Source organism: Lepidochelys kempii, chromosome 9 (genome assembly GCF_965140285.1).
Source record: "Lepidochelys kempii isolate rLepKem1 chromosome 9, rLepKem1.hap1, whole genome shotgun sequence".
In the NCBI taxonomy this organism is placed as follows: domain Eukaryota; kingdom Metazoa; phylum Chordata; order Testudines; family Cheloniidae; genus Lepidochelys; species Lepidochelys kempii.
The window spans coordinates 89,228,911-89,353,828 of record NC_136388.1 but is presented as its reverse complement, the minus strand read 5'-3'; the positions used below and the strand labels follow the sequence as shown (position 1 = coordinate 89,353,828).

General features: G+C 42.5%; 3 protein-coding genes across 5 annotated transcripts; 1 reads left to right on the top strand and 2 right to left on the bottom strand.

Annotated features, from left to right (window-relative positions):
* Positions 1–9,805: 9,805 nt before the first annotated feature.
* CUL4B (cullin 4B) lies at positions 9,806–41,299 on the bottom strand. Of its 3 annotated transcripts, none has more exons than XM_073361302.2 (21): positions 41,085–41,299; positions 39,472–39,978; positions 36,239–36,354; positions 30,699–30,802; positions 29,607–29,676; positions 29,024–29,097; positions 27,558–27,720; positions 27,366–27,455; positions 26,957–27,039; positions 25,039–25,106; positions 23,706–23,824; positions 21,805–21,997; positions 20,690–20,794; positions 20,246–20,356; positions 19,423–19,508; positions 17,373–17,480; positions 16,949–17,062; positions 15,973–16,078; positions 15,727–15,899; positions 14,889–15,041; positions 9,806–13,369 (listed from the first exon to the last, which is right to left on the bottom strand). In XM_073361302.2, the coding sequence occupies exons 2-21, from the start codon at positions 39,680–39,682 to the stop codon at positions 13,274–13,276; spliced, it is 2,343 nt and encodes a 780-aa protein (XP_073217403.1). In that variant the 5' UTR covers positions 39,683–39,978; positions 41,085–41,299; the 3' UTR covers positions 9,806–13,273. The 3 variants fall into 3 exon arrangements, with proteins under 3 accessions (XP_073217403.1, XP_073217402.1, XP_073217404.1); XM_073361301.2 differs by lacking the exon at positions 41,085–41,299 and adding an exon at positions 40,849–41,060; XM_073361303.1 differs by lacking the exon at positions 41,085–41,299 and adding an exon at positions 36,923–37,120 and having other exon boundaries at positions 39,472–39,557.
* Positions 41,300–54,206: 12,907 nt separating this feature from the next.
* Positions 54,207–69,816, top strand: MCTS1 (MCTS1 re-initiation and release factor). Its single transcript, XM_073361305.2, has 6 exons — positions 54,207–54,386; positions 56,157–56,309; positions 57,065–57,162; positions 58,416–58,549; positions 61,113–61,180; positions 65,755–69,816. Exons 1-6 carry the CDS (start codon positions 54,376–54,378, stop codon positions 65,834–65,836), a joined length of 546 nt encoding a protein of 181 aa, XP_073217406.1. The 5' UTR covers positions 54,207–54,375; the 3' UTR covers positions 65,837–69,816.
* On the bottom strand, positions 62,773–75,367 carry C1GALT1C1 (C1GALT1 specific chaperone 1). Its single transcript, XM_073361304.2, has 2 exons — positions 75,197–75,367; positions 62,773–71,478 (listed from the first exon to the last, which is right to left on the bottom strand). Exon 2 carries the CDS (start codon positions 71,470–71,472, stop codon positions 70,516–70,518), a length of 957 nt encoding a protein of 318 aa, XP_073217405.1. The 5' UTR covers positions 71,473–71,478; positions 75,197–75,367; the 3' UTR covers positions 62,773–70,515.
* Positions 75,368–124,918: the final 49,551 nt, after the last annotated feature.

Below are 124,918 nucleotides of genomic sequence, written 5' to 3'. Positions count from 1 at the left end.
TGATAAGGCAGCCCCTGGGGAAACCTCTCTAGGTCCCAGCCCCCAAATGCAGAGACGTTGAGGATCTCTGTTGGCCTGGCCTGTGTAAACACAGGGACAAATTCTACTCTGGTGTAAATGATTGCAAGCTCCATTGAGGTTAATGGAGGTGTATCCAGAGATGAACTTGGTCTGCAATCTTCAGAGCCCTTACTCACCCTTTAGCCCCCTTTAGTGTTGGGTTTAGTTTGGCATGAGACATTTGCATATTTGAACCAGCTTCCAACCTTATGTCAGCCCCTTAGTTCTCTCTTTTTCTCTCTCGCTCTCCTAACTTGAATTACCTTGATCCTACTAACAGAGGCTGGGTTTTCAAGATATTCTCTCCAGCCCCAGAGTGGCAGGCATGCAGCCTGCACAACAGCCTTTCTGGCAGGTCCCAAACCCTTTGCTCTCACCTTACTTCTGGAACTAGCCTAGTTAGGAAGGGACAAAATAAAGTCTTCTCCCTATAGCAAAAACTACCAGGTTCATTTTGTAAACCCACACAGCTATTTGTACTGAGAGAGCATGACAGCAACATTTATGGGTTGGGGTCAGACATAGGGTGCCCCATCCTAAAAGGTGCAAAACATTCTCCTGTCCCGCTGAAGGGAATAGGAATCAAGGACCTTGCAGGATCCAGCTGCTAAGGAATACTGAGTATTAATCATGTTTATTACCCTGGTGTCTAAGGGCCAATCAAGAATAGTGCCATGTTGTGCTAGGAGCTGTACAAACAGAGAGTAGCAGACGGTCCCTGCCCTGAAGAGCTTACAATCTAAATAGACATGACAGACACAGGGTGGGGGGATGGGTAGAACACACCAGCAGACTGAAGACGATGATGGCAGCAAATGGCATGTTAGGGCCATGATTTTTTGGAGCCAGGGGGGGCTAGTTAGGAGGCAACAAGGTGAAGGAAAGGGAAGGAGGAAAGGGAGATAGGTAGGGGAGAAGAGGGTAGGAAGACTGAGGCTGAGGTGAAAAGACTGATAGAGAGGGAGGGAGAAGGTTGGAGGAACCAGCCTATCAGCACTGAGTAGAGAAAGTCCAATCAAAACTATAAAAAGTTCTCCCAATGTGCCAAGGTCTCTGCTTTGGCTTGTTCTTACGGTTGCCAACTCTCCAGGAATGTCCAGGATTGGCTATAGCCTGGACAGCTGCTTAATGAGGATCATACTGTATCCACCAGGACGTTACCATTACGAGGATTCTACATTACATGAAAGCATTAGCCTTTTAACATTAGAAAAAAGAGTAGATCTTGACAGCTTTGGACTGCTGTACTCGTGTCTCTAAAGCAATTTCTTGTTACTCACGGTGAGTAACAACTATAATAAAGGTTTCAGAGTAGCAGCCATGTTAGTCTGTATTCGCAAAAAGAAAAGGAGGACTTGTGGCACCTTAAAGACTAACAACTTTATTTGAGCATAAGCTTTCGTGAGCTACAGCTCACTTCATCGGATATGCTCAAACTGTAACAAAGTAATGCTTACAGTAGCCACTAGTTGTTTCTGAAATGCAGGTTGTCTGAAAGAGGCGGTGACAGTAAACCAAACAATTAAATTCAGCACCTTAATGAAAGCGCTGAGTCAAGACTCTGGCAGTCACCTGATGCATTTTAATCAGAAACAGGAAACTTCTATTATAACTTATAGGGAAAATAGGTCAAGCTGCAGGGAAAAAAAACAAAACAGACTAAGCAAAACTTCCAGCAAAAGGGAAGAGGCTCTGAAGTATGATTTTCTGAAACAGCTGGGGACATGTTTTGTGAGCTGACCAGAAGGACAGGGAGGGGTGATACAGACAACATTTCAATATGAGGAGCTATATAATTGAGCAAGCAGTAGCTAATCCTTTTAAACTTAATTGCATTAGTTGTCTGATTCTTCCTGAGGTGACAGCAATTTATGATCAGGCTTTAAATAAAATGGCACCCCTGCCTCATTGAGATTCATTGTCTTCTTCAGCATCAGTTTCAGTATAGATCTGTTTTACAGTCATATTAAGTAGTCAGGCAGCTAGGGCTAACAGTGATGACAATCAAACTTTTATGCATTGTGTAGTAAATGTCAAGCTACTTAAGGGGATTTTTTTTAATTTTTTTTTTTTTTTTTTTTTGAGTAGTGGGAGTGATGGACAGTAACTTACACTGGCCTAGGAATCCAGCCTTTCCCTAACCCAGTTTCTTTCTAAAGTCAGATTGTATGACTCAAATAAATTGGTTAGTCTCTAAGGTGCCACAAGTACTCCTTTTCTTCGTACTAAACATTGACATTTTAACTATGTTTCATATTAGTGATCAGTGCAGATGGGTGATAAAGGTTCCAGCATTTATAGTCTCTGGGGAATTCAAAGCATATTATAAAAGCCCCAAATACAGGATTCATCTGTAAACAGTAGGATGTATTAGTGAAAATGAAAAATGTTCTTGTTTTCATATTGAAACACACTGACTGATTATGCCACTGCTCTCTTGTGGATGGAATCCACGGCATGGCTTAGGCCCTTCACTGCTACCACAGACAAGAGATTCTCTTGTAGATTAGGTATTAGAGGGGTGTGTTTGAGCAGGGTGATCTGCTTTCTGGCCAGGCTGTTACAATGAAGTTGTGAATGGGCATGGGGGCTACCACTGTGATAACTGTGAAGTAGCACCTGGACTTCTGTGGCTGGAAAGTTACCACATTTCCTTCAGAATACACAGGAAAAAGAGCGCAAGGGTGAATAGAATGCAGATTTACTGTTGTGACCAGAAATTCAGACAGTGTGCTCTGAAAAATCCCCTTCTAACAATTTTTTTAAATAAATGTCAAATAAATATAAACCTAGAAAACATTTTTGTTACTGTGCCTTTAAACAGCATAGAATATGGTTTAATGCTGTGATTTTAAAAGTAAGCTGCCTCAAATACAAAATTCAGTCTTTCCCCACACACCCCAGACTTGTAAATAGTCACAGAAGGAAACTCACCCTCTACCCCCTTACAGAGAGGCTGAGTCCCTAACCATGTTTTCCCCAGGAATTGAAAAGGGGGGAGGGGCGACAAGGGTTGAGACCATGAGGGCGAAGGTAAGGTATATGGCACCATAATAAAAACTGAAAAATGTTTTACGACCATTTTATTAGATTTAACTCTTGTTTTAAAATCATCACAGAAGTTAAAGTTGGCTACTCAAGTCAACTATGAAGCATGACATCTATATCCTTCTTGGTTTCTTGTTGTAATTTTTGCACAACTCTTTGGCATCTTCTTGTGTGCCCGTTGCTTCCAGTTCTTCTTGATATGCTCATGATCAGACAGAAGGCAACATTTTTCAGAACACAAAATTCATTCAATGAGGAAAAAAACACTCAGCTATAGCTGTTGTGACTGGGAGTAGCAAGAGATGAGTTCCTACTTCTTTCATCCCAGGAAACATAGCGCAAAGATTAGGTCGAACCACTAGTGATGATGAAGAAGTTGAAGTTAAATCTTCATTGGTTCGTTGTAGGATATTCTACTCTGTGTTCAAAATTTTCTATTCTGTCCTGATCACATGGCAGCGCCTCACTCCACTCAACTGTCAGTGTTTTATAAGACAGGCACCTGTAAAAATTATGTGGAGGTTGAGTAGAATCCAGAAATCGCTATTGTAAATTTGTAAGAATCGAGTTTATGTACTTTTTCAGCTGGCTTAGCAAGAACTTCTTGTCCTCTTCAGTTATGGAGTCAATATAAGTACCTTCATTAGTCAACTTCTGGACTGAAGTCTTTGTTTCTTCCAGGACGTTTTCAGTGGATCTCTCTGATTGATCCAAGGGTAGCTTCTATTGCTGGACAGAGATCTACTACTGTTGTAGCAGATGCCTGGATGACATTATTTAATTTAATGGATGACCCAAGTGTTTTCAACAGTAGACTTACAAGAGAGAGAATGACAGGTTTCAGAGTAACAGCCGTGTTAGTCTGTATTTGCAAAAAGAAAAGGAGTACTTGTGGCACCTTAGAGACTAACCAATTTATTAAGCTTTCGTGAGCTACAGCTCACTTCATCGGAGAGAATGGCAATCGTCTTCTCTGAACTTAGTAACAAAAGTAGTCCACCAGCCTCACTACTTAGATCTGTCCTATCTTGTTGGATACTTTCCAAAGCCCGTAATAATGGTTGCAGTAATTTTAAGACAACAGCCAAGAATCGCTCATGAGAAAGCCAGCCAGTTTTCCCAGGTTGGACTAATCTGAACTTCAGTCCCAGTGTATCTTCTATTTGTTTCCAAGACGTTCAGTCCTTTTGAACGCTTGCTGAAAAAAAAAATATAACAAAGCCATTACATTTATAGCTTTTTAATATATTTTGAAGATTCTGCAGTTCATACTAGTGCTAGCTGGAGTAGATGGCCTCTGCAGTGTCTACAGGAGAGATTAGGGTTACGCTTTTCTCTGAGCAAAGCTTGTGCTCCGTCATGTCTTCCAGAGAAGTTTGCAGCTCCATCATGCACAAGCAGCCATCTGTTTGGGGATCAATTTACAAGCATTTAAGTCTCCTAAGATGTCACAGATGCAGCTGATGTGTCTTTTATAACCTGAACATCTAGAATGCATCTACTGGCTTATCATGGACATCAAGATAACATATGCAATGACTTGATACTTGATGCCTATTTGCATTGGTGAATTCATCAGCCATGTATGACCATTTTTTGAACAGGGATTCTTGGTTTTAAAAATCATTTATCACAGAAGTCTGGCTTGTCTGGGTGGAATATTAGGGGCTAGAGGGCCTAAATGGGACTGTCTGTGGCTCCATACTAATATAGTATTTTGGAAGCTAACATTTGTTATTGGCTTGGTGAAATCTTATGATAGAGTATACCACCAGTTTGAGATCCGTGCCCTGTTTCCTGGCAGTCTGACCTGACATTGGTGCTTTTAGCTGTGTCTCATACCAGGCAGCATGACACCCATAAAACCCAAAAAGAATTTCACTAAGTGGGACATTGTTGGATCTTTAATACCTGGCTCCTTTTGAAAAACATGTCTTCTGGGAGAAAAGCTCTGCCTTCCACAGAGTCTGGTATGGAGTCTATAAAAGGGGATCTTTTGACTTTGAGCAGTTGAGAGGAAGCCCAAGATCTAAAGAGATTGGTTTTGTGAAGCCATGTTGTGTACAGATCCTCGTGCACAGTGGTCTTCAGTAGCCAGTCATCCAAATAAGGATAAATGAAAACACCCCGATTCCTCGGGTGAACCGTTGCCATAGAGAGGCATTTTGTACAAACTCTGGGCACTGTGGAGAGGCCAAATGGAAGCACCTTGTAATGGAAATGACACCCAGCAACCACAAATCAAAGTGTGTGATGAAGTGAAATATGAAAATAGGCCTTCTTTAGTTGGAGACCAAACCAGTCAATGGTGAACAGCGAAAGGGTTATGAAGGCCAGAGTCACCATTTGAAATTGAATCTTTCAAGCATATTTGTTCACATTCTTTAAAGTCTACTATTAGCTAGCCCCTCCCCCCCCCATTATCCTTTTTCCACACCAGAAAGCATCAGGAATAAAATCGCTGACTCCTCAGGAATTCAGAAACCTCAGAGAGCGTCTGAGACAACAGCTTGTCAGATTTCTTAGAAACAGGTTGACAAGAAGCAGGCATGGCCCACACGGACTTAGCCAGATGAAGCAGAGCATCCAGAAGTGGTAGGGATAGTCTACTCCTTGAAGTAGCATCGAGGATATCAAACACCGGGTGAGACGTCTGTTCTGCAGGCACTGGAGGAAGATTTAAATTGGATAGCATAAGATCCACCAAAATTGTGGAACTGCGCAGAATCCTCAGGAGGGGAGGAGACCAAAGCCACCCCTACATGTTCATCTGGCGTTAAGTTGGGCTCATAATCCATTTTGGAATGCTCTTTTTCAAAAGGAGGAGCTACCCCTTCCCTGTCTCCCTCAGATAGCCTATCAGTAAAGCTGATGGATCTGGAGGAGCTGGACCCATGGATTTGTGGACTGTCACATCTTTAATAAACGAAGCGTTACCTCTCCATCTGGTTGGAGTGTAATTGAAAAATCCTTGAGGTGGCCCCCAGTACAGCCATGAACCCCAGGATTGCCAATCTCCCCAGCAACTAGGGTGCGGGAACACGCCTGCAGGAGGCAGACCATATGGTGTTACAAAACAAGCCACTGGTCTCCATATTCTTGTTCTCTCTTCTTCCTGGTAAAAGATCTGGGTCTGGATCTGGATCTGAGATAGAATGTACCGGGGTTAGCAGTGGATCTGAATGGAAGTATGAGATCCAGGTCTTGGAGACTCCGTAGAGTAGGGTGACAAGATAGCAAGTATGAAAAATCGGGACAGAAGGGGTGTGTGTGCGTGTGTGTGTGTGGGGGGCTGTTAATAGGAGCCTAAATAAGAAAAAGCCCCAAATATTGTGAGTGTCCCTATAAAACTGGGACATCTGGTCACCCTACCGTAGAGGTCCAGAGGAGGAAGGACAGTGTGTTCTGGAGGAAGATCAGTAGCAACCTTTGGCCTCTTCTTCCTAACAGGGGACGAGGAAGAAGATTATGGAAATGGGGAAACAAGCCTCCTTTCGGAAACCGTCTCCTCCACTCGGAACTGATGAATCAAGTGGAGCTGGAAGGTGAACCTGAGCTGTTACTGGGCTAGAACTCTCCAGAACAGAAGATGTAGCTAGAACCGAGGACTCAAAGACATGGACAACCTCAGATCTAATGTTTTCCACAACTTCATCTCCTTTGTTATCAAAGCCGGGGGTGGAACAGATGTCCACTTTGTCTCCATGTCAGTCCTGTCAGAATCGGACAGATCCGACCGTTGTTCACGGAAGCCGGCATTGGTAACAGTAGCCGTTTTGTCTCTGTGCCTCTTCTTTGGTGCTGTGACAGATGGAACTGGAGGGGCTGACAGCCCAGAGTCTGGCACACTGATCAATTTCATCTTTCTGAATCTGGAAGCGGAAGTTGGAACTGACCCTGATCCTGCAGTGGTTCCGATAACTAGAAGGCACAAGGTACAGTACTGGGGCGGGGTGTGTGTGTGTGGCTGAGTTGTCTCTTGCCTGTTCTTCTGGAACTGTGGCAGTCAGATCCAACCACATGGCCCTCGGTTCAGGCATCTGTCGCCTTGGGGGCTCGACTGAGAGAACTGTAGGAACGGAGTCTGATCCGGGCTTCTTGGAAGCCTGATTGCTGGTAGTCACAGGAGCAGAGGCTGGCCTCGTAGCCTTGGTATCTGGGGCCTGATTGGATCTGGAAGGACTAGACTTTGTTTCAAACACAGTTTAGCACCACAGCACAGGAGCCACCAACCTTGGCTTTGCAGTCTAGAACTTTAGTACAATTCAGGACCAACTTAGTGCTGCATAAATCCTGAAGAACTGTCATTTTATTCCAAAGGTTTCTATTGCATTAAGATAGTTTCAGGATAAAATAGTATATTGGGTACCAGGTGTCTTACAGTATAGAATATCAGGGTTGGAAGGGACCTCAGGAGGTCATAGGGGAGGAAGAAGGTGGATGTGTGTGGGGGCACTGCATGGAACTTCTAGCTTTAGATTTACCTTTCCAAAAGGAGAGAAAGGCTTCATAGTCTTATTCACAGTCTATTGCATAGCACCCCCCCATTGTAGTATCGTGCAGCAACAACACACACACACACACAGTTCTATTAAAACAAGCAAAATCTGGAGTTCTTTTCAAGACAGGCTCAGGTGTGTCCTTTAAATCTGATGACTCACATGGCCTTGTGAACAGGAGGTATAGTGACTTGGAAATCCAGTACTTTCCTTTGCAAATGCTAGTGGAGACATATTGGACCTTTACTGCATTTTAGATGGAAGGACCCTGTTTATATTTTTGCAACCCTCTTTGCAAAGTTCTGACCATTAAGAAACTATATGGATGTCCTTCACGTGGCTGGAAACCCAAAGCAGGCAAATGGCTCAGGAGCAGTGAGGTCTTGGCTAAAGATTGTCCCTTCCTCCCTTCTATGCTGTATACCTTAAATCCTTATCCTGCAGGTGTGGTAGCAAGGTACCTCCAACAGGAATTCCAGACTTGCTGTTCATAAGTGGGCAACTTTAAAAAAAGGCCAGGAGGAATACCACTCCCTCTGCCCCGGAATGATCAGCATCTGCCTCCCTTCTCTGCCCATTATCCTCACACTTCCTGTGCATTGATTCTTATTCCTCTCCCCCAGTGCTACTCTAGAACTCTAAGTATTGCCAGACTGGAAGACATCTTTGTATAGTAGAGTTCTAAGTACCTAGCCCAGCAAATGTATTTTGATTAATTACCTAGGTACAACGTTCACTAGCTTAGTGGTGTTTTCTGCCTAGAAATAAAAACTGATATACTGGCATACCTTGCCCTGCAGATGGTTTTTACACACACACACGCACCCCTGATCTTATTGCAAATGGCCTTATACAATAAAACCATATTTTAGGAGGCATTATCAGCAACCTCATTTGTTACATATCTTCTATTTTTCCAGAAAGAAGAGATTAAGAGACCAATTAGCCTTCATCCCCCTGCCCTCCTCCATTCACTTCTCTTTAGGGAATTATTTAAGCTAAAAAAAATGTTAGATGCACAGGAAGAAGAAGATACAGATTATATCCATATAGAGAATGCACAGTGTAACAAGAATTAATTTCTTAGACAGGGTCTCAGAGGTATCATTAAAGCTCATTGTTCCCTGCAGTACACCCTAGTCTTCAGCAGAGGGCATTGCATGGAGAATGAATGACTTGCTTTGCTTCGGGCCACCAAACTCTTCAAGCCTGCCATTGTGTTGTAAAAGCATTGTAAAAGCAACTGATCTGGCAAAGGCTTACTCATGAGAGCAGTCCCACTGACATCCGTGGGTCTTGCTTTGTGAGAGGAAAGCCTCTCTGTCAGTGAATACTGCATGGACAAGTCCTATGCTTGTAACAAGTTTTCCCAAAAGCACCAAGTGTCAGATGGCACAACCCACCAAAAAGGTGGCCCAGCATTGTACAGATGTGTTTTTTCAGAAGTGTTCTTCGTATTTCAGATTGGTATATAATACGATTCTGAGCAAGCTCGGACTTGACAGCAGCACCAGTAGCTATGAGAAACACTGATTCAGGGCTAACTGCACCCGGTCCTGCTTTCTCAAGGAGTAACTGGCCTGGGAACTCTGTATTTGGGTTCTGTACTACGGAAACAGGCAGCAAGCCCTATTTAGTACTTTAGTGCAGGTTTTAGTACTCCCGTGCATTCTGGGCCTGGTTCAAAGCTCGGTGAAGTCACTGAATTTAATGGGGCTTGGATCAGGCCCTTTGGCTGGTAAAGATGGTTTAAAAATTCTCTCTTAGAAAACAGTGTGTCAGATCTTAAAAATATAAAAATAAAAACAAACAAGGTGAATTGAAGAATGGAAACCACTTGGAAAACCTAAGTAAGTGTGATACCTCAACAAAGGTAACTTCATCAGATGAAACCAGGAAGAAAGCAAAAATCTTGTTATCAAAATACATCCCAAAGATATTAAGGAGAGTGCCAAAGACACTTTAGCACAATATATACAAGTCTGATTAAAAAGACACTACACACACACACACACACACAAGAGTTTATCAACACAAAACTGTTTAATATTTATTAAATGACACAAAATACCTAGATAACAGACTCACTCTTTGAAAGGACACGTATTTACATTATTTACCAACTTAACAAAGACTCTCTGTACCCATTTTAGACTTGTTATGAAACATTAAAAAGGTTTTGCTTTTTGCATTAAAGGACGCAATGGTGACACATGCCCCATTTGCAAATCTGCATAACTATAACATTTGATGCAGTTAAACAAGCACAATTTTATATTCTAGTAGCCGAGTGAAGAGGCTTCTTAAAAGTAACAGGGTTAGTTCTTTTCACTCCAGAGATACTTCTGAAGAATTGTTATAGAAAAAGTATATTACATTTTTTGAATGCTGCTGTACTCTTACAACTTTACTGTAACTTTTCAAAGAAAATACTCTTCCTATTATATGAAATCACTAAAAAACAGTGGTATTTGAACATTTTTTTAGATGCACAAATAAAACATTGTTTAAAAGTAAGCATTAGGGCAAATGATATGTTTAGGGAAACGAAAAATACTGTGACTGAAAGATGAGCATTAGATCAAAATATAAACCACGGCTAAAGCAACTTAACAAATTTGTTAGGTCTCTTATTAACTCTATTTACTTTGGCACCCTTGTGTGAACTATAGAACAAAACAATGTTTACAACACTTTCGCAATTACAGCATTTAAACAAAATGGTCACTTTTTTTAAACCAGCCAAGACCAAAAAATAGTCCATTTATGGGTATAAAGATTAAAAAACCTAAAATATATACTTCTAAGAATAAACTGCAATTTCTTATGAACAAGTCCGCTATAAACTGCATGCAAGAGTCAGGATTAAAAATATGTGGCTGAACAGACAAGCTGTTTTATAGCCAAATGAGTTGTGGTCCAAGCCCACTAAAACAAAATTAATATATGGCTCAGTAGGCAGGCACGTGATCCCAGCAAGAAGTATGGCTGGATGCTAATCTTGGCTGCAGCTTTGTCACTAACCAGAAGCAGAAACCATTAGCAGAAGAAATGAACAATTTGTTGGGGATAGGCCAGTGGGGTAAATAAAGGGATATGAGGGCATGCTTTTCCCTGCTTTTCTTCAGTTCCTGGTCAAGCCAGTGTTCTCATAGGCCCTTCATTGGGTTACTTTAATAGCTGGACTGCCAGTGAAAAGGTTAACTCCGTTTCAGTGTCAAATCTTGAAGTAGGACGACAATTCAGGACATGAGTTTTCTACACAATAGTCTCTGCATTTACTGGTTGAAATAAATGGGATAAAAAACAAAAACAAAACAAAACCTTCTGCTTGGTTATAGTTGAAATTCAACACCCATCTAATTAGAGATTCTAATAGAGTCTCATTTTTAAATATGTGGCGTTGGTTGTATTTAAACTGTTGCAACAGATTGGAGCATGGGCAGTCAAATGTTTTAGTTTCCATCCTTCCCCTAAAAGTGAATATTTTGAAGCTTTTCCTCCATAAACAGTATCTTTTTTTAAATAAATCTTGTATTTGAGAAAACAGAACCACCTTATACATGGAGAAGAGACACATAATGCAACTGATACAGAAAGAAGTTTAAAAATAATGAAGATAGAAAAGCCATGATCTCAATTTCATTGTTGTCTTCTCCCTGGTGGCTCTTTGTTTCTGAGCTAATAGTTATAGGCTTGCCTGATTCTCTACAGGAGCAGCGTCCGCAAAGAAACACCCCTACTGGAAATATTACGCCTCTCAAAGGTAGTGACCCTGAATGTCTGCCACTGGATTAGACTGATAACTACTATGCAAAAAACGGATAGGTTTCTTACTGCGGCTCATGTGGAGACCTGTGCAAATTTTATAGGAAGTCAGCATTGAAGGAAGGATATGAAATGAGGAGTGCTCTTTACTTGGGGGGAACCCAGCTTCTGTGTTTTGTCAAGTGAGCACTTTATGTAAGGAGCTTGAGGGAAAAAAATGGAGGCAATTCACACCATACAGTTGTTTAAGAAAAGCAACATTCAGGAAGGGAAAGTTCTAGATATAACATACGCACACACACAAATATACAGGGTTTATGTATTTCACAGGTATAAGGTGATGAAATAATCGATCATCAAGAATATATGAGTGCTAGTCATCAGGCGGGTTAAGTTAAGACTATTATTATTATTTTTAACTAAAGTAAAATTTTCTTGCCTTCGAGGGTTCTCTGGCATTTCTCAGGGCTGTAGATGCCTGAAAGTGAATTAGATTCTTCATCTTGCTATGCTGCATGGCTGAAACTGAGTCAGATGATTGACCAGGTGAGGAGGGGTAGGGGAGCTGTCACATGTCTAGGAAAACTGGAAAAATTAACTCTTCTGCTGCCACTTTATATTCCTGGCATATTCTGCTACAGCAAAAAAAGTTTCCGGTTGCAAAAACTTCAAGCAATAACCTCACTGTTTGGGGAACCTCTGTATTCAAGCTATTTTTTCCTCCCAGGTTTCACGAAGATCCAAATAATGCTCTTATCAACTAGGAAAACAGGATCTAGATGCCTTGAAGCAAATAAGTATCTTTCTGTACGAGAGGTAGGCTTAGGTTTCTAGGAGGCAAAGCTTGCTACTGTCTAGGACTGAGTTCTTAAAGCTTTAGGTTGGCTTGAGTTAACTCCTAAAAGCAATCCAACGCAGGACATATCTGTAAGATTCTCACCCCATTTAAACCTACGGTGAAGTTCAAGCCATTTGATTGTTTCAAAGAAAAATAGTATTAAAATCCATTTGTAATTTTTGTTCATGTAGCTTTGTGGTGTGTGCGTGCAAGAACTGTGTTGCTTTTTGCCTCATTTTATAATACATTCTCTTTTGCTGAGTATTATTGAAAGAGTTGGACTCTCCTGCCCAAGACTAGTAAAAATTGTTTCTGCTGTTTTATGTTAAGAATAGGGTAAATACTTTACATTTTGGGGTAAGCCATATAAATACAAGTCTAAGCTTGTTAATTAAAGTTTTACTGTGGCACAGTTATTTAAGGAATGGTACATATTCTGTAACCTTACAAATCATTTTATATTGGTACCATTTCTTTTACATTTCCTCCTAATTGCAACAGAGAATGTTTTCTACATCAATAAGTATAACTTGACTTGGTAATTATTCCCCCCCAGACCCCCAAAGGGTGAAATCCAAATATGAGTGAATCAAATCATTGGTCATTATGTTACTTGATAAATACGTCCAATATTCTGTACAGTAAATAAAAGTTTGCATGCAGTTTAAGCATTTTAAAGGCTATTTTCTGTATGTTAATTATGCTTCTGCTTCATAGTTTAAAGGTGTAAAAGAACATTTGTCATATACCAAGGGACTCCTCTTCAGACTCTGAGACAAATGGAATCACGAAGACCAGGTACTTTCTTACAGTTTTCTGCACATCATACTTAATAACATGCAAAGAGTTCAACAGCATTCTTCTTAAAATGTAAATAGTACTCTTTAAATGGGCATGTTAACCACTGAAAAAAGTCCACTCTACTATACTTTTCCATTACACTGCTTTCATTCATTCATCGGTAGTATAAAAAGTCAAATAATGGGATCAACAGGCTAGTTTATCCACCGGCAATTTAGTAGGACACCAAATGGGCAGAAAAACAAAGGCCAACATATGTTTATGCAATATAGTTGTACTGGTTTGGGTTCTCTTTGTCTCTTTCCATGTAGTCCCTGTCAATTAAGGATTCTATTCTCTTCTTAAGGTCAGCAGGCTGTAAAATAATGCAGATCATCAGTACTACTATTTTTTTTTTGCAGCCATCTCTACGAAGTTTCTGATCACTCAGTTCCTCCTACTTTAACAATATTACATTAATACACTTTTCAAATTACCATCTGAATAGCTAAATATCCTATGGATCAATTACGGAAATGCCAGAGAAAATCGTTTAAGTACAAGAGCATGACAGACCTAAAATGTCTTTCACAGAAATAGAAAGCAAAAAGTGTGTGATTGTCAATTTTGGGGTCTGTCAAACATGAATGCCCCATAAACTGGAATTCAGGCAGACATACTGCCCATAATGTAACACTTGTGTATCTTCTGGATCAGGTCACAAAGGGTATTTTGTAACACAATTATACATATAAAAATGCTTATCTCCTGTTTGTGTGAGGCTTTCATCCAGTAACAGATGTACTTTGTACATTTGGAAGCATATAAGTTAGTGACCTAGATTGCTGTTGTGCTCCCCATGAACAAGGGAGAAAGCATTTATGTCAGCTACTATACGTATGAATGCCTGGCTGCCAATTTTATGCAATACAAATGCTTACTTATCTGCAGAGAAAATTCAAAAATTGGTGTTTTTCAAGAAAGCTACAGAAGAAAGTGGCAATACTTTCTATTTTGCATTTCTCGCACTGGAGAACACCAGAAGTTACAGCTGGCTGAAAAATGAAACAAGTGATTCACATGTTTATTTGCAAACTAAGCTCCAAGTTCAACATGAACTTGAATGGATCTCTCCCTATAGATACTGGTATCTCATTCACTGTTTGAGACAGCCATCAGATACAAGTGTTTGTAAATCTCAGTTTACATAAAGTTTAGCCACAACTATTTGTCTGAAAAGTTGTATTAGGTATTTGTTATTCTCTTCTTTATAAAGAAGTTTGAACTAGGCAGCTTGGAAGCAGCACCAATACTGTGCTGTAGTCACTGATATTTTTTAGTAAAAGTCACAGACAGGGCATGGGCAGTAAACAAAAATTCATGGCTGGGGGGGGCATGTGTGTGCGTGGGGGCCTGAGACTGCTCCAGCAGCAGCCAGTGTACCTGGCGCAGGGGCTGCCTGAGCTGCCCTGAACCAGGCACACCAGCTTCTGCAGAAGTCACGGAAAGTCATGGAATCCGTGACTTGCTGTGACAAACTTGCAGCCTTACTTATAAATACCTGCAAAAAAATCAGCCTGAGAATGACTTACAAACAAAAAGGGAGCTAAGTTTTTAAATATTATTCACAACCAGTAGTTTGCCCAGCTCTAGAATAATATGCTTTATCTTCTAGCTTTACTTAAAAAAAGTCTTACTATGTCTGTTCATTCAAGTGAACAAATGAATATAACTGGCACATCAAACAAAATTCCTAGAAGGGAATACTTTGCCTATCAAATAAAAGTGCTTTACTGACTGTATTATTTATTTGAACGATCTCTACACCACCGATGAGGGGAAAGTATAGCAAGGAACAAGATCTTCTCAAACAAAAGAAAGAATCAGAACTCTACCTTTACTGGGAATTTAAGCTGGTTGTACACCTCTGACACAAGCAAATTGTGGCTCAGAGTCTTACGCATCTTCATGATTCGCACAATTGCGGCATCAATCTGGTACTGCCGGTCCTGAAATACTCTCTCTGTAGTGCTTGCCTGTTCCTCTACCTGGATGAGCAATTTAAAAAAAAACCCAAAAGTTAAAAAAAACAACAACACGAAAACAGTCAAAATGATCCTTTTCTGGTTGTCTGACCTGCAGACAGCTACACATTAATCCCAGCATTTTTGGTGTCAGATATTTGTCTCCTGATTTCCTTCCAAAGTCCTTTTTGAAAGGCTATTGTCTACAAAGAGAAACATACTCACACAGGAGATTAAAATAGTTTGTTTCAGATATCAGCAGGAACCCAATGATACGTTAATGCCTAGCCATAATATAGAGAACAGAATGCCAATTAAGACTCTGAATTCTGAATTCTCTTATTCCCATGTAATCTAGCCAGATTAATCCACGGCAGTTTGCAAAGTTTTTATTTAGTAAAGCTTCAGAATACAAAGGTCAATGGCATACACAACAACAGGTACTACTTAAAATCTTTCAGATTCCTAGAAATCTGGGTAGATTATCAGATCTGATTAATAGGGAATCTGGATTAGTTTGCTAATTCAGATTTAAGACCTATGGTTCACTTGCCACACAAAGTACACCTGCATACTTCATGTAGTTAATCAAATATACAAATTCAACATTGGACAAAAGAAAGCTTACTGTATTTTTAAGACATGCAAAAATAATGGAACTAAGAATCAGAAGAGAGGGCAGCAACTGGGAAAAAAACCCAACCCATACCGTTTCTTTCATCTGGATTTGGTTGATTTTTATCCTGAAGAGCTTGTGTCTGAAATCATCATTGCATGTAAATTTATCACCATCTTCCACATCTTTGCCTTTGGGACTTTTAGTCAGTACTCTAGCTTTGCCACAGGCTAATGACTGGAGTGTTCTCCTTAACTCTCCATCCTCTAAAGCAAAAACAAGCTGTTTAGTATTTTAGACAACAGCATTCAGACACCATCAACTGCATTTAATACTGACCTATCCCAGTAGCTTGCTTTATCTCCTCTAAACTGAACTCCTCTCCTTCATTAAACATAAGCAGCACCAGCGTCTGGAACAAAGAGACTTGAAGCTCTTTTTTGCCCTGTCAAGAATGAAGAGACCAGATGTTACTAAGTCTTCTTGGAAAGAAAGTCAAAAATCATTCATGTATTTTACATTAATTGAAATGAAAACTTGGCTTGAAGGAAAGCTATCCATTTCATTCAGCTCAGGAATCTGAAAAGGCATATTACTAGCCACCATGTGGTAACTGTGAAATACAGCACCAATCTTAGACATGAGATGTTCAGTTACTATTTGCTCCCCACCATCACAAACATGGTGTGCAGTACTTATCTCTACTGTCAGACCAATAAATTAAGTAAAATGTGTGTCATACCTATGACAAGACAGAATGATACCATCCAAGACCTCCGCCTAGCAGCTGAGCGACGGGGGATGTCGCTGCAGGGAGCCCACCTCACCCCATCCCCTGCTCCCTCCCACACCCAAATGTGTGTCATTTATCTATGACACACGACAGAATTATACTATCCAAGACCAGTTTTCAGAGTAGCAGCCGTGTTAGTCTGTATTTGCAAAAGGAAAAGGAGTACTTGTGGCACCTTAGAGACTAACAAATTTATTTGAGCATAAGCTTTCATGAGCTTCAGCTCACTTCATGCTGTAAGATGCCACAAGTACTCCTTTTCTTTATCCAAGACCAGAGTCTCTGATGCATTAAACACAAAATACTTTGGTGCCCTTGCAGGAGCTACCCCATCTGGATGGTACCACACAGTCATTATATTAAGAGAAATTCAAGAAGGTTATTGCCAATGCTAAATATTAATCATACTGCAAGAATCTTTCCTAGAGGTATTCATGGTCATATCACAAAGTACCTCAAAACTGACAAAATCCAGACTGCAGGAATACACCAGCAGAAAATAACCCAGAGACTCATACTTGCCTCTTTAAATTCCGCTTTTAGTACACAGTGACCTAGTGTTGATTGCCACTGAAGTTTCCTACCACTGTGTTTTCCCAGGTAGAAGGTCTTGAAGATCTCCTGCAGTTTTACCATCTAGAGAACAGGAAAGAAAGAAAAACTCCACTTCACTTCCAATTGCATTTATTTAAACAAATAAATTAAATGAAAACAAAACAGTTTAAGGGAGGAGCGAGTTTAGATAGGAAAAACAATGTTAAGGTTTTGTTTTTTAAAGAGATGTTAACCATGTATTTATGTTCTAAAGGTTAGTCTATTTTTAAAAATGGTTATAATCCTTAACCCGTTATTCAAAAGGCAGTTAAACATTAAACGTTAACTAATGGCAAGCCTAAGAAAGAAGTGTTCTACTTCTGTATGCAAAGTCCAACATAGTTATCCTTACCTCTGGTGGTAAGTGGACTTCCATAGGCACATAGGTTGGCCAATAACCCATAGTCAGGATGTTCACTGTTAGTTCAATGTTACCAGGTACATTCTGATTTTGCATATACTGCAAGGAGAAACAAAAGCATATTGAAAAAGTGGTGCTGTTCCCTTATTCTTACAAGCAAGTTAAACAGGCATTGTCAGTGCCATGCATGCACAGAATGCAAGTGACCTCATGATATAGTCTCTGCACAGAATGCAAGTTAACTACATGAGTAGTAGAATGAGTATGATAGCACCTTTCAGAGGCTCTCAAAACACTTTTTGATGTTTGTTTGTAAAGAAACCCATACACTGCCATTGTGAAGTACAAGACTATTTAAAAGACAGAGAAACTGAAGCCAAGAGGTTAAATAACTTGATGAAAGTCAACCTAAATCAGTGGCAGATCCCGGAACACAACTGAGTTGTGTTGACACCATGTGCTCTACTCTCTCCACTAGATCAGTGATCTAGTCTCATCAGCTTGTAATGCTGTTAAGCTAGACATTCAACAAGTCTGCATATTTATTTCAATATATTTCCTGTTAAATCCCACCAGGTACTTGTTCTGCTGATTTTTGCTCCGTTATTAGTTAAATCAATTAGTGAACTAAGGTGGAAGATTCTCAAAAGGCACAAATAGGATTTGAGTATTCAATACCCATTGACTTTTCAGTAGGAGTTGTGCTTCTAATTGCTTTTTTTCTTTGAAAAATCATCCCCTCCCAAGGATTTTTGTACAAAAAAGAAACAAGTTAAAAAAGTGCATCCTGTAAGAGCAAGTTATTCTCTGTGTCTTCTGAAGGAGAGAAAGTTACTTCAAATGATAAGGAAATATTTACAACAAACATTTTGGCCATAACACACTGTGACCCAAGAACCTCAGTGCCATCTGGCAAGGAGGTGCAGAGGGGTTACAGGAATTTCTTGGGTTTGGTATGTATATTCTAGTTCACCAGAGGTGTCATGAGAGATCTCAAATAAAAGCCAGTGTCATGCTAGTTATCAACATCATTGCAAAATGCATGTATGGATATTGTGTAAGAAGTTATGTATCTCCACTGAAAATTATGTTCTTGAAGGTCTGTGTCTAGGGACTGGTCACCAGCAAATGTGAACAACAGGTTTTCTGGCAAAAATGTTTATCTAGCTGGCTGTTTACATATAAATTAAATACTGTATAGTTCACATTGGATCTCCTATCACCTGTCAGAACTGAACATTAAGGAAAGATTGTGGGAACTTCAGAGACACTAACAAGAAGAGAAAAAATACCAGAATAGGATGAGGACAGGAGAGCTGGGGAGAACCTTATATTGAGGTGCACTCTAAGGGTTTGCCCTATTGTATTTGGGGGGCAAAGACGACACCCTGACATCCTTCACTGAGGAAGTAAATGGTCTGAGCTTGCTTTATGAAAAACAGGTCTCAACCAGGCTTTGTTGAATATGCTGGAGAGAACTTTGGCTGAAATAAGATTTTTTTAAGACAAGGATGTAAATTGTTAGTTAAGTTTAGTCAGTAGAAAGCGTGTTATGATTTTCTTTTATATGTAACCATTTGTTTCCAATATTCTTATTCACTAGCACTTCAATCTCTGTTCTTTGATAACAAACTTATTGTTTTCACTATAAATCTATCTAAATGCTGCGGTTGTCAGTAAATTGGTGATCCTGAGTTGAATCTTACAAGTTGGTGTGTACTAATCCTCTGGAAACAGCAAGGCCCGGTAATTCTGAGAGCGTTCAGTGGATAAGAGGTTGGACATTGCAGGGAATGTTCTGAAGACTCCAGGATTCGTGTATTGCTACTCTACGGAGTGAGCGAGGCTGTGCTGTGCTGCCAGAGGTTGGTGGTTTCAAGGAGTTGATCCATAGCAGGCACAGCCAAGATTCCTTCAAGCTAAGCGGAGGTAGTAGTGAGGTGCCTCACAACCCTGAGTACCCGGGGGGTGCATCAGACATACCCACAAGGAAAGTAATAAAATACTAAAGAACAAACCATGGCAGGCTTTACTGCTATACCTGTTTAAACTGTATCATGATATCTTTTGAAAGTTCCATGTCTTTAAACATTCCTTCAAGCTTGCTGGTGAAAGCAGCACCACATTCTAGAAGAGACGTTTTTATAATTAAAAAAAAAAAAAAATAAACACAGTCAAAAACTAAGAAGCAACATATTTAAAATGGTTATACCATATGTCAGAGAGCCATTCAAATCTAGCACACAAATACAAATTCAGAAAATTATTCCTAATTTAAGAACTGTCCTAGGGCCAGCCCATTGACCTAGTACCTGCACACTGATTTAAACTTTGACCTCCTGCATGGTGATCTTTATCTCCTTGAAGTCTGGACCTGGATTAAACTTTAGAAATCCTGTCTGACCAGGCACAAGATTTTGTATTATGAAATAGTGAAGGTCCATTGGTAAGAGCTGATTGGCAGTTACACGGGGCTGCGAGTCCTTACACTGAATAAAAAACATGACCCAAGAGGAAAAAGCACATTATCCTATCATAGCACAAGTATTTTGTGCCAGAATCCCTCAGATTTACCCCCAAAGACTGGGATGGTACAAACTAGATGGTCAGCTTGAACTTTAAATTCCTGACTTCTGCCTGCTACTTATGTATTTGTTTATATGAAATTGTTTTCTTAAAGCAGAACAACATTGTTAAAGATGAACATAACACTGTAGAAAAAGATTTACACACCCACTACATTTTCCCTTTCACTTACTTCAAAAAAGGAAGACGAAAAAAATCTCTCATAGGGGAAAACACAGATATTAATTTAGACTATTATTTCTAACAGAGAAAAGCAGGAGGGAGGGCAAGATACTCACCATGTTTCAGTTTGGAAAGCATAGATTTTTCTGCATCTACTGATGCACTTTTCCCAACTAATAGCCGCTTTGCTAGATCTTTCTTATAGAAGGCCTCAAAGACATCTTTTCCTGTCATGTAAAGGACATGATTTGTTGGTGATCAGATAAAACTTGTTTGTGCAAACTGCAACATTTTAATGAAAGGTTACTCAATAGGCCCCATATAAAGTCCACGGGAGCTTTTCAGTTAACTTCAGTTAGCTCTGAATCAGGCACCACGTGAGCATTTAGGGCAGTCTCTCCAGTTAAATGATTGGAAGACAAACTAAATCCACAGAGATACTGTACACTTTTTTTTTTTTGGGGGGGGGGGTAAGGAGGGAAGATAGATTAGAATCAACTTGCAAGGAAACATTACGTTACAGATAAAAAACTGTACACAAACAAAATTGTAACCCTTACCATAAATGAACCTAAATATAATCATAATTTTATCCAGCATTTTTTCAAGTTCTTCATCAGTAGCTTCTTTGTTGCCTGCACGAAGCTTTGAATCCACATACTTAGCTAAAAAGCAAAACAAGTAAAAGGAATTGAAAACCTGACTCTGCCGAGCATCAGAATGAACCTACATTTAAATTTTGACATTTAGCTCATTCTAGAGACGTTTAAAAAAATAAACCAAAAACTATGGTCCTTTTGGAAAGCCAAAACAATTAGACATTACCATGAACAAATTTAGCACTACCATTTTGATACTGCATTTTCATTTATGCCTTTAGAACATCATTACATTGCAATAGTTCAAGGACCTCTTCTCATATGAGTGAGAGTACCAGCTTAAATAGAAGATGACGAAAAATCACACACTCGTGACTGCTCCACAGGCCTGTATCTGTTACTTTAAAAGCAAGGTTTTTAAACATAATAAACCATAATCCACATAAAGGTCCCTGACTGAAGAACCAAGCTTGATGTAGCTAAAGTAGCAGCAATAGAAGGCATTAGGTTCCAGAGTAAAATATATTGTTAAAATCGTTCTAGAAATTTAACTTGGGGAAGAAAAATTGTGCATGCTAGCTGATTTCAATAGCCAGTTTCAAATGGTGCGATAATATCTGCTAAAATTATGGAAACAGAGATCACTGAAAAATAGGGCACTCTGAAGCAAATTTCCACTAAAAGGGTAGTCCCACCAGCCCAAGAATGTATACAGCCCAACAGGTTTCAGAGTAACAGCCGTGCTAGTCTGTATTGCAAAAAGAAAAGGAGGACTTGTGGCACCTTAGAGACTAACCAATTTATTTGAGCATGAGCTTTCGTGAGCTACAGCTCACGAAACAACTAGCCAGTGAAATGGTGGTCATTCATCATAACAATATCTAATGCTTCTGGACTCCTATTAAGCTATTTGCAGAAATATACACTATTTAGTTTAGTTATGCTTTCTGTTAAGCCTCCTTTCATAAATAAAATCCCATCATTCTCCTAATCATCTGTTCAAATTGCATAATCAAAAAACCCAAAACAAAAAACAAAACATAAACATATGTAGAAAGAGAGACTGAAAATGATACCTATCAGTTCAGCTGGTTTATTTGGTCTCTTGTTAATGAAGGTTTCAAATGCTTCTTTCATAGCATTGACAAATTTCTCATTCTTCAGAAAGCAGACATCAATAATATGGTCAACTTTATCCTTAAAATCTAGCAGCTCTTGGACCATAGTTTTGTCTTTTTCCGGGTTAATTACTATAGTGCTACCAAATGCCTGAAAAACAAAAATTCACCCTTCAATCAAAATTCTATATACCAAATCTGAATGAAATCTTCAAACCAAAAGTTGGATGATGTAAAAGTTCAGATTTTACAATGAAAAATGTTTGCTTCGCTAACACAACAATAATTAAAAGGTAGAATGTACTTGCTACACACAGATAGCATTCTATATTTTGAATCACTATACCAAGATAGACAACAATTAAAAAAAAAAATCAAATTGCTGAAGTCAGTATATAGCAGAACTTGCATTTCAGAAGAGATGCAAACACAATGGTAAGCCAACTTTATGGTACAAACACTTAAAGATGATAGTCAAAACTATATACAACCAAAATATTACATGCTGTAAGGACTCATTCCTGCAGAGACTTACATGGGCAAGACTCCCAGTGAAGTCAATTTCACCACAACAGTAATACAAAGCACTCTCCTACCAAAATTAGGATGCCTGTGTGACAATATTATTAAAGTTACAGAATCATCTGCCCACTGAACAGTGAAGTCAATGGGAGTTTTCCTATGAATACATGAAGGATAATAAAGGTCTTTAGTGTTGTAATCTAGTATGTATGTCCTTTGCTTTTTAAGTAGCTTTCCCCCCGCCTAATCCGCCACTCAATGAAAGCAGAGAATTTAAATGTAGGATGGAGCAATACAGACTGTGGCGATATTCCACTCACACACTCAGGAATACAAATACTACATGTATGAAAGTGTATTCCATTTAATAAGCAAAAACTTTACATTTGTAGCTAAAAGTTAGTGCTTTTGGATTTTTTTCAATTTGCAACACAAGGCAACAGCAAACTAACAAAACCCCACATGTGCTGTTGGTAGCAAACTGCTCTTTCAGACAAGATCCTAGCCTGGCAATATCCATGACGCTGGTGCAGACAAAAGTAATCAAAATACAATCATGTAGGGTTCATTGTTAGAAACAGAGAAGTGTTTTTCCTTTGGTACACATAATCCATATGAATTAACATTTTAAATTCCAAATTTCTACGTGGACTTTTCTGAACAAATGAGTGTAAACCCAAAGGGTTAACTAGAAAAGAGATAATTAGCAGTATCACTTAAGGTGGTGGCGTAGACCAAGCCTATGCCAATATAACTATGTTGTTCGGGGTGTGGAAAATCCACACCTGAGTGACAGAGTTCTAACAGCCTACCCCCCGATGCAGACAGCACCATGTCGGTGGAAGGGCTTCTCCCATTGACATAGTTATCACTTCTTGGAGGTGGACTACCTATGCCGACGGGAGGTCTTCCGTTGGCATAGGTAGAGTCATCACTAAGCGCTACAGCACTGTAAGTGTAGACAAGGTAAACTTGACCTGGAAATAAGGGTATAAATTACAGCCAACGTTATCCTAAAGTGACAGGAAGATACCAGGAATGGGTCTTTCCTCAACCAACACATGCTTTTCTGTATAAACCAAAAACAAAAATCCAGATTTTGGAATGATAGACACTTCAAGACAATATTCAATTATTCTAAAACAATTGCATTCCCAGTGCAATTTCACAGGTCATTCGGTTAAATATAAGCATGCTGTTTAAAAGATTCCAAGTCATCTGTTAAAACTATGTTGCATCTTTCTAAGATGTAATACTTGTTTATGAAAGAAATATTTTGTGGACAATCCTCAGTGATTATAAAAGGTCAGTACAAGATCCTTGATATATATCAGTACCTTTATGTATTCAATCCAATGCTGTAAGAGAACTTGCACTCCACCTCTGACCCGACTGAACAACTGATATAGAAGAGACAAGTCTTGAATTCTGTTTTCATCAAGAAGGTGGTTTAAACCTGTGGATTTGAAAGTTTAAACATCTAAAAAAGGTATAATCACTGAAAGTGATCCATGCATGCTACTTGAATGTAAAGAACTTCAAATCTCATGTTAACCCAGCCATATTATTGTTCAATATATCAGTTTCTTCTCCAATGGTTTTGCTTGTCAATTTTCTTTTTTTTTCTTCTTTTTGCTGTCAACTGCCATTCTGTTTTTTGTTGTCTAGCCAAACTGAATTAACCCTGTATCTGAAAGTCCTTGTATCTTGGACTATTGTACTATACATAACTGTCTCATCCATAAGCTTTGCTCACTCATACTTCATTGCTCCTTTAAATTCAGTAATAAAAAAAGTTTACGTTCCATTAGCCCCTGGGGAAGCTTTGCTTGGAAGCTCAGAAGTCCTAAATCTCAATTTTTGCAGAAAATTAAGTTTTATAACACTATAAAAAATGCAAGTCTCTACATGCAGCCAAGTAGCATCTTCATTTTTCATATTAACCTCTTGATAGCAGATGTCTGAAAAACCACAGCAGAGTCCAGGGACATCACATAAGTAAGAATACCCTCACTTCTAGTAGCTGGGAAGAGGGAATAGGTGGGTGAAGGGCTTCTTACCAGAACACCCTCCCTCACCAATACCCACACACCATTCAGCTATCAGGTGTCTAATATTTTTCTTTTGACTTGAAAATTACTAAAGCATATTAGATGAACAATTTGTGCAGGTTGCACTCATGTATTCATTATCCACCTCCCTTGGAGCACACATGGTCTCATGACCATGAGGAGAGATTATTACATGGCTAAAGCAGTGTATCTTAACTGTTTTTGCCTACTTTAGAGTAGAGTAGCATGTTTGCTTGCTAATCCTGAATGGTCCCCCTTGCTACATCTGGCTCTAACGCAAAGGCTACCCCCCCACTCGTGATCTTAAAAATGTTACTTGAATCCCCAACCCAACATCTGTATTTTAATTCTAGTTTTCCTTCTGCTCTGCAATGTATTTGAAGACACCATTGTGGCTCCTTACCTCTGAAAAGGAGAATGGGACTTGCCCTCCTGCAAAATGTTCAGTGCTATTTCATGAACTGAATAGCAAGGAGTGTTAAAGAATGATGTGGCTTGTGTCCTCCCCCAGCACCTGAATGTGTCACTTTCTTTTCAGCACAGGAATGAAAGCCCCGAAGCAGTAACTAGAAACATTTCTATAAAGAAGAAAGATTACCTTTCTGAAGAATGGCTGTTAAATGTTCACCTAGCAGTTGCTTTTCTACAGTAGCAATTAGTGGCTTCCTATAGAAGAAATGTTTAGAATTACTTTTCCTTTTTCTATCACTAACAGTTTTAAATCCCATTTGAAGAACAGACTAACCTGACTTAAATCTACACTTGGCAGGATCCTGCCCAGTAACTTGGGGCTGTGTGTTTAACAAAACACTATATAAATATATTTAACCTGTTTCCCCCAGTAGGTAACTACTTGCTGAGGAGGGATTTATAGTAAACTCATCACTATGATAACTGAGTGCCTCAAGGTGATGCACAAGATGGATCTCATCAGGGCAGAAAGTTAGGGAAGCAGCTCCTCAGGGAATATGCTTCCTTCAACCTCATGCAAGAGGGCATTCAGGCCTTGCAAGAGACCATAAAGCAAGGAGACAGTGACCAGGAAGGTGCAAAGACAACAGGTATTTGAACCAATAGCTCCTAAATTAGAATGGGGACTTTGCTAATAATGGACTAAGGAAGAAGGGATCCACTGAAGGACCTAGCAGACTCTTACTTTAATGGCTGAGGGGGTGGAGAGTGGGGACAGCAGGACTGGAGAAACAGCGTAACAGCAGTCCCAAATCCCCTCCCTCAGAGTTCATCTCTGGTGCTGCCTCCTCATCCACTAGAGCAGCGTTTCTCAAATGCAGCCACCAGCAGATTTTTTTGCAGCCACGACAGCCTCCAAAGCATGGGTGGAGATTCGGGGGGAAGGAGGAGGGGGGAGCAGCAGCCTCTCCCTGCAGCACCCAGCTGTTGTTGCTGAATCACTGTTACCAAGGGCAGCGAGAGGCGCTGCCTTGGTGTTTGTTTTGGCACCGCCAGCAGGGATCAGCATCCTGTACCACGCGGCCTCCTCAGGGGCTCCAAGCAGCACTTCTGGAGACACGTGGGGCTGGTGTGCACAGCGCTGGAGGCGACTATTGTGTTCAGTCACTGGGAAACTCCTCCACTCCCGCCAGGCTGGGGCATGGGGTGTCCGGGACTCCACAGGTGGCCAGTGAGTTCCTGACACACCTTCCCAGGGGTGGGCCCTTGCTGAAGGACTATGGTGGGCAGGGACAGAGAGACTGGTTTGTCAGAGTGGCCAGCAGCAAGAGCTGGTGGCCACACACTGAGGCCACCAAAATATTTGTTGGGAGAACCCCTGCACTATAGTAAGAGGCCTCTATCATTCAGTGGCCTGCTCCCTCCCAACTCCAAGGTAAGACCTGCTGCCCATGTCCTCAAAGAGCATCCTGTTGCAGGTCTCCTCTTCCTCCCAGTAACCACAGCAGTGGCCTCAGAGTATCTCTCTCTAGGGGAATTCCAGCATCCCCACCAGCCACCTTCTGCATCTGAGTCCACCCCGAAAGGTCATCTTCATTTTAAGTTTCCAGGGTGATGACTGCGTTATCTAAGAAACTGACATTCAAGAAGTTTTCTTCCTTGAATGGTATTTATAGCCTTAACTAGTTTAGAGTTTTCCCACTGAGAATACCCCGTAACTATTGCTGGCCTCTCTCTACTTTCGTTAAGAAGGTAACAGAGTATTTGCTCATACAGGTAGTTGCCACAGCTAGTAGGAACACAGGCTCTCCCCCTAAAATGGCCTACAAATCAAATTAATTGCCCAAAAGTCAAATCAGCCTCTAATCTGAACCACTCCAGTTAGCTGTGCAAAATAAGACAATGACTGATTGGCTTGAAGCAGTTTTGGGGAAGAGGAGAAGCATTTGGCAACTTACATTACATCTGAATACAAATAATACATTAGTCAATAATACATTAGTCAATAACAAATAATACATTAGTTATTTTGTGTGGCAAAAGCCTTCAACAGGATTAGAACTGAATGGCTAAAGATACCAAGGCAAGGCAGATCACACACTTACTGTGTACTCTGATCCAAGTATGTGATAATTCTGTCTGCTTCTTCTTCTAATCGCTTGTTGACATGATGAAGATACTCTGGAACCTGAAAAGATTAAAGAAAGTTATTTTACTGTTTACATAATGAAGAAATGTTGAAGAGATGCTGGGACCAAAGTCTGACAGCAACAGCTACAGACTAATTTTGGGACCAAGAACACCAGGCCCTAGAGTGATGGTGCTTGAGTACATTTGCCACGAGTACAGTTTTTAAAAAGGTAAACGAGCAAGTCACACTATTGCTGGGAATATTTCCTGCTACCCTATGCATGAGGAGAATGCACTACAGGAACACATTATTCTGCTCTCTCTTAGCTAAGATGTTTCATCAGTGGCTGCAAACAAGAGGAAAAAGATTAAAACATAAAATACCTCTCGTTCTTGCATAAGTCTCTGTCCCTCTGCTGCATACAGACGATTAGTCTCTTCCAAGAATCTATGTTCAAAAGAATCTTGATAAATCTAGGAATAAAGAAGAATAATTCAGTAAAGCATATAGTGTGTCCTGGAATACAAGTGTGGTACATTTTTCAGTTTTCTGCTAACTGAAGAAAATGTACTCACCTGCAAATCAGAAAGCATACTTAGAAGGCTTCGGAGCAAACTCCTATCAATAGCCTCACCATTTCTTTCCCTCTCAATCAGGAGAAGAATGCCGTCAATGGTCTTGTTCTGAACTTTCTGATCGCTAATTATATGAGTCCTAAACAACTCTAAACCCATATCCCTAAAAAGATAAAAAAGCCTCTTAAATAATTTGAAGCAGAACCATCTCTGAATTTTTTATTTTTAACCATCACAATAAAAACAGCAGCACACGTTCTTGATTCTGATGCTCAAACATTTACTCTCTCAGAGTTTCCTAAGCCATTTCAGAGGTGTGTAAACGCACACATATACAACAATAGGCAACTATCTAAAGTAATACTCTTGTACACATTCTCACATCTGCAGATACAAATGAGATTTATTTTTGATCATTACTTTGTTTTAGGACATTAACCATTCTTAGCTTGGATTAGCTGGATTTAGAAAGATTAAAAATTGATGAGGCTTAAAAGTGTTTCCTCAATTTAATAGGAAGACTAGCATATCTTCAAAGATAAAGCAGTTTTCTCAAAAGAATTAAGCATGGAATGGAAGCCAGGGTTCTAATCTCAGCTCTATCACTGGTGTCCTTAGGCAAAGATTTTAAATGATGAAAGGTGATTTGGAGGCGGGATCTCAGGTTTGGGTGTCCAACCTGATGCGTTAAGTGGGTCTGATTTGAGAGTGGATGCTCAGTACTTTCCGAAAAAGTTAGACCTTTAAGGGGTGTATCAAGTTGGACACCCCAAAACTGACCGTAACCTCTCATTGATCATGTCTTCCCTATGAGCAAGGGGTGTGATTTCCCAGCTCACATACAATTACTTGTGCTAGCTCGATGACAGCTATTGAGACTATAAATAGCAGTGTGGCCATGGTAGCAAAGGCAGTGGCATGATTGAATACAACCTCCCTGTAGGTATGGACTCGGCATGGGTAAGCCACACTATTGCAGTGCATGTTTATACTTGCACTAGTTCTCACCAAACTAATGGGAGTACGTGTAGATGACCTGGGAATCACAGCCCAAGCTGGTACTGTAGACATAACCTTAGTTTACCCCTTTATAAAATTAGGAGTTGTACATATTCGTTATCCAATATATTTAAAGCATTGTATCTTTAGAATGTTACACATGTACTAAATATCCTCACTACCTTTGATAACCAGATGTGTGGCCAATGACCCTTTGACCCTAAATCCTGGCTTTTCAATTACTGAAAAGGCTTTCTTGTATTATGCAAACTGGAGTTAGATGGTATCAGTTCAGTTAAAATTTGGTATTAGTCACTGCAAAATGCTCACATTTCATGGAAATTAAATTCAAAACATTTCTCTCTTCTAGAACAGCAAAAAAAATTGTAGCTAGCTGCAATCCCTATATTTCAAATAGTAAGAAATTTTTTTTAAAAAAAAATCAGTTTTATTCTTTGCATCCTTACCAAATAGATGGCAGCATTGAATTTTGAAGAACGTAAGTTCGATCCAGGAACAAAAAGATACTCCTAATCATGATCTGTTGGGGAGGAGGGGAAAAAAGTCACCAGCATTTTTATATCAGTTGAAATTGAAATGTCATATACCTGTATATGTGTATGTGCCAAAATTACCAACAATTTCTGGAGTATTCTGCATTTACTAGCATGCAGTGGGATGTTTTAAGTATGATCAACATGACATTTAGCATTTGATTTAGGGTGGGAAAGAATGCAAAATAGCATTTAGACATGAACCAAGGGTAAAATCAGAATTAGTCTCTGAGTTACAAACACGAGGGGAAGGGCTAGCATATACACACGCAACGTGCATTTCAAATGTTTATTCAGGACCAAAGCCATATGTTCAGAAGTACATCTCAGGGAAGTGCTTTCAAAGCTTCATTTCTAACAAGTTAGATGTCATTTCCTCCTATAACGGAAGCCTTTACTTTAGAAATCAGATAACATTTGTAAAAAAATGAGAGAGAGATAAGTAAACAGTCAGGAATAGACAGGTTTGTTTTTAAAAGGAAAAAAAAAACCTTACCATTTGTCTGCAATGATCTTGCCAACATTTGTCTATTTTCTTTAGAAAAAGAACACTGTCCAGCGAATCCATGAAAAGGCAGTTAAGAAAATTATGACAAAAATCCCATAGTTTACATTAGCCACCTAAAAAGCTCAACAGTACTTGTTTGCTTTTCCACAATACTTTCAGAGTGCATCATAAATTCACTAGCTACCTTTTGGAAAGGATCAGAATTTTTTTTCAGATGCTATTTTTAGTTTATATTAGTGTCATGGTTATTAACAGTAGTTCAAGACCAGGGTAAAATTATCAAAAGCACCTAAAAATCACTCAGGAGCCTAAGTCCCATTATCAAAAACAAAAACACGTTTGGACTCTGAAGACTAATCTACGTTAACAATAATACTTTGCTAGCATATGGAAAAACTACAATTATATGTTGTTTTACTCAGACACAATGATTGACTGAAGTGTAAACATACAGAATGTTTCAGGCCACGTTTTCAGAGGGACTCAAACTTACAAAAGTTTGCACAGGAGATCATTTCCAAGCACAAATGCCAGAATTAAGGTGTCTAATACCAGACATGTGACCCCAAATCTTATAGATAAGTCTAAACGTAATATTTGCACCCACATTTTACTGTGGGCACAAAATATGTAGGTGTAAAATCATTGGATTATTGAATGTCTGCCTCTTAGTAAAGTACTAGCAATAATCCATTTTCCATTTCAGCAAGAAAGCTTTAAAGATTCCAAACCAGTAAATGAGTACTTGATATTTCTAGACTCTTAATACAATTCAAAACTAAAGTTGTTGAAATTAATTCTCTTTACCTGCACATAAAGCAGTTTCAGGTATCTTCCTGTGCTTTACAACAGTTGATGCCATTGCTAATACTTACAAGGTGTTACAACTAAAACAGTTCATTCATTTTGTTCTGTGAAGATCTTAAATAGCTTTACATTTATCTTATACTTTGTTCTTTCTACTTCTGCCAGCCACAATGCCAAACTATAAGATAATGGTACCTCCCCAAAGCCATCAACTGACGCACAAGAAACATGACTCCTGAGATTGGCATGAAAAGACTTTCAGTTAAAGGATATTCTCTGAATTGGTGAATTTGTGCTTTGATGTGGTCTTCACAAATCTGTCTCAATTGTTTATACAAGTTTGCAGAAATCTTGTAGGAGCAGAGATTTTCGACAGCCTAAAGTAAATAATGACACAGATATAGCAAGATAAAAATGAATTTCTCCATGTGGCTTCCATTTAAAGAAAAATAACAAAACAAAAAAAATGACATGTTTGGTTTTGATCCTTGAGCAGATCTACCCTCTCTGGAACTTTACATTACATACTGCTGCTTTCACAGCACAGTAGATGTACGAAGCACTTTACAGCAGTAAAATGACACTACGAGGGCCCGCCCTTAAACAGTTCACAACCCACAGGTTTACAGACTTCAGTGGGAGTCTTAGCATATGTCTACACTGGCATAAGAGACCTGTAGTAGCACAGCTACAGCTGGTCTGAGTCAGCTGACTCAGGCTCACCAGGCTTGGGCTGCCGGGCTAAAAACGGCTGTGTAGATGTTCAGGCTCATGCTAGAGCCTGGGAACCTCCCCACTTGAGAGGCCCTGTGGTTTGGGTTTCAGCCTGAATGTCTGCACAGCAATTTTACAGCCCTGCAGCCGGAGCCTGCAAGTCAGCTGACCAACACCGGCTGCAGGTGCTTACTTGCTGTGTAGACATACATTAAGTGCCCAAGTGAGAAACGCAGAAACAGAGGTAGTTCAATTTTCCAGCAATTTATGGGTTTTATTACTCTGAAACACAGACACTTAAGGTTTTATTTTATGAGCTACTAAACTTACCAAGCCATTTGCAGTTCCACTGGAAGAGACAGGGAAGCCTTATTGCAAGAGAGCATGATTTCCAGTGTCGCCCTTTCACACTCCCCACCTCAAGTTCCCTCTAAATCCTGCAACATCTCTCCAGGTCACACAAGCCTAATTATAACCTCAGATTTTTTTGGTAGTGCTCTGTATTCCATACTTTCTCAATAAAATATCTTAAACTACCTGAGGGCATAGTTAACTAAGAGCATTTGGTTGTGGTTTAGAAAAAAAGGATGCATGCATGATGGATGTTTGGGGCGAGGGGTGGGGAGGGGGGGAGTAAAAGGCTGTGAAGATAAAGTCTGTAGGCATAATGGCAATGTGAAGTCACACTGCTTTTTATGTGGATGGACCCTTACCTGGTGTTTTCCTAATTTGTATTGATTGTGTTTACATGGAATGCACATGAACAGCTTTAAAGGTTAGGTTAACTAAGGTGTTTGTGTAAGAATATGTGGGTATCTGTAGAAGAACCAGTCTTTAGTTCCACATGTAATGTCTCCATGATTTTCAGACTGTATTTGCTCAGTTCACAAGTAAAAATGCATTCCAACAGCTAACTCAGCATGGGATCTGACAGTTAAGTTGGGTTCTTTCTAGCTTCTGCAACAAACACCAGCAGTAAAGACTCTACAGTCCGAAGATAGCAATTCCGTGAAATAAATGCTGCTCACTCACCCATAATTATATTCGCTCCAAAGGATGAACAGGGAGTAAAAATTAGTACAAACTTCTTTTGTCAAAAACAAGCAGTTAACTTTGAATATATATGGGACGCAAATTCACCGAGTTAGAATTCATCATTTTTTCAAGGTAGTTTTAGTCATGAAAGCAAGATGTATAAACACCACATATAACACAAAATGCTACATAAGCACAAGATGGTTGAGTTCCGGCTGCCGGGAAAGCCAGAACTGAATTTCCTGATATTTGAGAGTTTAAATTCTCAGTCTTGAGTTTGGTTTTTTAAAAAAATGGTATTAATCTAACACAATGGTTTTCAACCATTTTTTATTTGCTGACCCTAAAAATTTTTGAATAGAGGTGCAGACCCCTTTGGAAATCTTAGGCATAGACTGTGGACCCCCAGGGTTCCATGGACCACAAGTCGAAAACCACTGATCTAACAGAAAAACTACTACTTTGAAGTAGTGGCAAGGTTTTCAGTATGACTTTGTAGATAAAGGCCATCTCTACTAGTTAACTGATTTGTTTGTCCTTTGAGTGGTAGATAAGCCCATGATTCACTATATTTTTTAAAAACACATTTATTTGCAGTTCTGCGTTATTAACTACAGTACACTTCTTTGTTCAGTTTGATGGCACATGGGTTGGAGTCTTCTCCCTTTCTCTACTGCTCTATAGCCTATGTGGTCAGCTTCTAACTTACATACCATTAAAATGTGAGAAGTCATATCAAACTTTCAAGTAAACATAGGACACAAAATGTAACCCCTCTTCCACCCAAATGGGCTTTGGGGTGGGGGGAAGATGACTACTGGGGGCTGAAAAGATGGAATGTAACCTTTGAGCCAGATGCCCAACCCCTCTGCGGCCGTTCTTCTAGTTAATAAGCAGGGTTAACAATGGCTGGCTCTCCATACTCCCTAGGCAATCATTTCTGGCCAATCATCTGCTCCTGATCTGCACCCCTCTTTGCCAGTCTATTTTGAGGTGTTACAGAGTCCCCCTCCCACCTTAGAAAACAGGGGTTGCATAAGTACCCACTCCATTTCCAACTCTTTGCATGGCTGCAAGGACTTATGCACTTTGGAGGACCTTCTATAGGCCCATTATGAATGGATGGATTTCATCCATGTGCATTTATTTCAATGTGTAATAAGTTAAATAAAACTCAGATGAATTTATTTTAATGTATGAAACTTCACACATATACATGCATGAGCACATGATATCTGGAGTTCTACACAGTAATAAGTAGTGGAAAATTCACAACACGCTTGTGTCAAATAGGATTTTCAAACCTTTTGTTGACACAAGAAATCAAATACAAAATACATGCACTTTAATGGAGAAAAAATTCCACACCAACTATGAAATTTCAGAAAAAAAACAGACAAGTTGTTTTTCTTTGTTTTTTTTTAAAAAAACAGGCAGATACTGGGAATTTCTGCTGAAAACACTGTCCTTTTAAATGGAAGTATCTCCACTGATACTGTACAATTGCTACTGCAACATTGTTGTACTAGATCAATATTTAAAATGATACCGTACAAGATGTTTTGCTGTTGCTAACACTGCAAATAATCACACTACCTACTTGCGGTTCACAGAAGTGGGCTGTTCAGAATAAGATGCCCTGCCTTGGGATTCTGCACTCTCAGATGTATTAGCCATACTCAGGACATGGGACCAAGGCTCCCCAGACACATCTGGGTATTGTGAAATTTACATTTGTTTTGGGGGAGGATAAGGAAGAGGAGAAGGCAGGGGTTGGGGTGGAATCACACATGAAAACACCACTGCATTGGTTCAGATTGGAAGATTTTCTGAGGCCATAGCAATGGGTACTTTGAGAAATGTTTAAAAAGCTGACCTTTCTTATTTATAATCATCCATTTAAACACGGAAGTCTAGGCCTCTACTTTTTAGTGTTGATGTACTGAAGAAAATTATTCTGGCAAATAAACCATTTGTATAAAGCTTTCAGTTCTCCATGATTATTTAGCTGCTTATCTATGTGCGCTCTTCCCCAACCTCAACCTAAGAAGTAGAAGTAGTAACACAGCGCTAATGGTTCGTGGTCTAAAAAATTAAAGGCTCAAAAGAAATGTTCACTCAGTGGGATTTTACTGGCACACAGATGTGTCAAACTAAAACCAAGAAGCTTAACTCTGTTCAAACACAAAATATGAATAAATCCTTTTGAAGAGTGTGGGAAGGAACTTCAACAGGCTTTTTTTGGGCCATTCCTCTCTCTGCTTAGATAATGATGTCTGCCAAAGCATATTTGGAATCAGATCCATTTACCAAGCAGCTGTTCACAAGCAGCACTAGTTTATTTAGCATTTAAAATACTAGCAATTGCTATTACTATTTTTAAATTAAGACATTTATTTTTAGATTCAACTTAGAGGGCAGTCAAGTATGAAATGTTCCTATTCACTTAAATATATTTAAATAATTGTAACGTTATGGCTGAAATTTTCAACACATATGTCAGGATATTCAAAGTCATGATTCTCAAAGTAGTTGTAACTCACTCTCCTTGAGCATAAGTAGCACAGTGAAACCTGGTTTGATATCAACCTCTAAGAGGGCAAATTCATTTTAAACTACTACTTTGAAGTAGTGGCAAGGTTTTCAGTATGACTTTGTAGATAAAGGCCATCTCTACTAGTTAATTGATTTGTTTGTCCTTTGAGTGGTAGATAAGCCCATGATTCACTGTATTTTTTAAAAACACATTTATTTGCAGTTCTGCATTATTCAATACAGTATAAGCCTATTTGTCCGGAGCTTAAATACACATGCAGTTGTTGATTTCAGGGTATCTAATTTGCCATTAATTCCTCCAAATGCTGCAAAGAAGGCGCTCTTTATTGTGGAACCATGCACATGCCAAACATGAAGTTTCTCAACCTTGCTGGTTTTGATTTAAAAGTTCAAAACAAGAATCTAAAGCGCATGTAACATGCGCTGAGTGGGGGGGACACGAGGACGGCAAAAAAGAAAAAAAAATATTCAGCCCATATTCAGGCAATTCAACCCATCCCAAACTTCAATAAGACTTCAAAACAGAATGTCATCGTATATTTGCTGGAGCCAAAACCACATTCAAAATTCACCTTTTCGAGAAAAAAAACCATGAAAACCTATCAAACGATAAAAGCTTAAAAATAGAACAAAATAGAAGTACTTCTTTATAACTGCGTGCAGCACTAGGTGGTACAACCCCCCCCCCCCCCAAGTTTAGGAAGTCCCAGTTATTTTGACTAAACAAATTTAGTTAAGTAACTGTACATAAAGAATGCAGAAACAGAAATGTAATTATATAAAGACTGAAGAGCTTATAAAAAAGGTCTAATACTCAATTTAGACCTGACAGCATTCTTTAAAAATAATAATAATCAGGGCAAAATAATCATTACTAATGATGGGGGGGGTGTTTAAATGTTTTCACTGTCAAATATACATAATTTCTAATGACAAGCAATGACAACTAAACGAATATGATTTTCATGAGGAAATATGGTGACACATTTTACACCTACTTTAGAAGTTAAATGATTTTTTTAAAAAAATGGTTGTTTATGATCCCAAATTATGAACAGAGATTGTGTTTAGACAGACACAAATAGATTACATTTTAATCCAAGTTGTCCTTTTCTTACCTAAACACCAAACGTTTTAGGATTTCATGTTTCTCCTTGAGCAGCTACACAGCACAAACTCAAAAGCAGTAGTAAAGGGAATACAGCTCCTTGCCTTATTTAATTCGTGTCAACTGTTGCAAGGGAAACCACACCTTAGATTATGCTCTTGGCAGGTAAAAAGGTTCTCAGTTCAACTTTAGCTCTTGCAAATCCTTTATTCTGGATTTTTAAAGTCACTTTGAGAAACTGTTCTAAGTAAATAGTTTGTTCAGTAGGAAAGTAGCTACAAAGTGTCATTTCCTTTTTTTTTAAAATCACAAAAATAATTTTGAGAAATGAAAAATGAACAGAGCATATCCAGATTTTATTTAGACTGAATGGCTTTAAATATAGATTGGGACCACTTACCTGATAGAGCTCTTCTAAATTGTACTTAATTGAAGTACTGTTTTGGATAGCTTCCACAGCTTCTTTCAATTTTTGCCAGGTTTCATCTGTGTAGTTTTCAGGCAATTTAGGTTTATCTAGGATATAAACAAAGGTTGAGATCCTGTTTAAGGAGAGCAGAAAATTCTAGTTGTTTTATAAATGTGAAGATGACAAATTTGAAAAAACACTCTAGCTTCCACTAAAACATAAAGAAAGTCTATTTAGGCATACATCAGATTCTGCTTTCACTGTTAGATAGCAATGAAATTCTAAGTTTCAACTTGACTCACAGTGTTCAAGTCACCCTGTTGTGCCTGCACATCACAGCACTTGTAGCAGATACGATACACCGGTCTATAAACTCTGCAATACCTAATGTCTTAACAGTTCAAGTGAAAAAAATATCGTCAGTCTATACTTTCATTAATACTGATTTTTTATTAAGCTGGCAGCACAGGACAAAATAATTAGAAAGTGACATACAGATTGATCATCATGTGTTGGTAAAATGAAGCCAGCCCTTTTTAGAGATGTGTGACAGATGTTCCAAGACAGATAACTGTACCAAGTGGAAAACTGGTGAAGGAGACCCATCCCATCAATTTATGCAGGTTTTAAGCTATATTTACACAGGAAACATTATAAACATTATAGATTATAGACCTTTGTTTGCAAAGAAAATCTTCCAATCTGAACCAATGCAGTCGTGTTTTCTTAGGTCTGCAGGTTCTGGGCAGTAGGTGTTTGTTATGTTTTTCAAGCCCTGTTCTTTATGTTCAAGTATGTCAGACTTGGAAAGATTCAACTCCACTATCATTTAGTACAGCCTTCTTTCCATAGCTCCTCCCCACTGTACATTACCTTCAATAAAAAAGTATGTAAAAGAGGTTAACAAAAATTTCCTAAGTCAAATCCTCCGTGCTGTGGTAAGTTTAATTTTTAAATCATAAATCTAATCACAAAATGATTGCCTAAAGCAAGTTTATGGAAATATTTGGGGATTTTTTAATGACTTTTTTTTTTAATATTAATTAGCTCAGTAACAGGATCCTGTGAGTAACACTAGCTTCTGGCAAGGGCTGGAAGTGCAGAAGTAGAGACCTTAACACCTACGAGATGGAGTCTCTTACAGTGTTCAACAGGAACCCTTCTGAACAATTAACAAAAATGGATGAGATGCCTAAATGATTGGTTCTCACTCTCTTTTAGCCAGGATCATAGCCACATCTCAAGGCATCAGAAAGTATAAGGGGTTTCAGGACAGAGCAAACTTAGAATTCTAAAAACAAAATACTTAAGTCAAGTGATCATTGTTCCAGGAGGAATATTGGGATATGGCGAAGGGAGGGTAGGGAGTTTAAGGAGAAAGACATGTATGCTTTCAGGTCACGTTTGGCCCACAGTTTAGGTTTTGCAAACCCAGTTTTTAAACAAAATTAAGACAACAGAAATTTGTGATTTTTTTGGGGGGGGGGGGGGGGGAGAGGAAGTCATAATAGAGACGTATATTTAAAACAAAATACCTATTTCCACACAGTGTCGGCAATATTCCAGCATTATGTTAGTTTCCCATTCAGGTTCTTATGCACTAAGTAGAAATGCGATTAGCCCACTTTCACTGTCAAAGCTGAGTGAATTTATACATAAATAAAACAGTGAAAAATTCCTGTTTTAAAAACGTATTCTAATTTTAATAAGGTGTTCTTAATAACACAGATAAGGGCAGAATTAAAAAATATTTTCAATCTGTCATTTAATACTGACTCAATAAATAGCAGTCACAGAGCTGGTACATTTTTGAAGTGTCAGACAAAACAACAGTTCATAATATGCAACAAGTCTCACAAGAATGTGTAAGCTACAACATTAAACAAAAACAATAAAAAAGTTGTGAAACGCTACTGCCCATATTCCGTTCACCTATAACCTGTAAGAGAAGCCATAAACGAAGACTAGACTTCAGTTCTCGCTATCATGCATCACCATCCTAAAATTCCAGAACTGAGTCAAACTAGATGAGGTTAGTGCATTCCGCAGTAGGATGGAAGAACTTTTCATAAATGCTATCATGAATACCACAGAGCAAAGTTATAATCTAATTTGAGCACCATAAATTAACACTAGATATAGATTCACTAAAAACTTACTGTCCTGAATAAGATAAAAAGCCCCTCTCCTCTTGTATATCTTTAAAGCATATGAAGCACCTTAGTATCTTTTGGGATGCAAATGTTGTATAAACCACCGTTTGTTCAATGTGATGGAGGAGAACAGGAGTAGCGAAATAAGTTGTCAGACTAACATGAGGTGGTGTAGAGGAAAGAAACAAGGAAAGCTGTATGAAGCTTGGATTTTGCCCATGGTTTTCAGGTAAAGCAACAAGCAGCTCCTTGAAAGCTATGCACATTCCCTGCCTGCTCCTATAGTGGCCCATAATACAGCTGAAATAGCTCTCAGGCAGCATCACATCAGCCCAAGCTTTGCTTCTTTGCTTCTGCAGCACTCAGCTCTGCCACAACGCTGCCTGGCCTCACGTGGCACTCCAAAACTCAAGCAACAAGAGCAGCACACATCCTTCTGGTGAGAGGGTGGATAGAGAAGTGGGGCAACAAGGAGAGGAAAAGGCCAAAAAAAAAAAAAAAAAGTATGCCAATGCATTAAGAGACCTGGGGAAGGGAAGAGCATCTCAAATCATAAAAGCTTAGTAATCACCTAAAAATGTAAGTTATTTAAAAATGAAATAAAATAGGCAGAGACCATACTGTGATGGACAAAATGAGATGGACAATTAGCTATTTTTAATAAGATATTTTCTGCAGAGACCTGTCAAACACGCTGGACTAAACTATTTGTTGTTTCTGGAGTTGGAATTACTACATTAGGGATATCAAATGGTATCATTCTGAATAAGGGTGATTTAAAAGCAAAAATCAGGAGTATGAGGTCTCAAATCCTTCCTCTCAAAAGAGGCAATGAAAAGTACCTTAAAAGTAATCCCAAATGATGGAGTTTGCCTCCAAGTGCATATTAGATTTGGCAAGTCTACACCATATTATGTTTCCCTTTTACATACAGATTCAGGCGTTCATCACAGAAGAGTATTTCCAATAAAACCTATTTACAAGCTAACTGGATAGCTTGTCATGTTGAAATAGCACATGAGTTGAGTGTCAACTCATCAAAGGTGAGGACAAATTATGGCTTGTTATTACCTTTAAAGTTCTTGATCACTAACTTCTTGGCAGAGCCAGGTTTACTGTTGGCGAAACTGGAGACCGTGGAGGAGGCAGCTTTGGTCAAGCCATTTGCATGGTGCCCCACAGCCACTGATGAAATTAAAAGGCTTTTATTTTTGAGCTGTTGCTGGTGCTGCTGCTGAAAAGAGGGAGCAGGAGAAGAGGATGAGGAAGACTCTTCAGCCATCTTCACATCGAGTCCAATAAAATCCAAGGAGTCCTCAAAGCGCAGCTTCTTCTGCAGATGATGGTTGGATGAGGGGCCCCCTGAGGAGGTGGTGATGATGGAGGAAGATGATGATGAGTTGTTTTTGGAAGGAGAAGAGGAGCAGGAGGAAATGGAATCAAACTCTTCTCTTTCAGAGTTGTTGCTGCTGTTGTTTAACTTTCTCTTCTTGCAGGAGGAGGAGCTGCTGCTGCTATTACCATCAGTGGCAGGTCTGACCTCCTGAGCTGCTGCTGGGGGGTTGGGGGAAGAGAAACCTGTGGGAAACATGAACACACAGAGGTGAACAGACTGAGGGGCATCAAATTCTTTTGGTGTGACAGACAAAAAGAGAGTTAGAGTCAGTCTCTGGTTTGTCTTCTCTCAGAGGAGTCTCTCAACTCCTCCTTTTTGCTAGCAGAGTCCTTCAGTCCCCCCCCCCCTTCACTTTCTTCTCTCGGTAGAATCACTTATTTCGTCTTTTCACTGCTCCTTTGTTTCTTCTCAGTGGTTTCTCATGCCTCTCTTGCTTCTACGCCTCTCAGCAGCGTCTCTCTTCCTTCTTCTCTCCACCCACTGGCCTCTCCCAGTCCTCCTCGCTACACCTGTATTCTACCTTTTCTGCTCCCACTGGGGTCTCTCTCCTTGTTTTGCTCCTACCCGCTTCCTTCAAGAGGAAATAAAAGGGTGGATGGGTGAGTCTCTCTCGCTCCCTCTTGTCTATAGACTCCTTTCTCCACCTCCTCCCTTTCCCGTTTCCTTCCTTCCTCTTCTTCTCCTCAGCCCCCTCTCCTTTTCCTCTCCTCTCGCTTTAGCTCCCCCCGCTCTCCCTCCTCCCCCCTCTCTGCCTCCTTCTCTCTCTCCCGGGAGGGGGGGACGGGACGGATCGGGGCTTGTTATTGTCAATACAAGGGAGAGAGGGAGCCTAAAGATGGCGGCACATCCGGCCGCCAGGCATTCTGGGAGGCACCCGCCCGGAAACTCTGCCGAAGGCCCCAGAGCGGTGGAGGTCGGAGGAGAGGGTCTCTCGCCACCGCCAGACCGAAGTATGGGGCGGGGGAACAGCCTCCCTGCAGGGACTTCTCCCCACTCGCCGTCTGTCTTAACCTGCCACCTTCTACTACCCCTTCCGCTACCCTCTGACCTACCGGAAGTGATCATGGTGCCGGCTGCTCGCGCCGGGTGACGGGACGGTTCGTTATCCCCTCGCGCTCCGGAGCGTGAGATACGTCGTAACGCCAGGAGGCGTGGCTACAGCACGACTCCGCGTGGCGGGAGCAGGGGGAGGGGTTGGGCTGGTTCCCTGTAGGGTCCCGTGCCTGGGTAACGCCCGCCCACCTCAGCCCTGGGATAGGGTGGGTTTGATCCTTGTCGGCTCCCGTACCTCTGCCCTGTCGAGAGAAGTACGTACAGGCCCGCGTGGTGCCTGGGCCACTCCCGCTTGTCCAGCTCGCGGCTGGGGCCCGGCTTCTCCCTTCCTCCCTCGCTCGCTCAGGCCCCCTGGTGCTGCTCCCTGGGACTGCTCCCTCCCCCTTAGCCGCTGCCCGCCCTGCGGGCGCGGACAGAGCCGGCCTGGGGGGAGGGGGCCGCTCCGGGCCTGCCTCCTCTGGGCTGTGTGTGCGCGGGGGGGGGGTGCCTGTAGTCTCACGGCCCTGCCTCCCTCGGTGATCCGGGGGCAGCTGGGTGGAATCCCCTCTCGGCCGCCGGACGTCTGTGCCCTGGCTCTAGGCCGTTCCAGCGGACGTGTCTGGCTGCGTAGGGCGTGTCCTCCTGCGCGCTGAGACCGCCGACGTTAAGGCTAGAAGGGACCATCTAGTCTGGCCTCTGTCCTGCCCAGTGCAGGCCCAGAACCTGGCCCCTGCACACACCTTCAGCTGCTTTGTGTCCCTCGGGCTGCAGATTGTGTTGTCTTCCTGCCTGCCCCTCTTGTGGTTTCGCAGAAATGACTGGCCCGGGCCCTGAACGGTTGTGGGGCAGACACCCAGGTATGCTTGGCTGCTCCCCCATGCAGTGCGTGTACTGCAAAAACTCACAGGATAACGTAGCTGCATTGTCACCCTGGCCTTATGCCTATGCAGACATACTGTAAGCTACCTACTTTACAGCTGGGGAAGTATTCTGGAACTCTTGCACTTTTCTAGTGCCTTCCATGTGAGGATGCTCTCCCAATATTAACTAGGCGTCACCAGCCCTTGGAGAAGCAGGTACGTGTTTGACAAACGGGGGGACTGAAACAGCTGAAGTGCAGCGACTTGCCCAAAGCTGTGGTAGTGCTAGAAAGATTCCAGATTTCAGAAATCCTGGTTCTTTAACCACTAGGTACCACTCACTCACACAATGGCAAAGAGTAATATGCAAACAAGAACTGAATTAGAAAGTTGGGCTAGACTTATTTAAATGATGGTATCTTTGATCTTGTTCTCCAATTTCAGACTTTAGTCAATGGTTGGCTTAGAGTGGAAAAGGAGGATTTTCCCCCCACAGCTAATTCTGCAAACATCAGGTGGGTTATTTTTGAGAAAATTATAACTCTTGTGAAAATTTGCATTAGATCAAAATTTAGCAAACTTTAATCAAAATAAGTTTTTGGCTTTTTTATAGTTTAAGAGTCAGAACCATTGGCATCAGGATGGAGATAATTAGATCGCTTTCTTAACAGCCTTTTGTGGTACTGGTGTGTTTTCATCAGAAGAAAAAATAATCCACCGAGTGTACTGTTGTGAGTCACTGAGGACTGAGGTATATTTGTGAAAGTAACAAAACAAGCTGTCAGACCCTGTTGCTGCAGACAGTGTCAAAAGACAACTCACAGGAGCTCACGCCTGCTTTTTTTGGGCAGAAGAGGTCCTCAAAGAGAGACTGTTGGCAGCTATGTTATGATAGAAAAAGTTTATGCTAACTTGTCTTGACAGAAAGTATGGTTCACAGAGACAGAAGTAATTTTACTGAGTTTTGCTGGAAAAACTTTGTTTGGTCTGAATAGTAGAAAAAGAACTCCTGAGTCCTAAAACCTAATTGCAATGATGGATGGAAAAATAACTCAGGAGTGTTTTCTCTAGATTCAAGATGTTTTGAACTTGCTTTTGAGTGGATGCATAATAGAATAAGTGTGTAATTTCATGGTTACTAATACAGATGCTCCCCGGGTTATGCAAGACCCGACTTGCGCAAATTCGACCTTATGCAAAAAGTTCCATAAGGCATAAATAAAATTTTTGAGTTGCGAAAATATTGCGTAGTGTATGGAAATGCAAAGTACTGTACAGACGCTCCCTGGGTTACGCAAGACCCAATTTACGCAAATCTGCACTTACGGAAAAAGTTCCTTAAGCTAGAAATAGGTTTTTTTTTTTTTTTTTTTTTTTTTTTTTGCGTAATGGGTATACGTTTCTGACTCATGCAAAATTCAAGTTACGCAAGGCGTTCCAGAACGGAACAATTGTGTAAGTTGGGGAGCGTCTGTAGTGCGGTGTGCAGAGGAATACAGCAGTAGCATTTCCCACAAGGGAAGGCTTTGTGCTCTCACAGCCTCTCAGTCTTGTGTTATTTCAGTGATACTGTATTTCTGTTGATTCACCCTATTATTTCATTCAAATCATGCCTGGAAAGCAACCAAGCGATAGCAAGAGTGCAAGACCAGTTCGTAAGCGAAAGAAGATTGATTTAGAGCAGAAAATGAAAATAGTGAAAAAGTATGAAGGCGGACAAAGCCTGTCATCAATTGCTCGTGAACTCGATTTGGCTACCTCAACAGTGAAAAGTATTTTGAATGATAGTGCACGCATAAAAGAGCATATGAAAGGGTCTGCTCTTTTAAAATCAACAGTCATAACGAAGCAACGTTCTGGTGCTATCTATGAAATGGAAAAGTTATTAACAATGTGGATGGAAGATCAGATTCAAAAACGTGTGCCGCTTAGTCTAATGATTATTCAAGCGAAGGCTAAAAGTATTTTTGAAGACGTAAAGGGAAAATACAATGATCCTAACGCAAAGTTTGTGGCTAGTCATGGGTGGTTTAATAGATTTAAACAACGTGCAAATTTTCACAATGTAAAAGTGAGTAGTGAGATTGCTAGTGCGGATACAAAAGCAGCTGAAAAGTATCCCGAAGTGTTACGAAAACTTATAGAAGAATATGGTTATACAGCCCAGCAAATCTTTAACGTCGACGAAACTGGATTGTTTTGGAAAAAAATGCCAGACAGAGCAAACATTTCAAAAGAGGAAAAGATGATGCCAGGGTTTAAGGCTTCGAAGGATAGGCTAACACTTTTGCTTGGGGGTAATGCAGCTGGAGATTGCAAATTGAAACCGTTGCTTGTTTATCATTCAGAAAATCCCTGTGCATTTAAAGGCATTAGCAAGGCTACCCTTCCAGTTCATTTCCGTTCAAATCAAAAGGCTTGGATCACAATGGCACTTTTCAAAGATTGGTTTATAAATTTGTTTATCCCTGAAGTGGAAAAATTCTGCAGAGAAAACAACATCCCATTCAAGATTATGCTTATCGTTGATAATGCTCCTGGACATCCCGCAAATTTAGACGACTTTCACCCTAATGTAAAAGTCGTGTTTCTGCCTCCTAACACGACGTCACTCCTACAGCCCATGGATAAGGGGGTCATTGCTAATTTTAAAGCCTATTATCTACGAAGAACATTTGCACAGGCAGTAGAAGCAACTGGCAGAGAGACTGGCAAGACTTTACGCGATTTTTGGAAATCGTATAACATTTACCAAGCCATCATAAACATTGCTAGGGCCTGGGCAGAGGTTACCCAAGTTTGTTTGAATGCCGTATGGAAGAAAGCGTGCCCACAGTTCGTACGCAGCTTTAAAGGTTTTGAAAAAGACGAAACATATGAGGAGGTGGCAGATGAAATTGTGAAGCTTGCCGAGCAGCTTGAGCTGGAGGTTGATGTTGGTGATGTGGATGAGCTTATCGAATCCCATGGAGCTGAATTATCAAATGAGGATCTCATGGAATTAGAAGCAGCAAAAGTAAAAGAGCAGACTGAAGCTGAGGATGAAGTTGAAGAAGTAGAAGAACCACGACACTTCAATACCAAGGAGATGGCACTTGCATTTCGTGAGATTGACTCTGCAATGGCAAGATTTGAGAAGATGGACCCCAATTCCTCACGATTCTTGAAAGTTAACAGAGGCATTGATGAAACGCTGGCCTGTTATAGACAGATGTATGAAGAGAAGAAAAAGGCCACTATCCAGTCATCTCTCTATAAATTTGTAAGGAAGGTTGAGAGATCTGCAACGTCCACATCTCCACAGCCTTCCACCTCCAAAACCCCCTCTGACGACTCTGATGATATAATGCCTTTTTCCTCATTTACAAATTAAGCCCATTGTCATCCACCACCAAAATGCAGCCTTCAGTGTGCCAGGATAACAATAGGATTAAGGTACATGCAATATTTTTTGTTGTAATTGTTTGGTTTTTTTATGCTGGCACAATATATGTTTCCGTCTTATGTAAAATTGGGGTTATGCAAGGCTTTCCGAAACGGAATGATTGCTTAGGTCGAGGAGCGTCTGTAGTGTAATAAGAAAATAAAAGCAACACTGTTATATTTTATCTATCACTTAATTTTTTAGCCTAGTTAGTTTAGCTAGTCTTTATCAGTTTGTTTTTCACTGTCCACTTGCTCACTTCTCCTTAAATTATTCAAGGATTTTAAATGCTGTATATTTAGAACCTGATGCTGAAAGGTGATTTCACTGGAAGTTGAGCATGCAAAGCAGCTTGCATGAGATCCTCTGCATAGAAATGTTGCTACTAATAAAGGTATTATGCAACCTAAGAAACAGGCTTCTGTGTAAGTCTTGGTGAGATTAAGAATGATGGACAGTTGTATTACAAAACTTCGGTTTAAATGCTTTGAGGTTTATTCAAAGAGGCTCTATGCAAACAAAATCAGATCATGCAAAAATTCAAGTAGCCTTGAAGTCTTTGTTTGCAGATATGCCTCCAAAGACAGTTGTGTGTGGAAGAGAACCTGGGGGAATTGGAAAATAGATAGTGATGTCCTGCCATGGGACCCAGTGAGACCGAAAGAGTTCAAGAAGGGAGATGCTAGCTTCCCATTGAAAAAAACCTCTATATGAACCCTGGGGCCAAATTATGCCCTCAGTTATACTGGTGTAAAACCACTGACTTATTTGGCTACGTTGAAATTACTCCAGGTTTACTCCAGTGTTACTGAAGGCAGCATTTGGCCTTATATTCTTAATACTATCTGTATATTGTGTGAATATAGTAGTTTCTTAACTGTAGTCCTCTAAAAAGGGTTACCGTGTCTAGCCAGCCTATGATTACTAAGGTGTAGCTGTATTACAGAAAATTAATATGTCTTCCAAAGAGCTCAAGAAAATCCTCTTGGAATAGTTTGTCATTGTGACAAATTTTCCCTCTTGTTCATAGTCCAGTGAAGGAATAACAAGACTATTTGTGCTAAAGATAAAATGAGGCACCTGATTATTTTTTTAAATGAAATGAAAGATAATTGCTTTTAAAATTACTTATACACTTGAGTATTTATATAATGTTGGAGTTCTTTCATCTCTTTGTATTTTGTATATTAATCATTTTCCTTGTGTATATTTATTTTACTGCTTGAATAAATGTTGCTATTTATGCAGGTACCATTTTACCCTGTGTACCACAGCTATAATTTCATTAAGCATTAGGCCCTAGTTAAATGTACAGTATCAAGGTTGGCCAGTTCACTTTGCCTGGGAAAAGAACCTCACGGTTTCCATACACTCTGGGTTCAATCCTGTTCTCACTGAAGTATATGGCAAAACTGCCATTGGCTTCAACAAGAGCAGGATTGGAGCCTATATGTCCTTTTTCCTTTTCTGTTAGCTATATAAAGAACCAAAGCACTTATGTCTAGTCAGACTAGAAAAAGATTGATGGATACTTTCTCTAATCTATTTTAACTATCTAATCTATGGCTTTTACTGTGCTAATCACCATGGTGGTGATTGTACATCCATTATCACAACCATCAGCAGACAAAATATAATTTGGTCCTAATCAGCGATATAAAACATAACTGTCTTCACCAGAACCCATTCCCCTTTCCGGCAGCTGGGATCTTCATGCGAAGCCACTGTTGTTCCGTTCCCCCTCCATCTTCAGGGATGTCTCTTTCCCTGTCCTCACCTGTGGCACCAGGATCTCCTCCGGTGACAGTCTCCCTGACCAGCACCAAGGTTCAGTCTTCAAGAGTCGGACCTTTTTCCACCCTGCAAAAGATGGGGCCTTGTTTGGGATTTAGAGGGTGGGGAAGGATAGATTTTGTTCCGGTTAATTTTAAGATTTTGTTTGTTTAAAAATATTCTGTGTTGAATAATGTTAATAATTACTTCCGGTTTCTTTTTGAAGGACTATTTTTTTGAAAGAGTGGAATAACACCCAGGAAAGCAGTGTTAAGGCTACAAGTAACAAACAAGCAATGCTTCTGAAAGCATAATAAAAGCTCTGTTGTGCAATAGCTAGGGCCCTACCAAATTCATGGTTCATTTTGGTCAATTTTGTGGTCATAGGATTTTTAAAACTGTAAATTTAATGATTTGGGCTATTTAAATCTGAAATTTCACAGTGTTGTAATTGTAGGGGCCCTGACCCAAAAAGGAGTTTTGGGGGGGGGGTTGTGTACTGCTATCCTTACTTCTGTTCTGCTGCTGGTGGCAGCTGCCTTCAGAGCTGGAGAGCGGCGGCTGCTGGCTGGGAGCCCAGCTCTGAAGGCAGAGCCACCACCCCCAGCAGCAATGCAGAAGTAAGGATGTCATGGTATGGTATTGCCACCCTCACTTCTCTGCTGCTGCTGGTGGGGCGCCGGCTTCAGAGCAGGGCACCTGGACCACAGCCGCTGCTCTCTGGCCATCCAGATCTGAAGGCAGTGCAGAAGTAAGAGTGGTAATACCATGACCCCCCCTAAAATAACCTTGTGACCTCTCCAATAAATCCCTTTTGGGTCAGGACCCCCAATTTGAGAAACACTGGTCTCCCCTGTGAAATCTGCATAGTATAGCGTAAAAGCCCACCAAAAAAAAACAAAAAAACAGATTTGACAGGAGGAGACCAGATTTCAAGGTCTGTGACGCATTTTTCATGGCTGGGAATTTGGTAGGGCCCTAGCAATAGTTAATAACATTTTGATAGTGGTACTAAAGAAAACATTTCAATCCATGTATCAAAGTGATTAATCTGTAGTCAGATGTTAAAAGGTTACAAGGAAAAATAATCAATGTGGACCTATTACAGTGCAATAGGTTTGTGATCAATTTAAAATATATTTAAACTACCTGCTAATTTTAAGAAATTATTTAAAAATGTAAAATAGAAGACTTCCTGTATGAGAGCTTCAGGTCTCAGTTTGTCTAGTGTAGTTTACAGCAAAATCTCACCCCTAGCATCAGAGGAACATAAGAATTGCTATACTTGATCAGACCCATGGTCCTTTTAATCCAGTATCCAGTTTTTGATAGTGGCTATTACCAAATGCTTCAGAGGAAGGTGTATGAAATATTTTAGAAGAATTATGGAATAACCTTCTCACAGAGAAAGTTTCTTCCTAATACCTCTCATGTAGCGGTTGGCTTATGCCCTGAAGCATGATGATTTATATCTTTTCCAAACTTTAGGGTTTTTTAGAATCTGTACTATTTTACCTCTGGGTGTTCTCATTATATCTATATAAATATCTATCCTTTTGGCTTCAATGATATATTGTGGCAATGAGTTGCACAGGATAATTGTATGTCTAATTTTTTTTTATCAGTGTTAAGTGCTGACTCTGGAGTTCACGGAATGTCTCTGTTCTTTTATTATGAGAAAAATTAAGCTCTTTGATTCACCCTATCATCTCTAGATTATTATTTAGTATGCCTTTGCCCGTCCCCTCTAATTTGTCTCCTCTCTAAAGTAAACAGCCTTAATCTTTTCAAGTGGTGTGTGTGTGTGTGTGTGTGGGGGTTGTATAACAAATACTGGAGCTGCAGAGAGCGTCTTATTTGAAAAATAATCACTATATGCTATTTTAAGGCACAGTATTACTCTGAAAAATGACTAGGTAAAAATAGAACCTCTATTGAGTCAGATGCTCACTGTGTGAGTTGCAGGTTGTATCCTGTTGACTTCAGGGACAAAAATAACATTGTTGCTTTTATTCCTGTTAGCCATACAGCTTGTAGGGAATGGGTTGGATTCTATTCCTTCTTGTGCATCATCTATATAATCGTTTACTAAATTCCAATCAGTTAGACTTGTGCAGCCACATTGAGAACAATACTTTAGCACTTCAAAAATATAGACAAAATGGAAGGAGTTCAGAGGGGAATCAATAAAAGTAACCAGGAGCTAGAAGGACTGATTTATGAGGGAAAATTAAAGGTTTAAGCCTCCCAGAATCAGGTCCTAACACCGTGAAATACAACTTAGGCTATGTCTACACTAGAGACCTTAGAGCTTCTCCCGCTGACATTGCGTTGTGTGCACTACCGCTTATGCTGGTCAAATTATGTCTCTATGTTTTCACACCCCTGAGCGTTATAAGTGGTAGTGTAGACATGGCCTAAGGAGGGTAAGTGACAACTGAGAAGGTGGGATGTAACCATTCATTTTCTACAATATTTGAAGATTATGAACACTAAGGAGGGAGAGGAATTACTGAGGGTGATGTCCTCTGACAACTAGGAGTGATTGGGATGAAATTAAGAAAGGGAAAATTTAGGCTGAATATTAGGAAAAATGTCCAGGTGATAAGAGGCTTCAGAACAGACTGTTAATGGAAGAAGTGGAAACCCTAGCACTTAAGTTATTTAAACTGAAGAAAACAATATAAATGTACCTTGGGAATAATCCCATATTGTCAGGGACAAGGACTAGATCAAATAGGTCTTTCCCATTTTAATGTGATTGCATGGACTATGCAGTTTAGTGGCAAATTTAAATCCTTTAATTATTGCACTTATTGGCAAGTAGAAAGTACAACAAAACTTTTCACTTTGGCCTCTCTTGGCTTTGTCATGCAAATAAAAACCGTACTGACAGGCTTTTCGGGTAAGGAGATGTGATGGATAAATGCAGATTGTTTGCACCAGGAGGCTCCATACTATCTTGCTTTACTATCTTGCTTTACTATCGTCCCTCGGCCTGTGCCGCTTCCCGCAGCCCCCATTGGCCTGGAATGGCGAACCATGGCCAGTGGGAGCTGCAAACGGCTAAACCTGCGGACGCTGCAGGTAAACAAACTGTCCTGGCCCGTCAGCGGATTTCCCTGATGGGCCATATGCCAAAGGTTGCCGATCCCTGATTTAAACTGTCATTAAATTTAATCTAAATTTGGGTTATTGCAGATTATGTATTATATGTTTCTTATGAGGTTTTTAAACAAACTTTGTATTTGTGGATAATCTAAGCACTATAACCGGATGTACAGACACACTTTTCTCAATCTGTATAAATGTAACATTAGCTTTAATAAAATTTTTCTCACCCTGGTCTAATACTTTGTCAGCTATGGCTTTCATGACCTTGAATTTGCTCTGCTAAAATTCTGTATGTATTTTGTTGTTTTTATAAACCGGATCAGTGATTCACAATATAAGGAAGGATTTTACAGTTTGGGAGATGAATTAACCCATTGTGGTAAATTTACAGAAAGGGAAACCTCACTGGTACACATGCTCTAGATTCACACACAAAATAGCATTCATTGTCAAAGTACACATTGATAAGTGTTTGTAGAAGGAGAATAGTGTAGTTTGGTATTTGACATAAGGATATGGCCTTTGGTTTACATCGTGAGACTTGTAGTAGTAACCTTCAGTTATAACTGGTCCCACATCTGTTGTCATAATGCATTTAAAGTATATAAACCTACAGAATCAAAATGAGTCACTTTCTTAACATTCTCTCTCAATCTTGCTATTGCTGTTGATTTTTGTTTGCACATTTTCACTTCCTGATCACTCCTTTGTCAAATCTTGAATGAATTCCCATTACACACATGCAAACACAATCTCTTCATTTGCAGATTTGGTTAATGAAACATTTTAAACTAGTTCTGTCTTTTTTTCATTTTCTCATGGAATATCCAAATTTTAAATAGGATGTTTCCTATTCCCATATTTCATGCAAGTGGCTATGGTAATTATAACTCATCTCTTGGTGTCTTGTTTGGTTCCATTATATGTACAAAAGTTCTCAAAATCTTGTGGACTTAGTTACTTAAGTTACCATATGTCCATTACTTAATTACTTAGTTACTTAAGTCCACATATGTCCATATGTGGACTTAGTCACTTAGTTACCATATGTCCATTATTGCTGCAAGTTTTCTTATTTATGCTGGTGTTAATGAATTCACCCCTCCCATAGCTCTTTTCCCCATGTGGTATTCATTCTTCTGCCCTTCATATCCACTTCCAGCTTTTAATTGTTTGTGCGAAGCCTGTTCAGATATTTCCCACCAGAATAGATGACATATGTGTTTCCTTTACAGCAGTATGCAGGGAGTGTACTGTATTTCCATAGGATTCCATCTTCTACCCTGGTAATTTAAAACAGCATAACTCCATGCCGGCTCTATTTAACAATCCGTATCTTACAATTGCTGACACTTTTCTGGAATCTCATTCTCTTTTTTGTTTTTTTTCTGTGATGACAACACAATACTTCTATGTCCCCCATCACTATACTATCTGAGCACCTCACAAAAAGTAATGAATTTACCTTTGCAGCAGCCATGAGGTATGGAAGTATTATCCCTGCTTGAAGGGATGAATTGAGAAATCCTCAGTGGACCTGAAGTTGGTGACAAAACTCACATTGACTTCAAGGATCTGGGACTAAGTGATTTGTCCCACTTAGTCCCACTTCAAGGATCTGGGACTAAGTGATTTGGCTATGATCACCTATTAAATCAGGAGAGCCAGGAAATGAACTGAGATTTCCTTCATGCCTGGGTGGTACCAACTACAAGTCCACCCTCCCAAGTCTCCTCTTATAGCTGTGATTATGTTGCAGCCCTTGTTGCAGCTCCAACTTAATGGTTGTAATTTACTTTTTATAAGACCAGAGTTGGTCTTCTCCAATAAAATTTTTCTCAAAACCAATCTGCATGACATTTCTCACCTGTGGTCTTATTAGTATTTGTGTTTTAAATTTTCCCAATTTGAAGTGAATCAGACTGTTTTAGAGGAATGGAAGTGAGAAGAGGTTTTTCACTTTTTGAAAATAATTCAAACTTGTTATTGTATTTGGGAATGTCATTGCTCAAGAACAGTTTATCTGAGAAACTGTTAGGTCATTTCATCTGTTTTCAGTGAAAACTAGTTCCTATTGAGTTAATTTTGAAGGGTGTTCCCAGGCAGTGGAGTCAGAAAACTGAGACCTTGTCTATACTGCAAAGTTTTGTCTGCAAAAGCTGCCTTTTGCTGACAAAACAGGAAGTGTACACACTACAAAGCTACTTTTGGTGGCAAAACAACACCACCTCAATGAGAGGCATAATTTTAAAGCTTTTTGCGGCAAACTTAAAGCGACAAAGCATCAGTGTAGACATTGCTGTTTGTTTTGTTGACGTAACTGGCATCTACCACTATCCCACAATGCCTGCTGTAACTGCTCTGCTCACTGTTTTGGTCTCTGTTGCCCTGCAAGCATGCGCCCCTCCCGTTTCAAAGCTCTGGGAACTGGGAAGTATGACAGATTAGTGTGCTGCTCTGCTTCTGGAACAAAGAGTAAAGTATTAATCTGGAATGCTCCTGTTCTGCCATCCCCGATGAACATAGCTGCTTGCTGTGGGGAGTGCAGGGCTGGGAGGGGGACAACAGCTGTGCTGCTTTGACATTCCTCAGCACAGAGAGCTCACAGAGCTGCTTGGGATGCTGCTTAGGCTGGGAGAACTCGAGGGAATCACAGAACCATAGGCAGAGTGGGCTGCTTTGGGAGAGACTGCTGTGCTAAGCAGAACTGGGGAGGGCGAGGCTGATGTGTGGGGGTGTCCCCATTCCTCAGGATAGGTCGGTCATTTCTCTGTCTCCTTTCTCTCCCCCCCCCCCAAGTTGAAAAAGCAACTGACAATCTACTAGGATATCTCTGGAACAATGGGATTGAGAAACCTGCATCATGTGATGCTGTACCTGCCCCATAAGGTATTTCAAACCCTTCCCAAAGCACCCTTTGCATCCAGTTGCATGGTAGGGTAGCTACTCTCAGCCTTGATGCAAGAGCTGCTAGTTGTGGATGCACTCTGCTAACACAAGGAGCTAGTGTGGACATGCAACAGCGCTTTTAATTAAAGCGGCATCGCTTTTGCTGACAAAACTTTGTAGTGTAGACAAGGCCTGAGTTACAATTCATTCAGCTTCATCTGCATCAACCCATGGGAATGGGGAGGTGTGATTAGCTTTCACAGGGACATTCCAAAGCCACAGGTGTCTTTGAATCTACTGTGGATCTCAGTACAAGCATGGAGGGCTAGGGCTCTTTGTGTTATGGTATAGTGATACTACCAATTTCCTCTCCATATTAGTATGATTTACTGTATTCTCAAAGTTTTGAGTGGGGCATGGAATAATGCTCACTAGTGGCCCTGGCCCCTGCATATCCCCTGCACAACAGTGTGGAGCACAGAGAGGTGTCATAGCCTCCTTTCCTCTTCAGCTACCCCCACAACCTATCCTTTCTTCTGCGAGGTGAGCTTGCTAGAGGACAGCACTGGGGCCTTTGAGTTATTAACCACACACTTTTCAACCTCCATAGGTTGTGGGCTTTCTTGGCACTCTTCCATCTCTCACAATCGGTCTGCACTGCTGACCTAACCACCTCAACCTTAGTTCAAGCAGTTCAGTTAGTAAATCCTTAGCAAGACTTTTAAGGATGTTGCACAGCCAGGCAGGGTGAAGGTGAGCAGAACCATAGGCTATGATTTCACAAAGGCTGCATGGGGGGGCAGCAGGCGTGCAAGGGTTCAGCGGTGCATGGGGCTGCAGGCCTGCGTATGGGTTAACGAGGAGGGTCAAGAAACAAGACCAGGATGGGGATGTGGGGGAGGCATGTGTAACTGAGGGCAGGGTGCTGTGTTCGGACACTGTGGCTCGGGTAGGGTGGGTTGGGCTTAGGGTGATGAGATGTCCTGATTTTATAGGGACAGTCCCAATTTTTAGGTCTTTTTCTTATATAAGCTCATGTTACCACCCACCCCTTGTTCTGGTTTCTCAGATTTGCTGTCTGGGCCCCCTAGCTGGGCTCTGTGCTTGAGCGAAGGCAAGGAGGGCTTGTGGGGGGGAGGGGCGGGACACTTCACCCCGTCAAAGCCGCAAGGTGGAATGGGCGGGCAGAACCACGCAAACCGTCCGCCGCCAGTCCTTGCACGCATGCGCAAGGAGGCGGTGCCGCGCGTTGGCCGCCGGGAGTTGTAGTGCCCGCGGCTGGCAGTCGAGCTTCCGTTGTTATGGTGAGGTGCGACATGCCGTAAAGCGGGCCCGCTTCCGGCTGGGGCTGACGGGAGAGTTGGGGCCTCGTGTGAAGCATCTAGGACTCGGAGCCTGTGGATGCCAGTTCCACCGCCAGCTCCTCCGTCCGCCCGGCCCCCCAGGGACCCGCCCGCCTCATCTGGCCGGCACCCAGCGTCCCCAAGATGTTCAAAAAGTAAGTGGGGGGCCCGCTGCCGCCGCAGCGGGATGTAATGGGCGCCCCTCGTGGAGCCGGGCCCCGCCCTCCTCGGCGGAGCTGGGGTCCCGTGCTGGCGGGCGGGGCCCCGCTGATCCCCTCCGTGGGCGTAGCGGCGCCCCCTGCTGCTGGTCGTTGGCACCGTCTCTCGGCAGCACAGAGGGGCGGGGGCTCTGAACGTGAACGTTCCCTGCGGCCAGGCTTGGGTTCACCCCCCTGGGGGCGGGGTGGGCACTTTCCTCTCCCCCCACCCGCCCCAGGGCCGCCCCATCGCCCTCGCAGCCACCGCGCGCCCCGGTGGGGCTGAGAGAGCCTGGGGGTAGCCAACGGTGACACGAAGGGCATCAGTCGTAGAGATCCCGTGCTGTGAGGTGGAGCCCTATATAGGCATGCCGGGTGGGTACCTCGGTGTTACCATCGCTCAGCTCCTGGGCCTGGCTGGTCTTTATTCGTTGGGTGCGTTTTAAGTAACGCAGGGGAAAAATGCCCACTGATATTTCACCATTTCATTCAATGCTGTAGGCTTGATGCTCTCTTTATAATGCTGTCTTTCTGATCTTCTCTAGTGGTCTCTAATCACAAAGTGAATGTTATTAAACAATTAGCCTGTCAAGATTTTTAATAGGTTCACATTATACCTAAAGATAATACTTAAGTCGAGGTAATCCTTAAGCCAGTCATTAATGCAGGGGACTGGACTTCACTAGATGCCTCTTGAGGTCTCTGAAAGTGTAAATAAATGTTCAATAACTGATACAAATAAGAGGTGTCTCAAACACTGATATAATGCAGTTCTTAACACTCTTCTCCCTTAACCTTTCTTTCGGATGTTAGGCCTGTCCCTACGTGTAAGTGCTCTTTCCTAGGTTTTTGTACTGCTATCTAGTGGATTTCAGAGAATACATTCAAGTGGTAGATTCAGTTTGTAACTTCATATCTAAATAGTTTGGTGATAAAGTAGATCTGTGGCATTGTTAAAGCATGTAATATCTGGGATAACCTACATAATTCATTTTTTTAATTGTTCCCTTCACATGTATCCTGGTTCTAAATAAATATATTAAATAGGCTGTATAAATAGGTTTTAGAATTATTAAAATATATTTTTTTATGTACTGAAATAACAATCAGCTTGGTAACATACATCTACCAAAGGAATGAGAGAACATGCTTTTGTCGTGTACACACTCAAAGCTAAGATAAACCCAGAAACACATAACAACTTGTATTAATGGAACCAAATGGGACAAATTTAGGCTCCGATTATGCAAGTTGTTCAGTGGAAGCAGAATCAAGCCCTAAAACTAGAAGTTAATGAAAACACTCCCATTAATTTTGATGGAGCAGGATCCAGCCTTTAGGGAAGACCCCTCTGTCTGGGGAGAGTATTGTTGACTTCAGTGGGACTGACCCAAACTGGGAGAATATTGAGCTTTACTTGCTGCGAAAGCAAGTATTCGGCATCTAAATGCCATTTAATTGTCACTGAAAAGTTGTAAATTGTGTTGTATTTCAATTATCTGATTATGTATTTCCTTTAACAAATGAGTTGCATATTGCCTAGATTAAAGTTACAAAATGTTTTTGTGAGCAGTACATGTGGGCATTAAATTGTAACCTTTTGTGAAGGATGTACAACTTCAGTACTGCCAGACATTTGATAGCTAAATTACATGTACTTTTTAAAACTTAAAATAGTGATCATACTGGCATATTGCAGACAGTGAAGTCTGTTTTGTGACTTGGCAGGTTTGATGAAAAGGAGAACGTATCCAACTGCATCCAGCTGAAGACATCAGTTATTAAAGGCATTAAGAACCAACTGATAGATCAGTTTCCTGGTATTGAACCATGGCTAAACCAAATTATGCCAAAGAAAGATCCTGTCAAAATAGTAAGATGGTAAGTTTCTCTTCTTGTAATCTCTGCTCCCAAATTGCCTTGATGTTTACTTATTACATACTTTTCTGTGTCTGAGCAAAATTAAGTCTTTTTTGAGAAATATTTTTTCTCTTGGGTATCATAGATGAGAGTGCATGTAGGAGCTTATAAATTATGACTAGTTCAAAAGAATCCATGTTCACTATGCTTTTGGAAAGCTATGTAAGAACTCATTCGAATAACTGAACCATCACCTGGTGCATGGCTGGTGTTACTGGGAATTTTTATCCCTCAGAATATATCTTTTTCAACACACACAGAGAAAATAAAATAAAATAAATAAAATATAAATCTTCTTCAAATCTTATTTGCTTATGGTTAAGTAAGTGGGGTTGAGAAGAGTGTATTATGAGGAGGTGGAAACCTGAAGAGCATTTTTTCACCATATCTGGCCTTCCAAGTCTGACTTGACTAATTCAGTTTTTTTTATAGACAGTGCACTTGTACTGAACTTCACTGTCAAATGTTAAATTAAAAAAAAAAAAGCAGACCCATAGTGACTGAAGGGCTGTGCCTCTTTTTTGTATTGCTGCTAAGGGGGAAATGTTGAGGAACTAGGTATATGAGCTTAGTAAGGAAACTTGTGACTAAAATGTTACTGCTTGAATGCCCCATTTCTGCATCAAACAAATGGTGAGATGCAGGAGAAACTGAGTAGTATGATGCAGTAACCCAAAAAAATAATTGGCTCTTAGAATAACTCTTTTATCTTGCAGTCATGAACATATAGAAATCCTCACAGTAAATGGAGAGTTACTGTTCTTCAGGCAAAGAGAAGGGACATTTTACCCAACGCTAAGGTTACTTCACAAATGTAAGTCTCTTGGGAGCTGGGCATAATAAGGGATGAGTGGAATTCAAATAGGTTTCTGTAATTACTGTATCAAACAAAACTTACCACTTGCATATCTCTGTCATAGATAAAACAAAATAGATCCAATCAGTAAGCTGCAGGTGGAAGAAAGCTAAGTCACTTAGTTCTTTTTGCTGCCAATGTGGGATTGTGCCCTACAGCATTTTTTGTGATACTTTGTGAAATCTTGTTCTTAAATGTGCGAAGCTTCCCCCAGTTCCTCTGGGAGACTTTTCCCTGACATTCAGTCTAAATTGTTGTTTTATCCTATTTCCTCATGTTATATCCCCCGGTTCCACCCAATATTTCTTTTGGTTCTATTTTTTTTTAAAATAATTGTATGTGGTTATCATGTAAATGTCCTTGTAATATGTATTTTGCTCCTCAACCCCACCCCCTCCTGCTCTAAAACATATATTTGATAAAATCTATCCCTCTGGGTTTTGTTTTGTTTCTCTTCTCTGAATTCTTCCTGTTTGTTTACATTATTCTGGTACCAAAGGATAACGTTTGTAAAAGCTCCTAAATCCCACTGAAAATTAATGGGACTTGGGCTTCTGAGTGCCATAGGTGTTTTTGAAAATATTACCTGACGTCCAGAACTAATATCAGTATTGTAAATGTAGTTTTGCAGAGCTTCTCTCTCTCTCTCTCTCTCTCTCTCCCTGACACTTGTATGTTCTGATCCCTTTCTCTTTTCTGTGTGTCTGTAATCCTCACTACTTCTGCCCCATCACATCTAGACTGAAAGCTTTCTGGCGAAGGGCTGCATCTTTACTTGTTTTGGGGCATACAGATTTGGAGATTTGGATACTTTAAAACAATAACATTGTCATTGTGAGAACGCTTACTGAAATTGTTACTAGATGCGTGGGAGCTTTAGGTTCAACTATCTTAGTCGTCTTCTTTGGATCAGTAGTGGATGAACACTGTGGAGACAGTGCTCATATCCTTTGGAGAGGGTGTTGCCAAACAGCATGACCTCCAGATAACTGACAGAGTGATGATAAATCTCCCAAAAAATCTACTACCATAATAAACTAAATTTGTGATACCTGTAACTTGTTTTGTCCTTTTTAACCTGATTTAGAACATGCGGGTGTATTACTGAGTCCACCCAATGGCATGGATTACTGATGTCTGTCGTCATCCCTCCTACAGTGGGGTAAATCATAATTCTTCATTTTTCCCCCTCCCCCCCCCCGCCACCCCAGATCCATTTATTTTACCACATCAGCAGGTTGATAAAGGAGCCATTAAATTTGTACTCAGTGGAGCGAATATAATGTGTCCTGGCCTGACCTCTCCTGGAGCAAAACTTTACCCTGCTGCTGTTGATACAGTTGTTGTATCCTTCTTGGTCAGTTATATTCATGTGTGCCACAAGATGAGTGAATTGTCTATCACTGTATTTTACAAGTTAGTCATAGTCTGTCCTGAATTATCCTAGCTTTTCCAGGGCCCTAACTCTAATAGCCTGATAAGGGACAGAGGCATTCAGATCCTTCTGCAGAGTGAAGATTGTTCCATAGTTCTTACTTATGTTGGTATTGGTGCATAGTCACTAATGATTACAGTTTTGTCTGTAGTTCTTATTTAAGGGCTCATTGAGGGTCAGGATGGTGTTTCGTTAATCTAAACATAATTATTTTATTGCATAACTATCATTAAATCATTCAAACTAGTATAAAAGGAGACTGGAGAGGAGAGATGTAATTCACCACACAAAAGTAAATAAAAATAAATCTGTTGAGAGCTTTGCTCAACTGTATATTGATGAAATATTGGTCCTACTGATGTCAAAGGGACCCTTGCAATTGATCGGAGGCAAGATTTTACTCTATGCCTGTGATGGACTCCATTGAGTGTGAAGGGGGCAAGCATTCCAATATCTGGTCTCGCCTCTCCACTGACTGAGACTGGAACAATCGGCAGATCCAAGCTGGGTGATCTAAAATGCTTCTACTGTGCTGCTACTGTTAGTTAGCATGTGTCATTGTTAGCCTTAGGGCTTGTCTACACTGGCACTTTACAGCGCTGCAACTTTCTCACTCGGGTGCGAAAAAACACACTCCTGAACGCTGCAAGTTTCAGGGCTATAAAGTGTCCGTGTAGTCAGCGCTGGGAGCCGTTCCCCTCGTGGAGGTGGGTTTTTTTCTCCCAGTGCTATGCTGCGACTACACAAGTCACGTTAAAATGCTGCTGCGGCAGTGCTTTAACGTTGCTAGTGAAGACGTGCCCTTAGTAATGAAAGAGCATACATCTGACTTCTCTGGTGGTTTTTGATGTACCCAGGACTGTGAGTCACTTTGTTACCCCCTGCCTCCAGCGAGGGGGGAGTCTGGTAGCTGGGTGGCAACTCCCTGACACTGTGAGCCCTTCACCTGCTCATGCCCTCTCTGGGCTTATGTCAGCCCTTCCTTTGCCTGCAGGCTAACAATAGGTGCACCCCAGCTCATGAATCCCTTTGAAACATCCCCTTGTGATACCCAGCCCCTGACACTGGCTATTCACAGAATTTTCAGATCCTGTGTAGCATTCCCTAGTTTACTAGTTTTACTCTGTAAAGTACACAGCACCTGTGAGCGCTTAGAAACAAAAACAGGTTTATTTTCCTAAGAAAGAATAATGATTTAACTAGAAAGAGTGTGTGGAAACAAGTGCTTACGATATAAATTGAAAATCTCTATTTATACTTACAATAGTTACCTTTCCTATTCAATAAAATAGATTCCTGCACCTCCAAGTTCAGTCTGTTGCAGAGCAGGGTGATGGCTCCTCAATAATCAGAATCCAAATTTTTTGTGAAAGCACCCCAGTCAGTGAATGGATTGGAAGCAGTGTGTCCTTCTCAACACAGTTATACTGAAAACAGGTTTTGGTTTCTAGTCACAGCCAGGGTGAAGCTCTTTCTGTTGTAATGTTCTTTTTTCACCTTTAAGTGGTTTTGACTGTGTCTCTTTATCTCTGATGGTTTCCTATTCAAAGTCTCAGTAATGCGCAAGGCTAAACAATTGAGCCTTGAAAATTGCATCACTGGCCAAACAGGGCAGGATGACAACCCCACCGTTGCCCAAGTGGGACATTACCGAGACATCCTAGTGACTTCAAGACCTTTTTTACTTCAAGTCCATAAAGCATACTTTCAATATAGATACATTATGCCTTAAATATTACCTGTACGTACATCTCACAATGATTATTAATATTCACAAGTTACGAGCTTTCTGTAGATACCTTACATGTTACTATTTATGGATAATACCCTGCAAAATGTGTTCAGTGTAATGAGTTTGTCAGGTCTGAGGTGGGAACTTATTTGTGAAGTTCAGAATACGCTTTGGCTCAGAGTTTGTGTCACAACTTTATTGTTTCAGTTGTGTCATTGGTTACGTTCCTCAGGATTTTGGCTTCCGAGTAGTTGAAAACAGCATCCCAGATGTACAACTTTAATCAGTGTATCATTCTTTTAAGTAGAGCAGGGCCATCACCTTTCCCTATTAGGCACAAAGGAAGCAGTTAAACTAACAGCAATACAGTACTGACTTTGCATGGCTTTTTCTATTTCACAGCTGTTTAAAGGCCATACAAACTGTGGCTGTGTTTCTTCCCACATTGACTCAGCAGTTTAACGCACTATATTTTTTCTGCTTAACAAATCTAGAGCACTAGTTTGTTAATATTCTGCACAGTGTTTGTTCAGTGAGCCATTGTACAAGAATACAGTGCTTTAGTGCTTACAATTATCTCTAAAAACTAAGCTCTTGAGAGTAGTAAAAGGGTAACACTTATCCTAGTGACTATGATACTTCTGAAAAGGTGTTTCCTAATGTTCTGCTGCTTTTATTTTTTTCTGCAATATGCTTTTTTAAAAAACAAACAAACTCGTATTCCTTAGCTCTACGTTGTAGGCAATAATGGCAGAAGGAAAACAACATGCACTGTGTGTCGGAGTCATGAAGATGTCAGCTGAGGACATGTGAGTCTCATTTTTAAAACTGATTATACAGTATAACCTACCCCTTGTGATAATTCTTAATTACATTTAGAAGACAGTGACCTAAGTCAGAGTTTCTCAGAGTGGCTGTACTGCTGTTCCTTCCAAGTGCAGAACTCATTCAGGCGTGTTTCCTGCTGAATCATTCTAAGAAGCACAGAAAAATCTATTTAGGTCTTTTCTCCTTTCCCCCCTGCAGAACTACAAACCATTATTTTATTTTTTTGCATGAGAGAAAGGGAAGAGGGATCATGTTCTGAAATATGGACAGTGTCAGCTTGTTACTTTTGTTTGAGGCCTTTATGAACATAAAACAGCAAACAAAAATTATCTCTATATAAAATACTTGCTAACTGATGGGACTCAGTGTCCGGAGAGAGTTGTAGTTTGAGGTTTAGGAGGCTTGAGTCCATCACAGTGATGCAGTGAACTTTTCATGTTTGCCAGGACAGTAGAGATTAGAAGTCTTACTGGCAGTCTTTATTTCTGCCACTTGCCCTTTTTCTTCATGTTGTTCTCTTGTCCTAACCCTAGTCCATCTCCCATGCATAGAATTCGTGCTTGCTGAGGTTAGATAGCTTGGCTAAGTTTCTTCTGGAACTTAGAGGCCCATTCATGGGAGAGAAGCGAAATGAAAAACTACTAGAGGAGGCAGTAGAGAATGGTTTTGGGGGAGGGATAGCTCAGTGGTTTGAGCTTTGGCTTGCTAAACCCAGGGTTGTGAGTTCAATCCTTGAGGGGGCCATTTAGGGATCTTGGGCAAAAAATGGGGATTGGCCCTGCTTTGAGCAGGGGGTTGGACTAGATGACCTCCTGAGGTCCTTTCCAGCCCTGATATTCTATTAACAGAAAGGGATGTTTCTTTAGCTGCAAAAGGAAGGAGGTGGAAACCTTTATCTCCTAACTATTATTAATGTAAGTTTTTGTTTTGTTTTTTTTTTCCCCAAAAGCACCTAACTGGCTTAGGCAGTGTCTACAGTTAAAATGCTACAGCTGCACTGCTGTAGCACTTCAGTGTAGACACTCTCACTACAGCATGGAGGGGTTCTCCCATTGCTGTAGGTAATCCAACTCAGTCAGAGGCGGTAGCTAGGTCAATGGAAGAACTCTTTAGTTGACCAAGTGCTGGCTACACTGGAGGGTTAGGTTGGCATAGCTATGTCTTTTGGGGTGTGGATTTTTCACACTCCATAGAGATGTAGCTATGATGACGTAAGTTTTTTTCAGTGTAGAAGCCTGAGGGTTGGTCTAAGTATCTAAGGCACTGTCCACACTTAAGTGCTACAGTGGCACAGTTGTAGCGCTGCAGCTAAGAATTCTTCCATCGATGTAGTGATATCTATACTGTGCATTAAGTGGGCTTAACTGTGTCTCTCAGGGTTTGAAATTTTTCACACCCCTGAGAGACGTAGCTAGGTCAACCTAAGTTTGAGGTGTAGACCATGCCTAAGTGACTTCTGAAAATGTTATGTAGGTTCCTAAAATCAGTGAGAGGCTTTTGAAATTTCTGCACTTTGAGGCTCTTTATATGGCAGTGTAAACATGTGAAACATCAAATGAGCAGAAACTCTCCCTGAGAAGTAGATAAATATTATTATTGTAGCACTCTCCACATTTTACAGATGAGGACATAGAGGGAAGTGTGGATACATGTACTCTTGTCTCAGGTCTGCAATAACTTGCCCAAGGTCATTGTAGATGTGGGCTAGAACATAGGTATCCAAATGTCCAGTCTTGCCGTCTAACCACTGAATATCTTGACTCTGAAAGAGAGGCAAACAGAAGGGGAGAAAGAAAAGGGAATAGAGAGGAGAAAACAAATGACAAAGGAAAATGAGAATAGAGAGAAGCCATATAGTGCCTAGGTTACTACAATATATAGTTTCATAATCTTCTGCTTTTTAATGTACTTCGTGAGCTCACCTAACACTTTGATTGAAGCTGCAGAAAATAATGACAGAAGGTTGATAAAGTAACAAGTCAAATTGCTGCTTACAATTGGGCTAGTCATTAGATTAATGGGGCAGTTGTTGTTTTTAAATAAATAAATATATCCAGACGTATATAACATTTATTCCAGTTCTTAAACCTAGAATGATTGCAGTTCTTTTCCTGCAATTAAATTCCACATGGTGTTTGTATTAAGGGGATACACACAAAAAGCATAATTTAGAAACAAAAGGCTATGAGAAGAATATCACTTCTAAAGCACTTTGCAGTTTTCAGAGCACTTCAGTTACTTTTTGCAATTCTCAACTCTCCTGAAGGAAGTAGGTATTCTCATTTTATAGATGGGGAAACTGAGCCACTAAGTGACTTGCCTGCAACCGGAGCTGGTGGCAGAGTTGGAATTAGAACTCTCAAATTCTGGATTCCAGCAATGTGTTCAGTCTCTGACACCTTACCAGGATGTATGCCAGGGGATTGGTGATAATTTTTGTAATGGAACTTTGAAGACAGTGAAGTTTTCTCGAGTAATAGAAGGGTTGGTTGAATAACTGAGGGTTCTGTCAAAAGGGTGCAATTACAAATTGGTAGGATGACAACTGGGAGATTCCTGCTGCTTGAATGACTTTTGTCATCTTAGCAGGCATTAGGAAATGATTTGAATTGAAGGATTCCAATGTATAGAAACAGCCTGTGTTGTTAATTACCATAAATGAGTGGAAGGGAAGCACAAATGTGGCTTGGAGTTAAAATATGCCTAAAACACATCTAGCAGTGGCCTGGTGGTGGTAGTACATTGCACTGTCATGAAGATGGCTGAGGTTCAGTTCTGTGTGATGTCCCTAGCACTCTGAGATGAAAGGGCCTGGATCAGTACATGATCATGTTGAGCAGGGGCCCTAAATTAAGAAATAAATAAGTAAATATAGGCCATTAAAAATGGAGTGTTACATCGGTAGAGAACTACTATCCAGAGGGAGAGGGCTGATCATAGGTCATTAGTACCTCTTGCTGCTTCATTGATGAGACTATAAGAACATTAGCTTTGGAGGAGACTGCACAGCCTACCAGCAGGAGAAAAAATTATGATGCCATTGAAGTTTGCATGAGTACAGCCCTGCGCGGATACACAAATGTGTATCCGCATCCAATCTACTATCCGCAAAAATTATCTGTGGATATCGGCAGGTTTGCAGGGCTCTACACTGAGGGCCAGGCTGAGGCTCTGAGGCATCCTCCCTGTGGGAGCCTGGTCAGGGAGAGCCGTGGGGAGCCCGGGTGGAGTCCCGGACCCTCCACCTACCCTCATCTGGGTGTGGAGCCTGGGGTCGGGGACACAGCCAGGGGCTGCTCTCCTCCTCCCCCCCGCACTACGGGCAGGTGGAGGGTCCACTGCGGCTCCCCACAGCTGCCCATCTGGCTTTTACAGTGGCTGTGCTGTGGATCCAAGTGCTCCCTTCCCCGGCCGGAGTTGGGTCGGGGGGAGCCGTGACGAACCCTCAACCTGCACTGGGCAGGGGACCAGAGCAGTCCCCCAGCTCAGTGTCCCTGCCCCTCAGCGCAGGGCAGGTGGAGGGACCCAAGCTCCCTACAGCTGCCAGCAAAGCTCTCTTGGACCCAGCTCCAGCTGGGGGGTCGGCTTAGCACCGCAGCTTGGCCACAATAAGAGCTGGATGGGCAGCTGTGTGGAGCTGCGGCAGACCCTCCACCTGCCCTGGGCAGGGGACCTGAGCCCTGCACCCCTACCCAGTATCCCTGCCTCCCAGCCCCCCCACCCAGGGCAGATGTAGAGACCCAGGCTCCTCACAGCTGCCAGTGCGGCTCTCCCAGCTTTGGCTGAGGGGGTGGGTGGGGGGGGCGGAAGGGGGCTGCTCGGAGCTGCAGCCTGGCCATGGTAAGAGCCAGGTGGCCAGCTGTGGCAGACCCTCCACCTGCCCTGTGCATGGGACCCAAGCAACCTTCCACCCAGGGCAGGTGAAGGATCCATGCCATGGTTCCTCACAGCTGCCTGCCTGGCTCTTACCGTCAGAGCCCTGCTTGGATACAAAATTTGTATCCGCAGCCACAGTGCTATCCTCAGATATAAAGTGGATACCTGTGGATTTGCAGGGCTCCATGCGTGAGAAAGGAGAATCAGCAGGCAGATAGATGATGTATTTGGTTGAGTGAGTGGAAGTCCACCCGATGACAAATGTTATAATTTCATTTCAGTGTGACTGTTTTTATTGGTGTTTCTTAGCACTGGACAGTCTTTTTCTGGTAGATGTTTGTTTTCTAGTTTCATACTGCTTTGTCAGATATTTCTGGTTGTGATGTGAGGTGCAGCTGAGCAGTAAAGTTTGATTCCTACTTCAGGGATTATTTTTTTATTATGTACTTTAAACAGCATCTTTACAAAATAACAAAGTTCAAATTAAAAACTAAGGTATAAAGTCACAGTCAGCTTACATAAAGAGGCTTTTCTACAGCTTTCCATGTATTTTACAGTTTGTAGTCATGTTAGTTAACTTACGTTAATGTAGATGAGCCCAAAACGTTAGTTGGGTTGAATTGGAAATATATGGTAATGAACCATTATACCTTTTTACATTTAATTTTTCCTTTCACAGTGAGAAAGTCAACAAAGGGATTGGCATTGAAAATATCCATTATTTAAATGATGGCCTCTGGCATATGAAGACATATAAGTGAAGCAAAAGAAATGGTGTGACCCCCCAAAGGAATGCACTTAGAGTAAATGGACTGCTTTGTAATTCCTTTTGTTTTTAATGTGACTGAATGTACAAATTTATTTTGTTCAGTGGCTACGCTAAATAAATCAAGTGAATGCTAAAGTCCTGTTAGCGGCAATAGTTTTCTAGACTCTATTACAGTTCTTAGGCTTTTATCCTAAATCCATGTTGTCAGAATGCTTGAAGATATATCTGATGAAAAGGTCATATGTGAACAGTGAGTAGAACACTTCCTGCGAAGAAGAGAGAAAGCTAACAGTTTAAAATGTTGTGCTCTCTCCTAGCACAGTAATTTAAATTGGATTTAGGATATATTTAATGCTGTTGTATATAAAATTCCTAAAATGTGTTAATGCATTTGCTTTTGATAACAGGAAGTCAAGAAGGATGTTAGTTTCTGACTTTTCAACACACAAACTGGATGTTTCTATGTTCCATATGCTTTGTGTCAAATTCTAATTTAACTTATTGTCCAACAGTAGTGGTCTGAATGTTTTACTCAGCTGAGTGGCCACTTTTTAAGATGCAATTAGTTTTATGGACTATAATATAAACATTGGATTGTGAGACAGATGACATGACCAGGATACGCTATTCAAATGATCAGTTACCACACCATATTTGAGATCAGTTTTTCCCTGCATTGAAAATCTATAGTAACAGTGGGGAAACTTTAAATGGCCACCGTGGTAATTGCTAACAGGTTCTGTAACCAGAAGTTAGTATTTCTGGGCCACATTTTAAAAGAAATATCAACTAGGCCTCCATTTGTGCACCCTATCACCTGCACATGTGCTGTTACTACTTATAAATGGGGACTGCATGCATAGACTCCTCAGCATTAAAGTGATTGTGCCTGCAGAAAGAATGTTGTCGTGCGGAAAGATCTGGAATGACCAGAGTAATAACTCTACCTGACTCATTGTTGGAAAGATTTATTAATATTGTAAATCTTTTTATTTGTATTTGCAGTTTTTAATTTTGTATCAAATGGCTTCTGTCTCATTCTGTGTGTTTTGTTTCAACATTTTTGGATACTCTAATTCAAGAACCATTGACTTAGAGAAATACTCTTCCCTTATCCTAAAGTTTTATTACAACTATGGGATATGAAATGTGTTTTATCTAACAATAGGTAGTGCTAGCTTGAAGATTTCTCCTCTTCACCTAACACTAAGTTAAAAGGTGTCAGTTTTGAAAGTGACAGAATTCTAATGCTCCACCTACTTATTCTAGTAACCAAGGAATGAAAACTAACTTAACCAGTTTGGTAGCTACTACGCTATCATTGTTGAACAAAGAAAGCTATACAGTGCTCACACTTTATTCTAAAAAAGTTACATGTCAGTTTTTAAACCTGGTAATAAAACTTCTCTGAACTCACCGTTAACCAGATGTGGGATTACATTACATGCTTTTATTTGTACTACTTAAGTAAATTCAGAATTTTTTCCTTTATTTTACGAAGCATCTGACACAATACAGTAAGCTAGGCCTGTCCTGGGAGGGGTTGCACAGGAAATTGATTCTACTTTCCCTTTAACTTTCTTGTTGATGTTAAATGATGAAATACTGTCAACTAAACTTCCCTTGGGTAACAAGGAAAGCTGATAACAAGAAATGGAAGTGAACGGGTTCCAGTTCACAGAATAGGGGAAGGGAGTAACTTATCTCTAACAACTTCTAGCTAAGATCTGCATAGTTTTAAAGTTGCTTTCATATAAAAAAATAGCTCTAACACTGTCTACCTTGTCATTTCTTGGAAAGGAATAGTAACATCAGGGCAGATCCTGATATGGACACACTTATCATTTTAACCTGCTGTAACTATAGATGGGTAAGTTTACATTGATTTAAGAATGTCCAGTCGCAGAGCAAGTTAATGAAAATTACATTTTTTAGTTGAACTGCTGCAGCTTTGAGTGTAGGCCAGGCCTCAGCCAATGCTGCAGTTTTAGCCTATCTGCATCAACAAAGAAAGTGTGAAGAAAATGCCTATTGACCCTCCCCCTGCCAAAAAGACTGTTGGAAACTCAGTAACCTGCTAAAATTGCCCATTCCCTTCTGCTGGGGAAAGAGTGTAGTAAAAATCATAGCCCTTTCCACAAAGAAAATGTTGGAAATGTGGAGGTAGACAAGAGGATCTATAACTGAAAACAGTCTAGTACCAACATTACATGACAACTATAGCTCCTCCTTCCATGTCTCTTGAAACTCAAGGGTGGGGCTGAAGCATTCATACTGCTGTTACTGGGATACTGTGACTTTGGGGGACTGAGGCTGGTGACTTATAGAGACTGTAATGATTTAAAATGTAGTTATTCTCTAAAGAGAGTGTAGTATTCCACATTTATTGCTTCACTGACTTCCAGCTCAGCCCTGCTCCATTTCTAAACTAGCATTTTCTAATATCCAGGATTGTAAATTCAAGCTGTGCTCTCCCTGGTTCTCACATCAGCCATAACTTCTCTAATTAGAATTTAGTTAATTTTGTGTATGGATTTAAATACGTTTTAGCTCCCTTTCCCCTAACACATGACACTAGATTCCTAACAGGAGTGAAAACTTGTCACCATGTGAACTGGGAATTACACAGCAGGAGATCTGAGTCAGGAGATGCCTATTTTTAGTCTCTTTGCTGACCATAAGTGCAGTTCAAAAGCATCTTGAAGATTATTTTATGAATATGGAATTTAGAAAATATATAAGCACTTTCTTTGACTTAATTGAATGGATTATTAAAATTTATTTTTAACTATTTGTACTTAAGCATATTAACACATCCAACTATTTTGAGAATCTCTGTTGTGCATACAATTACATGAACCAGCCAATCCTTAACGTACAAAGCAGATCTCTGGGTGCAAAGTACAGTATAAGAGCAAGCCAGGTATTTTAAAAAAAGGACAGCTCACTAGATGAAGTGAATGAAATCTGCCAACAGCTGCATCAGTTTGTTTTAAATATATGTATTTCAAATGTTTAACTTCTACAAGTTTTGGTTGGTTCTTCTATAAGACGTCTGATAACATAAATCCACATTTGATAAAACTACCTTTGGTTGAAGTTTCCTGTACTTTGCCACAGCTTAACAGATTTTAATGTCACAGTAACAACTTTTGAAAAAATGAATGAGTTAAAGGGATACTCTAACTATAGAAATAGTAAAGAATGAAAAAACCCTTTCATCTTAATTTTTAACTGGTCATTCCCAATTACAAAGCTGCTCCCTATCTGTCTGTACTACACATTTAGTGAAGCTGAGGGTCAGTATCTACCTTTCTGTGACACTTGCAATTGGCTAACTAATACTAGTTTCAGTTGTAAAGGTGAAATTTTAGTACAGCAGCTTCCACAATCATAGGGTTGGTATTTTCTCTAAAAACAAACAAAAACACCCACCCTTGTGCTATTTCCATGCAAGTAGTGATATATGTAGACCGTTAACTAGTCATCTTGAGGATGGGATGTAAATATATAAAACCAGTGTACATAATGTCTATGTAGTAGTGCATGTAATGTCTACTATGGCATGGAAAGCAGGAAAAGTTTGTGACTAGGATTTAGAGCAAACAATATTTGTTTTAGATGCAGCATTTCAATATTGTCACCTTCAGTGGTTTGAGCCAGAATCCATTAAAGGTACGCTGCCATCTTGATTTTTTGAAATTGCTAACTGCTAGAAAATTCTGTTTAATAGACCATGTCCTGAGTTACCATACAAACTTGTTTTACATGAAGATTCCCAGCCCCCACTGATGGTTAGAAGGACCTTTTAGATGGGCCCCAACAGCAATATCAAACATGCTTCATCATATCCTCTGTCTCGATGCCTGTCTCCTGCACCCATCTGTATGCTGCCTCTTACTTTCAGCTTCACTGGTGTTTTTGCAGAAGGTAGTGAAGACAGTGGATATGCTTTTGTCCCTGAACTGTGCAGAGTGCTAGCAAGTGTACAAAGTAAAACAGAGGAAATGCATGTTTTTCTCATAGACGTTAGTGCTGCTTAGTCAATCAGTAGGTACAGCAGCCTTCAGCAGGTTATGAAGTTGATTAGGTTTCTTCATATTAATGCTGCTACCTTTTCCTGAAAGTGTGAAAATTCAGGCCACTGACATTTCTATTCTAGATTACAACAAACTGAAAAAAATTGCTCTATGCACTAGGGTAAAGAAAACTGCTTAAAGTTGTACTTTAATACTAAATCTGTATTTTCACTTTTATTTGTACATCTTAGAAAGATAAAGATTTTCAAGAAGTGCATGGAAGAGTTCAAAATCAAAAAATCTTGCAAAAATATATTTAAATTACAATAGATTAAGATTCATTTGTTTTCACTTATAAATATTTAGCCATACAAACATCCCTATAAATTCATTTCCTTTATCACAGATTTTAGCATTACCGTTAACATTTTTCATTCCAACACAGTCAAGCGCCAGAAACGTTTTTGTATAAAAGTTTTAGAAAAAAAGATTCCCCCTTTTAAAACTAAAATGACCAAACCCTGATGTGCAAAAAATACACAGAAACCATCAAATACAAAAATTGCACCAGCTTGTATACATGCAAGTCACATTATGCATTAACAGCTGACTGCATGTTCTACACAATACATATGCCTTCTTTGAACAGATATCAGTCATTCTCTGAACCTGCGGGAGGTAAGAAAACCAGAGCATCTTTGAAATTGTGCCCATATGCTCTGAGCCTATAAACACCATACATCATTACATGCATGTGGTTAGAAGCCAGTCCACTGAAAGTGATGGCCATGTCAGAACAGCATCCCTCTACTACTTTTTGAGGGTGATTAGCCATTGCTTCTTTAATAAGAGAACCAACTGATTTGGTGTTAAAGACATCTTTTCCTTCAGAATCTTCTGCATTTTCAGCTAATACTCCAGTATATTTCAGGCAGACTGCTAGTTGTTTATCCTCAGAGAGTTTCCAGATCAAGCCTCCCTGTTCTGGACACTTATCAGAGTCTTCAAAAACTTGACAGAGTCTTTTTAGGGACTCTATACTTAAGACAATTCCTCCATCACCATCCACATACTCAAGCTCTCCTGATTTTACAGTATGACCTATATAAAAAGGCTGCGATGCGTCTTTTTTAAGCAAGAAATATTTGAGATTTTCTATAACAGCAAATGTAGTTGGATGTGCTAGAAAGAACCAGTTGTACTCATCTTTATAGCGTTCATATGCTAATTTATAAGCTTTTCTCATCATCACCCACATGTCATTTGTGTTGAGAACAATAGAATCAAACACCTTAACGCTTTCAGAACTGTAGAATTCTGCCTTGTCACAGTGTTTGCTCCATGTTTCTTTCACAGCAGCCCAATTTCCAAGATCTTTAGGTTTTACAAGGATGATACAATAAACACGGATACTATGGCTGAGCTCCATGCGCTCACCTTCTGACAAATTTGAGACATCTTCCTTGTTAGGTGCTTGAATATGATGATGCTCATGGTGATGTGTTTTAGTCCCATGGCCCATTTTAATATGTCCTACGAGTGTAACAAACACACAGAAGAGTCCTCCTAACATCATACCTTTCACAAAAGAACTGCTTTCAGAAACCATTTTTTCCTAGAAAGAAAAAACACCTTTTGAGAGGTTATGGAAATAATTATTTGTAAAGATTCAATTTTATCTCAACATAATTTTTTTCTGTTCATAGTTTAAAAGAAGTTCCTAAATTTTAAATTGCAATTATAGTTCCTTTAACTTTCTTCTGTAGTTTAAATTGTTAAACCACTGTACATTGTCATGAGAGGAGCAGCAAGAATTATAATGCTTTTACCAATCCTAATTATTATGGTAAAGTTACAGGATAAAGATGTTTCCATATTAATTCTGTAAAAGTATTCCCACAAGGTCTTTATCCTCAGAAATCTGTGTTCAATTTCTTGTCTGTGCACTGGATGGAACAGCTTACCTTTACTCTAACAAAGGAAGTGGAAACTGGCAGTTGTTATCAGAATGAGTACTAGCTGCCTATGCCCCATGGGCTCAAAATTTTGGAGACCTAAGGAAGCTCCAGCCTGTCTCATGCCAGGGAGCTGAGAACCCTAGCATAGAAATCCAGGTATCTTCAGAGAAGCAGAGTTGCAGGTAAGTAATCATTGCTGCGACAGGCAGCTGTCAGCCGAAACATCAGCAAAAGAACTTCTTGTCAACTCTTTGAAATGGGCCATCCTGATTATCACTACAAAAGTTTTTTTTCCTCCTGCTGATAATAGCGCACTTTAATTGATTAGTCTAGTTACAGTTGGTATACCACCACCCATTTTTTCATGTTCTCTGTATACATCTTCCCACTGTATTTTCCACTGCATGCATCTGATGAAGTGGGTTTTAGCCCACAAAAGCTTATGCCCAAATAAATTTGTTAGTCTCTAAGGTGCCACAAGTACACCTCGTTCTTTTTGCTGATACAGACTAACACGGCTACCTCTCTGAAACCTGGTTTTCACTGTAATTCAATCCAAAACTTTAATCAAGTAAAGCTATTTTGAAGGACAAAGCCTTGCCATAACCAAGTATGATTCACAATCCTGCTTCTCCTCTCATTCCACACAGACTGACTGCGTTTCCTTGGCTGGGGAATTTATCACTGGAGATCAGGCTAAACTTGAGTCTTGCCACATGTATAGTAAGGTGCATGCTCTTTCTGTGGGCTCTCTCCTTAACAACTAAACTGCAGAATGGTCTCAGCTGTCCGTCCTGGGAAACAATAATCTGGATTATTTCCTAATCAGATTTATTAATTGAGCTGTGGGAAAGGGTTTGAGAGTTTAGTGCCTTTATACAGAAGACCAGCATAGCGGTCCTTGTAACAGGGCAGTGGGTGCACAGATACATTTCAATTAATCTGTTACAGAGTTTGGGCCTTTAAAACTGGGAGTTACAGGTGGAGGTGTTAAGAGTAGGAGAAAGTATATAACCTACAGAAAGGTAAGTACTGTATAAGGTTTCCTTCCTTTTAGGTAACGGCAGCAAAGTCAGGGGAGTGCTAGTGTGGGTCTCCCCATAGTAGGCAGGAAAGTGCTACCTAGCATAGAAGCACAAATCATTCCCCTTCCAAGGTGTGGGTGGCAGGAACAGTCACTATTATTTAGTGTTGTGCACTATTTTGAGTCTTCAATTTATTAACAACCTTGTCCTACGAAAGGGCACAGGAACAAAGCGGATCTCTTGGGCTTTACTTGGCCTGTCTGAGCTGGAGCATGACACTCTCTTCTAATGACAGTAACTGCTGAGACAGGTGTGACTGCTGCACAAACATGGTATGTGGAAGGAAGAGAGACTTAAGCAGAAGGCAAGTGGTTTAGGGGCAGGTCCCTAGGAGCATAAGGGATGTTTACTCTTGTTAGCACCTGATATAGGATGACCAGACAGCTAGTAAGAAAAATCGGGGTGGGGACGTAGGGGCAGAACAGGTATATAAGACAAAGCCCAGAATATCGGGACTGTCCCTATAAAATCTGGACATCTGGTTACCCTAATCTGTTCTCCTGAGGCAGGGGTAATGGGAAAGGAAAGGAGAATCATCTATGTTCTGAAAAAGGAGGGTGAGGCCCACCAAAGCAGCCAACTGGAAGGGGAGGTTATTCCCCTCACCCTAGGGTGGGCGGTGAGGACCACCCGTCGGAACAGGGGGAGCGGGGCGGTTATGCCCCTCTCTCGAGAGAGGGGGGGCGCCAGAGGAGCCCGTCGGAACGGGGGTGTGTGGGAGGTTATGCCCCTCTCCGGGGGGGGGGGGGGGGGCGCCAGAGGAGCCCGTCGGAACGGGGGGGTGTGTGTGGGAGGTTATGCCCCTCTCCCGAGGGGAGGGGGGGCGCCAGAGGAGCCCGTTGGAACGGGGGTGTGTGGGAGGTTATGCCCCTCTCCCGGGGGGGGGGGGCGCCAGAGGAGCCCGTCGGAACGGGGATGGGCGGTTATGCCCCTCTCCCGGGGGGGGGGCGCCAGAGGAGCCCGTCGGAACGGGGGTGTGTGGGAGGTTATGCCCCTCTCCCGGGGGGGGGGGCGCCAGAGGAGCCCGTCGGAACGGGGGGGATGGGCGGTTATGCCCCTCTCCCGGGGGGGGGGGGCGCCAGAGGAGCCCGTCGGAACGGGGGGGTGTGGGAGGTTGTGCCCCTCTCCCGGGGGGGGGGGGCGCCAGAGGAGCCCGTCGGAACGGGGGGGGGTGTGTGGGAGGTTGTGCCCCTCTCCCGAGGGGAGGGGGGGCGCCAGAGGAGCCCGTTGGAACGGGGGGGTGTGGGAGGTTATGCCCCTCTCCCGGGGGGGGGGCGCCAGAGGAGCCCGTCGGAACGGGGATGGGCGGTTGTGCCCCTCTCCCGGGGGGGGGGCGCCAGAGGAGCCCGTCGGAACGGGGATGGGCGGTTGTGCCCCTCTCCCGGGGGGGGGGGCGCCAGAGGAGCCCGTCGGAACGGGGATGGGCGGTTGTGCCCCTCTCCCGGGGGGGGGGGCGCCAGAGGAGCCCGTCGGAACGGGGATGGGCGGTTGTGCCCCTCTCCCGGGGGGGGGGGCGCCAGAGGAGCCCGTCGGAACGGGGATGGGCGGTTGTGCCCCTCTCCCGGGGGGGGGGGCGCCAGAGGAGCCCGTCGGAACGGGGATGGGCGGTTGTGCCCCTCTCCCGGGGGGGGGGGGCGCCAGAGGAGCCCGTTGGAACGGGGGGGTGTGGGAGGTTATGCCCCTCTCCCGGGGGGGGGGCGCCAGAGGAGCCCGTTGGAACGGGGGGGTGTGGGAGGTTATGCCCCTCTCCCGGGGGGGGGGGCGCCAGAGGAGCCCGTTGGAACGGGGGGGTGTGGGAGGTTATGCCCCTCTCCCGGGGGGGGGGCGCCAGAGGAGCCCGTCGGAACGGGGGGGTGTGGGAGGTTGTGCCCCTCTCCCGGGGGGGGGGGGCGCCAGAGGAGCCCGTCGGAACGGGAATGGGCGGTTGTGCCCCTCTCCCGGGGGGGGGGGCGCCAGAGGAGCCCGTCGGAACGGGGATGGGCGGTTGTGCCCCTCTCCCGGGGGGGGGGGCGCCAGAGGAGCCCGTCGGAACGGGGATGGGCGGTTGTGCCCCTCTCCCGGGGGGGGGGGCGCCAGAGGAGCCCGTCGGAACGGGGATGGGCGGTTGTGCCCCTCTCCCGGGGGGGGGGGGGGGCGCCAGAGGAGCCCGTTGGAACGGGGATGGGCGGTTGTGCCCCTCTCCCGGGGGGGGGGGGCGCCAGAGGAGCCCGTCGGAACGGGGGGTACTTTCTTGGCGCCTGGCGGGAGTCTCCCCTGTGCCCGTGCTGGGAAATTCCCGCCCCGCACTCACCGGTGCCGTCGAGCGGACGGGACCACTGGCCCAGCGAGGACGAGCTCGAGCTCCACCCCCACCCGGAGACGAAGGCGGAATTGCTACTTCCTCTTCCGGCAGGCAGGGCGCGAGAGCCGCACGCAGCCCTTCCGGCCGCGGCCCCTCACTGGTTCGCAGGGCCCCGGGCGTTCTCGGGTGGAGAGGCCGGAGCTGACGTTGGAGCCAGAGCGGCTAGGCGAGGGGGCGGGGACACATATCCCTCTCTTCCCGCCCACCGACCGCCCTTCCCCCCCCCCCCAACCCTTCTCCTCACCCCCCATTCTTCCCTCCCCACAGCCCTTCCCGCACCCACAACCCTTCTCCCCGTCCCCCCACCCAGCCTTTCCCCCTATCCTTCCCCCGCCCACAGCCCTTCTCCCCGTCCCCCCACCCAGCCTTTCCCCCTATCCTTCCCCCGCCCACAGCCCTTCTCCCCGTCCCCCCACCCAGCCTTTCCCCCTATCCTTCCCCCGCCCACAGCCCTTCTCCCCGTCCCCCCACCCAGCCTTTCCCCCTATCCTTCCCCCGCCCACAGCCCTTCTCCCCATCCCTCCCACCCTTTCCCCCCACAGCCCTTCTCGCACCCACAACCCTTCTCCCTGTCCCCCCACCCAGCCTTTCCCCCATCCTTCCCCCCACCCACAGCCCTTCTCCCCATCCTTCCCCCCCACCCAGCCTTTCTTCCCATCCCTCCCCCCCCAGCCCTTCTCCCCACCCCCCCATTCTTCCCTCCCCACAGCCCTTCCCGCACCCACAACCCTTCTCCCCACCCCCCCATTCTTCCCTCCCCACAGCCCTTCCCGCACCCACAACCCTTCTCCCCGTCCCCCCACCCAGCCTTTCCCCCTATCCTTCCCCGGCCCACAGCCCTTCTCCCCATCCCCCCACCCAGCCTTTCTTCCCATCCTTCCCCCACCCACAGCCCTTCCCGCACCCACAACCCTTCTCCCCGTCCCCCCACCCAGCCTTTCCCCCATCCTTCCCCCGCCCACAGCCCTTCTCCCCATCCCTCCCACCCTTTCCCCCCACAGCCCTTCCCGCACCCACAACCCTTCTCCCTGTCCCCCCACCCAGCCTTTCCCCCTATCCTTCCCCCGCCCACAGCCCTTCTCCCCATCCCTCCCACCCTTTCCCCCCACAGCCCTTCCCGCACCCACAACCCTTCTCCCTGTCCCCCCACCCAGCCTTTCCCCCATCCTTCCCCCCACCCACAGCCCTTCTCCCCATCCTTCCCCCCCACCCAGCCTTTCTTCCCATCCCTCCCCCCCCAGCCCTTCTCCCCACCCCCCATTCTTCCCTCCCCACAGCCCTTCCCGCACCCACAACCCTTCTCCCCACCCCCCCATTCTTCCCTCCCCACAGCCCTTCCCGCACCCACAACCCTTCTCCCCGTCCCCCCACCCAGCCTTTCCCCCTATCCTTCCCCGGCCCACAGCCCTTCTCCCCATCCCCCCACCCAGCCTTTCTTCCCATCCTTCCCCCACCCACAGCCCTTCTCCCCATCCCTCCCACCCTTTCCCCCCACAGCCCTTCCCGCACCCACAACCCTTTTCCCCATCCCCCCACCCAGCCTTTCCCCCATCCTTCCCCCCACCCACAGCCCTTCTCCCCATCCTTCCCCCCCCCCCAGCCTTTCTTCCCATCCCTCCCCCCCCAGCCTTTCTCCCCACCCCCCCATTCTTCCGTCCCCACAGCCCTTCCCGCACCCACAACCCTTCTCCCCACCCCCCCATTCTTCCCTCCCCACAGCCCTTCCCGCACCCACAACCCTTCTCCCCGTCCCCCCACCCAGCCTTTCCCCCTATCCTTCTCCGGCCCACAGCCCTTCTCCCCATCCCCCCACCCAGCCTTTCTTCCCATCCTTCCCCCACCCACAGCCCTTCTCCCCATCCCTCCCACCCTTCCCCCCGCCTTTCCCCCCACCCACAGCCCTTCTCCCCACCCCCTATTCTTCCCTCCCCACAGCCCTTCCCGCACCCACAGCCCTTCTCCCCGTCCCCCCACCCAGCCTTTCCCCCTATCCTTCCCCCGCCCATAGCCCTTCTCCCCATCCCCCCACCCAGCCTTTCTTCCCATCCTTCCCCCACCTACAGCCCTTCTCCCCATCCCCCCACGCTTCCCCCCCGCACAGCCCTTCCCCCCCAGCCTTTCCCCCACCCTTCCCCCACCCACAGCCCTTCTCCCCTATCCTTCCCCCACCCACACCCCTTCTCCCCATCCCCCCACCCAGCCTTTCCCCCACCCTTCCCCCTCGCACAGCCCTTCTCCCCATGCCCCCCACCCAGCCTTTCCTCCATCCTTCCCCCTCGCACAGCCCTTCCCCCCAGCAACACGGCCCCTCCTGCTCACCGACCGTCACTCCCCCACACAGCCCTTCCCCCCATCCTCCCATCTCCTCGATCCTTCTCCCACCCACAGCCCTTCTCCCCATCCCCCACCCAGCCTTTCCCCCCATCCTTCCCCCTCGCACAGCCCTTCCCCCCCAGCAACACGGCCCCTCCTGCCCACCGACCGTCCCTCCCCCCCGCATAGTCCTTCCCCCCACCCCCGGACAGCCGTTCCCCCTATCCTCCCATTCCCCACAGCCCTTCTTCCCATCCCCCCACCCTGCCGCAATGCAACATCAATTATATACCACCCACATATATCGTTTGCCTCACATATATGAGAACTGCTCCTCCATAACACATAAAACCACCACACATATCACATACACACACAAAGATGCCTCAGGTTAAAGTTAAGTATGTGCTTAAGTGCCTTGCTGAAGTGGGGGCCTCAGAGCACAAGCATAAGGTAAGAGAGAATCTCATCCTGCTGGTAACACAATAGGGCAAATTATACCCCATTTGAGTAATTCTGGTGCTGTCCACTGTTGAGCAGCTGTAAACATACACACAAGACAAAACATGCCACCACTAGGTTAGCTTGAAGAGGTGCTATTAAGTTTTTCTGTTCCAGAAGGCAGAGTTTGGGCAAAGTCAATGACCTTTTGGTAAAATGAGGTCATTAGAGTACGGGGTCTTTCTGTAGCTCCATGTAACATGCAGGAGAATGTAAAATAGAGAAGGGACTGAATGATAAGAAAATGATTTACATTATTCTGTTCTGCCCCCTCCCCCTGTTTTTGGACATATAAATATTAGAATTTGTCTCTCCTTGGTTATTGTATAGTATCAGTGACAGAGGTCAGTGGTTTGGGCATCTCACCCCCCAGTAATAGAAATGAGATGTGGGACCTGTGCCTACAATGATGATAGCAATGATGATAATTTATAAAGGAAAAAAATCTGTCTGTTCAACAGTTAACTGATAATGGACAGATAAGAGAACAAAGTCATTCTTACATTTATTTTAGGAATAGGAACATAATGAGGTAATATAGCTAGACTCAACCTCACCACAACTGTTCCTAGGAGTAGGCAAGTGTACTGCCACATAAGATTCATAGAAGTAAGTTTTCCAGACTTGGGGCAAGTAAATATAATTATAGAAAGGATTAGATTGCCTCCGTGTCTTTGTATATTTGCAAAGGGAAAACGTACGCCTTGTTCGTAAAATGTGGCCAAACATTGCTTATTCACTTGTAGCAAAAATTACCTCTTCTTTTCTCTGAAGTTTGTAGCCACAAAGGAACTTACTTGGTCCTGAGGGAGTTATGATAAATGGTGGGGAAATGTAGAGGAAAATAAGAAGAGAAAGTCTGCCATCTTGTGGTATAGTGTCTCTTATTTTTTTCTCTGCTGAATTTACAGATCAGTGGTGAAGTAAATGTAGATTGGTCCAGGTGTTATATTTTATGAGAGAGGAGTCAGGGTCTGTGGTGGTCGGAATGGCTATGCAACTGCTGTGAAAGAATTGTACTATGTAGTACAGGATGCTTACTGTCCATTTTGTTAGTTATTGCCCTTCTTCATCTTTCTTTTTGAGTGTATTTATGTGACTAGTTTAATTTCCCAGCATTGCTCCCTTGTTTTAAAACAAGCTAGTTAATGAAAGGAATACAGGACAGCAAACGAAAGGTAAAGAAGACAGAACCAGTTTTAGACCATGTCCAGGATAAAGTCCTATATGAATAAACACTATCAAGCCTGAGTAATATCATATCATTTAATTTCAGAATAGCAGCCGTGTTAGTCTGTATCTGCAAAAAGAACAAGAGTGCTTGTGGGAACTTAGAGTAACAAATTTATTAGAGCATAAGCTTTCGTGAGCCACAGCTCACTTCATCAGATGCATAGAATGGAACATATAGTAAGATATAGATATATATATACACATACAGATAAGTTGGAAGTTACCATACAAACTATCAGGTTTCAAAAAGAAAAGGAGTACTTGTGGCACCTTAAAGACATGCAGGTCCCCACATCTGTACCCTAGAGTTCAGAGTGGAGAAGGAACCTTAAGTGATCACTCTCGTTACAGTGTGTATGGTAACACCCATTGTTTCATGTTCTCTATGTATATAAATCTCCCCACTGTATTTTCCACCGAATGCATCTGATGAAGTGAGCTGTAGCTCACGAAAGCTTATGCTCAAATAAATTTGTTAGTCTCTAAGGTGCCACAAGTACTCCTTTTCTTCATATAAACTGTGAGAGGCTAATTAGTTAAGATGAGCTATTCTCAGCAGGAGAAAAAAACTTTTGTAGTGATAATCAAGATGGCCCATTTAAACAGTTGACAAGAAGGTGTGAGGATACTTAACTTAAGGAAATAGATTCAATATGTGTGACCCAGCCACTCCCAATCTCTATTCAAACCCAAGTTAATGGTATCTAGTTTGCATATTAATTGAAGTTCAGCAGTTTCTCACTGGAGTCTATTTTTGAAGCTTTTCTGTTGCAAAATTGCCACCCTTAATTCTTTTACTGAGTGACCACAGAGGTTGAAGTGTTCTCCTACCGGTTTTAGAATATTATGATTCCTGATGTCAGATTTGTGTCCATTTATTCTTTTGCATAGAGACTGTCAGATTTGGCCAATATACATGGCAGAGGGGCAGGAATCAGTACCATGTACTGTGTTAAGAGGAGATTTGATCTCCCGTAGTATAATTCATTGGCTGGCTTTCTGCATCGCAATGTGACACAACAGGAAAAAAAGCAAGTCAATCTTTAAACAGCAAATAAAACCTCATTATTAATGAAAATACTTTGCATACATAGGAACTTTCCTTTAGTAATGACAGGTTTCAGAGTAACAGCCGTGTTAGTCTGTATTCGCAAAAAGAAAAGTACTTGTGGCACCTTAGAGGCTAACCAATTTGTTAGTCTCTAAGGTGCCACAAGTACTCCTTTTCTTTTTCCTTTAGTGATACTTATTATTCTTTCTTGTGCTATGAAAGAAGAATCCTTAGCAGATTGGTAAATGGATAATAAATAGATTTTCCAGAGCCACTTCACACAGGCCTCCTAAGTATTCTAAATTGGCCTTGGTTTGAGTTGAATGTGCATCAGTATGCAGGACTGATTCACTCCCATTTTTCTTGTGGCCTTGCACAAACTGTGCTATAATAATTGGAACGCTATACAAAAAATGGCCAGTCTAGCTATGGCCTAACTCATAGTTTGGAAAGCAAAGTCCTTTGGGAAAAAAATCCCTATTCACCCTGGACAGGAAGATTGTGCTAGAACTCTCCTACTGACAACTGTATTTAAATATAGTTATTACTCGCATAATTCCTATGATAATGTAGATGCCCCCTAGAATTTCTTTTAAAATCAAGGGAAGAAAAGCAGGAGATAAGTGTGGAATAAGCAAAACATTTGTAAATTGAAGGCTTTAGATAACGTCTCCGTTCTTCTATAGTTTAGTTTATAAGGTCTCCTCTAACCTGCCAGAATTTAAATAGCTATTTTATTGCTAATAAAACAGATTTCTTTGTGCCCGTTCGACTATTGCTTGGTGTGTGCTTTATGGGGTTTGAGTCCACTTCAGAGACACTTCTTGCTCTGCTGTGAGTGGGGGTTAATTCACTTGATCAAGATGAATGACCTAAATGACTAAACCTACATCTGCATCAATTGATCTTGTTCAAAACACCCACATGTCTCGTCCAAAAAGGAAGCTGGAAAAGGAGTCCATGGGGACAGTGCAAAGAAGCGAAAGAGCAATAGGAAACCAAATAAAGAACACTTGAAGGTTTATCTAGACGAACAACTAGTGTGCAGCAAGCTGGGATGTAAATGTAGCGCTCATTAGCCTGTCGCATACTGACTGTCTGCGTAGCCTCTGCTACCATGCACTAAAATTGCACTGTGTGTGGTAGTGGTGTCCACAAGGACCTTTAGTGTGACACACTACTGTGTTGTAGATTTACACCCCAGCTTGCTGGTCACTAACTGCTTATCTAGATAAGCCTTAACTGTTTGAGTCAGTGTAGTTATTCTGGATTTTACACCAACGTAAGATCAGGATCTGGCCCACAAAGCACAACTGAAAGGTAAGGGATGGAATGTAATGAAAAATACCAGGTCTGAGCAGTGAAGTTCAGTAGTTGTGTTTAGTTCCACAATTTTTGTTCCGATACCGTGTATGTGTGTGTGCGTGTGTGTGTGAGATATTAGCTGTCAATAGTGTGATAAGTGTTTTGTCTCTCCTGAAGAAAGCTAGTTACACTCTCTGCCTTTGCTCTTGGTTTCACTACCTCCTCCCACCTGTTCAGTTTTTTTTAGCTGGAAACACAGAGGAGGAGCCATCATCATGTGACTCCACACCCTACCAGCAACTGCAGTGAGTTTCAGTTTGGGGCTGGCTGGAGACATGGAGTGAAGGGCAGACGTGGTTGTCTGGCTCACTGCCCCCGAAAATGGACCCAGCTGAGGGGTCCGGTTCTCTGCACCTACAAGCTCTGTTTTAGTCCATGTTCCTGTCGTCTAATAAATCTCTGTTTTACTGGCTGGCTGAGAGTCACATCTGACTGCGAAGTTGGGGTGCAGGACCCTCTGGCTTCCCCAGGAGCCCCACCTGAGTGGACGTGCTGTGGGAAGCGCACGGAGGGGCAGAGGATGCTGAACGCTCCGAGGTCAGACCCAGGAAGGTGGAAGCCGGGTGAGCTGTGTGTCCTGAAGACAGTCTGCTCACAGAAAGCAGACTTCCCCAGAGTCCTGACTGGCTTCATGGGGAGCAGTTCCAGAGCATCGCCCAAGGACTCCGTGACAGGGGTGAAGGGGCTTGGAGGAATATTTTGGGGAAACAGGAACTCCAAGTGGTCCTTTTCCTGAATCTTTGTCTAACTCACTTGGTGGTGGCAGCAGTACTCATCCAAGAACAGGGAAGGATTTGTGCCTTGGGGAAGTTTTTAACCTAAGCTGGTAGAAATAAGCTTAGGGGGTCTTTCATGCGGGTCCCCACATCTGTACCCCAGAGTTGAGAGTGGGGAGGGAACCCTGACAGTCCCCATACTGACCATGTCTGTTTTCTTAGAAGAAGGCTAAGGTTTGTAAATGTCAGATTCTCAAAGATGATGTTCATTTTTCTAGACTGAGGCTGGAATAGGAGTGTCAGCACAGAGACATCCCATGCTGTTTGCACCGAGACAAAACAAAAATGTCTGTTAGCTGTGTTTTTGGTGCAAAACTGGATTGTTAAGAATGTTTAGTGTACAGTATCAGCAGCAAATGCATTGCTGTGCTGGTGTAACACACCCACCTCCTGGGTGTGGTGTTCTGTCCCATCTAGTGGCAGCGAGACCTCTTAGAGAGAGATTTTAATGAGTTTGCTCTACTGCCTTAGCTAACACCCCGTTGGCTTTTAGCTCATGTGGTAGAGGCTCATGCATTAAGCTCCAGAGGTCCCAGGTTTGATCCCACCCGCCGACGACCGGGGTCTGTGGGCGTTACACAGGCAGCCCAAATGTGGGACCTACCTTGATACTCCTACTCTTTGAGCTAGCAGAGACCATATGCATTGTGAACATGACATGCTTACTGTATGGGCAGGAAGGAAGAGAACAGCATCGCTTTTCAGCATCCCCTACTAGCCAAGGGCTCATGGACCAGGTGGATTGTCCTGTCTGTCCCTGGGAAGGGAAGTGCTGACCGTGTGACTGTGATCAGGAAGAGAATGAACAGTAGCGGCTTTGCACTCTCTGATCCTCATTGGAACAGGCACCTGAGCAATGCTGATAGTGGGTGGAATAATGCTGCCAATGCTAGAAGCAACATGTGGGCAAAGAAGGAAAGTGTACAAGGCCTGAGATCCATGGGGTTCACTGTCACTTCTTGTGGAGATCAGGGCTATGTTTCAAATTTTAGAACCCTGTCTCTTCTAAACAGATGCTGGCTAATCTAGCTCTATAGGGGCAACTGAGAGCAGAATTTAGCCAGTCTCTTTGTACTGCTCTATTTCTGTTAGCTCATTTAATGAACATAATGGGCTGTACTGGATGCTCTTGGCTTGCACAGACCCCTGTCATTTAAGCCACTCATCTAGTGCTGCAGTCTTTGCTCTGACAAGACCATTTTTGTGAACTACGGAACCAAAATGCTCCTGAGTCCTCTCTTCCACTGGACCTTATGGACCCCTTTCCTATGTAAAAACATATGGAAGTGGAATGCTTACCTGAAAAGCTGTGTGGCATTTCAGGAGATGCCATTCTGCTATCCCTTGAAACCCCTTGGAACTGCTGGGCAAGCTGGTCAGGCCACAGAGGCATGACCAAATTTTATGCACAGGCTAGAGATCCATGAAAAAGGTCCCCATGGATCTTGGACCCTACAGAGTTCTCCCCTTTGTTCTATACTGCTCCAGGTCACCCCCCAGAATGGCTGGCAGAGTTGTCAAGATGTCATTAGTTCTTTCCCCTCCAGGAGCATCCTGTGCTGGAGAGTACAACGTGATGGTTACTGCAACTCAGGGCAGCAGCACAGATGTGCTGTGGGTTTTGTTTTCTGTTTTTACCATCAGTTATGTTGTTTTATGATGTCAACATGCCAGGGACCAGGGCTGTTTCCTGACTCCTCCCTCCAGCCAAGTCATGCTGCCCCATTTACATGGGAAGCAGGTTCCATGAAGTGGATGCAGGAGGAATGCTGGTGGGAAGGTATGTATTGTGTAGTCACTTCCCCTCCTAGCTCTATTTTCTGTAGAACTTCCATGGGTTGATCCTCTGCATGATGTGCATTGGAGAGGAGCACATGGCTCTCTACCATTTCAGACGGACGATGTGTCCTATTTCCAAGTCAGACCTGTGCATTTCTCTTATCTGAATTTAAATGTAATAGCTGGTTGTCCAAGCTCACTTTTAGCTTTGGTGTCAGTTTTATTATTTGATTAGCCGGAGGAAATCTTAATGGGACATATTCAAATTAGGCATGTTACAATCAGTTATTTCAGAAAAGTAGGTGAGCAGTTTTAAGTGAAAGTTCTTGTGAGGCTAATATAAAAGGAGAGCACAGTAGTACATGCTGGCTAGATAAATCTGTTTTGCAATGTGAATTGTCAGTGATGTACAGTATCTAGTCACAGCCTAAAAGACTGAATTTTAAGTGATAAAATTATGTGCTGTTTTTGCTGCTCAAGAGGTATAATGCCATTATGCATGTGCTACTTAATGAAAAAGCTAAGAATCAGAGTATCCTGGGAGTACCAAAAAGGTAAATGAGTTTCTGTTCAAGACATACTTTCTGCTAGGCAACAAATCCAAACCCAACAAAATACACGACAGTCTTTGGACTCAATAATTAATCCCCTCTTCTCCAGTTTTAGAGCAAAATTAGCATTTAACAGTGGTTCTCAGAAGTAGAGCTCCTGTCATCTTGTGGTTAGACATAGTGACTCCCAATGCGAACAAAGTCAGAAGATGCTTAGTTTGGAATTGACTTTAGTTTGCACCTCTAAGTAGTTTTAAAATAAATATGAATAATACACCAGTTTGCGTAAAGAGCTTTTATCAAATGAATTGCCAGAAGCATTTTCATCGGCTTCTTGTTCATTGTCTGGCTTCTCTTTCTGGGCTAACGACTTTGGAAAATGGTGACTGGAATGTGAGTGTAGAAATACATGGAGGGAGGACAGTGCACTACAATACTCAGAAGCATTCTGATGGTCATTGTTCAGTTAATTGAAACAGTGAAACAAGTCCAGTGGACCTCATCACAGTGGGATCTCCGCCAAAGAGTTGTCCAGTGATTTAGATGAGACGTTCAGCTGTGATAATGAAACAGCAGGAAGAAAACAGCTGGGGAACTGAACAATTGGTGATCCATCATTTTGTAGGCTGATATTGAAATAAAAGGGCCAAGATATCAAGGGCCACTTGCTTTTGAGGCTTGTGTGCTGAAAGGTATGGCAACTTATTACAAAAGCTGCCTCCAACCTCTACACCCAAGCTAAAGTCTGTTAGTTGGTGATGCTGCCATTGCAACTTAGAACACAAAAATAGTCCCCCACAGTAGCTCCTCAAAATAGCTCAGAAAAGAATATAGAAAAATGTGGGAGGAGCAAGGGCAAGGACAAAACACTGTGTGCTACCCTGGAAAATTAAAGAAAACGATTACAGAAAACTGATGGCTAGTTACTTGGAGCAGTGGTAATGTGCTGTTGGCAAATCCATTCCAATGGGCAATGTGAGTTCTCAGCACCTCTGAAAATCAGGCCACCTATTTACACTAGAAGATTTCAGTCCTAATTTTGCTAATGGTATAGTCCTTGCTTCCTGAGACATAACTTCAAGTTGGTTTTGACTAAAAGGGTTGGCTGGCTATTTGGTAGCCAATGGGAAACAAATTGGTGGTCTCAGTCTATTGCCTGGTGTCCCCAACAGAACACCCACTTCAGAACACCCACCTTCAAAACTAGTTCTGTCTAGTTAAGTCTAGATACTTCATGTGTTTTACCCTTCTTTGGTATTTGCATGTTGGTTTTGACCTGGTCTCTTGTCCATGCTGGGTCCTTTAGGTCTATTTGTAGCAATGGAACTTTTTAAAATGGTGCTTGAGTGTCTTGGGAAGCAGAATGACTTACACTGATTCAGGCAATATCTTATAATTTAAAAACATGGTGTGGGATTGAGGTTTTTGTCCTTTCAGCACTGAGGAACTAATAACTGTTGACAGAGCTGCTCATAGTGTAGACAATCGCACCTGCAGCTTTCTGGCCCTGTTGAAGTAAATGGGAATTTTGCCATTGATTTTGGTAGAGCCAGGATTTCACCTTCCATGCATATTCATGACTCTGGTGTAGAGTCTCTCCTGATCCAAGACTGCCTGTCAGTCGAATTATGCAGAACTGCTTGTGTTTTATTGTCCAGAGGCTTTTCTGATCTAAAGTTCACCACAAACTCCATTGTGATCACCAGACAAATTTTGATCCCAGCCCTGTGCCCATTAAAGTCAATTTTGCAAACAGAATTTAAGGGGAGCAGGATCAAGCCCCATCACAGGGTAGCTGACTCCTGAGGAGGTCAGACACCCAGCCTACTTGTGACAGTCTCTTCAAGGAGAATGAGCCAACTCAGATCTGCTTGTGAGTAGTTAATTTTTTAGGTGGCAGGGGAGCTGTTAATTTGCTAAGGAACACCTGGGCCTAATATAGGTGTTCTGAAGGCTCAGGCAGGAGGCCCCAGAACATAGAGGAGGACTCCTTGGGGGAACCTGATTAGGGAGATCTCCAGGGAAGGTGCTCCTGGAGGGAAGAGATTCCAACAGGAGAAAGCTGAGTGTCAAGCCCTTAGGGAGACCTGGTCCCAGTGAAAGGACCTTGTCAGGCAAGTCCAGATTGCAGAGGAATACATGTCGCATAGGAGAAGAGCTGCAATGGTTTGACCTCTTCGGGGACCCTAAATCCACGGAGGGAGCACTTCCTAGGTGATGGCAGGAGGCCTGACTACAGAGGGGGCCCCAGGTCAAGAGCCTTACTAGTAAAGAGCCTGGATGGAGGACACAGATGGGTGGGGGAGCGGGAGGGGGCAGTGGGTGGGCAGACAGACTAAGATGAACTCGGGCCCCCAGCTAGGATGCACAGCTGAAGGGTGTACCACATTTTGGGTCTTTGGTTAAATAAATAGACTCCTGAAGGGGCACTGTTCACTACATCAGAGCCTCATTTGAACTCACTGAATGTCTATTGGGGAAACTGAGGGAGGGATGCAACTGTGGTTCTGCACTGGACTGCCAGGAGGAGCTCCAGCGGTGAGTGTCCACCATAACAAGCCCTTAATTTGTTACTTAAATTTGACTTGAACCTTGGTGTCCAAGGTTGAGTTAAAAAGCTATTAAAATAACCCATCCGTCTGTGAACAGCTCTTCATGTTAAACACAAAACAATTTGGTCAGGTCTCCAGGGTGCTTGAAGACTGCCAAGAATTGCTTGAGTTTCTGTTTCTTTCAATACCATTCTGCATTCTCACTTCTGTAAGTGTTCTCTTTCAGGACTCATCCCTATTCTCTGAGTCAACTGAGCTTCCTTCCTGATGAAAACTCTTTGGCAATGATTTTGTATTTGTGCTTGATACAAAAGTTTTCAAAAGATCTTCACAGACACTAATCAGGGTAAAAATGCAAACAGCCTCTGAAATCTGCCTTTTCTAATGTTTCGTTAGGGAACCATTTTGTAACTTACAAGCACGCTTTGGCAGATGACGTGGTCCTTACTGTAATAAATCACAGGAATGTAAGACACTTCACTGCAGCTGCAACACGGCTAGTTAGGATCCTATTCAAGAAAAAGGCTTAGGCAGTGTATTTTCTTTCCTCTAAGCCACCTGTACCATTTCCCCCCTTATAGATGAAGTGAAAAGTCTCTCAGAATGCTTTTGTAATTGTCTCTTTAGATTTATAATCTGCAAATGTATTTTTTAAAAGATTAAAAATACCCAAAACTTAATAGAGCTCTTTTAAATGGTATGTTGTTAACTCCCCAACTCCCTGCACAGTTTTATATATCTCTTTAATGAGGGTGAAAAGAAGCTTAAAGGGGTGTCTTTGATTGAAGGTTTGACCTAGAATTACTTTGAATTCATATTATGAAGCTGGCATATATATCACAGTAGCCTTAATAGAGGAATCTTCTGACTCACTGTAACAGGTAGTGTTGTAAAGGGGAACCTTTTTTGATTTAACAAAACAGGACCAGTGAAGAGATTGACATCAGTAATTCTACAGCTCATGCTGAAAAAGGACTCCATCCTGCAACATGCTTAACCCCTCCTGGAAAGTGAATGAGACCATCAGCGTCAAATGAACTCCTTAAGGATTGAGCATGCTTAGTGACTTATAGGAAGTGTGCAGCATCATGCCAGATTAGGCTCAAACAAAAGGAAGAAAAAGCTCAATCACGAGAAGCCCTGTGCACTCACAACTCCCATAAACTTCAGTGGGAGTTGTGGGTGCTCAGTGTTTCTTAGGTTACCATGGTTTTTTAGTTAAAAGACTTACCAGCAGGCTATTCCCCCATCAGTTCATGAGCTGGTCTGCTGTATGTGTTAATGATAACAGGATTACCCATATGAATTTCTAGTTTGTGAGCGGGGGGAATGGACCCCTTTCCATGTGGCAGAAAATTTCTGGAGCTGCTGATGGTAACTTTGCAGGGTTAGAGTAGTTTTTGTATTAATTTAGGTGGAATAAATGGGCCCAAACAGTCAAAGGTGTGAACACTACCCTGTCACTGTCCAACATTAAACAGTCTTAAACAAGGTTTGGGGTTTGGAATACAGAGATCAGCCTACTTTAGTACCATGGCAAATACACTGTTAAACATCTTTTTAATCTTTTATTAAAATACAGAAAAAGAAGAAAACAGTTAAAGTATTTGAAATGTGAAGTATTAAGGCTTCTATTTTAGCCATGTTCCACATTCCCTTTTCCTTTAGCTGGAGGGAGTTTTCAGAAGAAGAGAAGACCCCTTATTTGACAGTTTCTTAGTAATAACCAGGGGTGTCAGTAGGGCGGTACCCTCCAGGATGCAGTACCGGCAAGAGATTTTTAGTGGGTACGGGGTACCGGAAAGACTTTAGGGTGGGTGGGGGGAGGGGCACTGAACTCTGCTCCTTTAAGGAGCAGAACGCGGTAGGGAGGACATTCATTCTTTATATGGCTTTAACAGCACAATACGTATGCTAACAAACGTTTGTTGGCATATGTGTGTGCTGTTACATTGGTCAGGAGTCCTGCAGAGGGGAGGGATGCAGGGGCAGAAGGTGTTTAAACAGTGTTTTTGATTCTGTTTCTCCCCATTGGTCTGAATTATTCATGACATCCATACTACATCAGTTCAAGTCCAACTCATTAGAGGAATGCCCCGCTTGCACTGACCAGAGGATGTTTGGATTCTGATGTCAGCCCAGTTCTGCAGCTTGATGGGAATTAGGTGTTGTCCCCAGTGTACCTAGAATTCTTCTTTGCAGCCAAACTAGTCTAACATGCATTTTGTTAACTGGAACTGGAGCAGCAAAACAAAGAAAACAAGTACCTCATTTTACAGCTTTGTGGGTGAGAGAACTGTACGTGAAGATTATAATGCCGGACAGTGAGAGCCTTAAACCAGCCAGATGCCTCAGGAATCTGCCAAGAACTTTGCTGAAACTATGTTCCTCATCTTAGCAACGGAGCTAAGACTTATCACACATTTTCACACCTTTATTAGAATGAAGCTCCTTCTGATCTGACAGTTCAGGCATTGTCAGTTTCATCCAGAACAATTTACAAACTTGGAACCTAATCCTGTAAACCCTTAATAATTTGATCAATCCCACTGAAGACAATGGGACTATTTGCATGACTGTAGACCACTTTTGTGGGCTGGTAAGAGTTTCAGGAGTCTGTTCCTATAAAGGAAGTTGAATCCCCCATTGAAATGCAATGTTTGGGTACAATACCATAAAGCAGTTTAGGATACAGTTCTACTTAAAATTTGTCTTCTCATAAATCATACATATGCTGAAATGGCTCCTCATCCAACTCCTATATTCCATATAAGCAGACTGAATACTACATATTTGGGGGAAAAGTGAGTAGTTAAGCATTTTGATGTTTGTATATCCAAAAGGGGATGTCAGAGGGGATGGAGTGAGCATGGGGGCCCCGGGCTGGGGGCAGGGCAGGGAGGAGTCACATGGAGGGTCATGTGTGGAGGTAATGTGCCCCCCCCCTTGTGTCCCTCCCATGACTGCAGTACTGGCAAGAAATTATTTCTACTTGTGCTACTGGTAATAACTGCCCTCTTTGGGGAAAAAGAGGTGAAACTAGGTAAGATGGGCTGGAGCTGTTGTTTGTTTAAAGTCTGATCCCAGTTCCTAAAAGACAAAACAGGACAAACACAAGAGGTGAAAGAACAGAACCCCAAAGATAGAAAATGCAGCTTCTGTCTCTGGTGTTGACTCTCACTTGCAACCTCCCTGCTGGAGAAACACAGGCCCAGCATATGCTCTGATCAGCCACTCTGAGACCTGGCAAACTTGTATCAGCGTTGGGCTGTTTAGGGCATTGCTTTTAGGTGCTTTTCTGGTCACAGGCTCACAGCAGTGTTGCAAAATATACAGTCTTGGCTGACTAAGCCAGGCTCTTTATTAAACAGAAGGAAAAAAAGAGAGAGCTAGGAAACAGAAGAACTAAAGTGAGGAAGGAAAAGGACACAATGAGGGGAAAGAAAGTCTTACATCCCAGATAGTGTTTAGGATTAAGCCAGAGCCAGTGGAGGTGGTGATGTCATCTGGGTCCCTCCCTTAGCCTGATCTGGTCAGGACGTTGCTCAGGATCAGGGGACAAAGTCCCAGTGGTGTCACAGTAGATCCCATGGTCTCAGGAGATGGTGGTCCTGCTGGTGAAACATGCTTCTTCCCCTTCTTTTAGTCAGGAATTGTTACACTTGTGCTTCCTAGTCAGTCTTTTAAGGACCCCAAAAGGTCCTCATTATTAAAGTGCTTCCTCATTATTTTTATCCACCAATTAGGTCTACCTTCTGATCTGGGAAAAAGTACGGAGGTGGTTTTTAGAAAATTTAAGAAATGGGTGATTGAGACTGATGTCGTTTAGGTGACCAAGGCAAAGGGTCAATGTCTTGATACCACATACATGATGATAAGTGGGGCCAGGATAGTGATGTGGTGAAGAAGGAGGAGCCAGTGGAGGGTCGCAAAGAGGGTGGGTTGACATGGCTGAAGCGACAAGCTAGGAAAAAGGTCTTCACAGAACAATTTTGAAGTCAAGAAGTGCGGCAAGATGGGATTTGTCCAGGCCAGAGTGGAGGATGTTACAGTAGTCGAGACATGAGATGAGGGCCAGGATGAGAGATCAGAATTCAGAATAAACCTGTCCCACCTGGATGTAGTAGAGAGGAGACTTGAAACACCCTACAGTGTGTGTTACAGAAGTAAGACAATATCAGCATTCTGTGAGTTCATCATTCTGCTCAATCCCATGGTCAGCAGAATCTCAACATTTCTGAAGTCACCCTCATCTACTTGCCACCCACTCAGAAAACACCCCCCCCCCGCACCATACAGAAAGTTGTACATATACATGATTAACTCTAGCACAGTATGTCATTGATCTCTTGGCTTGATCAGGAGATATTCCATTGTCCCTGAACAGGAGCCTGCTTACAGCTAGCACTTGCATTTGGCATCATTTTCACATACCACTGCACAGTTCCAGAGATGGCACAGTCTTTGTGGAAAGCCTATCTTATTGAGGCAACTCTGGAAATGAAGACTGTAATGTCAATGATCTTCACTTAGGAAGGTCTTAGTCTTGCCACTACCAGGAGTCTATGTGAGGGGTAATACTGTATGAGAGTAGACCTGAAGGCACAGCTAGAACTTTGGCAATATCATTACAAAACAAACAGGGAAGATAAATCTTAATTTTCACCACTTTCTCATCGTCCTTTCTCCTGGTTTAATACTCTTCAGAAGTTCACATGGCGGCTGTTGAGCAGATGGCATGTGCTTGGTGTAAGCATTAAATCTACCTTCTCTCTGGAATGTGGCTATTCAGCAGCACATCTGGCTCTGCTGTTGGATAACTCCCCCATCAGCAGCTGTGGAACTGCTTCCAGGCCAGTGTCAGCCAGGTTACTCACATGCTGGGTGACTTGGCCTCCTGGAAGTGTGCCTCACAGGCTGGCTCTCTTGTTGACAGCTGTGGGTCATCCAGTGCTGAATAATCTACCTTGTCCTGAGTGCCTCTCTTAAGTCATTTGGATTGTAAAGAATTTGGTGTCTGTTATGATTTTCCAGTTAGAAGCCATTAATGCAGTTTGTGAAACTAGAGCTGCTGTGTGCGATTGCTCAAAACACACATGAAGCAGAGGACAGAATGACATTCCTGAGGTTTGTCTGGCACTTGGAGTCTGCGTATTGGAGCATAGGCCTCTGTGCCAGGATTCCTAGGTTCTGTTCTCAGCCCTGTCACTGACCCACTGCAGGAGCTTGGTTGACTGACTTAACCTCTCTGTTCCTCTGCTTTCCCGTCTGTAAAATGAAAGTAAATAATACTTTTCTGCCTCAAATGGGTGTTGAGGGGAGACTTAGTTAACTGGAAGGTATTACTACTCATTCATCAAATTTGTAACCATACAATGCTGGGGAGGCCAAGGCCTGGTTGTTAACCCTTTGTTAGACACGCATACCCATGACTAAATATACCAATGTGAAGGAAAGGTCCTCTTGAAGCCCAAAGGGGGTGCTTTTCTGAATGAGAGATGACGACAATATTTTGACAGTGTATCGCGGGGGAGACAAGGGATGATAGTTTGACTATCAGTAAAATATATTTCTTAATATGTTCCACTAAACTGTTATTTTTTTAAAGTGATAGCATTCAATCCAAATAAATAGCTTGTGACTGACTCAGTTATGCCGCCATGTATAATCCTGTACACAGCACATCATATAGCTAGATTGATAAACCTAGACAGATGGGTAGTGGGGCACATAGCTATGTACCTGTGGTGACCCTGTTTTCTGTTCACTGTACCTTTAAATTTCTAAATGGTTTGCTTGCCTGTTTGCTGCGAGACAAATTTCATTTCAAACTCATAGACTCTAAGGCCAGAAGGGATCATCATGATCATCTAGTCTGACCTCCTGCACATTGCAGGCCACAGAATCTAACTCACCCCCTCCTATAATAGACACATAACCTCTGGCTGAGTTACTAAAGTCCTCAAAATCATGATTTAAAGACTTTAAGTTACAGGGAATCCACCATTTACTCTAGTTTAAACCTGCAAGTGACCCTTGTCCCATGTTGCAGAGGAAGGTATAACAACCTCAGGGTCTCTGCCAATCAGACCTGAGGGAAAATTCCTTCCTGACCCCAAATGTGGCAATCAGTAGGATGCTGTATGCTACAAAGCAGATGTATGCTGAGCTCTCTCCTGCAGACTTTACTTCTGTTTTTTCTTATTTTATTGTTTTGTGACTATCCCATGCTCAAGTGGGACTAATGGATGGTCCCTGCTGCACACGCTACTGGAGCTACTCTTCTATTTTCAGCATGTGAGCTCACTCAGAGCTAGTGTGGGTATGTCCCGCTTCCGTGTAACCTCCATGTCCCTTTATTGCGGAGGAGCACATACACTAAAGTACTAGCAATGGTGCCTTCAAAAGGCACTGACAGGTGGACAATATGCTGTTCTGATTCTTTTTTAAATATTCCGCATCTTACTACTGCTACATTTGAATGAAACCACTGTATATAAATCTCCCAAGCAAAGGCAGCATTGTCATAGGATTTGCAAGACATAAGTGGACTCCTGGATCCTTAAGTCCTGTATCCAGCAATGGTCAAAGCTGATGCTGCAGCAGAAAGTGGAGGGAAAATGTGCACCCAGCTGATTTTGCTAGAGTAGTGGAAAATAATTCCTTCATGAGTCTTCAGCAATCAGCTTATATCTTCCTGGACTGAAAGATTTGATTACCCCTGTTTTATGGTAGCTACATAACTACATTCAGTCATAATAGCCTAGTCCATTTTGACATCCGGCTGCAGTATTTAAACGTTGGATTATGGGAACTAGGACAAAAATCTCATCTATATGGAACACTAATGTATCCAGATGAGCACTCTAGATGATATAGCAGTGAGGCACTGCTCCAGGCACCTTGGGACCCCTGCAGGTCAGGCTGGAAGTTCTGTAGAGTTGCTGCCCTTTGTCTCTGGGAGGAACAGCAGCGTCCATTTTAGGTCTGATCCTGTGCTCATTGAAGATAATGGCAAAATTCCCACTGATGTCAGTGATTCAGGATCAGGTCCTGATTTCCCTCAACCTTCCTTACTCAAGTGGGGCTTGAGGATGCTCACCTCCTTTTAGGAGATACTCAGCCCCTTGTAAGCTAGTAGCTTTATTATGTGAGCCCTTCACTCTGACAGTTGCAGGTACAATGGCATGGTGGAGAGAGGACAGCGGGGTGTACCCAGTGAGATGCACTGGTCTGGAGTGACAAAGCAGGTGGACACCCTCCTACAAAGCCCCCAGCTTTTGTGCGTAACTGACTAGAGGGTGGCACTGAGCCAGCAATCCACTATCTTGGAGGCTTTATTTGCATGTAACTGGAATAGAAAAATAATCATAAAAATGTCTTGTATTCCTTGAAGCCCCAACATCTGGCTCCCATTCTCTGATTTAATACCATACTATTTCCTCATCTATTTTACTAGATGCGGAGGAGCCTTTATTGCTTCTGATATTTAGATAGAGTAGAAACTCTTGCTTAAATGAATAACTCCTGAAATTGTTTTCTTGCTGGCGAATCATTAATACAACCATATGGATTCAACTCATGTATCTGAACTAAGTGCATCCAGAACTACTCAAACTATTCCTTATGGTGTTTTAACTGTTTATATGGTGGTAGGATTTTTTTTTTAATTTATTTTTTGAGTCAAAGGTCTCAACGACAGCATTGGCTGCAGTCATTCAAGACTTCACATTAGATAAAATACATTGCTCCCAGACTGAGATGTTTTACTAATATAATGCTTGCCACCTTAGAGATCTCAATGTGCTTTACGAATGTAGATAAGAATCATTATCCTCATTTTGCTGATGGGGAAAGTGAGGCACAAAGAGTTGAAGTGACTTGCCCAACATCACACAGGGTATGTCTTCACTTTGAACCGGAGGTATAAGTTTCAGCTTGAGTAGATTTGCCCACCCTTGCTCTGGTTGAGTTAGCACATTAAAAATAGAGTGTAGCTGTGGTGGGAGTGCGTAGCCACCCTGAGTTCATATGTAGGTACCTGTAGAAGATGCTAGGTATGTAGTTGAGGTGGCTAGTCCCACCCACTGCTTCTGTTGGCATGGCTACAGTCTATTTTTAGTGCATTAGCTCAATCAGAGCTAGCACAGGTATGTTCCTGGAGCTGGAAGTGTAGACCCACCCACAAAAAGTTAGTGGCAGTACTGGGACTAGAACCCAGGTCTCCTGACTTGTACATGCTGGACTAGGCCCTTCATTTCTCTGGGCTTGCTCCTAGAAGCCCTTGCTCACAGGTAGCACAGTGATGTCAGTGGGAGATTTATAAGAATTACTCACAGGAGTAAAGGTTTGCAAGGTCCAAAAAGGTTTGGGAACCTCCCTGTTAGTATTCAAATGGAAAAACCCAGTGAATCTGAAGGGAAATAATCTGTCCTGACTTTGCCATAAAACAAAATCCTAGGGAAAGATTAATTCAATGAAACTAAAATGTATCTATTAAAATAGATGACTGTTAGCTCTAGTGAGCATTGACTTAAAATGTCTAGTCTCTCTCCATTTGGCACTGCAACCTCAAGCATAGAGGTTTCCAAGTGCTGCATTATAGCTGAATCAGAACCATTGGGAGCTTTATAGCTCAACTAAGCACTGAATTTTGAAATGGTACCAGAGTGAAATCCTGACAGATGAGAGAGGGTAGAACAAACTGGGTGAAGCAAACAATGTATTTTTAAAAAACTGCACTTAGCTGTATACCTGTTTAGCAGTTGCCCTTCTGCTTATTTATGTGTATCTCCCTGACTCAGGAAATTTCTAGAAAAAGTGGCAAAACGAGCTTGTAATAGTGGCAAAAAATTCCCTTTTTAACCACATGTGGGCGGTACAGAGATCGAACAAGGGAAGCAAAGCTGGCTTTAAATCTGATACATCTCCCCCACTGTCTATGGCTTGCTAGTCTATTGCTAGCAAGATAAATATCTGGACCACTCAAGTGCTGATGAATAACAGTGAGGCCTCTGGTTTAGGGTAAATTTTAAAAAAAGATATAAGAATAAAAGACAATAAAAGAAAAACAAGGTACAATGTGGATCGGTGGTCTAGTGGTTAGGGTACTAGCATAGCACTGGGCACACACCTAGGAGGTGGACGACTCAGGACCCATTGCCCCTGCTCCAGCCATACTTTTGTTATTTATCTATAGTGGAACAGCTTCAACCAGAGAGGCTGAGTAAGCCCCCTGTGACGTTATCTGATTAAAATATGACCATGCAAAATCATGGTTGCTACCACTGTTATATAATTGCAACAAATCTTATACAAAATGTGATGTGTGGCCAGAAAGGGTTAAGCAGCTTGCAGGCTAAATAACCCAAAGTCAACCATTAGAGAGATGTTAGAACAGTATGTAAATGGTAATTAAGGCCATTCCATGCTAGATAGGCTAGAACTTTGAAGTGCAAACCAATATTGTTAGAAATTAGAGGTGATACTAATTGTATGTGTTTACTTATTAATCTTGTTAAATGTTAGCCATGTAAACACACAGTTCCTGTCTGTCACTATATCTGTTGATTCAGAGATCACACATATTAACATTTAGATGAATCTTGGGTGAAATAATGTCATTGTCTGTATGTCTTTTTAAAGTTTGTGATAGACTGCCTAATGGATAAATTGCCTTATGTTAATACATGTAGTTAATTACCGGTGAGGTTTGGGAAACAGAAAGTAACATCAAAGGCCTGTTGTTTGCCTAGGACTATGTGGTCAATCAGCTGTTAAAAACTGTATAAAAGACCCCTGGGTCTTGATCCTGTCATCTCAGACCTGCTTGATGCTTAAGGGGAAGCCTAAGTCGTAAGGCTGAGATCCCAGTCCTCAGCTGGAACACCCTGAACATAAATATTGGACTGTAACCTATGAACTAATTCTGAAATAACTCTTTGCAACTGCAACGCTCACCATCTCTCTAATATGAATACAATCTCAAGAACTGTACTCATGTCTGTATATATACTGATCTTTTAACCAATACTCTGTCTTTTCATTTTTAATACATTTTAGTTTAGTTAATAAGAATTGGCTGTAAGCATGTATTTGGGTGAGATCTGGAATATTCATTAACCTGAGAGGTAATGTGTCCAATCCTTTGGGATTGGTAGAACTTTTTTTATATAATGAATAAGATTTTCAGTAATCCTCATCATATTTGACTTGGGTGTCTGGGTGGAGGCCTAATGCTGGGTTGATTTGAGGGAACTGTATTGTTTGCTTCTGGGTAACCAGTGAGGTATTATAGAAGCTGTTTTGTGCTGGTTTGGTAAATCTGAGTATTGGAATATCCACCAGCTTTGGGGATTGTCTGCCCCATTCTTTGCAATTCACTCTAATTGGGTGACCTCAGTTGGCTCCCCTGGGACCCCACTCACACCCCCATATTAGAATATCCCAAAGGCTAGTGGGTAGAGCACTTTCCTGAGAGGTGGAGACCCTTGTTTAAATCCTTTATCCCCCCACCTTGGCAGAGTGGGTGGAATTGAACCTGGGTCTCCCACATCCCAGCAATACACTAACCACTGTGCCCAAAGTTATAAGGTGGGCTTCCCTCTCATTTCTTCTCCTCCATTTTCTAACTTAGATCTGCAAGAAACATCTCAGGCTCCTAAGCTGCCTGACTCCAGGTGGTGGATTCCTGCTGGTGGATCACTAAGCGGAGATTGGAATCTCCCTGCTGCCTGGACTTAGGTGCCTATCTCTGAAAGAGGGGCAGGGCTTAGTACCCACCCCTCTTCTTAGCATCTCCCACTGGCTTTCTTAGGCAGCTCCTCACCTAGCATGCCGGCTTATGTGGATCACATTCTTAGGTCCCTACCTCTCCCTATTCAGTGTATAGGGAGCCTAGGTGCCTAACTCAGCTTTGTAGATCAGTCGTGTTGTGATTTTCTAGGTGCTATGATGCTCAGTGTCACAACATCTAAGACCTGTCATGGATCCCACCCATAATGCTTACATACCACTTTCCATTTGAGTTTTTCAAAGTACTTCACAAATACATAGCAATTTAAACTTGTAGCAATGCCTTGAGTAGCTATTACTATCCCCCATTTACAGATGGGTGAAATTGAGGCCCAGTGAAGTTAAGACGCTGATTCCAGTTGAATTCAGTTGAATTCTACAATTCTACAATTTCAGTTGTAGTCAGTGGGAGCTGTAGATGCTCTTTACTTCCAAAAAATGAGGCCCTAAATGACTTACCAAAACCAGAACTCTAGTGTCCTGACCCCTCAATTTGTGCCATACCCACATGGTCCTTTTTCCTTTTAAACCATATTCACAAGTCAAGCACACACTGAAATAGAAACCACATATCAGTAAAAATTACCTTGCTCAAGTATGAAACATCAGCTGCGCACTGGAACAAGGCACTGGCATGCAAGAGCTAAATAACCATTTGCTGTATCAGATGTGAGGCTGACTAGTAGACGGCTGATGGAATTCTCAGTGGATTCTCAATGCATTCGCTGTGTATCATCACTCGCTAGCCTGGATTACAACTATTTAAAAAACAAAAGAAAACTGGGTTGGTCATTTTATTAAGTCGGAGGTTTCACCAATATGAAGCATAAGTCCAAAGAATCATCTTCAAGAAGGCCTTGGAAGGTAGAATATCCAGCCATTCCTGGCATATACCCTTGATTGTGAGAACAAATGGTGCAGTAACCAGTCTAATAAGAGTCCTAGCCCAACGAAAAGTGACAGGATATTTCCCCAAAGAAAGAACCTGAGATGGATTTGTCAAAACTTTTATTTGTAATCCAAATTAGAGTAGTGTGGAGTTGGTCTCCCGTGTAGCTGATATGGGGGCAATTCCAAAGATCAATGCGAAAAAAGAACAAGATATTTAACAAGAGACAGAAAATCAAAATGGAATCCAAATAAATGAGAAATTAAGGCAGCACAGCAGCTCGAGCTGCATTTGCCCTATGGGGAAAGCTTATTAATGTAACTAAGGCAATTTTGCTATAACTCTACGTCAGTAATGTGGCCCAAGCCACGTTTCTGTCTCTCTTGTGATTTAGCTAAACAATGGTGAGGGTAGCAGATCAACAAATGATAAAAGACCAAATAGACGAATTAGAGCCTTACAGCATGCTGGAACGCTAAAAGATGATATTGAAAGGTGGCGATAGCTGTGTCTGAGCAGTTTATGATAGAACTGAGGCAATGTAATTTCTAGTCTGGAGAAATATCCTTTATTAGATCTGGGTAATACGGCATATTGGATCCATAACTTGTGAGAGCCCCCTGAGCACTTTACATTCATTTAATCCAGTCCAAATCTTATCCTTTTGATATCCAGAGTGAAAGGGTCTGAGCACACTTGCCATGTAAAAACAGGGATTTAGCAAACCTGTAGCTAGTTGGAGAGTGAGTGGACTATGGGAGTTGGGAACCTGGGTCCTCTAGTCCTGGTTAGGTCACTGACTTGCTGGGCAAATCACTTCACCTCCCTGAGCCTGGGTTTCACCAGAGGTAAAACAATGATAAAACTCTCCTTCCTCACAGGACTCTCATGAGGAGAGCACTACAAGTGCCCACTATTTTTACCTTTATAGAAAGAGCCAACTGGCCATCAGAACTCTTCATGTGACTTTGGTCTAGAACTCAGGCCAAAGGCTCCCCACAACAGGCTGCTAACTTTTAAGGCAAACTGGTGGACATTAGCTGTAGTAGTTCTAGGACTTATAGCCTCTCATGGGATGTACCTACACGGCAACTAGAGGTGTGATTGCAGCACATGTAGCTGTATCCCAGCTAGCATTAATCTAGCTAGCTCGGGTACCAATAGTAGTGAAGCCGCAGCAGCATTGGCTAGCCACCTGAGTAAGTACCAAAAGTCCTGGGCAGGCTTGCACAGCCAGTACTTCTGTGGCTTTACTGCTGCTGTTTGAGCTCGCCTGATTAAAGCTAGCTCAGGTACACCTACGTGTGCTGCCGTCAGACCCTGTGTCTGTGGTATAGGTTTACCCTACGCTTCAGCTGCAGAAGCTGTCCTGAAGGCACACACTTGAGGAACTTGGACACTCCATCCAGTAGAAGGAAATGATTCATACCCAACTCAGTACAATGCAGGCTGTTTAGCATGGCAGCGAAGCACAGAAATAAAGGGGAGATGATGGGATCAAGTCTATATTCCTTCCAAGCCCATGTAAATGAAAATAATGGGGGAGGTGGGTTATATGTTGGTTTGCGGTGATGGGAACCTAAGAACGACAATACTGGGTCAGACCAAAGGTCCATTTAGCCCAGTATCCTGACAGTGGCCAATGCCAGGTGCCCTAGAGGGAATGAACAGAACAAATAATCATCATGTGATCCATCCCCTGTTGCCCATTCCCAGCTTCCGGCAAACAGAGGCTAGGAACACCATCCATGCCCATCCTGGCTAATAGCCATCTAATTTATCTAGTTCTTTTTTTAACATTGTTGGCCTTCAAAAGATCCTTTGGCAAGGAGTTTGGGGCGTTGTGTGAAGAAATACTTTCCTTTAAATCTGCTGCCTATTAATTTCATTTGGTGACCCCTAGTTCTTGTGTTACGAGAAGCAGTAAATAACACTTCCTTATTTACTTTCTCCACTCCAGTCATGATTTTATAGACCTCTATCATATCATATCCCCCCTTAGGGAAAAGAGAAAACTGCCCTGTGAAAACAAGGGAAGCCGATGCAGGCGCTGAGAAAGTTAAATCAAAGAGACAATGTGGGTGAGGTAATATCTTTTATGGGACCAACTGCTACTGGTGAGAGAGACACGCTTTTGGGCTTACACAAAGAGCTCTTCTTCAGGTCTGGGAAATGTACAGACCTGAAGAAGAGCTCTGTGTAAGCTTAAAAGTGTGTCTCTCTCACCAGCAGAAGTTGGTCCAATAAAAGATACTACCTCACCCACTCTGTCTCTCTAATATCCTCATATCAACACGGCTACAACAACACTGCATATAGCATAAAATCAAATCATTCATGTGTCTAAGCTTATGGTAAAGCCGTCAGCAATTTCCTGCTTGCCAGTCTGCACTGGAGATTTCGTATTCTGGATTAATTTCACACTGGAGGCTAATCTCAGAGCCAGGAGTTCTCAAACATTTTTATACTGGGGACCCACATCTTACTAGAAAGTGCTTTGTGGACACATGTGTTTCTAATGCTGCAAATCATCTTTCTTTTCTTTCACAACCCCCATAACATCCTTTGGCGCCAACACCAACTGCTTAACCAAAACGTGATTTTGGGAACGTGTATTTTTACCTTCATGTATTGAGATTTAGCAATGGAAGCAAGGAGGAGAAGCCAGTTCAATGTGAACGGCCAGAATGCAGATTCCCAGTGGTCCAGAGGCTACAGTTAGAGAGTGTCTGTTACGGAGCTCCACAGTACAGACTAGACCAGAACAATACTGCTCCAAACTGTAAAGTTAAAGTACAAATTGCCCTTTTTCCTGAGTAACTGCCCTGTACTTCATACTCCATCTTGATTTTATCCCTCTTGCCCCCCTAAAAGTGTAAAATGAGCCCATCTAATTTATGATTGCCCATCTATTCACACGAGCACAGGCTTTTGTTTCCATTGGGATGTATTAATGGCGCTGTTATCTCCTAATAATGACAATATTAATGCATGTCACCATTCTGTCTGCCTCACTGCACTGTAATTAAAAGCCTGTATTTGACAAATAACAAGAACATGTTTGCTTCGTAATTAAGAACGTTCTAAGAAGATTTTGCAGCTTCGAGGTGGGAGTGCGCTTGGCTGGAAGAAGCTTAGGAAAAGAGCTCTTTCAGAAGAGAGGCCCTGCAACAGTGACACTTTGCATTTCCATACCACTTTCCCCTGCTGGACAGGAAGCGTTTTTAAATGCTAATGAAATTCGCTTCACAGCACCCCTGTGAGGGTATGTGTATATTATTTCTAGGGGGAGATGGAGGCACATCATGGATAAGTAATTTGTCCAGATTTAGAGAGCTCGGACCCAGCAGCCTTAGCTCAGTTGCGTGCTTTTCAACTGGTCAAATTGGGCCAGGCAGCAGTAGCTTGGTGAGTTGGTATCTCTTCTGGGGGCCATTATCCTGTGCTCCAAGCTCTGACTTAAAATAAAATGTCTGTAGCTCTTGTGGTTTTGAAGATAACATTCAAAACGTGAACTGAATGTAACCAATTCCTCATTCTACAGCCAGCCTGAAATAATAAATCTGAGAAGGGTGTGAACTGCTCCCATTCGTCTCATGGGGGAGTTAACTCTGAAGTCTAATTATGATAACTCAGGTGTCAACATAGAGAAGTTACATCCAACAATTAAGTAGTTAATTTCTGATAAAAGAACAGAGGAAAGGAGAAGAATGGTCATATTAAGAAAATCAACACAACCTTCTATGAATGGAATATCGTTTCCACATCATGTGTGGGTGAAGCTTTGGATATCACCATTAGACTTTTTTCTGATCTGACCCTGACTTCCTTCCTAAGGGAGGGGCCATCCATTGTAGCTGGACATTGTAATTCCACTGCTCAAATTCAGATAGTGATAGACCTTTTTTTCTTCTGAGAGTTCCTCTGATAGGCACTTCTGACCACATCATGGACTTATTGCGTTGAATATAACAGAGGCTTCATACCGATCCTCAATAACAGCTTTGAATGGGGTATCACAATGCATTCTGTTATTGATATGAATATTTCAGTTCCTTAATTAGCATTTACTAACGTTCTCTAGTAACTGGTATAGTCTCACCTTGACTCATGAGACTTGGGCTGTGTATCTTCTAAAGCCAATGGGGTTCAAACAGTTATATTTCCCAAGTTCTGCATTCTATAAACAGTTAGCAATAGGCCATAATGACTTCAAATAAATTCTTTTTGAGTGTTGTGTCAGTTCTCTGTAGAAGCCTTCAAACTTCGCAAGAGGAGCCTTTACTGTTCTATTTAGCAAAGGTTTTAGTAACCTGGACATAAGAGATCATTATCCACTTCTTCATGGACTCCTATGTGCAAGCATGTTCTTGAAATCTTGCTAACAAATCCTGTAGGGTCTTGCAGATCCCTTAGTGCAGAGTAGATGCATGGTAACGGGCATCTGTGCATAGTTCTGCAGAACTTTTGAGCACTCAGGGTAGAGAAACTGACTAAATCCACCACTGATATAAATGAGGCTACTCTGCTGAAGTCAATGGATTTGCATCTGCCTACGCCAGTGGTGTATTTCAGCCAGCATCAAGGATGATAGCACTGAATGTGCAGCCATGCAGATAGTGGCTTAAATTAGATGGCCTCTACAGGCAGGTCAATAGTCTGTCTAATTTAGCAGCCAGTCAGTACTGCTGAATCACATGACCCTCCTTGGCTCTAATTCACTGACTGTGTAAGTGGAGGGGAAAGATGAGTGGGTGTTAACCACATGTTTGCTGGGGCCCAGGCAGTGTCATTGCACCAATTCATATGTGGTGTTAACAGCAGGGATGTAACGATCTCCCTTCAGAGAGATTTTCGGAGACAACGGACAGTGATCTGTTCATGGGTAGATGGGTTGTAATCAGGAGTAAGGCTTTACCCAGTGCTAACCCCAAAGGGAGAAATCAACATGTGGTTAAAACAACCAGTAACCCACTGGGGAGCAACTGGGCAGTTTGTCAGGTGAACAGGGAAGCAGAGGCAGGACTAGCTGGCAAACCTGCATGTGATGCTATTGTTCTCAGAGCTGAGCATGATGCCAATGATTTATGGCTCATCTTCCCATGTTAAAAATCACATCCTTCCTGATTGCTCTTGGAATTTGGAGGAATCTCTCTTCCTCCCTTGTTGCCCAAACTAGAGGGGAAACTGAGCAGCTCTTGACAGAGTTAATGGCACTATGCTCCCTGGATCACTCAGGCAGAGTTGAGTGTACAAATGGTGCTGTCCGCTGTCTCTTCCTCCTCTAGAGCAGTTAAGGTGCATAATGAACAGAGGCTCCCTAGGACCATGGGCCAGCCCGCCAGCTCCATCCTTCCTGGAATTCAGGCTTGCCATCTGGCAGCACAGACTGTACTGCTGTTCCACTTCACTGGTAATCCAGTAGGCTTTGCATGAAAACATGCCCAGGACAGTCTTGTAATTATGATTAATGTGAATGATCTTACATGGCAAATGTGTATGTGTGGGCAGGGGGGGGGGGCACTGCCTAACACTGTATCTTTGGGTTTATGGAACCTGTGGGGTTTATAACCCTCTGGGACATTACCTTCTGTGTCATGTATGGTGACTGGTGGGCTGCAGAAGCTCACCACAGCTGCTCCATTAGAGATGGGGGAGAGTGGTGGTTCATTTTCCATTGAAAGTCAGGGAGCCCTAAAACTAAAATGGGGTTAGGAAGAGGGAGTTGGGGAGCTTTACGACTGCCTGTGTCCCCGCTGCTCATGCCTCCCTGTTTTGTTGACCTTTCAAATTTGAGGACAGCCTCTGAAACCCCAGCACACACATTGCTGGCCAACAGTATCTGACAAAAATTAGGTCATGCCTTTCTTTTCACCATTTTAATGTAATTCCTTGCTAGCGTTAGAGAAAATTGCTTTTCTGGAGCAGAAAGGAGGCAGAGCGCACTTTGCTGTCTTAACAATCTTACCCCTGACAGAATCAGTTAAAATGGAAAATTACTGCAGTGTGACGATCAAAGACCCTGACAGAGTGCACCAGGTTCCAATCAGCCTTGATTAATCCATCAGTTTTGATTTAAAATTGGTGGTGTAAAATTGTCAAGGTCATTGGAGATGGGACAAACCTGTTGCTACCTCCCTGGGGTGTGGGGGCTGGACTTTCTCCCTCATTTGTGCTAACCCCTAAATGGACAGTCATTAAGAAGCAAACTGGGGCCAGTTGTATATAACAAGTTTATTTCCCTCCATTTAGAATTTATTCCCTCATCTGTTACAAATTGTAGTGTGGCAGTTTTGTGTTAAATGACATTTAACAGGGTGAAGGGCTACGATTAATAGCGCCATTGTCCTCTGATAAGATCTTAGGCCATAATATTTTGAGATAGTCACAAAAGCATGAATATCCTGTTGGACAGGGAGATTTATTGTACACACATCTCATAAAGTGATCTTTAAGAAGAAGAAAGCCATTATATACAATGGTGGGAGGGATAGCTCAGTGGTTTGAGCATTGGTCCGCTAAAGCTAGGGTTGTGAGTTCAAGCCTTGAGGGAGCCATTTACAGATGGGGCAAAAACTGCGGATTGGCCCTGCTTTGAGGGGGTTGGATTAGATGATCTCCTGAGGTCCCTTCCAACCCTGATATTCTATGAAAACCATTCTTTCTGAATGTTTTGAGTGCTTATTTCTTTAGAAGAACTATCATTACCATGATTATTTAATAAGAGAAAGTAATGAACAAAGTAAACAGCTAAATTTATGAATGTTAACTGGCCTTTATAATGGAACTTCTCAAGCTGTTTTCTATATTTAAATACTTCTGTCTATTTTAGATGCTCAGAGATTTGTGTATTTCAAAAGCGGGTATCATGTTCATAACCGGAAGCCTTCCTTATAGCAAAACTTCAACACAGCAGGTTCTCAGTGAACCCATAATTGCTATTTGCTGGCAGGGTCAACAACTTTTAGATCTCTGTAGATAACTGAATGACTGCAAAACTGTGCTAGACAAATAAAGCTATAGATGTCTTCCCCCAAAGCATAAAATAATTAAAAGAGGAAGACATCTATGGTTAAACAAGAAGATTCCTAAATGATACAATCACTAATTTAATCATTTATGATTTATTTATGCAGATTTGACAGTCATTGCACTGTGACTAAAATGAAGGCTTTTGCATTTTCTCTTTTCTGATAGCATTAACATAGGAAGAGGTTTGTTGGGTTTTTTTGTTTTTGTATTCTTGCAGATTCAGTGCATCAACAAGCAGCTATTTACCACAACTGAGAAAACTAGTGTATTCAAAGAATGACAGGTTGAGAATTAAGCTGTCTGTCCAGGCTTTTTATAGGCAATCTGTAGGAGATTCAGGACACAAAACGGGGGGAAATGTGTGTTTACTTGGAGAGATAATTAATCACACTGACCTTCAAAAGGTTTCTTGCAAGTTTTATTATACTTTAATAAATAAATAAATATATCTGACTTAAGGCTCGTACCTAATCCTATGAAAAACCAGTACAGTTTGCATGATGCTTTGGAAGAGGTTGCTAAGATCAGAAGCTTGTCATAACAATCACGAAGGCACAATGAAATAGAGCTGATGTCGCTCAGGAATGTTTTTGTGCTCTTTCTGAAAGTGCTTTCATTGAAATTTACATGTACGCAGCAGGCTCTCAGCAGAGGAGAAATTTAATTTAGTCTCTATCAGGAGATAGACATTTCAGCAAAGAAGACGTCTGAACATAGGATGTGATTCTGGGGGGAGGTTGTTTATCCCATGTTCAGATTTTTATTCCCTATGCTGGTAATACTCTATGTAGGAGTTTACAATAACACAGGCCCCAATCCTGCAAACAATTAAGCATATGTCTAATTTTGTGTACCTGACTAATCCTATTGGCTTCAGTGGGACTCCTCACATACTTAAAGTACATGTGGGGCTGCAGGACTGGGGCTGAAGTTGGTCACTAATTAGGGTGACCAGATGTTCCGTTTTTAAAGGGACAGTCCCGTTTTTGGGGACTTTTTCTTATATAGGCGCCTATTACCCCCCACCCCGTCCCGTTTTTCACAGTTGCTAAATGGTAACTCTAGTCATTAATAAATACTGCCATGCTGTCTGTAGAACAGGTGGATTTCGTTTTTCTTTCCAGATCTAGCCCCAATTTCCCCCAGAGGGTTATTTTTTTAAAAAAAGCAGAATGGGAATAGGGAGTGAAATGTAAAGGCCACATATTGCCATATGGAATCCTCCGGGATGTTCCAATGCACACCAAGAGCTGGGTATGGCTTTACATATTATTGGGTAGAAGGCCTGCTTTTTCTCTTAGGCTGTCAGCCAACACTCAGATTATGCTGGTCAGTCCTGTTGGGATCCAGGAAGTGGGCGACTGCCAAAGGACCTCCTCCCAGCCTAAGGGGAGGATCCACAGGTCCAGGATTCCAAATGATTGCGGGGACAACTAAAGGTATAACAGGAATGGGAGTGAGGTCACAGGTCTAAATGAAGGGAACCTGATGAGGACACTGAGCAGAGAACTCTGGACAGCGCGCACTGCTCCTTGAAGGTGTCAAGGGAGCCAGCAGGCGCCGCCCAGAGGAACTCTGCCCGGATGCATGAATGGACTGAGGAGCGGAAATAGGCCCACAGTCGCAGGAAATGCCATTGGCCAACCTCCTCTCCCTGGTTTTGTAGATGGCCATTTTGGCCAGGGCTAGGAGGAGGTTGACAAGGAGGTCCTGTGACTTTGTGGGGCTATGGATAAGGAGTGCATTGATGAGAAGGTGAGGGGAAAAGTGCAACCAAAAATGTAATCATATAGCTAGGAGGAGCTGGAATAGGGGCTGCAACCTGGTGCACTCCAGATATACATGCTCCAGGGTCTTCCTCATGCCGCAAAAGGGGCAGGTGTCTGGGATGGGAGTGAACCATGCCAAGTACACGCCTATGCTCACGACTCCGTGGAGGAGCTGCCAGCTGATGTCCCTGGCGGGCCTCGGGACCAGGGTGGAATATAGGCTGGCCCACCGGGGCGCCTCACCCTCTAGTGGATGGCTGGCACTCCAATGAGAACAGAAAATGCTGGAGATCCAGTCTGAGTGGGGCCTCTGAGGGTAAGAGTCTCCCTCTTTCATTATGCTTGAGGCTCTGTTTTATTGCCGTGATTCTTGTGTCTGTGGTACCAGAGAGCTGGGGTAATGGAGAGGTATGAAACAGGCAGCAAATTAGCACAAACATCATCATTATCTGCCCTCATCTCTTTTCACATTGCCCTGCTCATCCCTCCATTCTGCCCCATCATCTTCAGTGTCTGTTTCTTGCAGAAGCATCTCCTCACCATTGCTTACATTGGCACATCTGACATATTGAGCTAATCTCCAAGACTGCTACCTAGAGCTGTTTGAAAAATAAAATTTCCATCCTGCAGGAAATGCCAAGATTTCAAAATTTGGTTTTGTCCTGAAGTGGGATGAAAAGTTGAAATCTAGGAAATTGATTGTGATAAAAAATATTCCAAAGTATAGAATACTGGATAGAAACATTTAGCCTTTATATTATATTGTAACAAAAGTCAAAATGAAAAGTTTAGATCACTTCCTGCAAAAATGTAGATGAAATCAGTATGTTTCCGTGAAACATTTTGACTTAGTCGAATCCATGTTTTCTGATAACTGTTCAGTCAGAAAAACATTCAACCAGCCCTATTGCTACCCTTGCCACATGCAGATCCCTTCCTCTTACTACCACAAGCCTGACAAGAAACTACTGGACTGCCCATGGTGAAGTTTTCAGGTATTTAGGGAAGGTCTATGTATTTGTAATGTAGTAATAAAATTTGTATTATCAGGATGTGGCCATTTGGCCTCTTTACTAGAATGTTGCGTTCTTTTCCTCCCTATTTTGTCTGTTTTAGTCTTTCTATTGTGTAAACAATTTGGGGTGTGGGGTTGGGGTCTGTGCTTTCTTTTGTATTTGTACAGCTCCTTGGACATTGTCAGAGCTATTGGACAAATAAAGCTTGTAACTTTATGTAGTGATGAGGGAATGTTTTCTTATGGTCAGAGAAGGGAAATGGAAGCCAGGCCTTTGATTTCTGTTGGTATGTCTACACAACAGAGACTATTACTGGCATAGCTATGCGGGCATGGCTTTACTGGAGACGCAGCTACACTGACAAAAGGAGTTTTTCTGTTGGTGTAGGAACACAGGCTCCCCAAACGAAGATAGCTATGTCAATGGAAGTCCTCTTCTATTGGCATAGCTGCGTCTGTGCTGGGTTTTTTTTTTTTGGCGTAGCTAAATGGGTCAGGGATGTGGCTTTTTCACACCTCTGATCAACATAGCTAGGCTGATATAACTTCTCAGTGTAGACCAAGCCTGTGACTTGCAGTTTGTCTTAATACAATGTGGGGTGGGGGATTAACGATACAAGACTATTGTGAAGAGTAAGAAAATACTGGTATGGGATTGGAAATGGAGATTCATTCCCTATTTTGTAAAGATTTGCCAGATATAGAAAACAGGGAGATGCTGATACTGGAGAAAAATCCACTTGTATATTTCTGCTGGAGACGGAGCAGGGCAAACTATCCCTAGGGATGTTACAAGCAATTTGACAGGCGCAGAACCTAGATTATGAAAAGTATAGTGGATAACTTGTTCACAAGTGGGAAGGGAGGCTTTGAGTACTCAGGCTGAAGAGCATTCAAAGAGCATAAAACTCAAGTCCCAGGCCTTGCAACCCAGACCTCGATCCTGTGAATTGTACCATCTCAGTTTCTTGCCAGCACTCTTGTTTGTCATCCTCCTGTTGCACTACATTGCCCCAGCCACCTACAGAAAATCATTCTGCTAATTAACAAAGTAAAGCTTCAGCAAATGCATGGACATTTTTCTTTCTTTCACTTCTTTACTGAGACATTTCTAGTGCCTTAATCTACCAAATGAGGCTTTATAAATGTGTTTATGAAATGTAATATTCCTATGATATTTGTTCCAAGAAAAATGGCACTTCTTGAAAAACAGACAACCTTTAATGGTGGCTCTGCTATTATTTTGATCACTGTTACCTTGGGTATCATTTGGGGTTACTCTTCCCCAAATATTGCCTCCCCTGCCCCAAATGTTTGAGGCTCAGATTATTCTTCCCAGATGTGTGGCCTTGCAAGTGAAAGTCCTTTTATTTCCTGCCCATATTTCCACCCATCGGACCCGTCTTAGTTCGATGTAATTATGTCTGTTTATAGTTTCCAATTTATTATCTGCACATTTAAGTAACATGCTACTTGTTTCTTCTTCCAGCTGCCAGATGAAAATGTAACATAAAACTGGGCCTAATGCTGATCTCTGTAGCCTCACTTATAACTTCCTCCCTCGTTCAAAATACTGCAGTTCACCATTACCCTTTATTTGGGACCTTCAATTAATTTTCAAGCCACGTGACAATGTTCCTATCCAAACCAAAATTTGAATTAAACATTTCAGTGATTTTTGTGAGGCACTGTATTAAATGTTTTGCCTGGCATGATTTGTTGTTTATTGGTCACAGTTCCATTATACTCCATGTTTGTTGCTTATGGAATTTTTTCTGTTTGACCAAGGATTGAAGTTGAATTCACTTGATAGCAGTTGTCAGGATTACTCTGCTTTCCTTTTGGAAAGATTAGAGCCACATTTGTTCCCCCATCCCCATGTATACACACTGAATGAAAACAGAAAAATCATGTACAGCATATAGAGAAATGCAGGATTTACCGTACTCTATTAGACCATCCATAGCCTAGTATGTTGCTTTTGGAAATGACTGATAGCTGATTAAGTAGAAAGAGATGACTTTATCCATCTTATACCTACCCCTAGATGGCAACTAGGCAGTCGTGCACTCATACAGTATCATTTGTTACAGAGAAATCGTTTCCTGACCCTAGCAGTAATTAGCTTATATCCAGCTCCAAGATCCAGTTACCTATATCTTAGCACACAGTTACAGATGTTATTGATCACACTCATTGCATAGAAGATACTAACCATGAAGTTTTTGCACTAATTATATTTCCCTGTTTTTAATATAGCTGACTTCCTTAGTTTCTTTCAGCAACTTTCAGCTGCTGTTCAGGCTCCTCCAGCATCAGTATTGACAACTCCCGAGCATTCAGAAATCATGACATGCCTGCAAAATCATGAATTTTGTTTTTTTCTTTGCCTCCTGTTGTCTGAGCCTTTAGGTTACATTGGGTCAAATTTTCCAACTGTTCTTCCACAATCATGTGGACTAGAAATCGAGAAATTAAGAAGAAAAGCTGAAATTCTCATGAAGCCAGGAGCTGGGGCTTTCAGATACATACTGCATCTTCTACTGGGGTTAATGCAGTCTGCTCTACACAATACCCTCGTGAGTTGTCACTCCAGACTAATGATTTTATCCAACACCCATTGAAGTCAATGGAAAGACTCTAACTGACTTCAGTGGGCCTGATTGTACAACTCTTACTCATAGGTGAGCATTTCCTTATGTAAAGAGTCCCACTGATGTCAAGTAAGTGTAAGTACTCACCACGGAGAATAAAGGTCACACAACTGAGCCCGGTGGGAGCTGGATCAGACTCTATGTGAGGTTATGTACTTGCAAGTTTCTGCTCTCAGAGGTTCTGTTCCAAGGCCTCTGTTACTATGTTGTAAAGATGGCTCAAATATAGCCTTATTTAGATAAAGGTGACTACAGAGCACGTTCTGAAGCCTGTGGAGAGGTTTCACTTTGCTAGCAGTAATAGAGGAGCCAGCTGATATTACAATAGTATACTGTATTACATACAGCTAATAACTAGCTCCCACTGAAAATCGCTCCAGAGACTAATTGCATGACAAGCTGCGTTGAGTGAAACTCAAGTCGCTGCAGACTTGAGGGACCAAGCCAAGGGGAGTTCACTAGCTTGTGCCAGGGCTGAATGTGTCCTGAATTATTTTACAGTCAATCCCCATGAACATCAATTCTTAAGTGTTCCCACTCACTGCCAGCAAAATTACACACTGCAGGAATCCACTGTGTTGCTGTCATGCTGATCTTGTGACAGTGTCAACCAGTGTGTAAGCCATTCGTTCATAGAAACCCATTGCTCGAATGCTACTCCGAAACCAGTGCATGCCTCTTGCTTCAAATACAGATTTCCCTAATGGAAAGGGAAATGAAACACAGGAAACTATTATCACTGTAAGAAATGATGTTTGTAAACGTAGCAGATAAATTCTTAAATCCAGGGAGGAAGTGAGGAAGCCTAAGAGAGGAAAACTCTGTGAGAATATCACAGCTTATTATAGAGGTAGGGAGGGAGGATTTACCCCTCCCATGGAAGGAACATTGGATTCAGCCCCCAACCTCCATGGATCCCCCAAGGTCTTCATGGTTTTCTGGGACCAACTGGAGTCACAGTGCCCCTGGTGCACTGTCTTGAGGCCCCCTGCTGGTCTCCTGTAGCTTCCAGTCAACATGACTATGCTGATCCACCTGGGAGCCCCCTTGCACACATGGTGTCACAGCTGTACACTTTATGGTGACACTTTATGGTGACAGCAGGGCTGGAACTCACATCACCCTCCTCCAAAATCACAGGCCCCTGCTGCTGGTCCTCAGCGAGAATTTCTGTTCGCCCCATAGCACCCTGGTTTTGGGTCTGCAAGTGATATTGCCTGCTAGTGGCCAGCCCACAGATAGGATATGCAACCTACTGCTATTGCCACTTAACAGAGTTCTCTCTCAGCTCAGGGGGTAGAGAGCTGTATTTTTAGAGCTGAAAGACCAGGATCCTAGTCCTGGCATCCTGTGGGTGTTGCATAATAATTTTATCTGTTTGCAGCACACAGATTTATTACAAAAGGGACTACGTGCGTTGCACAGTTAAGCAGTTGTGAGTCCCACCAGTAGAGTGCATTGATTAAACACACACTCAGCAGGAACTTTGGGGATCAGTGTTACATCTGTACCAGAATTAACAGAGAATTCACTTTTGCATTTGGTTTGTTGCTCCGGCCGCTGGATTGGCAAAAACATCCTGACATGAACTGAAATAGCTTCCTGTTGTTTCCTGGAAAATTGGGCAGTCATTTGCCAAATTGCATGTGCTCAGAAGCACGATACTTTCAAGTAATGAAATGAGTAGCATTCCCCTCAACAAGTAGGATTTATACCAATTGTTGTGTGTGCCTGTTTTTTCCCCCCAAAAGGAATAGCTGTGTAAAATATTGTCCTTGGGAGAAAAAATTACTCTGATGATGAAATAATGCACTCAGCCTTTGGCTGGCAGTGTTATATCACAACCTCAGGCCATTTTTCATTCCCACAGGCATTATTTTACAGCTATTGACCTCCAAGCCAGACTCCATTCACTACATGTATTGATAGTGGAAGCACTCTTTCGGAGATTCTCTATAATATATGAAAATGAGGAAACTACCACAAAATGGCTTTTGGTTGCTTCTGAGGCTTGCAAAGTGGATGTTAAAAGCCAAAGATTTAAAACAACAATTTTATTAAAAACATATTGCTCTTTGTAGCTTTCGGATCTGTTCCGCCCCCTCCTGAAGCTAGCCTGAACTTTAGGTTGAAGTGTGGGACTTAGACATTGCACTCTTTTGCTTTTAACTCTTCCTCCTCCCCCATCCTTGAGGCAACAAACCTGCTGGCCCAGGTCTAAACAAACTTGCAGCATCTGAGACTCTAGCCCAGTATTTTTAGTATTCTTCAGATTTTTTTAAACCTGTAACTTGGAATCCTCGGCACAGGGACTTGATCTTCCTTTGTCCAGCACCAAGCATACTACTGGCATTTAATAAATAATACAACAAAATTGTGAGTTATAAGGGCACATCAGCTTTTAAGGAAAGTTTTACTGTGACCTGGCAGGCCCAGCTTCAGCAAAGCACATTAAAGTCTCCTTTGTCAGGAATAAGAACTTGCAGCTGTGCTTGCCCAGGCTCTGGGCAGCTGAGCCACAGCAGGATGGCCTGATTGACCATTCCACCTGCGTGGCTGAGGAAGTCAGACAGTCTGCTCTTATGCCCAACAGCAGGAACTGAGCTCTGGCTGCTTCATGCTTCTGCTGGCTATAGCTGTGATTGCTCCTGGATCTGCTGTGTCTCCAGACTTGCCCTTACTTTCCTGCTGGCTTCCTAGATCTGATTACTGGCTTCCTGGCAGTTGCTCTTGCTCAGACTACTAGGCATGGTTGCCTGCATTCCAGTTTGTGATGCTATTGATTTGGGCTTATCCATCTTAAGTACTTATATGGCCCCTATTGCTGTGGTGTATGAGTACCTCACAATCTTTTAAGGTAACTTCTCACCACACTCCTGTGAGGTAGGGGCAGTAAGTGGTATTATCCCCATTTTTAAAGAAGGGGAAGAGAGAGACTAAGTGATTGTCCAAGGTTGTTGACTGAGACTGGCACATCAGGGACTTGCCCAGATCCTAGGCTTGTGCTCTAATGCTGGTGTATCCTCCCTGGCTGTGATGGGATGTGAGTATGTGCCCAAGTGGGCTGCTGAACTGGGCCTGTAATGATTTCTATATTGTGGAATGTTTTTCTGGCCTCATGTAGTTGGCTTTTATCTACATATTTTAAATCTTTCAACAGATCTCAAGTTGCATTTGTGTGGCATACTGATTTTTTTTCATTCGTCTCACTTAAGTGAAAGAATTGTATGTTTATGACTCTAAGAAGAGTGATAAACAGAGTAGACTGAACATTCAGAAAACAACCTGAAAGAGGACTCAAAAAAAGAGCCTAAGTGTCCAAAAGAAACAAGAACCTACACAATGCTGCAAGCAAGATAAATGATAAATGTAGAGTGGTATAGATTCAATGAGTAATAGGAAAAGGATATTTATCAGTCTCTCCTCCCCCTACCCCCCCCCTTTTTCAAGTGTAGAAAATCTAGTAAATAGCTGAATGCTTTGGTAAAGGCACATATTGCAGCTTGGGAAGTCTTAAGATTTTGCTTAATGGTGCTTTGTGTGGGTGTGTAAAAATGGCTAAATTGTGCCGTTTAGCCACAGTCCTACTATAGATCTTGAGGTGGAGGGTACAGCTGCTCCCAAATTTCCCTATGGAGCAGGGGATCAACAAGGCAGGCGTATGCCCTATATCCTCTGGGGGCACGTGGAGGGAGTTTCACTGGTGCTTGTGCCCCTCAGCACACCTGGGTGAGAAGTAGGCACAGCTGTCCAAGAGCGGTGGTGTGACAAGTTAGTTGAAAGCCCCTTTATGTAATGTCTAGCTTCACGCTGGTTGTTGGCTTTGTTGCTCTTTAAGTATTGAGGGACAGGATAAAAGGCAAGTGAGGCCAAGACTATTGTTGCCGGCACCCAGTGCCGAGAGGCTGAACAACAGCTTGAGTCGGTTCGTTACCCGGTGTGCTACACCCAATTATCACAACGGGGTGGAGAAGCAGAAAAGTTTATTTGAAGCTTCAAATAGGTACAGGGAAATTTGAATCTCAAATCCTGTACACAGAGCAGGAAGTTACACAGGCTTTTATACATCCTTTTTCCCAGCATACTTATCCAATAGCAAGCTGCCCCAAGTATCCATATAGCCAGCCAATCCAGTTCCCAGCTAGTTCCCTGGTTCTCTGTATCATTTGTTAAACGATACATAAAGCTGCTTTATTCAGCATTGTTCTTCCATATCTGCCCTGTTTGGCCTTGCTTAGTTTCAGGCAGTCTGGCTCTGCAGCATATTGTTGCAGATCCTCAGCATAAGTGCTGTGTGTGCCTCCAGGCTGGGGGGCCAAGGACACTTGGGCCTAGTACGCAGAGCTGCTGCGAATGCCTCCAGGCGGGAGGGGGGGGCCAAGGACACCTGGGCCTAGTGCGAGGGGGCTTCATCGACACTCGTGGTCTTCCATCCCCTCGAGTTACCTAGTGGCCATGCCCCAGTGTCCCCAACACTATAACCACTGTATTAAGCTGGCATTTAAACTGCTGCCACTGAAGGAAATTCAACTCTGGCAGAGGGCAATGTGTTCACTGCAGATCTTGCTTGGTAAATATGCCTAGACTGAAAGAAACTGGTCTCTCTACCTTTCTCTCAAAAGCATAAAAATAAAAATTCATAGCTGCTAAATTTTTGGCGTCAAAAATAACACCATAAATTGCTATTCTTACGATTTTAATGACAAGCTATTTTTATACCTAAGCTTCATAAACAACCCATAATAGAGACATTAAAGCAGACTGCATATATCCTAGAAATGTAGGGCTGGAAGGGACCTTGAGGAGTCACCAAGCCTAGCCCACTATGCTGAGGCGTGACCAAGTAAATTTAGACCATCCCTGACAGGTGTTTATCCAACTGGTTCTTAAAAACTCCAATGGTGGGGATGCCACAGCCTCCCTTGGAGCCTGTTCTAGAACTTAACTACCCTTCTAGTGAGAGAGTTTTTCCTAATATCTAACCTAAATCTCCCTGGCTGCAGATTAAGCTTATTACTTCTTGTCCTAGCTTGGGTGGACACGGGGAACAATTGATCATCCTCTTTATAACAGCCCCTTACATAGTTGAAGACTGTTATCAGGTCCACCTTCAATCTTCTTTTCTTGTGACTAAACATGCCCAGCTTTTTTATTTGAAGATACTGATTAGATCACTTTTTCCTCTTTCCTGTCTTTATTCTTTACTTCTGATGATACCGCTTTCAAAGTAAGATTTAAAAATGGATTGCATATGGTGTTCTTCAATGCCTGTTATAAAGGAAAAGTGCTGCATGCTATTTCATTGAAAGCCTCTTGTAATCAGGGCAATTATAACTTTTGCCCATAGCTTGTCTCATGAGTTTGCTGTGCAGACCAATTAAATCTTTCAAGGATTTGATGTAGCTGACTGGCGTGCTTGAGCAAGATTACAGATGTACAGTGTGTGTTGGCTCCTAAAGCTGAATACCCTGGAGTCTACATTTATATGATAAAGTCTTCTCCTCTCTCTTCAAAATGTATTTTTTTTCTTTTTTAAGAAATCCTCTTCATATCGGCAGCTCATCTGCTAGCGTCCTGTCCAGTGGCGAGTAATACATGTGGAGGTGCTGTGGCTCTAGGCTCTGCTTGCAAAATAGTGTGTGTAAGCCAGAGAAGGGGGTGTAGTGTCTGGTCAAGTAGAGATAAAGAGGCCACTGGTAGCTGGGTTGAAGGGTCTCCATAACTGCTGGCATTTTGAAAGGGACTCTTGTCCAGGTATATCAGGAATTTGGGGTTGAGGGGAATGTGACTGGGGGAGGGGTGGGGAAGACTCATGACCTCAGGTACCATGGGACTTATTTGCATTTTGGTATATTTCACCATATTTTTAAAACCATGAATTCCTTAGGTCCTTTGAAAACTTCTATAGAAAACTAGCCCCTGGGCTGCAAAAATGCATGGAAAGGCCAGTGCTGGGTGAAGCTCAGCATTTGGATGCATAGTTGAACCAACGAGTTGTGTGCAAGACCCCATACTAGGTCCTGTGATCCTATGCCAATCTCTATCGCCTCCCAAGAGGTCCTGCTATTCACATGTAATCTTTGGCCTATTGCCCCTTTCTGGGCAGAAGCTTTTCCATTTTCAGTCTGCTGGGGGTAGCAAGAGGTTTCCCTCGGGTGTCTTTTTTTGGGGGGTTTGGATGTCAGAGCTGGCCTCTACTCTGCTGTCTTCAGGTAGTATCTTACCCTTCAGTTTCTCCTCCAATATCCCAAGTCTTCATCCCATTTCAATCTCTCATGATACCCTACTCTTGACTCTGTAAAAAGAAAAGGAGGACTTGTGGCACGTTAGAGACTAACAAATTTATTTGAGCATAAGCTTTCGTGAGCTACAGCTCACTTCATCAGATGTCCATCCTAACTGCCTGTGTTCTGTACCCTGTCCTTTTCCTATAGGTCCATGTACAATATGTGAGCTTGGACTCAAACCAGGTGCAAAATTACTTTGCACATCACGCAGAACTCCAGAGGAGAGGCTTCCTCACCTTGCTTGCTGTATCTCTTTAGCAGAAATCTGGCTGTCCTTCAGGAATAAATCCTTTGTCCATTTTGCAAAAAGAGTGGAGATTTTGTTACATGTTTTATGGGAACACTTGACTATCTTCACCTTCCACAGAACGCTAACCCAGATCCACAACTAAATATTCACCATAAATGTCCTTTGAAGCTATATTTTATTCTCATAGTTATCCCAGTCTTGATGCTGGAAGTGGTCAGTAAACATTGGGTTTGCAGGGAAATGTGGCCCCTTGAGACTTTTGCCCTCAATTCCTGCTCTCCTGCAAGACTGCTCGTATAGCAGCTGCTCAATGCCCATGTGTGTCAACACAGTTTGTGATAGCATACAGCTTCAGCAGGAAATAGCTGCTAGGAAATGATGGGTTAGATGGACAGCTTGCCTAAAGTTGTGTCTGTCTGTAAATTTAGTTTGCAGAGTTGCTTGAGGCCTAAACTCCAAACCCTTCTGGATTTATTTTAGGAGGCAATCAGAAAAATGGGAGGGGAATCAAATTCACCAGCATGATGTTATGGAGGGCAATTCACAAGAATTGCATTATTTCCCTTCAGGTGAAATAACCCTAACTCTTTGAGGCCTGCACTTTTGAAAAATAAGTCCTGGACAACCATCTGTTTGTCCTGTGATGCTAACATAATGGACGTGTTGTGTGAGCAATAAAGGGAACGGGGATTGATTTACATATAAAAATATTTGTTTGTGTTGTAACCTGTTTAATGAAAAACACAAAGAAATAAAATGCCTTGGTTTGGCTGCAAAAGCGAGGTTTGAATTTGGCAATGGGGGAGCCAGGGAACCTTGACGCTTGTGGTTTATTAAGGTATTGCTTTACTTGTGCTGAGGGGTGGAACCTCTCTGGGATTTTGATAGCGTATGGAATTTGACAGCTCACTTGTCTGGCAGGAGTGACAGTTGGAATGAATGTGTCATCTGTGATATAAATGTTGTTTCATGAACTCTGAAGCTGGATTTCTCATTCATCAGTGACTTTTATCTTCTGACTCCCCCCGCTCCCCCCAGAGCATGGTAACTTACTTAATGTATTATGAGGTAGTCCATTTTAATGTTGAAGATGTGAGGGTGGTTAGATGGGGAAGTGTGGACAACAGACCTATTGTAAAATGAATTGATATATGAACTAGGGAATATGGTCATTATGATTCAGCATCTGAAGGATGCATGTTTTGTGTAGATTTTTACTGCCAAGAGATGATTACTAGATTGGCAGAGAATATTAGATACACTTTTTATTAAGGACTGTAGCCACATCATCCTTAAGGTTGCCAGGTGTCCGGTTTTTGACCGGAACACCTGGTCAAAAAGGGACCTGGTCAGTACCACTGACTGGGCTTTAAAAGTCTGGTTGGTGCAAGGCTGGCGGCTCCCTACCTGGCTCTGTGCGGTGACATATCCCTCCACCTCATAGGCATAAGGGGGACCACGGGGGCTGTGGGCGCTGCCGCTGCTCCAAGCACCAGCTCCCGTTGGCCAGGAACTGTGGCCAATGGGAGCTGCAGGGGTAGCGCCTGCAGGCAGGGTAGTGTACGGAGGCATGGTGGCTATGCTTCCACCTAGGAGCCAGAGGGACATGTTGCTCCTTCCTGGCAGCCACCTGAAGTAAGTGCTGCCTGGAGTCTGCACCCTTGCCCTAGCTTGGAAACCCCCTCCCATACTCTGAACCCCTTGGCCCCAGCCCAGAGCCCTGCACCCAAACCCTTCATCCTCACCCCAGCTGGAGCCTTCACCTCCTCTTGGACCCCAAGCCCCTGCCCCAGCCTGGTAAAAGTGAGTGCTCACTCTTTCCCACCCTCAGTGGAGTGAGTGGGGCCTAAGGGGGCAGGCAGTTTTGTGTGATTAGAAAGTTGGTAACTCTAATCACCCTGTGTTGTGATCTGATTACATTTGGAAAGCTAAGAAGTCAGAATGGGTCAGTATATGGATGGGAGGCCTCAAAGAGGCCTGGTGGTGGTATAGCAGGAGGTATCAAGAATTGTGAACCAATGTCCTAGCATGGTGTTACGTAGCACCGTGCTGCTGGAGGTGGCATCCTTCAGATGGGATTTAAAACAAACATCTTGGTCACTAAATATTTTTGTAAGAATATGGCTGTGAAGCCTTGTATTCTGAACAAATTCTAGAACAGGCAAAGTCACTTCAAACTCTAACAGCATACAGCAACACAGATCACCTAAAGAAAGTGTGTTGCATAACACTATAATGATTGACCATGGGGGATGCATGAGTTGTATGCTGAATACAGGATTTCCATAAAGTGCCTGCCTGTGTGTGTGGTGGTGGTGGTGGGGGGGGGAGTGGTAAAGATATTCATGAATTCTGATCAGGAAATGAGGCAAGCCTGGAAAACATCAAATGCAGCAGAGAATCTGGTGAGGTCAGAGTAGATTGGGAAAAGGAAGAACCCAAGGCAATAGGGAGCTGGGAAGAGCAGTTTCTATCTTGAAGGAAGTGGGTATTGGTGGCTGGATCCTGTATTACCCTGATCAAATTCTCACCGATATCAGTGGTAATTCAAGGAATGTAGAATAGGGTCTCAATCTACCTTTTGACTCCATATAATAAAACAAAGACTTGAGGACTGTAGAGAAATGGGCATGCTATTGTCTCTTTAAAATGTGTAAAGGTAGCAGATGGAGTATGTGGTTATGGCATCAGTTTACTTAAATGGCCTGCATTTAGGCTAAACAACCAATATTGAGAAGTTATTAATGAGCAATGTGAATACGCTAAAAGAATGGCTTTAATAGGCTTCCTCTGTGATGCTGTTATTACAGAAAGACCAATTATTATGTAGGCTCTGGATGTGAATATACTGAAGCAAGATTTTAGGGATTAAATTTGCCTCCAAAATGTTTGTGTAGGTGGTCTTCATAGATTGCAATGCTGAAGATGGAGATCATGTAGTCAGCCAATTTATTATTTGATTTAAACGATCAGTTTTGCCTGTTAGGCATGCTTAATTAGCACTTTGACATTTTATTGGGCTGGTCCATTTACTAGCTTCTCCTTACTGGATTTAAAGGAAACATTCCTCTTTAGAATTCCACTAATATCCTCATCTGTCTGGTCTTTTCTGCTGGCGTTTCAGTAGAACAGAAAAAATATAAATTCTGTTTACAAATAAAAGAAGGTAACCTACAGTGTGAAGGCCAAATTGGATTTTCTCTCGTGTGTAGCACTCTATACTTAATAAATACTATTAGGATAACAGTAGGAGCTGAAATAGCCTATCAAGTTTTAATAAACAGATTATCTCTCCACTGGCAAACTATAGTAGTGTGTTTACATTGCTGCTGTTTTAGTTTTAGCTACTTCTGTCACTGGCCTGGCCGAGCTTCCCCTCTCTTGGATGTTTGCCAGACAGCTATGTTGGGACCTATGTGCTTATAAGCTCCCCTGGGTCTGGGCAGGCTTCAGCCGCTGTCTCTGGCTTCTCAGGTATGCTTCCTGGGTACAGACTCTCTGGTAACTCTAGGGAATGGAACCCTAGGTCCCGAGTCCAGTGCTGAACGGTTTCCCCAGTAGCTTAGCCCTGCCCTCCTGGGTACTGTGGTTTATAGTTGAACCCTTCATGGACATCTGACAGTTGAAGCAAGTAACAGCAAGCTTTGCAGAGGAGTATCTAAATTAATCCCTCCTTTACTCATGGACCAATCACAAGAGCTACTGTGTACCATTTCCTCCCCTACCTCAGCTTTCTCCCCTTCATCATGGAGCCGTCTGATTCCTGCCACAAGCTCCCCTTGACATGTTTGGATCCAGCAGACCAAAGACACCCCTCGCTCAGAGGGCGTGTCCCCTGAACCCACTGGCATCTGTGTTCTTTAAAAAGCAAGTTCTAAAGCCACGTCTCCAAGTTTTGTTGGCGTCGCTGTGTGGGTCAGGGGTGTGCAAAACCATACCCCTGAGCTGACCCAGCTTGCCGGGAAAACCCAGTGTAGACGCAGCTACGTGGACAGAGGGCTTCGCTCAGCCTGGCTAACTCTGTTGGAGGTGGTGCTACTATACTGACAGGAAATACTCCTCCTGTCAGTGTAAGCTACAGCTGCCACTATGCTGCTGCAGCGTAGTCATCCAGCGACAGCAGGGAGCTTTGAAACCAAGGAAGGAAGATTGTAGTGAAAGGAGGCTAACAAGCAGGAAAGCTGTGACTCTGAGGGAAAATTTAGCCTGAACAGCCACAGGAGAGACCCCTCCACAGGAAGTGGTGGAAACCCCATTTCTAGGAACATTTGAAACCAAATGGGGTGATACACTAGTAAATGCCCAACAGGGAACCATGCTGTTTTTCAGGGAGATGACTAGGAGATCAGAGAATTTTCTTAACTCTAGCTCTTTTGGCTACCAGTATAACATAAAACCCATTCCAGCTTTAGTCTAGGAGGACATCCTGGATAAAAAATGATTATTAATTGTTCGTGGGAAATTTTGAAAAATTTTAATTTTTGTTGAAACTTTCAAATATTTTTCATTTTTCCCGCCCCCAGTTCCGGTTTTTCCTCAAACTGCTTTTGTTCTTAAAAAAAAGTTTTGGATAAACTTTTTTGTTTTGGTTTTGAAAATCAAACCCAGAAATCTGTTACTAAGAAACTTTGCTGTTATGCCAAGAAACTAGAAACAGTTTTTGAAAATGAATATTTTTGCAGGAAGTTCTCATTTTTTCAACAAAAGAATTTTGACAAATATTTTGACCCCCCCCCTACTGAAAATAAGTTCCCTCTCCTTTAGCTTTTACTCCTTTTAATGGGAATAACACAACACATGACGTCATATTAATGAACCAGGAAGGGATGTAATAACAGGTCTTGGTTTCCTACAAGTGAGTATTTTGATTAAAGCTTTTTAATTGCATCCTTTAACATTTAATTTCATTTGTTTCCCTGCAGTCCAGTCATGCAGACTTCATGGTTTTGTAGTGTCACAATTTCATATGCTGCAAGTCCATTGGAATGGATTCAGTAAGGATACAATCTTTGAACTAATGGTGCATCATCCAACCACTAGCATTCAGTGTCTCATTTCTCTTGTTAGTAAATGATTATGTGAAAAAAAAATCCAGGGGCTTGCAATCAGCACCATCTTCCTCTTCCCTCTTCTATGTACGTCACTTTCATTCATTTTGTACTGACCTTATTGCTGGACTATGTGGGAGAGAAGCTCTGAAAAACCGCTTTCATTGTGACCAGATACAAGGCATATGACCAAAAACCTGCATTGTGACTTTTCTGTAAGACCTGCTTTGGCTTAACGTTTGTATTGTAAAAAGAGACCTGAAACCAGCACAATACTCTGAAGAATATCATTTTGACTGAATACACAATATGAAATGTTTGGTTACTTTTTGTAAGAAGCACTGCTTAACTATTAGTGAAAAGTCAGCCAGCCAAAGTGCTTGAAACTAGACTATAATCTTAAATGTTAAATTTATTCTTCTCCTGTCCTCCAGGATTTCACCAGTGACTAGGATTTTACAGACAGGGTTATTTAGATCTTCAGCCCTATCCTTGAGGGAATCTAAGGATGTGCTTGGCTTTCCAGGTTATCTACTATAGTGATGGGCACAGTATAAGAACCTAACCAGACTACAGTGGAACAAAATCTCACCGAAACTGTCCTGTCTTCCTACATTTCCTTTACAGTTATCTCAGACAGAATCTGGTAAGGCCGTAGGGGTTAACAGCATCAAAAGTGCATCCCAATCACTTACATTTGCTTGCAAATGGAGCTTTATAGTCAGTACGCTTTACAGAACCCAAGTTAATAAAAATAGGAGTATCTAGACAACCTGTAGTACTACCACAGTTTGCAGGATTAAGGCATCTAGGAGACAGACATGTCAGTGTGGTTTTCTGAAATAAAAAAAACTAGTCTTGATGCTAGCTAACCTAATTGTAGCTGGCTTTGAGGTTACTTTATCTAGTAAGAAAAGTCCAAATTGCTGGAAGACTTCTATTTCTAGATCTAATCAATGATCACAAAACTGCAATCAAGCACCATTACAGAGCAGCTAGCATTGTATGTGAGAAGAAAAGCTGGCAAGAGTATTTTCTGCTTGCTTTAGCCAGGAAATCTAATCTCTTAATTGAGAGAGAATTAAGGTGGTAACCCTCCTCCCGCAAACTACTAGCAAGCAAGAAAAAGTGCTAAAACTAGGGTATGAGAACTACATTTCTAGTACTAAGAAAAGGAGGACTTGTGGCACCTTAAAAACTAACAAATTTATTTGAGCATTAGCTTTCGTGAGCTACAGCTCACTTCATCGGATGCATTCAGTGGAAAGCTTATGCTCAAATAAATTTGTTAGTCTTTAAAGTGCCACAAGTACTCCTTTTCTTTCTGCGAATACAGACTAACACGGCTGCTACTCTGAAACATTTCTAGTACTCTGGGCTTCCTCTAATGAAGTGAGCATTCACAAAGTTTCTGAGCTTCTGAAGTTTGACTTCAATGGAAACTGAAAGCTCTAAGCACATCATAGCATCAGGCCTCCAATGACTAGCGGTCTTCATCCTGTTTCTCCATTTCCCCCCCACCCCCCTTTAGGTGGCCTTTACAGCGGCATATTAATGCCTAGGCCAACCAGGCCTAGGGCGGCATATTTGCAGGGGCAGCAAATTTATAAAAGCAGCCAGAGGCTGCTTCCCCTGGTGCCGGTTCACACCCCTATCCCCGCCCCAACTCCACCCCTTCCCCACCCCCTCCCTGCCCCTATTGGTCCCCTTCCCCAAATCCCCACCCCAGCCCCACCTCCTCTCCTGAGTGCGCCACGTTCTCCCCCCCCCCACCTTTGCAAAGCTGTTTCGTGCACAAGCACTGGCAGGGAG

Bases quoted from the DNA above. Each gene is read 5' to 3' on its own strand.
- MCTS1 (XM_073361305.2), top strand. The intron at 56,310-57,064 runs GTAAGTTTCTCT...TTTATCTTGCAG, and splicing joins CCTGTCAAAATAGTAAGATG to TCATGAACATATAGAAATCC. The intron at 58,550-61,112 runs GTATCCTTCTTG...TCTACGTTGTAG, and splicing joins CTGCTGTTGATACAGTTGTT to GCAATAATGGCAGAAGGAAA.
- C1GALT1C1 (XM_073361304.2), bottom strand. From the start codon at position 71,472: ATGGTTTCTGAAAGCAGTTCTTTTGTGAAAGGTATGATGTTAGGAGGA.
- CUL4B (XM_073361301.2), bottom strand. The intron at 30,803-36,238 runs GTAAGTGGTCCC...TATTTACTTTAG, and splicing joins ATTTAGAAGAGCTCTATCAG to GCTGTCGAAAATCTCTGCTC. The intron at 16,079-16,948 runs GCAAGTATGAGT...CATTCTTGACAG, and splicing joins TAAAAGCGGAATTTAAAGAG to GGCAAAAAAGAGCTTCAAGT.